The sequence below is a fragment of the Pagrus pagrus genome (assembly GCF_965226575.1).
Source record: "Pagrus pagrus genome assembly, chromosome: 13".
Classification (NCBI taxonomy): domain Eukaryota; kingdom Metazoa; phylum Chordata; class Actinopteri; order Spariformes; family Sparidae; genus Pagrus; species Pagrus pagrus.
Genome location: NC_140197.1, coordinates 1,452,565 through 1,596,743, shown reverse-complemented (window position 1 = coordinate 1,596,743; position 144,179 = coordinate 1,452,565). Strand labels below are relative to the sequence as shown.

Below are 144,179 nucleotides of genomic sequence, written 5' to 3'. Positions count from 1 at the left end.
CAAAAACTACAGTACCAGTATACTGTGTTTGCAGAACAGCTCATTACAAAGAGCTGATGGTTCAGTGTTCACTGTGCAAAGACTGGTGTCATCCCACATGCGTCACCATCCCGAGAGCTGTGATCGGGAATGATGACATCTGACAGTGTTCCAAATGTGAACAAGCCAATAGCACTTGAGGTGGAACATTTTATTCATTTAGACCACATTGGTGGAGCACAAAGTGCTCAAAAATCTTACAATTCCTATTTTCAAACATTATTTATCACATTTTTGTCTATGTTGAGAGTTTTTACTATTAGAAATGTATTTATGTTTAAACCAAAAGAAGAAAAAAAACATTTGAAGGCTTCAGTTTGGTATTTAAAGTCGACACTTTATGACAGTTGTAAAATCTTAAAATTCTTATTTTTTAACATTATTTATCACATTTTTGTCTATGTTGAGAGTTTTACTATTAGAAATTTATTTATGTTTAAACCAAAAGAAAAGAAAACATTTGAAGGCTTCCGTTTTGCATTTAAAGTCGACACTTTATGACAGTTGTCAAATCTTAAAATTCTTATTTTTTAACATTATTTATCACATTTTTGTCTATGTTGAGAGTTTTACTATTAAAAATGTATTTATGTTTAAACCAAAAGAAAAAAAAACATTTGAAGGCTTCAGTTTGGTATTTAAAGTCGACACTTTATGACAGTTGTAAAATCTTAAAATTCTTATTTTTTAACATTATTTATCACATTTTTGTCTATGTTGAGAGTTTTACTATTAGAAATTTATTTATGTTTAAACCAAAAGAAAAGAAAACATTTGAAGGCTTCCGTTTTGCATTTAAAGTCGACACTTTATGACAGTTGTCAAATCTTAAAATTCTTATTTTTTAACATTATTTATCACATTTTTGTCTATGTTGAGAGTTTTACTATTAAAAATGTATTTATGTTTAAACCAAAAGAAAAAAAAACATTTGAAGGCTACAGTTTTGTATTTAAAGTCGACACTTTGACAGTTACTGTAAAAATTGCAATTCTTGTATTTATTTGATACTATTTTATTTGGCCTATGACATTTTTCAGAAATATATTTATGTAAATTTGATTTGAAAGTTGATTTTATTTTTTGTTACTAAAGACTTTCTTGGGGTTTTCAATAAAGAAAACAAATGAGCAAACCTCTGTCTTAAATCATGAGGACAGTATCCAGCCAATATGCACTTTGAGAGTGGGAGGGATTTTGAATTAAATTTATTATAAAACCATACAGTAAAATGTCTTGATATTTTCCATAATGATAGTCAGGATCACTCTGAACAAGAATCCATAAAAAATATTAGCAAACCTCCTAAGGAATAATTTTAATTAATTTTTGAAAATCAGGAAATTATCCATTCGCCTTGATGCACTTTGAGAGTGGGAGGGATTTTGAATATAATTTACTATAAAACCATACAGTAAAATGTCTTGATATTTTTTGCTTTCCCATCCAGTTTGGCCAAGTCGGGCACCCGTACCGTAAGTGCAGTAATAGATGCGCAACAGATACTAAGCGGCGGCTGACTTGACGGGGATTTTTCAATCGGCGGCTGGCGTGACCGCAGTCCACTAAGGGCATTAGCCCTTTGTCTTTGCCTTCATCTCTCTCTCTCTCTTTAACTAACCCACGTGTACATGTACACACAAATAAGGGGTTACGCGCGCACACACAGTAATCTTACGAGCGACCTGTTGGAGACTTATGGTTGATGACCTCGCTATAACATAAGATACGTGTGTCTTGTGATATCTCCCTTTTATGATTTCAGAGACGGATGCCTCGTGGTAGCATGTCCACCTTTTGTGGAACAGTAGGTCACTTTTCCTTCAAATTCATTGTAGGCCAACGGTGGTGTAACCATTGCCGTTGGTCAAATCTCGCGCGTTCGTTCATTTGACTAGCTTTAGGTGATGTATTCACGTCTACCAGTTTTGGAATTCTAGACATGATTTAGCAAAATCATTGTCATTTTTGAATTCCACGCATGACTTCTCCAAGTCACGTTTAAGCCATTTTTGTAGTTGAACAAGCCTGAGTTACCCAATTCCGGTTCGGCCATTTTTGTAGTCCTTTAAATGGAACACTCCGGCTGTGTCCGAAATCACTCACTCATTCCCTACTCCCTACTCCCTACATAGGGAGTCCAACATAGTGCACTATAAAGTGAGCTCATCGGCAGAGAGAAAAAAACACTTTCGGACACTACTCAGGCGCTGTTAATTATGCTACTGCTGTTGCACAGTTGAAACGTCAGACATCAACGCTGGTTGTGAACTATCCGTATTTAAAAAGTATACTGTTAATATTGAGTCAAAAGCATTTTAATATACATCCCGATTATTTATATTTATATATATATACAGTATACATAAATATAATCTATATACATGTATGTGCATATGTAATAACGCCACATCCTTTGTCTTTTATCTTGTACCATGCGATCAAAGAGCTATAATTAGACCCCATTTACTTCGCAATTACATACGAGTCTCAGAGCTCTCCAAAATACTCACCATCATCGTCAGATTGTAAGTATAAAGATGAAGGATTTTACATTTATACAAGACATCTAAATCATTAATGTATTGTTAGTGTCAATAATTCACTGGTATTGTCAGACTACACCCCCTCCTGTGGAAACAGACATGGCACAACTTTGTTCATAAATCAGATTAGATGGATGGATAAATAGATATACTTTATTCATCCCTTAGGGGAAATTCAGGTGTCCAGTAGCTCATAAAAACACACACGAATAAATAAGTTAACAACAGCTTATAAAAACACACAAATGAATGAATTAAAAATAATTATTACTGCACATTTCATTTTATTAAGTTGTATTTATTTTTTTTACATATTTTTTATTTTTTGGACACATTTGTTGGGTATCCAGGCTCAGTGCATGACTCTAGAGTCCTGGAAAATAGCCCTCTTTATCCACCTGAGGGCTCTGCATTCTTGGGGATGGTGGATACCCCTGCATGTCCCACCCAGTTGCCCTTGTAAGCCCCTACAGAGAGCCTGTGAGAGGTGTGGACGTTGGGAGCTTTAACCAGCACCATGACTGAATGGGCCTTTGGCATCATGAAGACCAGATGGAGATCAGTCTTCTTCAAGGCTCTGGAGGTGCACCCTGCATTTGCGGTGAAGGTGATTGCCTGTTGTCCCATCTTGCACAACCTCTGCATCAGGGATGGGGACATATTAGAGCCTGTCGAAGAGGTTCAAGATGATGGAGGTGAGCAGCTTCAGCAGGACCAGCATTGTGGAGAACAGCTGCATGGGCTCATCGCTGCTGCTCTGTCTGCACCGGACAACACTCCTCGAGCTCTTCAAGAACATGATTATTGTTAAAAACTATAAAAGAAAGAAAAAAAAAGAAGTACAAAGTCAAGTTTTTTGGTTAGGTTATACATCTTAGTAGTACTTCTTAATTATCAAATGATATTATAACGTGTTAAAAGTGTAATAATATAATCTTTGATTTGTTTATGTTAGTCAAGGAAATGTTGATGTTAATTTTCATCAGTTTTTGTTATTGATCCATTGAGTTAGGGTATTGTTGGTATGTTGATATGTTATGATAGATATGAGTTCACAGTCAGTGTTAATCGTTTTTTAAAAGAACATTTTATTAACAAAGATCCCTGATGAGATTAACAAGATCCCCTGGCTCTGGTGTGTCACTGTATCAGGGGACACTGAATCAGACACAGAAGGGTTCTCTCCCCATGCTGAGGCAATGAGACAAAGAGGCTGAATAGATGGCCTGGCTCTTATCGCCTCATCCATGAGGGAGAACCACTTCCATGTCCCAGCAGCAGCAAGACAGCAGCAGTTAGCTAACAGTCAGCTAACATTAGCGAGCGTCGCTAGCGTTAGCTAACAGTCAGCTAACATTAGCGTATGCCGCTAGCTGCGAATTATGCCTTAATACTGCTAAGCAACTGTTAACACAACTTCAACACATCCATATATATTTTTTATCAACATCACTCACATTTGTAAATCAGCTCCCGCTCCGTGACCACTGTGCCTCCGTCCATCATTTTTCTCTCAGCGCAATTATGATGGGATATCTTGCTATGGTTAGTGACCATCGGATGCTCACTACATTTTGCGGTCTCTTGTGGGATACAATGAGTGCACTATATCCTGATCACTATACATTCGGACACCACTACAAAATGGCGTGGTCACTATATAATGCACTATATAGTGAGTAGGGGGCGATTTCGGACACAGCCTCCGTGACGTCAACCTCCAAGGGAGCGTGACCGCCATTTTGGCTCTTGGCCATCTTGTTTCTTTGACTACAACCGCCATCTTGGCTCCTCTTTCTTTGTCTCTCCGACACACACACACACACACACACACACACATGCTTGTTTGTTATTTGTGCTTCAGTTTGTCTTAGTTTAGTTTCATAGTTTAGCTGCTTTGGTTGAGTAATTGATTTTTGTTTATTGAAGGTATCATTGATTTAATCAAGTTGCTAACAATAATAAAGTCTATTATATTGTACATAGCAGTTTTCTGTGATTATTTTGTGCATATGTTTTGTGGCATTTACTGGTTGTGATGGTCAGTGCCGGATTCATTTCCTTCACTGTTCCTTTAATTGTAAATATTTTACAAATATTTACATTTAAAGTGAACCCTTCTTTGAGTGTAATTTTGGTCTGGTTATTGGTCCCTGATTCCAAGGTGGTGCCCCGTTTTAACGATTTGAAAATTAATTTTATTAATTTTTATTTTATTAATTTTAATAATTATTGTCAATAATGATTAATTCCTAATAACCACACCTGCCCTACCATCGATTCCCAACAACTAAGAAGTCATGAAGAAGAGCAGACACAACCATACGGAAGGCTCGCATAGCCTTGGGCCAGGCCTTCCCATTGAAGATGGATGTCAGGCCTCCAAATGACGCACCTACTAGCTCCTCCACACCGGTTGAATTCATCAGTTCTCTGATTGAGCCGATGAATGACATGAGAGTGTGCATCATCCTAGGTCTGAGCACCACTGATGACCATGTCTGCGGATCACTCCACTTGATCAGGCAAGCGATCACATACAGCTACATGTCAAACATTATATGACTGTGGCTCATGCCGAGTTGCCTGAGTGATGTGTCTAAGTAGGCGATGGTACTGAGCACTGTATCAGGGTGGGCAGGGGGCGAGTCAAGCAGAGGTCCAAAGACACTTATCGTCTTCAGCTTATGAGCACTGTCATCACCACTGCGATCTTGCACAACATTGTAGGCTGACCAGTCCAGGGGAAGAGGGGAAGAGTGTAGCTGACAGAGCCAAGGAGCGTCCTTCTTCTGTGCTCTTGAAACACTCTGTTTGATGGCATCTTGGATAGCATCAGTTTTCTTGGGACTTTTTCTTAGAGCTGGTGGGGTCATCGTTTTGGGGCCTGTATAATGTTCGATGACAAAACTGCTTTTATCCGCTAGACAAAGTTTCCCAGCTTCAAGCTTCGTCAGACGGGGTAGTTTTAGCGACATGACCCCACCACCAGGAGTGGCTCCTCCGGTGAACAGGATACCTGCTGGATTCTGCACAAACTGAGTGGCCATGGCATGAGTCGTGCGGCGACCATTGGGTGTGAAGACCACAAGATCAAAATTATCACCCCAACTGTGGATAGGGCCAACGCGCCTATCCAAGCCGACTGCACGCAGGTACTTATCTGGGTCCTCAGAAGCATATTTGGCAGCTGACTTCCGGAACCGTAGGACTTCATCGTAGGTAGTGACAATGCCATGATCATTTAGGTTCTGAACCAGTTCTGAGCTACCATGCTTATGGTGGAGTTTTACAGCAAGCCCCAGAGTTGTCTGATTCCAGCTCCTACTGATGTGCTGCTGGATGCTTTGAGCGAGTGTAAGTGATGGTTTAGTCACTTTTCCTTCCTTGGACACGAGACTGGAGACAAGCTTGAGGAGGGTTGGACTTGTGTCTTGAACGACCTCGTCATGTCAGAAGCTGCCAAGGTCATATTCACAGGGCAAGGGACCTCCGCTTGCACTCTCCTAACAAGCTTAGTGACATCATCATCAGTAGAGGTTTCAGCTTGGCTTACTAGTTTGAGTGCCTTACCAACACATTGTCTCAAGCCAACAATAGTCAGGCACCCTTCAACCTTCAGTACAACTACAGTGTCACCATAATAATAACACAAGTTGGATAGCATCTGCTTCCTGCAGAGGTCCCCGGAATTAGCGAAATATACATCCTGTAACTCTGACACAGTTCAGGTCAATGACTTGTTCACATTCATGTGGTCAATGACAGCAGCTAAGCAGCTATCATCTTGTTTGCAACTAGCACTTCCACTATCAATAGGCACCTTCCTAAAGTCATTGTGGCACTTGGTGTGATACTGGGCATCAGCTGCGGGTAGGTCCAGGACGCCATTCACCAGTAGCTCCACTACCCCAGCCCAGTCATCCTGGTGCTCAGCACGTCTTTGAAGGATGGAATACCTGGTCTCTCTACAGTTTGGCATTGTTTGACTGGCTTCCACCTTTCAGGGTGTTTGGGGTCTTTAGGTTCACAAATGAGACCACAGAACAGACAGGGATTCGAATACTCAAAGGCAGATACTTGAGAGCGAATAATTTGCTTTCCTGGCTGACTATGAGTTAAGTCCGACTTGCGGTTTGTCACATTTCTAGACGCAGAGGTATATAAGCTATAACATGATTTGTGACATAATATGGAGGCTGATTGAGCCCCATGGGTAGCAATGATGTTTGACAAAGTCTCATGTATAACTGTATCTCCGAGCTCTTCAATCCTATTAAGCAGAGTAGCTATGCCTTTGGATCCGGACGTTTTGAAGTCATTGTCCTTGCCATTGCAGGGCGCGAATAGGCAATTCTTCCCTGACATGCCAACCTGAAATAAAAAAAACAATGCTTAATATAAGGATAAATTCCAATTTCAATGAATGCATGATCAAACATTCTTGGTATCAGTTGAATTTCAATAAATCTAGACTCAAATCTTCTCTGTATAGTTAGTAGATGATGCATCTCGGTAATTTACAGTGCAGCTGCAGCATGCGTCAGTCAGATGATGAATGAGGATGTATGCACCTGATTATGAACACCTGTAATTGAAATAAAATTGGATTAAGATAAAAGCTCCTCAAATCATAATAAAAATGAAAGGCTGAGTTCCACCAACAAGGAATAAATTAAGATAATCTTGAGCTAATCTAGGATTTGTTAATCCACAATTTTTAATTTCAGGTGTGTTGCACCACTTAAAGGTCCAGTGTGTAACATCTAAGGGGATATATTGGCAGAAACTGAATATAATATACATAAGTATGTTTTCATTAGTGTAACGTCACCTGATTGCAAGGTTGTAATCTACAACTTCACCACTAGATGCCACTAAATCCTACACACTGGTCCTTTACATTTTAAACCCTCATTAACAAAACTAGGACTACCTAACTAATCTGTGATTAATCTGTTAAATTACCCTAGTTACCAGGGTTAGTCTAGTGTTATTGAAATAAATTACAACATATCCATTCTGCATGTTATTTGCTTTCTCCTGTGGGATGCTGCTTTAGTGGCTAGCTAGCTAGCTAGTTAGCTAGCTAATGTCCATTGTCATGTCAACTGTTCCTTTAACATGATTACAAGTTTAAAGTTATAATTTATTTCTAAAACAACATATTCACTTAGCTAGCAAGCTAACTATGGATCTGGAGAAGAATTCAATAGGTTTTCCTATATCACATTAGCAAAAAGCTAATCGCAATTGCCAACTTTTGATAGTGATTATATTAAGACAACACTTAAGTATAATAAAATAGTATAATAAAAATGCCTGTTATTGGAGAGGGAGTGATACAGATAACTTACAGATAAGCCTACATGGACTGTCCATCATCAAGGCATCCATCAGTAGAGTAACTGTTAGGCATTCAAAATGATGAGGTAGGCTAACTTTTTTTGGTAGTTGTGGTAACATTAACTGTTGATGTATTAATTTCTGTGGATTAAGTCTCTGGATTTTACTCAAAAGAACTCCAACCATATTTTAACATTTTAAACCACCCCAAGAGACGGTTTAGAAGTAGGCTATAGAGATATTAGGCTATTTATAAAAAATTTAAATGAAATATGCACTACATACACACTGTAATCATGGTTATCAGCTTCTATTTGATTAACTTACTTGCATTGAGATGATATGATCCAAATATAAAAAGCTCTGTTTTGTCCGTCTTTCCATCCAATATTTCGCCCAATGCATTAACCACAGTGGCAAAAACGTGAGCAGAACTGAAGAAATTTGAAGAAATATGACTTGAAATAAGACATTGTGCTCTCTTGATTCTGAAATGCAGGTCCAATGTATTAAGCATATAAATAACCTCAAAATCGGCCCACTGGGAGTAAAAATATGGCCACTTTTGGTTTAAACTGCCATTTTGAACTTTGAAAATGTCAGAAATGGATTCAGCATCCTCAGTAACCTGCAAAACTACTCCAATATTGTCCAAATCGGCCAAGCAGTTGCTGAAATATTGCCTATATAGGTGATTATGCTAAATAATGCTAATTAATGCTAATAATACTAATTATGCAAATTGCCCAACATATGCAAGTTAGCATCCGGCACTTTCTTAATGCTGGGGACCCATTCTGTACATTTCTAACATAAAACTTTGGTGTACTCAACATTTCTGGGCAGGGGCGTAGGAATGAGTTTAACATTGGGGGGGACACATATCGGAAACCTGACAGATCCGTTAATGGTTTATAATATTAAAATCATGTTTGTTATATTATTGTTTAAATTCAACCGTGTTCACTTCTTATGTTTAAACCTTCCTCTCATGATCAACAAACTAAAATCACCTCACCCTTCATATAGCACCTACCTGCAACTCTGCAGTGCTGGCTCTCCCTGCATCACCCTCACCAGTGTCAGTTCCCAGCTGAACTTCATCTGATCTCTAATATGTGGAGATGAATAAGGTATAGAAAAATACTGATGGGAAAGTCAAGAAAAACCTTAAAAGTAAAGTAACTCCTTTCTAGATGTGGGAGATGTGTAACGTTACTCGTTTTCAAGTCACATGGGTTAAGTTAATAGAAAAATCATGTTCTTTTACAACCACCTTAAATACAGTTTTTAGTGTCAAATCGCTTTTGTCCGTTACGTTACTGGAAAATCCGCCATATTTTCGCCAGCCGACGTTGGCTAGTAACGTTAATAGTAACAACGTTACCTAGCAAGAGTGTACTAGTAGTTAGATGTTGAATCACAACATCAGCTTAACATCAACAAGTCTAACGTTAGACAGAAAATATAATTATCCTCCTGGACAAAATTATTACCAACTCACATTTCCTTTCTTTCTTTTCTTCCCCATAAAGAAATCTGTTAAACTGAGCTGCTGCTGTCTTTTCATCTTCACCTCTCTCTGACCTGTCCAGCCGACTCCCGCTTCCCAAACAGTCTGAGGGGGCGGGGCGGCTTGTGACAAGACGCTGTGTTGCGATTTCAAAATAAAAGCAAGTGAGTTAAAGATTTCAAAATAAAATGTTCTTCTCCTGTTCTACTCGGACAAATGCGCCTGTCTCCAATATTGGAGGGGACACGTCCCCCCTGTCCCCCCGTCCCCCCCGGTTCCTACGCCCTTATTTCTGGGTTCACAATGGGGCTCTATAGGCTGGAAAATAGACTAGAGCACTGTTTACACATTACAATTCTTACATTTTTATTGAACAAAATACTAACTTCACATTGTTTATTGTAATTTAACTAATATAATATGTAATCCTTTCATTATTATTAGACCACATTATGCTGTTACACATGCTTAGTATTCTTTTAAAATTTGTTTACCACTTCAAAACCTAGGGAGCATAAGAAAGGACATTTATTTGCTGATAATCACTGTTGAAGCTATAATGTTATTGTTGTTTAAAAATAAATTTTTTCTGACTGATCTGTTGACTGATCTGTTTTTAAAAACCCCATTATCCTCTTTGTGGTGCAGTGCTGCAAGTCAAGATTGACTTATAGCAACATTATGTCACTTTTTTAACCCTAAAATAACAGTTTCAAAATCACTGTTATGGCATGGTGTCTCTGTCACAGCCACTCTGTCCCCCATCGCCTTTTTCTGCACTATGCAACTTCAGTGAGAGGGTAGGATCACAGTGTTAGATACATGTTAACTTCAAGATACAAGTTTTCAAGACATGGCATTGTTATGATGTAATGAGTTTTGTTTGTAGTTAGCACCTACATCTGACAAAATGTTATAGACCTGGGATTCGTATATACAACAGCAGTGTAGCTCTCAGAAACTCTATGGGGCGCCAAATATCACAAAATGCCAATTTCTAGATAACGTTGCTTTGAAGGTTTGTTCATAAATGTTTTTAACTTGATTATAACAATCAATTGCAATTCTGTTATTGGAGCACACAATTATTCTTCAATAGGTCACCTATTAAACACTTAATGGTGGGAAGAAATTGTAGTAATGCTTTAAAAAACACTTTCTAAGCAGTTACTAATGTATACTTTACAAAGCATTTATTATTCATTTATTATAAACATCAGTTGCAACTTTGTAATAGCCATTTGTTACAGCCGTTGCCAAATTCCAGCCTCTCTTGGGGTTGGTGTAACATTTTGTCTGTCAAGCAGGGGATGTGACATCAGGACTCGGGTGATCCCTCCCACTTCTTGGCCTGCACCTTGAGGATCCTGATTGGAGCGGCACAGGAAACCACCCACCAATCAGACGGAGCAATTTGTGGAGGGAGAGATAAATCTCTGGATTGTTTGTCAGTCGGGGCGGCTGTGATTTCCATTGAGCAGCTCGCCACCTGTGTCTCTCGTAGTTTGTGTAGTAAGGTTGTGAAAACGATACTGATTAGATTGTGTGTAAAACTGAGGCACCAGAAACATTATCTGGGTACTGGGCCAGATATAGTGGTTATTAGATCCTGATCACACACACCTGTAGTATTCCTTTGTTAGTCTCATTTAGGTGCAGGAGTGCTGTTTTTGACTGTTTTGGTTTTGGAAGTATTCAGGGAGGTTTATTTTCCTTTTTGTTTCTGTTAAGTGTAGCAGCTCACCTTTTGCGGGTCCTCTTTTGGTTTAATTTGTTTATTTGAGTTAAACAGCACTCCCAGGCCCTTTATCCTTTTAGAGTTGCCTTTGTTGTTTGTATTTCGTTTACATGCCGTCTCTTTGCTGAATAAATAACCTTAAATTACCAAGTACACCTGGTTTTATGTTACTTCTCTTCCCCTTGACGAGCTGGGTCGTAACACCATTCAAATATGTTTATGTTTTTCACATGTACGTCTTCATTAAGCAATTGGATGGTTTTATAATCAGTTGTAACTTTATGGACATCCAAATAATGTTTAAAGACACACTACACAGTATTTATTACCTATTTACAAAATATTATGAAAATCAGTTGCAACTGTACAATAAATATCCACATAATGTTTGTAGACGCTTGCATGTCATTGTCATGTCTTCTCAGGCCAGCTCACACAATGTGTTTTCTCCAGCTATAGTTGAGGTGTTTGGTGGCATTAATTCTCTTTGAGAGGTAATGTACCTCATTTACAATCAGGCTGGATAAAAGGGAAGGTGTCTTAGTCTCGCTTTCCTTCTGGTTGTTTTGAGAGAGATGTGAACAAGATGGTGACCCTGTATAATGAAATGATAACCAAATGTAAAATTATGTTACTAGATTTCAATTTTGAGGCACATTTAAGTTTATGATTTTGAAGACCCAGTTTCTGTAAAAGATTAAAACGTTACTTGCACTACTATGGAGCTAAATCGAGGTCAAATGTTTTGTGCTTGAAAAAGTAAAATTTTAAAGTGAAATTTCAAGTTTTGTACCCAGCACACAGGTGAGAAAAGTAAGGTTGGGAAATTGTGATGAATATCAAAACGAGAGGGCGTTTTGTTACAACATACAATGTTTCTGACATCTTTGGGTCCAGCAGGTGAGCCAGCAGAACCGGACGCCATTGCCAGCTGACACTGCGAGGCATTCACAGTGCTACGTGGAAATCAGACATTTCAGGACTTAAAGTGTGGGTGTCTGTGCATGATTTTGTCGCGACTGTACTACAACTGGTCCTCAGTACTGTCTAAAACAGCTTTCACATCTCACATCTAAACAGCCTTGGAAATTAAAACAGTTTTAGCCGTGCAGGATATTCGTGCATGGTGTGCAAATGGAAGTTTGTCACTGACAGCAGTTTTTTCACTGCCAATCATGTGGCGTAGCCGAATCGTTTTAGATCCTACGTTCCCTGAAGGCAACATGATAGGGGAAGGTCTGCGGCCTTTTGGTTAAGCTGTCTGTCATGATTCCACACCCCTCTCAGTGGATGCCACGCCCCCCACGCGAGATCAGGGTCAAAAGTCTGAAACTGAAAAAGAAAGATCTGAAACTGAAAAAAGAAAGATCTGAAACTGAAGAAGAAAGATCTGAAACTGAAGAAGAAAGATCTGAAACTGAAGAAGAAAGATCTGAAACTGAAAAAAGAAAGATCTGAAACTGAAAAAAGAAAGATCTGAAACTGTAGAAGAAAGATCTGAAACTGAAGAAGAAAGATCTGAAACTGAAGAAGAAAGATCTGAAACTGAAAAAAGAAAGATCTGAAACTGAAGAAGAAAGATCTGAAACTGAAAAAAGAAAGATCTGAAACTGAAGAAGAAAGATCTGAAACTGAAAAAAGAAAGATCTGAAACTGAAGAAGAAAGATCTGAAACTGAAAAAGAAAGATCTGAAACTGAAAAAGAAAGATCTGAAACTGAAAAAAGAAAGATCTGAAACTGAAAAAAGAAAGAGCTGAAACTGTAGAAGAAAGATCTGAAACTGAAGAAGAAAGATCTGAAACTGAAAAAAAACTAAGATCTGAATCTGAAAAGATAAAACATGCAACTGAAAGAAATAGGATCCCAAATATCAAAACATATGAAAGTGAAAAATGAAAAGTTGATCATAATTATTTTTAACCTGAAAAAACTTTTTGTACATTTATTTTTGTTTTGAATATGTTGATGTATTTTTCAAAATTCAAGATCAAAACTTGAAATTTCAGTTTCAAATGTTACTTTTTCAAGTACAAAACATTTGACCCCGATTTAGCTCCATACACTACCTCTTTAGAAACAATTAGTCTAGCCATTAATGATGCTGAAAGAACCCCTCTTTGCTTAGAATAACAATTTGACTTCTGACACTTTACCTTGACTTTCTTTGACTTTCTGAATCTTCAAAAATTCTGTTAATGTGGTGTCAGACTTTTGGACCCGACTGTGTGTGTGTGTGTGTGTGTGTGTGTGTGTGTGTGTGTTGCACATCGATAAACTTACAGGGGTGGAGCAGCAATGTTAAATGTGGGGGGGGGTTCTAGCAATCTATAATCAAAAGGCTGGGGCTGGAACAAGGGCTGGAAGTTAGCTCTAGTAGGATGCCCTGTATACAAGTGTTGCAGTACTGTCTATGTAAAATGTTAATGTTAGTCCCCCCCCCCCGACTTCTTCTTTCTTTCCGTTCCTCTGCTGGCTAATAATACCGCTGTTCAAGCCTAAGCATACAGGCCTTTGATGGAGCCGGCTACTCCAGGCCACTGTGCGTCAGCCATGACGTCAATGCCTCCAAACACACAGAGCTCTGTCTAGGAGAAGCCTGCTGTGTGTGGGTTAGCTGGGCCTGTTAGCTGCTGCATCTCTGCCTGTAGCTTTGCTTATTAGCATTGCACCCACAAAAAAAGGCATGAATGGAGCATGCTAGGGAGAAGGGTTGGAGGGAGGGGGAGCAATAGGGACAAGAGGGAGGAGCATGCAGAAGAAGGAGGGTTGTTATAAATTGTCTGCCATTTTACTTTACAAATCTGATACAGTCTTTTCTGTTCTTCTAATATACAGCTGCTGCTATTTGAAATGTTTTTAATGCTCAGACTTTTTGCACTCAGAGTTGAATTTGATTGGGAGTTGCAGATGTTATGGTGCCCATGCGACAGCCATAGGATATTTGGTCATGCTATGAGAATAATCCATCTTTAGGTAACTGTTGTTATGTGATTGAAAAGCAGTAAAGTTAAAATTAACACAACCACATTTCAGAAAATGGGGTGGATCTCTCAAACAATCTTGACAATAATTGAAAAATGTGTAATCAAATTCCTAAATTCAAAACATTGTTTTACAGTAGATTGTCTTGTATCCAATTTGACTCTGTGTACATGACAAATCACCCTTTGTTACTCTGTTATGTATCCATGTGTATACATATATGCAGGAATGAGACAAGCTGCTTTTTTTTTGTAGAGCAAAAATGATGCCGGGGCCACCTGATGTGTCTCCAGCTCAGTGCCGGCCCAAGCCTTTTGGGGGCCCCCTCCCACCACCGGAGTCACCTGTGCTTGACAATTATTGACACAAATGCCACACTATAATGTTACATTATAAATTGTATTAATACAGTGACGGATTAATAACGTGATTTCCTGTATTCTGGTGCATTTTTGGGATGGCCAGCTGGAGAAGGGCAATACCTAAATTTGTTCAGAGTCATAGCCTTTTGCTTTTTGACTTATTGAGGTAGTGACTTCACGCAACGACTTGGGCTTCAGGGCCCCTTGACCTCTGGCCCCCTGGGCTTGGTAGACCCCTGTATTAATATAGTTGTTATTTGCACCAAATCAGTCACCTTTTAACCTTAGAGGGTACTAAAATCACAAATGTATTTTAAACTTTCATATTCAAAGTGAAGCACTAAGTGTGGTTTACTGAACTAGAATTGAAAAATAACAAAATACAACAGCAGAGATTGCATTTGTTGTAAACAAGCGTGGCCAGGTCATAAATGAGGAGACCGACACAGTAGAATAATTATTGTGGGTCTTTTATTCCCCTGCAATTTATAAAAGAAACAGCATTAACACTGCAATTTTGAGGATTTGAGGTAATCAGTATCAAACAAACTAAATATTTTTCCTCACTGTACGTCACACTGCCGGTAAACCTCAGTTAGCTTATGAACTTCAAACACTTATCTCTGAGTCCTAGACATTTGCTCTAGTTAAAAGTGACTCTAGACTTGACTAGACAACAGTAGTGGCTCTTTCTGAATAAATAAAATAAAAAACAGAAAAACAAATGAATACATTTTCCCAGCCACATAACTCATAGTCACATTACAACATATCCTTTAGTTCACAGAAAACATACTGTTAATTACGCTAATGAACAAAATACATTTTCAAGCAAACATTCTTCCATGAGCTTAAAACACATTTTGTGAATAGTCTTAAACTCTCACTCCTGCGAGCAGCTCGTGCGCCAAGTCACACACCTTGACCTCAATGCGATCAATCTCCCATCTAAATTCATCAAACACATCAAAATACAGTAGACACAGTTGTGCTTTATCTATGGGTATATTTTTCACACGCAACATCAAAATATACACCTCAGCAGTCCGTCTTTCACTCCCGCTACTGCTACTTCCGCACGGCAACGCCGTGATTTCCCATGATCTCCCGTGACCTTGCGCAACCTAACGCTGCGCCGCTCTTAAAGTGACCGTGGCTGTGTTCTAAACCGCATACTATACTGCTAGTACGTACTGATTTGGCCAAAATGTAGTATGTAGTATGCAGTATGCAAACAAAAGCAAAATCTGCAGTATGCGAAAAGTTCCCGGATGTCGTACTGATTCGGAAAATATTTCCAGTATGCATCCGACCAGTCTTCTCTGCCTACTGTTTCCCACAATGCAATGCGCTGGAACCTGGATCATGACGTCCTCGTCACGTACTCTGGAGCAGTACAGCGTTTGTGTTTGTTTACATATCAAGTACAGTGCATAGGCTACTTGACTATTGTGACGAAAGCTATAGGTACAATAGAAATCCAGGCTGTTGTACATATGAAATGAAAAAAAGTACTCTGTTAATTAAAACTTTTTTTTAATTAATATTTGGTGTTCTGTACATACAGAGCTCCTGAGACGGCGCTATGCTTCCCTCTAGCGGTTAAGATAACTGGCTTGCTGTCTCCCCCGGGACGACGACGCATGTTGGCCGGCCGAACACCTCTGGAGACGGGCTGCTGCCTCTGAGACGAGCCGCTCCTTCCGGAGCTTCACTTCTCCGAAAACATCGAGGCAAATTACTAAACAGCCGTCATTTGAGTAAACTAACCGCACATTGGGGATCTAAACGGTTACTTTCTACATGAAAACATATTAAAACTTAATAAAGTGACATAGTAACAGCGCTACAGCGGAAAATAAAACAGCTTTGTGCCTGTTTTACAACTACCGCTGCCGGTCGCCACGAAATGCATTCTGGGAAACTTGCATACTGCATACTGCATACTGCATACTGCGGTGTGAACGGCGTCGGTCTGCTGAAGTAGCATGCTGAATCCCACATTCAGTATGCAGTATACAGTATATACTAACGCAGTATGTAGTACAGTACGGTAGTATGCGGTTTCGAAAACAACAAAAAGAAAATTCCCTACAGAATAATAAAACACTGTCTTAACAGTCTGAAAACAGTCTTGGTCTCTTGTTCACCTGGCTACACAAGTAAAAAATAAATACATTTTTTTTTTTTTTTTTAAATCGACTTTTTTTCTCGATTGCAGCCGCTTAGTTCGCTTATGCCTCGGGCCGGCTCTGCTCCAGCTACTCCTTAACTATGGGTATTTCTTGTTTTATCGTGTTATTTATTTTAGCCTTTTCCACAACATGAACAGTCAACATGAACCCTGTTACCACAATGTGATATAGAACAACTTTTTGCATATCAGAGTTTTGGTTGACACTTTTTTCACTACAATCAACAAACAATTTTTTTTTTTTTTTTTTTTTTTTTTTTTCTTTATTCACATCAGTTAAAACCATGTATAACATAACATACTCCTTTAAATCTGCAATAATCTTATGTGAAATGGGACACCCTAGGAAGCTTAAAAAGCTTATTAAGAGGGGCCCAGGCACAACGTAGATACAAGTACGATATACATACATACACGTTTACATACATACGTATAAAATAAAAATTTAACAAAACAAAACAAAAACAAAAACAGACAAACAACATAAGAATAAAATGAAAAACATATTCATACATGTACACATAAGACTCTCAACTATACAAACCAGACAAAAGATACCCTAACCTAAGGCTAAACCTAACCTAAGCCCTATTCCTAACCAGGTCCAAGTGGTCACGTCACCAACAGTCCAAGAAGAATTATGCTACATTGACGAAATGAGTAATTGCTACATAAGGATCATGACTGAGAATATTTCAGCAAGAGGTGCCTCCTTAGACGATATTTAAAAACAGGTATAGATGGGGACATTTGCAAGTCTCTATCCAGATTGTTCCACACCTGTGGACCTTTACAAACAATACTGTGGCTGGTACATTTGAGTTTCCGATTTTTGCCCTTAATAAGATGCTTCTTCCTAGTCTGATATGAATGCATAGGAAAAGAAATTGGAATCGGAATTAGGAATTCCTTCCTCGAAATAACTAGAATCACCAAGAAAATCTATTCCTCTAGGGTTGTGGTCTGGGGTCCTGGTCAAGCTGAAGAAACATGCAAACCAGCCACTTCTACTGAGTAGTTTTCTAGAAAGTGTCCAGTCAATGGCTAATAAGCCAGATGAACTTGCCAGCATAATATGTTTTCAGCATGAACTGTGATGGCTTTTACAAAGACCAGCTCGACCTTTCGGTTCTAAAGTTGGTCATGGGGTTCAATGGGGGGCTCTCCATCCACCACTAGGGGGACCAGACAATAGAATGAGGACAGATTCAGGACGGAGGTGTCTGCCTCCTGATAAACAACCAGAGGAGCTCAGTTGAGGAGATCATCAGTACTTAATGAGTGGATGCTGACCACGTTATCTGCCAAGGCAAATTAGATCCAGTGTAGCGCCGGTATATCCATATAATGTGAGTGACGGGGCACTGAAACACGGCCTCTTGATAACAGACAAGCCTGGACTCAGAGGGGAATAGCACTAGCGTAGCGTAGCAAAATATTGGTGAAATGAACTAGTTTTGTGGCAGATAATGCTCATAGAGGCTGCGCTTCGGTGCCCCGTCACTCGCATTATATGGATGTACGCGGCGCTCCACTGGATCTAATTTCGTCCGAACGACGCCAAATGACACCAAAGTTATCTGGGTGAGTAAATGATCGTATTTTATGCTAGAAATAAGGTCCAGGTTGTAAAAAACGGTAGTTCCCCTTTAAGATATAAGTTTGTGTTTTTCTTGTTGCGTTACACTGTTGATGTTGTGTTTATCTACGAGTCTATTTTGATGACTTAGCAGTAGTTTTGCCATCGGTTTGTATAAGTGATGAATAATTAGCCGCTAAGTAGCAATAGCCTAGGAGGTTTATGTTGCTGTATTGCTAATCTCTGTTGTTCATACATTGCACACTGAATGCTAATTAATGCTGACTCTAAGTTCATGACTAATCTAGAGCTGTATTTCAGTTGTTATCTGGTTAAAGGTGTATATATCTAGCTCAGTTTATTTTATGTCTAAGTTGTACTTCATTTCTAATCAGTCTGTATTGTTGTGCTTGTATTGCAGCAACCACACACACTCACCCACAAACGCCGATAAACAACTTGAACTGTATTAAAGGACTCTGTCTCTTATTAATGCACTCAACTGAACATCACAACAGTGTCCTGACCCGACACCCTGAAGCGATCACTGCCACCTAAGATCCCTATATAGTCTGTCATACAATTATTATAGGGAACACATTGTGTTCTTTCCCATAGGTAAGACATTAGGCAAGAGAGAGCCAGGCCAGAGACGCAAAAAAAAGGTGGTCATCATCGGTAATGCTGCACTGAGATCCAGTAACAGAAGCACTGAGGTAGAATTTGAGTTGATAGTCATTTACCACTCAAGTGCCGTTTCATTTACCACTTCAGGTGGTCATTTACCACACATTTACCACTTAAGTGCCGTTTCAGTGGCATGATAGACTCTGAAAGTTGACTGTAAAGGTTGAAAAAGATTATTAATTAGGTAGGGTGAAACTTGCTGATACACAACTCTTTCTAAAACTTTAAAGAAAAGAAGGGAAGGTTGGATACTTGTCTCTAGTTAGTTATTTACAGACACTGGATCAAGGTAAGATTTCTTAAGGCTCAACCACAGCAGTCTTAAAGCTAGTAGGGACAGCACCAGTCATAAGTGATACATTTACAATATAGCATTGTAGGTCCCAGAAATGGCCAAAGACCCTTAAATAGTTTTGCAGGTAGGGGGTCTTTTTTGTAGAATTTGTAGAAGAAGCTACAGATGAAGAGGTGACTTTGATTCGAATCTCATCTATTCTATTACAAAAGAAATCTAAGGAATCATTCGCAGTAAAGGGTGCACAGCTAGCAGAATGTTGCTTTTAAGTAAGTTTAGCAACAGTGTCAGAGATAGATCTAGGACTGAGTTTATTGTTGCATATTAGGTCAGAGAAAAAAGTTGTTTTTGCAGCATAGAGCACGCTTATAATTTAGTACACTCTCACGCCATGCAAGGTAGAGAACTTCCTGTTTTTGATTTACGCCATTCATGTTCTCTGTTGTCTCAAGACTAGCTCTCCACTCGATTACATGTTTCATATGTATGTGGAATGATCCCCTTATGGGGATCACTCAGTGATTGTTTGATCTCCAGCCGAGTCTGGGTGCAGTGCGTGAGAACAATCTGTGTTGTGATTTTGAAAGCAAAGTATGTTTGTATGAGTGTTCAAGTTACAGCCCTGAATCCACTTACCTGTTAAACAGTACTTTGGGCATCCTCCCTGGATTGCTGTTTCACCTGTTCTGCTTCCTTTCTGCACTGTTACTAAAACCAGTGAAAGTGCCTGTGTGTAAAAATCCTTTTTTTATCCCTCCTGGCTATGGCATCTGTAATTCCCCATACCGGCATTTTGTTTGCGGCTTTGTGAGCTACCAGTGGGATCCATACTGGGCACAGACAGTAAGATGGCTAAGAGCGCTTGGGAAAACTTTCTCTGGCCAGTCAAGCCAGTGTTTCTCACCCCCTGAACTCTCTTGGCTTTGGCAGCTGTGACTCCCCCTACCGGCTTGCGGATTTGTGAGCTAATGCAGCATGGTGCAGGTAGTCCCTCTTGCCACCTGTCCAAAGGTGCCTAATGAGCCTGTTACCCAGGTGAAAAGTATTATACTTAATTATATTTAAATATATTTGTAGCATACAAAGGTTATTACAAATATACTTTTACTTTTTGTGCTTAATTTGTGGTATATTTAATATATACTTTTAGAAAGTGTACTTTAAAGTATATGTGATTAAGTTCATCTTTAATATACTAAAATTAAACATACTAATTATGCAATAATTAAAGTTTTACTTTATTGTACTTATTAGAATTGTACTTTATTGTAAGTCTATTGTAAATTTTTCTAAAGTATACTTACACACATTTATATTTCCATTCGTCACAGTGGCTAATTCTATGATTTCATTGGCGAGTCGTGACAGGTTTCAGCAACTTCAGTCATCGTAGCTAGCCAGATAACCAACGTTAACGTTAGCTAAATCAGTCTTACAGCTACTGTAACTGTAAGTTAACCTATTATTACTGCTCTTGGTAGCGGCAGCGTTACACCTGTGTGTATGTGCTTCAGTAGCACAGTGTAATATTACATGATGAAGAGGAGCAGTGTGTGTGTGCGTAGAGTCTGTGTGTGTATGTGTGTGTGTGTAGAGTCTGTGTGTGTGTGTGTGTGTGTGTGTAGAGTCTGTGTGTGTGTAGTGGAGCGAGCGGCAGGTGAGGTTGGAGCAGACATTAGCAGAGCAGAGGAAGAGGTTAGCCGTGCATGTACAGTTCAGTATGTGGCCAAATAAACGCACAAGCTTCTCCAGACCACGTAACGTCTCTCCTGTTGTTTTACCAACTGCTGTCTGGCAGCGAAGTGAAGTGAAGGGTGTTAGCCCTGAAGCTAACCGGCTCCAGCCCAGGAGGAAAACGGACTCCCCTGCGCTCTCCCGTCCGGTCTGGGACCGTACCTGCACATTCAGTGTTCAGTTGTTTTGCTTAGTACACTTGTACAGTCTACTGATTTAGCCTACTGTACATGTTAACCGGTCGTCTAGCTGCTTAGTTTATGACTTTAATTTAAACTACTTCCAAGAAATAACGGACCTTATCAGCCAACCTGAAGCTTACTATGAAAGCTGTTCATGTCTGCAGATACAGTATAGGCATGTCAGTACAGTATCTGAATGCAAAAGCGACAAGATAACGTGACCTCTATTGATCCTACACCAGTAACTTGTAATAGCAGCTCAAGAGTCAAAAGTAGAGGAAAAGATTGATTAATTGATAAATAAAATCAAAATAAATAAATGTATACATCATATACACCTCTCACTGATAGATATGGCCGTGGTTGGATAATTGCACAGCACAAGTGAGCACATGTTTGTAATATAAAGATAAAATGCTGTGTAGCATTAATCAAAAAATATAGCCTGTAAATATGGTAATTGCACAGAGATTGGAATTTCACAGGACCTACACACTTGTTCAGCACACTGTCTGTGCTGTGATTCATAGTTGTAACCACTGTTATTATTTCCATGTTGTCTTCAGATGAGCACTAAACCAAAGAGCCACAAAGCAATAGGAGTAGGGGAGGTGGATGGTGAGACTGAGGACATTCGCCAGCTCTGGGGTTTGGCCTGCTGGAGGAGGCAACAGACCAGCCCCGAGGCAGCGCAAATGACATGATCTCTCCCAGAAGGTAAAGTACAGCAAAATATCCACCGATTACTCATGACCATGCATATCACTAGATGAGAAATAGTCATTCTGATGGTGCAGATTGTATTAATCTGACCATGGACTGTACACTGAGTGTCTCACTCCAGGCTGAATACAATTCTGATTGTTTCAGATTGAGAAATGCCCCATGCAGGCCCGTGGACAGACCACCCTCTTTAGAGGGTTCATGGCCTCTAGTTGTGGATTTCACACTGTTAAGGTGAGCTTTAAAAGAATTACATCTCGCATGTCTGTTTACATTGCTGTTATGCTGTTGCTGTTACAGCACATGTCATAATGCTGTTGTTTTAGCAGCCTGCCACTCAGTCTCCTGCTGATGTCCAGCCTGTGGTCTCAGTCTCAGCCCTTGATGCAACTGATAATGAAGCCCAGCAGTCTTTCCTGTGCCCCCTCCAAGTTTAGCTATGGTGAATATTGTCGCAGTAATTAATGTCTTGTATGAATTGTTTGTATGCGTTGCATCATAAAATTAACTCATCATTATTGTTTGTCTTTCCAGTTCACTAAATCAAGATTTGGTGGAGCACAGTTGGCCTCAGTAAAGCTGAATCTAGTGGCTAGAAGGACTCCCAGACCTTCTCCTTCTCCTCTGTCCCCCGTGAAGACCCCAAGCCCAACTTCATCCTCTGTGAGGCCCCGCTGCCCTGCTCCATCCTTTGTGATTAATCACTATGTATTATTTTAAAAATGTTTTTGAACATTAATAAATCATCTTTGTGCGCATGTTGTGTACAGATATCGGACTACAAGGAGTGCTACAGAGAGTCAGCGTTTCACCATCAGACAGGTGCCAATAGGTGAGTTTTGTAAATTGAGAGATTAGAGATAGAGATTTTCGCCCTGAATTATTCACAATGTTTAGATTTTTTGCAGCAGAACAGACTTAATCAAATTACTCATGTGTTGTCAACTGGTTGGCATAATCATTTTCCCCCTCATTCAAAATTTTACACACATTTTAACTTGTACAAATTCAATTTTTGAATAGCCATCCATCCATCCAACTTCAATTGAAAATATTTAAATTGCAGGGTGAAGTTGGCCCAATGGAGTGGAAGTGCACGTTGTGTTCTGCAACTTCAAATACCTGAGGACAATTATTGTGGCACTATACTGTACTGCATAGCCAATATTCAAGAGTGTCCCCCCTGCCATGTCTCTATGACAGTTGCATTTGTACTTTTCCCTCATTCGAAGCGATGAAAGCTCATCTGTCAAGATCTCACAGTGATTCATGTAGAGTAGATGCAACTGCAGGAGCATGTGTTTTTTTACATGTCCTCTGTGTAACTTCAAGCAGCCCTTTTCTGAGGAAATTCTATTTGGTCATTTGAGAAGTCATTTACGAAGTCATGAGATGGTAGCATGCCCATTCAAGAACTGTAATTACAGAACAAATAGCTACTCAGCGTTTAATGCCCACAAAAGTAGAAAACATGGTGGTGATTCAGACTGTGAATGTGTTGTATTGGCAGACAATGATAGTGCCCCAGTTGTAGTTGCAGCAGAAAGTCTTGGGGAACTGCTGAAAGTCACAGTGCAGGGTCTGCGGACACATTTGATCTCAATGAGGTAAACGGTCAGTGTGACACAGACACTTTAAGAGCCCAGTTGAACCATAACTTGGCATCATTATTCCTAAAGATGCAATCTATTCTTCATGTATCTGACATGGCATCTCAGGAAATAGTGGAACATCTGACTCAGATATTTTCCTTGTCCCAACCGATACTCAAACATGACGTTAGAGAGGTCTTACAGAGTCATGACATCACTGTCAGTGAAACACTTCTAAATGAGGTTGTCAGTACTGTTAGCGACAGTAATGTTATTGTCAGTGCCACAGCTAAGGGGAAGCAGTTATCCTCAACCAAGAGACGGAAAACCTTCATCGAAAATAATTACCTGTGGTAAAGCCTGTACAGTATCTGCTACAGCCAGGACACACAGCAGTGCATGTTCCCATTCTTGAGATGATACAAAAAATCTTCAATCATACAGATATTCTGGACGAAATTAAAGAAACAAAAGTGGCAGAAAACAGTCATTATGTAAGACACCAAGATGGTTTGTACTTCAAAGAGAACACATTCTTGTCTTCAGATGAGTTGAAGATAACACTCATTTTGTACATTGATGATTTGGAAATAGCCAATCCACTTGGCACATCACGCAAAATACACAAAATCTGTTCAGTATACTGGACGCTTGCTGATCTTCCCAGTAAATACCGATCAGCCCTGCATGTAATTCAGCTCGCAGCTTTATGTAAAGTGGCTGACATAAAGACATTTGGCTATGAAAAAGCACTTGGTCCTTTGTTGAGAGACCTCCGTACCCTTGAACAAGATGGGGTATTCATTGAGTCTATTGGAGGAGCTGGTCCTGAGTCAGCTCGCTGGGTGACCAGAGGCTGAGGGTGTCACTCACCCCCAGGACCCAACATTAGGAAGACACACACTTTGTTTAGATTGAACTAGAAGTCATTTAATCTTATACTCAATGCGGCGGCAAAATAGAAACATGGACTTTGAAATTACGTTGTTGGAAAAAATACAATAGGCTCAACTGATGGTTACTGTTGTAGCTGTCTGTGGGAAATAAAGAAGCCAAATGAAACGTGAGTTATTTCTTTTTCTGGCTGCTGAAGGTGATTGATTAACCTGCGAAGTGATTAAAAAAAAACAAAAAACAAAGAGGATTGTTCAGATCTGAGAGCACGTCGGCGATGACGTGTAGCCTGATATTCGCTGTGCAGCCGGAGAATATAAATGATGGACTGATGAGGAGCGGTCTACTGTTCGGTCCAGTCCTCGTCAGGGAGTGTAAAACTATGTGAATTATTTCTGCTTCAACATGATCAGACTGAAGGAAAGGACAGCCGCTGTCAGACAGCTCCGTCACACTCTTCAGGTGAACCTGCCAGTGAGCAGTGAGGTTCACAGAGCATGTTACCACAGTAACAGACTCAGAGTTTAAGTTATCTCTCTTTCTGGAACTGAACACTCAGAGTTTCTCTCATCTCAGGGTTAACAAACTCAGAGTTTTCACAAAACCCGCTTTCTGGAATACCCCCCAGAAAGAGAGGTAACTGAAACTCTGAGTCAGTCACTGTGGTAACATACTCTGTGAACATAACCTGCTCGCCAGCAGGTTCACTTGAAGAAACCCTGAGTGTGACGGAGCTGTCTGACAGCGGCTGTCCTTTCCTTCTCAGTCTGATCATGTTGAAGCAGAAATAATTCACAGTTTTACACCAGGAGGAGAATTTAGATTCATTTAGATGAGCTCTCCTCCCTGACGAGGACTGAACCGAACAGTAGACACTTCTCATCAGTCCATCATTTATATTCTCCAGTCGTTTTTTTTGTTTTTTTTAATCACTTCGCACGTTAATCAATCACCTTCCAGCAGCCAGAAAAAGAGAAATGACTTCATTTGGCTTTCTTTATTTCCTACAAATAGCTACAAAAGTAGCAATTAGTAGGCATATCTATATTTTTCAAAGTAATAATAATAATAATAATACATTTTATTTCTAAAGCACTTTTCATAAAACAATCTCAAAGTGCTAAAGTCTGTGTTTCTAATTTGCCGCCGCATTGAGGATAACATTAAATTACTTTGAGTTCTATCTGAGTGTGTGTCTGCCTCTAATGTCGGCCCTGGGGTCCTGGGGGAGAGTGATGCCCTCAGCCTCTGGTCACCCAGCGAGCTGACTCAGGACCAGCTCCTCAGCCTCTGGTCACTCAGCGAGCTGACTCAGGACCAGCTCCTCTGCCTCTGTCGGACGTGGTGGAGGTGGAGGTGAGCACCACTTTGTTCATCTTCTCAGCAGGATGTTAGGACACAGATGTGTGTTAAACAGCATCTGTTGGTGGTAAAAGCTACTACAAGTTAAAATATGTGTTTGTCTGTTTGCCTCTTCTACCTCAGATTAATACATTGATTGCTAATACATAAATATCACAACATTGACATATTGCCTAGCCCAAGTTTATGCACTGAATAACTTGTGGGAAACGACTGCTCAATTCATGCACTATACATGTTTAATGTTCTGTTGCCTAATGCCTACCTTGATGCACTACCTGATGTTGCCAGTTGAAGTACATTAGAAACCAGTACTTTATTTGAATGTTTTATTTTAAAAATGTGAGTTGCAGCCTTCAAGGTACAGTAAGTGCCAAAACGTTTTTAAACAGTGTTAAATGGCTCCACATTCTAATAGTTGTCATTGCTGTTGAGGATGGATTATACTTAGAACCTTATTGAATTTTATCATGAATCCTTTGTGAGTTTTTATCATAATGTTTACTGAATAATGTGAGAGGGAGACCCAAAATACTGAATCTACCCTCTGTAGCAATGACCACTATCAGAATATGGAACTATTAACACTTAATGTACTTTAAAACACATTTTGTTTTGCTGGAGTCATTTCCTTTTCCTTTTGTTTTAATTTATGACAAGCACTTTGTTTTGACTGAGCTCCTTTGATTCGTGCCTTTTAAAAAGCACGTTGTGTTGAATAAAAAAAGTTGTTAAATTGTCACTGTGGTGTCACTTTCATGTTTTCTAACATTATTAGCTGATTGTAATTGTGTAGTGGGCTGACATCAGTATTTCAGTTTAGAATTAATTTTGAGTGCATGTCCCCCAGATTATGAGTTGAAAAATATTGAACATTTTGAGTATTACTGCCTAATTATAAGTTGAGGAATATCAGTATTTATAAGATAACATTGAGATAATTTAAGGCAACTGTAAATGTAATTTTTATTTTATGTAAACTTTAAACATTTAAAAACATCACTAAAATACTTTTGTGTGATCTGTTACAAAATAATTTTTGAGCTCTGTGAACTTATTAGGGTTTACAGTGCTTGAGGACCTCCAGCCCTGCTCCATCCTTTGTGAGGACCCCCTCTACGGCCTCTGTGAGGATTCCCAGCCCCGCTCCATCCTTTATGAGCCATCCTGCCTGCTGTTCGGGAGTAACTACTGTTGCAACATACACTACCCAGTGGAACTACGCTCAACACTGGAGTTCCTCCAAAGGTACAGTTTCTTTCTTGTTACATTATTTAATATCACAAGACATTTGATTTCACTCCTCAGTTGTATATTAATATATGTATATTTTCTTTTCATAAAGGTGTTTCTTCTCTATAAATCCCGAGATTTATAACAATTTTATACATTATGCTTTGTTGGCATGCAAATTATATACGCACAGGGAGTTCATTCGAGACCCAGATTTTATTTGACTACCTGTTTACTTGACTACTTGTTAGGTTCTGTTGTGGGATGACCATTGGTGGTTTGATAAATAATCATCAGTAATGTACCATTATGGTCGCAGACTCAAGCCTGTATATGGTTTGCATGTTCCATGTTTTATCTGTGTCATGCAATGTGGAGCTTGCACTGGTCTTTGTCCTGGTGTTCACAGTCTTGACTCTGACTCAATCCCTCAAACACTTTGTCTTGTCTCGATACACTCTGGTCTTGACTCTCGGTAGCCGTCAAAACAATACTTGCCATAAATGGACGGTTGTTGCTGCAATTATGGATGATTCTTGTTCTTAAATATTGCACCTTTTAATATCCAATTGGCCACTGACAAGAATCCCATAATTGCAAAACACAAGCTAATGATGTCACCAAAAAACCTGACCTAAAGGCAGGTCAGATGAGCTCCACACTGTCTGCATAAATAATGATCATTTTCTAATTTCCTATGAATTATTACCAATTAATAACAGAAAAATAATAAATAAAAGAAATAAACAAATAATTAATAAAATAAATAAAATACAATCCTACACAACTATCAATTTAATTTTAAAGCCTTTTAAGTATATTTTGAACATACTGGTGGTCTAATACAATTGTACTGCAAGTGTATTTCAAATCAGGTGGTGGGTGTACTTGTGCAGGTGTACTTTAGTACACTTAAAGTTTGTAAAAAGTTATTCCAATTTAACATACTATTTACAAACTTTAAGTGTACTTAAGTAGTACTCAAGAAGTACTTAATGACTACTTGAGCACACTTAATTACACATAAAGGCGATAAAAACATTTCAGCGTACTAAATGTGTACAGTCTGTAAAAGTATAATTCAAGTATAGAATTTTTTTACCTAATGTGAAATCAAGTATTAATTCCTGCATCATTTTTTTACAGACGCTGTGAGGGAGAAATCCCCAAATACGGAGGTCAGTGAAACCCGAGCCATGCTCCGAAGGAAGTGCAATAATGAGGGCTATGCCAAGGTTAATCTGTGATCGTTTTTCCAGTAAATTTACTGCAATTTTTGTTTTATTTTGTTACAAACTGTTATGTTTGTGCAGCATTGTTTAATTGCCTGGATACCTCGGATGAGAGGTTTTGTGTTTTAATATAAATAAATTTGATTTTGTTTTTTCAATAATTTGAAGTGGATTTCTTTCATAGAACTAAGTAGCACACTTTTAGTGTACTAGTGGTACCAGAAATTAAGTAGATCGAAGTGCATGTGGTGACATTAAGTATACTTCTCTACCACTAACACAGTGTACTATACAGTACTAATACTTGCAACAACTATTGCACTTCAAAAACACTTCTAAACCATACATTATAGTATAATAATATTATGCTTGAAGTACATACCTTTTTGATGCTTAAATTATGATATTACTTCACTATCAATGCATTTTTATTAACATAATAGTGCACTTGAAATGTAATATAAATAGTGAGAGAGTGCACTTGATGTAAACTTGAAGTATTATATATGGTATATTAATATTATACTTGAAGTACATACCTTTTTGATGCTTAAATTGTGGTATTACTTCACTATAAATGCATTTTTATTAACATAATAGTGCACTTGAAAAGTAATATAAATAGTCAGAGAGTGCACTTGATGTAAACTTGAAGTATTATAAAAGCATGCTAGCTCTTGTAGCTTTGGTATATAACACTTTTTTGAGGCCTTGCTCGCAGTTCATTGTGTGGCAGCACCATGGCAGATCGATATACCGTAAGTCAGGCTTTTGATTATATATTTGATCACCACACTGGTGAGGAGGAGAGAGGCCAGGAAACTGACAGTGAAGGTGGATTAGAGAAGGAAGTGTCAGAAACTGAAGATGACACGGAATATAATCCAGGCCAAGAAATAACTGATGGGAAGGAATCCGGTGATGAAGAGGATGGCCATGCCGAGGCTGCTGTCACATTCAAGTCAAAGAATCAAGGTAGGCTTTCAGCTGAAAATGTCATCAGGATGACCCCAGGACCTACAGAATATGCTGTATCCCGGATTGATGATATCAAATCCTGCTTTGCACTGTTCCTGACTGAGCCCATCAAAATCATAGTGGTAAACATGACCAACTTGGAGGGGAAACAGATTCAGAAAAGACAATTGGAAGGAGGTAACCCAGACAGACATCAAAGCATACATGGGTCTTTTGATTTTGACTGTTGTGTACAGATCCAGAAACGAATCTACCAGCAGTTTATGGGATACAGAGTCTAGTCGGACAATTTTTCAGGCCACCATGTCACTCCAGAAATTTCACATGTTGTCATGGGTGATTCGCTTTGACAACCGTGATACAAGACCAGGCTGTCGACAACAAGACAACCTGGCAGCGACACAAGCATAACGTGCCAAAACTGCAATGCATATATTTGCAAGGCACATGCAACAACCTGTACATATTGTCCAACATGTGCATGAGAAAAAATACCATTGAAGTTTGAGTTAACCCACTCCACCAAGTTTAGAAGCCTGATTTTGTTATCAGTTTTCGTTTTTTTTTCTGTTATCAGGCAAAAAACACATCTGAAAGACTGATAAACATTGTAATGTTATTGTTCTTGTTAGTTGTTCGTTAATGTATTAAGACATTGATCTTGGAATATTGAGAAATTGTCAAGTGTGGTTTTGGGATAATTTCCTTTGTACACAAATAAAATCTTGACCCAATAAAACTTTGACCCAAAGTAGTCTGTGATAAACAGTATACTATGTTTCTTCTGATTATTTCTTAAAGTCAAAATAATCCAGAAATTGTGTTTTTTAGAACTCGAATTCAAGATATATAAGCTCAGATCAATGAGGCATACAGGCCATAAATAACAAAAAGTAACTTGTAATTTTCACAAGAACTTAAGTTAAAAGTAAAAAAAATCTAACACAACAAGTAGTGATAATATATGTATTATTACAGTGTTTATGATGAGTCTTAATGGAACGGTCATTTTTGACCGGGAACACTACATTGTTGATGACATGAAATGAACACAACATGAGGGTTAAACACTTTATCAAGGCACACAAGTCATAATTTGTGTTAACGCGACAAGGAAACAAGGAAAAACCCACAAATAAAGTAACATAAATAAGTCAAAAATACTGTCATACCGGTGAGCTGACCTGTACTTTCTTATTCACAATTTCCTCTCTTGCAGCACTCATTTTCTCACGCTGGTGGTAATGGTCTGTTCCTATGTTTTTCTCGTGGTTGGTCTGTAAAACGTTTGGCCACCAGCGGAGCTTGTGCTGCGGATTGTGAGCCATAGTTGCCTTCGTGGTTGCGCCAGCCACTTTGGCTGTCACAACTGCAGTGTCTGGTAGGCAGTGCAAACAGGCTTGGTGGCGGAGCACAAGCAGCCAGAGCCGGCCTGTTTGCTCTACCTAATGAGCCTGGAGACACTCCCGCACCAATGGGTGGCTCTGGAGGATGAGGGACACCGAGAGGAGCAGCAGAGGACTGGGACAGAGGCCAAAGAAGTGGTTGTGTATGCTGGCAGGGCTGCGGCTTGTAGCCATTTCAGAAAGCAGGCATGACCACAGCCACTGTGTGACCTAACAGTTTAACAGGTGGAGTGGAGCTGGTCTGCTCTGCAGTGGATCTATAATAATACCTCACTCCGCACTCTTCTTTTGTTGTCAGTCATATGGCGATGGTGTAACAGAACTATACACCTGTTAAATGATTGGCTGTTTGCGTGTCACTCATAGCACCTAGGGATATGATATAAGCCAGGCACATGTAGGATTTGTCTGTTAAATGATTGGCTGCTCATAGCTTGCTACATTATCAAGGGATATGACAGGCTGTTTATAAGCCGAGTGGTATTCTTATAGGCTTTCCATTGCTTTGTGTGTAATGCATACATGTGAAACTATCAAATATTTTATTAAACTATTTTCTTTTTGCTATTGATGACCTTTCTATCGCTGATACATATAACTATCCTTTTATCACCCAGGCCTAGCCTGTGTTCACAGAGGTAACAAAAGACCCAGGTCATTATTTTTAAGGGGCTTTACAGAGCCTTCTGCTGGCAGCAGGACTCACAACAACATAGCAAAGGGGAGACCTCTAGGATCAGTGGTCTATCTACAGATGGTCTTCATTGACACACCCCAAGTAGGCTGTGGTGCTGTTCAGGACTGGCTGTGAGGTTGGACTGGTCATTGGGTGAACCACTTAGTGTGGGGCTTGCCAGGTGGATCCCTACTTAGCCACAGCCCAAAACATCCTGCTGCTCTTGCAGTCCAAGGTGGAAGCAGGGAAAACTGCTGTTACTATGCAAGGTATGGTTCCAGCTATTAAAACAGTTTGTAATGGCAAATATGCGCTGAATGAGGATAACTGCTTATTGATTTCCCAGTTCCTCAGAGGTGCCCAGAGACTTACAGTCCTCAGAAATAGACCCTCAGTACCTCCATGGAACTTGGATGTAGTCCTTTGGTGCACTCCAGCATTTTTCATACTGTATCTTTTCCCAGATAGCAGCAGGGTCCACAGACTGGGATGGGTGTTGTCTTTTAGTATCCTTTGAGCTCTGTGCAGACACCTCACATATGTCCCTGATGCTAGGTGGGGACCAATGTTGTCCTGTTTACCCAGTACAGAGCCTTCCTGTCTTGGGCTGTGCACGAACCCATGCCAGTTTGTGATGTTTGCAGTCAGGATGCTTTCTATTGTTCCTCTGTAAAAGTTGGAGAGAATTTTGCTCCTGAATTTTTAAAAAATAAAAGACGAAAAAAGAGAAAGCGAGTTCACAATTCTAAGTAGGGTTTAGATACAAAGTCTGAGGTAGGACAGGTCATGGTCAATTAGGAATTGCTTCTGTAATAAGAAGATTGGATTTTCCTATCATTGGAACTTTGGAACTGACTTAAGATAGGACAATCAAGATTGATAACATATTTCGAGACCCAAGTGCATTCCATTATTACTTTAATTTCAGCATCCACACAAAAAATTTAGTTTTTGGTCCCTACGAAGCCGTTGGACCTCACACCGGGATTGAGCTCCTGGATTTTAGATCCCTTATATAAAAAAACATTAACACAAACATGTACGCGCGCGCACACACACACACACACACACACACACACACACACACACACACACACACACACACACACACACACACACACACATCCCTAAACTCAGGTTCCTTCCTCAGCAACCGGACAGTTACTAAGAGACTGATTGCAAAGAGGCAGTGTTTCCATGGCATCAGCAATAGTGGCTGAGTCATCTTCACTGCAGTGCATGCTCTTACAGGAGAGTGCACGTGTTTGTCTGTTTGTGGATAAGTATTAATTCATTCATCTTCACACAGTTTGAATATGATAATTGTAATTCTTAAAACCCAAATAATGACATTATAAAAATGTCTCTGGAACATTAACCACACACTTCTGATCAGACAAGACGGTTGTTTCAAGCCCCCTTGAAGAAAAGCAGTGTATCTAGTGTATCCAAGTAATGTGTCACAGAGCTCCTCTACCACTGAAGGTATTGTAGCAACCCTCGTCTTTAAGAGACACTAACCCTAAAACAAATCTCATTGATTGAGTGACTGGAGAAGAATTACATGTCTTTTCATGTTTGAACTAATGTCTGACAGATACAATACTATTATCATTATTATTATTATTATTATTATTATTATTGTTGTTGTTATTTTGCCATTATAAGTGAAATAACGACTTAAACACATACAAATTAAATAAAAACAAATCAAGCACAAACTATTGGCGTTCAGCAGATCTGGTGAAACATATCATGTCATTAGTTTCTTTAGTTACTACTAGAAATATTATATAAATGTTAAAAATGACCACAATGTTAAAGCAGCTATGATCAATATTTTTCTACAAACAATGTATCAAATAACAATGTGAAAACAGCATGATAATGTGAAAGGATTCTCATCGTTTCACTCTCTAGCCAACAGCTAAAAGAGAGTGAATATTGGACTTTGGGCTCTATTCTTTGGCTCAGGGGCTGTGTGCTGTGAGCACAAAAATATCTGTAATCACTCACCATACCTACCTCATGAAGCTATCACATGAAATAAAACACCAAAGATTATCATAATGAATGTAAACAACGAACATGGCTATTGTTAGTATTCATGACCATCATATTAATATTGGGAAATTTTGGCGGCACTTTCTCTGCCATTCTTGTGTCACTAGCTTGCTAGTAGCTTTAGCATTACATCCATGTAGCCTTGTGGAAGACTCCGGTCATACGCATTAAGTGGAGAGTGCAAAGGTCAAAGTGTGTGCCTAGCGAATCTTTTCACACAGGCTGAATGAGACAGTTGGATGGGCTTATTAGAGGTGGCAACCGCCACTAATTAGGGATGTGCCGATATGGAAATTCTGGGCTGATATGATGTTTAAAATAGCAATAGTAAACCAATACCGATATTTTTCTACTTTTCTTTTTGTCGTTATTCATTCTCACTTATGTGTCTAGAAAACAATCAAACCCTCCTTATAAAAGAATAACTGAGCTTTTTAAAGCCATTAGGCTCTTTATTCCAATTATCTGTGAATGAGCACCAAGTCCATCATATTTCAATCATACATTTGTAAAACAACCCTCAAAATGGCCTTTTCTCCCCATGCAAAAGACTCCTTCAAAAGCCTTTTTTTTTTGCTATAAAACTCAATGAGGAGTTTTTTCAGTATGTAGCCCAACAAAAACTATCTCGTTGTGTAACATAAATACATGTAAAAGCGATTAGAAAATATGTGCAATTAGAAAATCAATAAAATATAGAAGAAACATTTAAATTGCTGTGTTGCCCTCCTACTTGGCCTTCCTGGTGCATTTTGCTCCAGAATCTCCTCTAACATGTCATGCAGAGTGGACCGTGCCCTGTCCATTCATTCCCTCTTTCTCTGTGAGTGATCAGTTCTCTCTCTCGTCCCATTTTCATTTCATTTCCAGCTCCGGCAGCAGGCCTGTCCATCTGTTGAGTGTAAAGTGCTCCTCTCTCTGTTGTTTAACATCCACATCAAAGTAGTGGTCCTTATATTTAAGGTTCAGTGAGGTTGCAATGCAGAATATGGGATCCGACTCCATTAGAGCAAAGTCTTTGTTTACAGCCTCTAATAACATCGTCTTTGTTGTTTTAACACTGTGGTCTGTGTCAGCATCCACTGAAAAGACGTCTCAGTTCTCTCACCAAGGAGATCACGCCAGAACAGGCCACTGATATATCTTGCAGACTGCAATTCACTGATCCTTCTCCAAGACAGTAGCCTATAAAACTCCCACACAGCCGTCAGTTTCTTTTACTTTTGTTTGAAAACAAACCTGATGTATGCTCAGCATATGCACACGGCATGTTGTTAGAGTTGTGGAGAAAGTAATGGCTGCTGTTCACGCGGAGGTGGGCTGAACAGTGTGTGTACCCAGCACAAAATGTTTGAGACACAACAGCTTGACATCAGCCACTGACATCAGTGAATGCCATCTTATTTGCTGGTCAGACTGATACTGATGTTGGGCCAATAAATTGATGCATCCCTCCTACTAATACTGTGGTTTTTATTTTATTTGTCAGAGCCTTTGGTTTATTGATTGCTGTCAGGATGTTCGGAGTTTTTTTAAATACATAGCAAAAAATCTTTCTAGAATGATTTACTGACCCTAGCTTTAAGTATTTCAACCTCATTGTAAAATCATTGAATTAACTAAGTATGTTTACATCCCTATTGGGAAAATATGAAAATATTATTCAAGGTGTGAACCATAATCTAAGTGCACCAGATACTGTTTTAATTTTCCATTGAACTGGTTCAATAATCCACCTAATCAAACAAAATACTAGAATACCATAACAGACACATTGTACTCTTCTCCTTCTAACTGTTAGTTTTGTCTTTGACTCGTGGATCTCAGTGGTGGAATATAATTTGACAGAACAACTACTCGTTAACTGATGAGGGTTTTTATATTAGTAGCTGAGATAGCTGGTAGAGGAACAACCCACACAGCTCATTATTTTTAGGTAACTCCACATTCTCAGTCTCTTTGCTGCTGGCTTTGCACGTACCATCATAGCACACTGCCATGTAGCTAGAGGTCTGAATACTTTGGTGAGAAACAATGAATGTAAACACAACAGGGATTGTTAACAGGACACTCCACAGGGTAGCGACACTGGGCTTAAACACTGCCATGTTCAATTAAACCACACCTTTCTTAGCAGAACACTTTTAATGGAAATCTGTCTAGCTATCTACTGTATGACATGCACATACAAGGATAAATCCATCAATCACATGCTGATATGACAAGCAAGATCAGGTAAGACTGCAGATTACAGATGCAGCTAGAAGGTGCTATTTTCATTGTTTATGTGTGGTAAATGTGTCTGTCAGTGATACGCTCAATGATGAAACAGATTGTTATTATTATTTATTATTACCACACACACGCACACACACACACACACACACACACACACACACACACACACACACACACACACACACACACACACTAATAATTGTGTGGTAATTGTAATAGTCATGCTCTGTTGGAGAACCCCCTCCCCCTCTATTCATTACAATTCTTCTTTCTCTGCTAAGGATCCCTGCATTTTTTAAATTCTAATATGCACACTGTGTAGAAGTACAAATTCACTCTCTGTTTCATTGTGCCTGTGTGTGTACCTGTGTGTATGTGTATGCTTTGTACAATATCATGCAATGCCCTATGTGTTGTGCTTGCACGCATGTTGTCCATGGATGGTTTGTGTGTCTGTGGGTGTAACTCTTTGTGCCGAAGGGGGTGGGAGGCTGAACAGGCGGGTAGGATTCTATAAATAGAAAGCTCTCCAGCTCCCGGCCTCTTTGGAGAGAGAGACACACACAAAAAGAAAGACATGGAGAGAGTCAGAGGCAGCTGCGCTATGCTCGCCTGGAAGATATAGAACAAACAATTGAGGAGAGGCAGTGAGCCATGGCGTCACTTCCTGATGGAGGTGAGGCCCATAACAGGAGAAACCCCCAGAGAGCTTTATGGCGATGATTCCCAAACTGATTGTAACCCCTTCAAATGAAGCAGCGTCTACATTTGACCTCACATCACAGGTTATGGGATTAGGACGGGCCCGAGGTGTGAGCTGTTCAAAGAGATCAAATATCCCTTTACACATGGTTTCATTTAAAAAATCTCAGAGACCCACAGCATTAAAGCTATGGTCTACGATTTGAAAGATTTGTCATTATCATTAACATCATTTAGATGGTGGTTATGGTCCAATAGTACGACCTACACAATGTGAAGAGCAAAAGGAACCAAATAAATCCATTCTCTCTAGTGTCTGTAAAACTGAAAAGAAATTGACCAATAGGAGCCATCCGGCCCGGATGGCTCCTATTGGTCAATTTTCCGATCCAATCCCCTCGCTCACTCTCCTGCTCCTGCTCACGTCTGGTCCCGACCCACTTCCACATTTGAAACTACAAGCGGACAAGAGGTTTGTTTGGCCCTGAGCTGTTCAGCTGCCTCTGCTCGCCCCACTGACAAAGAGTCAAAGAAAGAAAGTCTGTCACTGAAAAGACACAAAGTGGAGATGTGAAACAAAGAGGGCTCAAACCGAATAAACATTTGGTCATTACTTGAGCGGTGTCCGTGAAGATATGGACCTGATGCTGATACAGCGGAGTTTCTGTTGAGCAGGTAACCTTCGTCTTTATTGTGGATGTTGTGACACAGATAACGTTCATGCCGATGCTGCTGATGACTGTGAAAGCTGCCGTTAGTTTGTTTCTGTGTTATTAGACGGTGTCTGTCTCTGCAGTGTTGTCAACACTTGTTTACTTGTTCGACAGAGACGTTAGCCTCTATGCTAACATTGTAAGCTAACAACAAGCTAACATTGCTAACATGTTTACACCAAATCAGCCTATTTATTTGCTCGTGGCAGCTAAATGAAGCAGCAAGTAAGATGAATGAATGGATGAATGAAACCCCAACGCGAAGCGGAGGGGTTTCGGATTTATTTCCGGATTTTTATTTTATTTGTCCGGATTTATTTCTCCATAACAACCTCTCGCCCGGTCACTACTCAGCTGTTTTGCTAACCCTCCTCCCGGTCCTGTCCGTTTGTTTTCAACGAAGCCTTTGCTAGATCAACATGATGGATTATCATAAACGCGTTACGATGTGTGTATTTGTGTGTCTTATCTGTCATAAACAAGAGATTACGGTTTACGGGCACGTTTGTGTCGCGGTCTGGTGCTACTCAGACAACAGCTGGGACACACACAGCTGGTCTGAGACTCACACAGGTTTATTTTTCAGCCACAATGTGGAAGCGATCGTTGTGATGAAAGTTGACGGCAGCATCTGTTAGTCTCTTGGCCCTCAATAACTTTTAGAAGTGGCTAACTTAGCTGTTGTAACTTATTACGTAGCTGTAACGTAACGTAGCTGTAACTTGCTAATGACGTTACGCTAGCTTGGCTGTGGAGCTTAGCTGTGGACATTGTAATGACTTACAAGATTTACGTGAGACTTTACCTGTGAATCAGACATCGTTACTCCACATTCAAAGCTGGGCTGTATTTGGTCTGACACACCGCAAACACTGCTCAGGAACGGCTAGAGGAACACAATAAAGGGCCCAAGGTGTTGACTGTTGACAATGTATTTGTGTGTGTGTGTGTGTGTATAGCCTATGTATGTATATGTGTATATATGTATATATATATATATACACACACACACACACACACACACACATATATATATATACATACATACATATATGTATATATACATACATGCAGTATTGATACACCTGTACCGACTGTGCTTTCTCACTCTTGCTCTCAGCAAGTTGACACAAAGACACAAAAAAACGTAAATGATGTGTTTGTGTGTGTCAGTTTATTTCACTTATTAATTTGTTTTATATGATATAATCAACAGCCATTAACACATTACACACAATAAAGCACTGACGGTCAGTGTTTACTGGTCAGCGTTGTACACAGTCAAGCAAAGAAATGGCCACTCACACAAACACCTGGAATACAGTCTGAAAACGGGCTTGTTAGCATACTCACACACTATTTGTGTGTATGTCAGTATGACACATGTAGGCAGCAGCTCCATGTCGCTGGTCAGCAGTGCTGGAGTCAGCTGTGGTTCAGTGACGGCCTCAGTGTCTGTGCTGCAGAACAATCACAGGCTGCTTACATAAGGAGCGGAGTGGCTGCGCTGCGCTGCTCCAGTTGCCCTATCCTATCTCTTTAAATGAGACAGAGCTGCTCCGCTCTGCGCGTGTGTGTGTGTGTTGTGTGTGTGTGTGTGTGTGTGTGTGTGTGTGGAGGAGAAATTACGAGACAGAGAGGGCCACTCTGTTGTGGAGGAGGACTAGGCGATCGAATACACATCAGAGGAGCGTTTCTTTGACACAGAATTACAGCGTGTTGCAGAGGAGGCTGTGGATCGGTTCCCCTGCGTTGAACTGCTTCTTATTTTGGACCTCGGCGCTCTTCTTGTATCGATGGGCTCGGTAGCCGCATCTCTCGCCTCCCGATAGGACATAACGGGCAGGGCTGCGTCCTAATAATTATTTATTTCGCCTCCGCTGCGCCGCAACGTTGGGAGAAACGTGATCGTGAGGCTGCGATAACGGCGTGGTGACCATGGATTAATACCCGAGTGAATTTTCTTCTGAGAGGTAAGGGATGCTGCAAAAAAAAGGCCGGACGAGGAGGATGTCTCCATGGGTACAGATTGTGTGTATAGCGTGTCTGCGCTTGTGATGGATGACGGCTGGGGGGAAATGGCAGCAGCATCCACACTGCGGCTCTTTGCTCAGACGAGGCGGAGGAGACCGCAGGCAGATCGGGGTGATGTGGGTGAATGGCGCTGGGTGTTCCAGCTCTTTGTGTGCATGGTGGGGCCTTTGGGAAAAGGAGCTGATCAGCCGCATCGAGCTGCGTATTATTAACAAACACAATGACGTCAGCGTCTGTCAGTGACGCAACCTCCTCCGTTCTCCTTTGCACAGCAATGTGTGTGTTGGTTTTTTCATCCTTTTCAACCAGGTGTTGGGTTTTGTTGTTTGTTGTGGTTCCACCCCTGATGCTGGTCAGCTCTTTTCCAGCCTCTGCAGGCTCCACAACATTTCTGTAATTCCTAGTGTTAAATATGATTGAGTTAATGATACATACCCCCCCACCCCCACCCCCACCCCCTTTTCCCCCCTTAAGTGGTTTTAAGGTTGAACAAAAACATTTCAATTTTCAAACATTCTATGTTTGAAAACCTTGTTATTTCCTGTAGAATTGAATAGGGAGTTCTGAGGATATTACCTTGTTTTGCTGCACAGCATGCGTTTGTAATGACTGACCCTGATGGTGGTGGTGGGGCGTGAGGGCTACACTTCCCATAATACAGCTTAATAATGTATTATTGGATCAATCTCAGTAAATGTCAAAATCCCTCTCCACACCTCTTTATTTGAACTCATCATAAGATCATCAAACTTGACAAAACTCCTCCAGGAAGGTGCTCGATGCAGGATGGTAACCGATGTGGATAGTAGTGGGTTAACAAACCTATACACTGTTAGCCTACCAAGTTGGAAAGTGGCTATTGAAACAAGTATGATTATCACTGTTTATGATTAAGCCTAACCCTAACCAAACTATGACCATTTGACAACATTCATAACATTCCAAAAGTCCTACTATGGCATACTATATAAACTGTTTGTCATCAAGCTTTATTTTAAGAGTCAAACCAGAAGTTATTACTGGAGGTATTATTGCTCACTTGACCACAGAGCCAATTCAAAACTGTTGCTAGAGGGCAAGGTAGTCAAGTTAGGCCAGTTAGTTGCATGCTTACAACAGCAGATATTTCTGCAACACAATATATAGAATATCATAATAGATATCGAAATACCAAAACAGCTATTTATTCACATTCTGCCGATAATTTTGAATGACAACATGTTGTGTACTCCAGGGGGTGACAGCGGCTAAGGTGGCACAGTAAGTTTGTTCGTCAGGACAGTCTTCCTGGACAGTTTACATACAACCGTGTTCTGATATTGAAGAATGTACCCTAAAAACAAGGCTGATTAGATTTAAACCGGAATATAAGATTATCACACTTATTTAGGAATGTAGTGCAAGAAATTCACTGAGCAATTGACATTAAATATTTTTGTCTTGATATACTAGTGCTTGAAGTAAGTCTTCCAGCCTTGAAGCAGGTGTTTTACGGACATGTCCCTTGTATTTAGTTAAAAACAAGATTGTCTGGTCAAGGTGTGGAAATGTGCCAATTCGTTACTGAGGTAGTCAGTGGTAGAGTTTATTTTTGTCGTGGCCCCAGTAATACTTGTTGTTGACATGCACTGAAGTAGCAGATCACATGACATCTTAATGCATGTAGTCAAAAAAGCATATATTGCGGACACTTTGGAATGACAGTGGAAAGATTCCAATGTCATATAAGTCTTCAAATCAAAACACTAAAACAAAAAAGTGATCAAAAGCCAACATGTAAAATTTCAAGCACATACAATATCTTTAAGTTAAATTCTTCTCTACTGCTTTTTTCTAATCAGGCCTACACATAGAGCATCTTTATAATAAAAATCATGAATTTATAATTTATAGCCTTTAATGTGTTAATCCCTAGATAAGCAGGTTGTTGCTTCTTCTGTAACATTGAAATTAAAAGGACCATAGACGTGTAATGATCTGCACGGATGTTTTTTTATGCCTGTAGCCTGTATCCGTGTGTTTGCTTGTCAGATTTGCTTGCGGGACAAGCAGAAAATAGAATAGATGGCAAAATGATCGCTGCAGGTCATAAGCCGAGCACAGAGCACCACGCTCTGTCTGGACAGCCCAGTTGGGCTTCTGAAAGGAAACGGGCAGTGCTCTGTGGTGCCACCGCCTCCTGCATGTCCCTTGCAAGTGAGATAGACAAATGTCAATAAAGGGGAAAGCCTCACATCAGGTTAAGTAAAATTTGGAAGCATATTTTTTATTTTTTTATCCCACATAGAAACTGAAAAACACCCACTTGACTTGTATCACTATGAAATCAGGAGGTTAATGGGAGAAATTATCAGGGTTAAAAATAGGGAGACTCCCGTGATCGGGAGTGTTGGCAGGTATGCCCCCTGCCAAAACCATTTGGGCTGATTATATTTGAAAGGGCATGAAATGTTAAGACTCGACTGCCTGGACCAATGGTTCAACTCTGCTCACTCAGTCACTGACAAACATGTTTGTAGGGCTGGCCCCGCTATTGCGGTCCGGCCAGTAATTCAAATAAAGACAAAATTACTTCAAGACATCAAGACAAGGCAAGGGACATTTACCCGGAGTCAAAGGGTCTTCCTTTGAAAGCGGTCGATAATCCATTTATATTATAAACAAGATCAACTACATTTTGAATCTAAATTAAGGATTATTACACTTGGTTAGGTCTTGTCTTTTGTGCTACGCTGGGCACGGATTTGAGCCTGGTGTAAGATAGAGCCCAAAATGCTGTTTAATTTTCCTGTAAAACTAAGTGTGAAGCAACTTGGTATTTACATATCAAAGCAGGGGTGGTTCTAGGTTCAATGGAGATCCAGGGATTAGACACAGGCGACATGAGGCATCACAATTTGGCATTGGTCGACGCTGGGCACCAACCACATAATAATCTGAGTTAACACTCAGATTGTTGGGTAATATGAAAGCATAGATGAACTGGATTGGTTGGATTGTACTGTATGGGAGGAATTTCATCCTGACAAGATACATAAAAAAACAACAACTTCAATTTCTGAGTACCAAGATAACTAGAAGAGTGTACTAAGTAGAGTGCAGATCTTTGCCAGGTGTGTCAGGGGACATGTGGGTTGGACACAAGGAGTGCAGGGTAGACTGTGTGTATGGCTCTTCTCTTCTAACCATAAATAAACTGATCTTTTTCATATATCTTTACAAAAACACAATCACAATTGATATTGATATGGCTTATGTAACACTCATATTACATTTTAGTTTCCAGTTGACACATACACATACATGAATGTAATGAAATGGATGTGTTTGTGTGTTTGACATCGACTGTACCTTCCCACAGCAGTTGGGCAATGGCTTCTTTTGGGGTACGGCAACATCACTTGAACAAATGGACAAGGGTGTACCCCATGCAGAAATGCAGTACACTGTTATACTAGCACTGGTTGTAATATTAATAATGGCGGTTTGTGATGATCATGATTACATTCTCTAATGTTTATTTTGGGGCGGGAGTACGTGGTTACCTGTTGTAGCATGGGAATTTTTTAATAAATTTTTTATTTTTATATTAATATGTCAGGAGGGGTGTTTGAGCATATTTAAATATTGGGGGAATGTGTCCTCCTCAGCATATATTATAAATATTGCTATGATGTGCTTATGTCTGATATTGCACTAGATACAAACGTCAGGTCAAGTGTTGCTTCTGTATTTTGCACGCTTATACTGGATACTGTTTTCCTTCCGCTATTAATTTACCACTGTGATAATCTATCAATTCTTCAACTACACCACTTGCATCTGTGTTATTGCTCCCCATAATGAATAATATGAATTTAAATACCCTCGCTTTTCAGGAGATCACATATTAGGGTCTATTTCATTTGCATTTTTTCCTGATTTCAGTACTAAAAAAGTGGGGACTGTATGGGTACGTAACTTAAGGGCCATGATGATCAACATCATGTGCTGCTCCCATATTATCTGCTTTGAACATTGTTATGGTTGTGCCCTGTTTCCTGAAGTTACACTATCTATTAAATTCTTTGGCCCTCCACGCCCACTTGGATAGGTCCTGTAAATTGATATCACTCATATTACGCATGTTAAATGTCCCACCAGGGACAAAAACACTCTGGACCACTGCTACACTATTTTAAAGGACGCATATCACTCTGTCCCCTGTGCAGCTTTGGGGCTCTCTGACCACTGCATGGTTCATCTTCTCCCAAATTACAGGCAGAAATTCAAATCTGCTAAGCCTGTAGTGAAGACTATTAAGAGATGGACCACAGAGTCAAAGCTGGAGTTACAGGCCTGCTTTGACTGCACAGATTGGAGTGACACTGTGACATCCTACACCAGCTTTTGTGAGGACATGTATGTGCCGACCAAAACCTTCTGCACATACAGCAACAATAAACCTTGGTTCACTGCAAAACTCAGGATGCTTCGTCAGGCCAAGGAGGAGGCCTACAGAAGTGGGGACAGAGTCCTGTACAACACGACCAGGAAGACGCTGACAAAGGAGATCAAAGTGGCAAAGAGGTGTTACACTGAGAAGCTGAAAAACAGTTTTTCAGCTAACAAGCCTGCGTCAGTGTGGAGAGGTCTACAGGAGAACACCAACTACAGAAGACCATCCCCCCACATTGCAGTGAACCGTGAACTGGCTGACGACCTGAATGTCTTCTACTGCAGGTTTGAGATGCCAACATTCACACCAATCACCCACTCCAGCATCAAACAACCCTCATCACCCCCTACACCCCCCTCACCCCTCCCTACTGACCCCCCACCATCACTCAGGATCTGTGAAGAGGATGTGTGTCAGCTCTTCAGGCAACAGAAGACCAGGAAAGCTCCAGGCCCACCCAGCTGTGTGAAGTCCCCTTATGCTTCAAAAGCTCCACAATAATCCTGGTCCCCAAGAAACCAGCAATCTCAGGACTAAATGACTACAGGCCCGTGGCCCTGACGTCTGTGGCCATGAAGTTCTTTGAGAGACTGGTGTTGAGCCACCTGAAGGACATCACAGGCCACCTGCTGGACACCCTGCAGTTTGCATACCGGGCAAACAGGTCAGCGGATGATGCAATCAACATGGGACTGCACTACATCCTGCAACACCTCGACTCCCCAGGGACATATGCTAGGATCCTGTTTGGGGACTTCAGCTCGGTGTTCAACACCATCATCCCAGACATCCTCCACTCCGAACTCACCCAGCTCACTGTCCCAGCCTCCACCTGTCGGTGGATCACAAACTTCCTGACAGACAGGAGGCAGCAGGTGAGTCTGGGGTCAATCAGCACAGGCGCCCCCCAGGGTTGTGTGCTCTCCCCACTGCTCTTCTCCCTATACACCAACGACTGCACCTCGAGAGACCCATCTGTCAAACTCCTGAAGTTTTACGTCACAACGGTCATTGGACTCATCCGGGACGGTGACGAGTCTGCTTACAGACGGGAGGTGGAATAGCTGGAGCAATTTGGAGCTGAACACGCTCAAAACTGTGGTAATGACAGTGGACTTAAGGAGTAGCCCCCCTACACTACCCCCATCACCATTTTCAATAACTCTGTGTCTGCTGTGGAAACCTTCAGGTTTCTGGGATCTTCCATCTCCCAGGACCTAAAGTGGACTCCCAACGTAGACTCCATAATCAAAAAGGCCCAGCAGAGGATGTACTTCCTGCGTCAGCTCAGGAAGTTCAACCTGCCCCAGGAGCTGCTGATCCAGTTCTACACAGCAGAAGCCCAGTCTGTTCTCTGCACCTCCATCATTGTCTGGTTTGGATCAGCCACCAAACAGGACAGGAACAGACTGAAACGGACAATCAGGACTGCAGAAAAAATCATTGGTGTTAAGCTGCCCTCCATCCAGGACCTATACTCATCCAGAGTCAGGAAAAGGGCAAGAAACATCTCTGCAGACCCATCACACCCTGGAAACAACCTGTTTGAACTTCTCCCCTTCGGCAGGCGCTACAGAACACTGTACGCCAAAACAACCAGACACAAAAACAGTTTCTTCCCCCAGGCCGTCACACTGATGAACACTTGATCAGTCACCCAGTGTCAGTAACCCCCTGACTTCAAAATCATCCACTCACAGTCTTTACATTTACAGACTACATTGCACTTTATATGTACATAAATCCTCACTGTAAATAATGTAATATATATATATATATATATATACTTAAAAATATATTTATAATAGACCGGACCTCTGAACACTTTTTTTAAACTTACTGTTCTTTGTTGTTCTTGTTCTTTCTAGTTGAATGTTAAATGTAAAGCTGATTCTGATTCTGATTCTGATTCATTCTGAGGCCCACTTCCTCAGTGCCTGTGCAATCACTGGTCTGGATCTCTTTGTCCAAGATAGGCCCATGTCCCCTTCACTTCAGTAAACCCATCAGTGGTTGGTGGCTCAAGGTGTAGCCATTCTATAAAAGGAGTGTACACACACATCCAACTCAAAAGGGGCTGGTGTCAAGTCGAAAATGAGCAAACTGTAAATCAAAAAGACTTGAGAAAACCTGGTTTGCTCAGATATCACTACTTTGGTGCATTAAATCAATTGGCTATTTGAGCTGTGCAGTGTGTGAGCAGTCTTTTATTTCAGGGTTTTCATTATCCCCTTTCAAAGATTAACTTGGAGCCCAGGTAACACTCTTCACTAGCACCAATGAAGTATATGGCGGTTCAAGCCAGTGTTTGCAGCCTGATGGCCGTAAACCTAACCCTAACCCATATAACACACAGCAGGAGTTGACAAAGATGTCAACAAGCTAAATCTACAGTTACACCAGGAAATAAACACATAGACTTGGTAGGGTCCGTAGCTGCCCTGGTCAAAGTGGTGTTCTAAGCAGAGTTTTGCTAGGGGGCCAAGGCTGAGGCAGCTGGCAGCAAATAGGTATCTTAATTAGAACCAAAAATACAGTTTTGACAAAGACCTACAGTGTGTGATTATAATGCTGAAAGATGGGGATAAATCTGTACAAATGCAATACCGATATCAATGACCTCTTACTATCACCATCAGTCACCATTAGATACAGGCACGTGCCCACATATACCCCAAAAGGGGCTTGAGGCCGTGCCCTTTTCCCTCAGACTCGACAAGTGCCCTCTTGGCTGGTGTTAATTGTGTTCGACTATTATTATTATTATTCAGTTGATATAATGAGGTAAAGATACACTGGTATCAATAAAAACTAGACACATGATCAAAACTTGGCTACTCTGAGCTTTGGGCCGTGTCTGCTGGTTTAGGATGGATTAGTGGCTCAGTTAGTGCACTGGGCCCAATTGACTGTTGCGCCCAGGCACACACTTCCAAAATCACCTGAACACCTCAGTAGGAAGGGCTTACCAATAGCCACTCCGCCCTCCACAGTTGTCTTGATGACAGCCTGACAGCCTCCTGTGGTTGATTACATTTCTGTAGCCATCTGAGGGCAGCAGGATCGGTATGTTGTTCTATTTTGAAGAATGACATACATGTGATCAAAGTGCTGCGCATTTTCAATTCAATGCGAGGTTGCACGTGTTATATAGAGTGGATAATTCAATTACATGCCACCAGCATCAGGCTTTTCAAGAATTACACAGACCTGTTTGGTTTTGTACACACAAAACTGGTCGGCTATAACTTGAAGTCTATACAGTGGAAAACATCATATGTCATCACTTTGCATCTTCATCCGCAAACGTCAGGGAGCAACTGTTCTTTCCAACGGGCTCCTTAAAGCAGCTCCATGAAGGTTTCATTATGAACAGATAAAAGCTTGTGGCTGTGATACATACACTGTGGCATAGCAGAAACTTTGTAATTGTAATTGTTGGTTAAATCCGATAGTGGTGGACAAGAAGCAAGTGCATGAGGAGTTTTTAGATTAAACAATGATGTAATTAAACTGCTTAAAATACTGTTGCTTAATTGTTTCTTCAGGCATTTAAATGCAGTGTTGACTAACTGAATGCAATTTAAGTGAGAATTTAATTAACTAAATTATTTAATGAATTAAAACTGTTCAAGGAAAATGCATTCAGGCAAATAAACAAAAAATTGACAGGATTTACTATGTTTCAAAGTTTGTTGTATCTTCACTGTTATGGAATGGATCATCATCATCATAATGCACAGAAAATACAGTGTCGATGATGGCCACATGTTATAAAGATACATAAATGGACATGAATAATATGGGTAATATTAGTTGCTTGTATTTTGGTCCAGGTCTAGGGTTTATAATTGTGTTAAAGCAACCCCAATGATAATTATGTCAGATACCCAGTTTGATCATCTACTGATTTAATGCACAGTAAGAAAAATCCAAAGAAAAAGAGAGAGGGAGATGAGGGATATATTAATGTGTTGGCCTCAAAGTAAAAAATAATTTGCAGTACATGAATGTTTGTCTAGTAGAACCTGCTCTGATTATTTACACATTAGTGCAGTATTTGCATACAGATTTGTGCATAATCCACATACATAAGGTCTATTTTTTTCTATTCAAGATCAGAAATTTTCTATATCCGCTTCCATCTCTCAAATAGTTTAATTATTCTCCCCTTTGCCAAAAAAAACCCCCCAAACATTTTGTGCTTGTACATTCTGGAAATCTGTTGGGGTGCCATTAAATTGCATCCTTCCTAAATTTCCTTTACAGAAGAAACAACTGACCTGCTCTTAACAGAACACTAAACACTTTCATGAAAACGTGAAATTTGGGGTTTCTTTAAGGAATAAAATGTGTGAACATGGCACAATAGTGGGTCATTGTAAATGTCAGTGTGGCAACATCGGTGTAGGAACAGAGAATTTGTGGGTGTGGTGAGTGCCTCCTTTTGTTTGGCTTGAGCCCCTGCCCCCCAAAATGCCTGTGCATGTCCCTGATCAGATACCCGTATATTGCTCCCCTGAAATAAAACCTTGGGGTACATAGATTAAATGCTGAAACTCTCACACTTTAGTCACAGAATTGGTTTGTCTATCTTCACCACTATTTGATCCTACCAATTATATCCTAGCATCTGAATGTATTTTCAAAAAAGATACATTTTGTCAAGTATAATAAAAGTGTATTATAACGAGAAATAATTAGTATTATTAAATGTTTTAGTTGTGTGGTATTATGCATGAATGTATGAATCCTGCATTCATTGTGAATAGAGGTACAAAAGACTGGAAGACTTGTTTGCACGCTTTATATACAATATTTTTGCTGATGATTGCTGTATGAATTCAGTGTTGCATAATTTTTGTCAGCGTGACTTTATCTTTGTATTTGTGGGTGAAGATTGATTTGAAAAGCCTGCTCAGTTTTATTTCATGATAATTTAACTGACAAAATGTAAAGTCCTCCCTCACTCAAAAGTATGTTTTTCCTATTTGTTCGTACAGTCAAATGTTTGAGCGTCACTGTGCAGAATCATGTATGTGCAGAGTTTGACACTAGAAGGCTGTTTTCACATGTATTTAATGAAAGTGTACAGTACAGACCAAAAGTTTGGACACACCTTCTCATTCAATGAGTTTCCTTTCTTTTCATGACTATTGACATTGTAGATTCACACTGAAGGCATCAAAACTATGAATTAACACATGTGGAAATATGTACTTAACAAAAAAGTGTAAAACAACTGAAAATACGCCTTATATTCTAGCCACCTTTTGCTCTGATTACTGCTTTGCACACACTCTGCATTCTCTTGATGAGCTTCAAGAGGTAGTCACCTGAAATGGTTTTCACTTCACAGGTGTGCCCTGTCAGGTTTAATAAGTGGGATTTCTTGCCTTATAAATGGGGTTGGGACCATCAGTTGTGTTGTGCAGAAGTCAGGTGGATACACAGCTGATAGTCCTACTGAATAGACTGTTAGAATTTGTATTATGGCAAGAAAAAAGCAGCTAAGTAAAGAAAAACGAGTGGCCATCATTACTTTAAGAAATGAAGGTCAGTCAGTCCGAAAAATTGGGAAAACTTTGAAAGTGTCCCCAAGTGCAGTCGCAAAAACCATCAAGCGCTACAAAGAAACTGGCTCACATGAGGACCGCCCCAGGAAAGGAAGACCAAGAGTCACCTCGGCTGCGGAGGATAAGTTCATCCGAGTCACCAGCCTCAGAAATCGCAGGTTAACAGCAGCTCAGATTAGAGACCAGGTCAATGCCACACAGAGTTCTAGCAGCAGACACATCTCTAGAACAACTGTTAAGAGGAGACTGTGTGAATCAGGCCTTCATGGTAGAATAGCTGCTAGGAAACCACTGCTAAGGACAGGCAACAAGCAGAAGAGACTTGTTTGGGCTAAAGAACACAAGGAATGGACATTAGACCAGTGGAAATCTGTGCTTTGGTCTGATGAGTCCAAATTTGAGATCTTCGGTTCCAACCACCGTGTCTTTGTGCGACGCAGAAAAGGTGAACGGATGGACTCTACATGCCTGGTTCCCACCGTGAAGCATGGAGGAGGAGGTGTGATGGTGTGGGGGTGCTTTGCTGGTGACACTGTTGGGGATTTATTCAAAATTGAAGGCATACTGAACCAGCATGGCTACCACAGCATCTTGCAGCGGCATGCTATTCCATCCGGTTTGCGTTTAGTTGGACCATCATTTATTTTTCAACAGGACAATGACCCCAAACACACCTCCAGGCTGTGTAAGGGCTATTTGACCAAGAAGGAGAGTGATGGGGTGCTGCGCCAGATGACCTGGCCTCCACAGTCACCGGACCTGAACCCAATCGAGATGGTTTGGGGTGAGCTGGACCGCAGAGTGAAGGCAAAAGGGCCAACAAGTGCTAAGCATCTCTGGGAACTCCTTCAAGACTGTTGGAAGACCATTTCAGGTGACTACCTCTTGAAGCTCATCAAGAGAATGCCAAGAGTGTGCGAAGCAGTAATCAAAGCAAAAGGTGGCTACTTTGAAGAACCTAGAATATAAGACATATTTTCAGTTGTTTCACACTTTTTTGTTAAGTATATAATTCCACATGTGTTAATTCATAGTTTTGATGCCTTCAGTGTGAATCTACAATTTTCATAGTCATGAAAATAAAGAAAACTCTTTGAATGAGAAGGTGTGTCCAAACTTTTGGTCTGAACTGTACATTTTCTCTGTGCTCATTTAAAATCAATTTTTTAAGAGGCAGGTCTACAAGCATTATTTGTGACATCAGAAAAACTGGAAAACTTTTTTGTGTGATAACCATATCAGAAACACATTATTCGACAAAGTACAGTCTTCATACATAAACTTGTCTGGAGGGGCTCTTTAATGTAGACTTTAGTAGTTTGCTAGTTGATTTTCATGCTTTTTGTCTAAAACAAATAAGCTTGGTTTGAAAACTGGAGACATGATTTGTTGTAAGTGGGATACAAGATGCATTATATGTTATTTTTATTGTTTGGTCTCAAGGAGTGTTCTGACACATAGAGCAGCATTGATTAATATGATTACTCCTCAGAAGAAGCATGTCTGAAGTTCTATGCCAATTTTTCAATAGAACAACTGTTCCTGCCTTCAGAATAGACTAACATTTTCAAATTACAAGTGCACAAGTGCACAAATTGGGTTATGCATTGATGCATTGGCTCAACACATTCTCATACCAAATGACTGAATAGGCTGATTGCCAGCTACTCCAAAAACAACATAGGCTTACGTATAGCAGTTTTTTATGAAACAACGCAGTTTGGTAAGGTTTTGGCACTGAAACTGCTTGGTTAGGTTTAGGAAAACATCATAGTTTGCCTTAAAATAACCACATTACTCCAGTAACTTCAGTCACACATGTAGCCTATGCAACAACATAACTTCGCTAAATTGGTATGCTAAATAAACAAACTTTTGACTTCTGGCTTCAGATTAGACAAACAGCGCTCCTCGAGTGACTCTCCTGTGCCAACCTCCTCCCTTTACATTTTTTGGAAATGTAAATATGGGTTGTAATTAACTGCTTTTGTAGTCAACCTATATGGTCGTTTTTGTGATTAGGATGAGCTGAGTGGTTAACACCATCACTTCAGCTCTCTCTCTCTCTCTCTCTCTCTCTCTCTCTCTCTTTCTCACTCAATCACAATCGTGAATCTCTGGTTTGAACAGGGCTTAAATTGCCCATAGGTTTGAATTTCAGTGTGAATAGTTGTTTGTCTCTATATGTCACCACTGTGATGAACTGGTGACCTGTCCAGGGTGTATCTCGCCCCCATGTCAGCCAAGATTGGCTCTAGCAAAAGTCCTTTCAAACAAGTCTTGCTACTAGTAGCCATCTTGACAAATTGGGACTAACAAGACCAGGCTCCTATCTAAATGAATGGATTCAAATGCTTTTCGCACAGGCTATACTGTACATCTACAGTGCATGTGCACTGTTTCACGACACCAACTTCTTTTATGTTCATTTAATGTTAAGAGTGTGTGGCTGACTAAAGGCCTGTCTGCACACATTAAACAAATAACAAATTAGCAGTTGTGCTTTTAAATTAATTAATTTTGCCAAAAGGATTATTTTAAATATTGCAACAATGAAAGACATCATTTAGCAACTGCACACAAGGTGAAATATTCAGATGCGGATCTTCATAGCAGAGTAATGAACTATTGCTAATGTACACATTTGGTAGTGGTGTAAAGAATCTCTCTTTATACATAAATATGAATATGGAATTTATACCTTTAAATAATTAGATAATAAAACACAGAATTGTATGTATGTATGTATGTATGTATGTATATATTTATATGTATGTATATATATACCACACTCAGTGCTGAACTGTTAGTAATATCAGATCTATGTTTTAATGAGCCACAAAGAAAAAGTCTGGGGTGCAATGGAACATGACATGAATTAAGTGAGTTTAGCAAAACAGGTGAACTGCACCAGATTTATTTAATAAGCCTAACTATTCTTGCATGGTCTACTTTTACATTGTGTTAGTATTGACATATAAATGTGTTCTGCTGAAAGATCTGCTCATTAGATACAAGGAATAAATAACATTAAACATGGTACAGTGTTGCCAAACTAACTTCTCTTATGTGTTTCATTGCACCAAACTGACTGACAAGCTCATCATAGTCTCTAGTTTTACCTAATGTCTTGTGCGGTTTTCCATTGGCACTTTGGGCCATGCGAAGTCAAATCATGCCATGGCAATTTGTGTTCCAAATACCAGTTTTACTGTGCTGAGTTGGTACAAAGTGCATCCGTCCCGCAGCAGGCCATGGTGACGTGTCTCTAGGCGCTATTTAAATGATCAATGGTGCTTGGTCCAAAGTGTCCAACTCCGTTTTGCTAGTTACATGGTAGAAAATTGCTTGGTGTTTTCATAGATGTATGCATGTGTTTGTATGTATAAAATATAAATATGTTATGAAATATACATTTGTGGTAATAACTTTTATAACAAGATATAGAAATGTTGTCAATGCATATATAACATGTATATTATATTATAAGCTATATATGTATATTTGTATATGTGTGTGGGTGTATGTATGTACATAGATGTGTGTACATGTAGGTAAATGTGTTTAGGACATATGTATGTATTCATATATGGGTGTGTATGTAAATATACACAATATGTGATTCATTAATTGTACATATAGTAAATGGAATTGTATATAGGTAGATGGGAGCATACGAAGGTACACAGGTTCAGGAATGGAAGTAAACTGATTATGATTAATTAGTGAGTTGTGGAGAAGAGTGGGATTAAATAAGTGTATACTTCCTCTGCTCCTTTTCAGGCATGTCAATGCTTCCTAATGGAATATACTTTGTAACATGCTTTTCATTTTATTATGCTTATTTGTTGAACTAATTTAACTTTTCGTTTTGCTTTGTTTTCATTTGCCAAAATAAATTTTTTATTGTTCGTTCGTTCGTAAGTAAGTAAGTAAGTAATATGGCCACAAAGTGAGGTGCACCCTGCCAAGGGATTGTATTTAGACTCTGAATAAGTCACGGGTGTGTTTTGGGTGGAACATAAATCAAACCAATCCAAGTGTAGTTGCCCATTCCTTTTAAGAGCCAGGTGTGCCAGGACCTGAAGCATTGCTTTTTAACAGTGGCTCTCGTCTTCACTGAGGGACAGGGATGTGATCCTCTGCTGCTGCACCCTATGCCTCCACCGTTTCACAATCATCTGTCCAATCAACAACTCTGTTTGCATATGAAAAACAGATATTTAACTGAGGAGTGCTCCAGATTAGTTTGGCATGAAGCAGTAATCCTCCTATAATTTTGTTTCCTGTCAAGTTCATAATGACAGCTTTTAGTTTTGCTACTTAAATGCATCACGATATTTGTTACAGTGACATTACTGCATTCATGGAAATGTTCAAAATAAGACCAACACGCCCAGGGGCGCACAGGTGGGCGGAGGTGCATTTGCTACTTACACAACATGGGCACTGGGCATGAAAATGACAACTGCGTCAGTCTGAAACTTGCAATGACACTTGTGCTGCGCTCTGCGACGCTCTGTGCTGGACATAAGATAGAGCCCTCTGTGTGTTCAGTCTTCGGTAGTTTTGTAGCTTTTCTTCTGTGCCTTTTCCTGCTCTGTGTCCAGACTGTAATCGGGGAACAGATAAGATGTTTTCCTAAGTTTCCTTCACTTTGTCTTGAGAAGCTGCATCCCCTATTTATTGATAACAATGGCCTTCACTGTACATTTAAGTTGCTGCAAAACTGCAAACTAAGTAGCTAACTGTCCTCCTTTCCAGCTCCTTACTGCTGACTCTCTAGCTCTTGTTCTACCACTCACACCTTGCCTACATGATCAAAGCACTGCCTAATTCTTAAAGGAGCCACGCTCCTCTTGTAACATGGTTTGAAGTTTAGTTTAGTGTCCCTGTTTTTACTACGGAGCCCCTAAAGGGACATGGGGGAAAAAAACAAACTTTCTCATACTTTCTCATGAGCACGAGAAAGTCACTATTTATTCATTGAAGTGTAGTTACGGTGAACTCGGCCTGCATCATGATTAGGACTCACAATGAGGATATGGAGTATGATTCTGTGAGAGCTGTCACTGACTTTATTTACAGGCTTTCATAAATCATACAATCCATATTCGCAGGTGGTGAGGATGATCCAGATGAGCTGACTGGAGAAGGCAGAGTGTGTGGTGGAGACTGCACTGTCTCCAGTGCGCTCTGTGCAGCAGAGCACACGGAGTGCACCTGACAGTCGTGTCCACTGCAGCAATTTCACACACAAACTACATGAAAACTAAAATTGTACTTGGTGAAACATGCACAGTAGGCTATTCATTCTTTAATGCTTTTTGATTTAATCTTGGATTTCTAGCATCGATTATGATTACTGGATCAGTTAGTTACCAAAGAGTCCGGCCCTCTCCGCTGCGCTCCAGGACAGCGATTGTGATGATGGCGCAGTGCTCAATGGGGAAATACTGATTTAAGATTTGAGTTGGCTGATATTTTTTACAACTGAAAGGTGTTTATGGAATAATTATTCCACGTCACTACAAGCGCAAATACAGAAGTGCAAGTACGCGAGTAACACTGCTGGCTTGAATTATGAAAATGTGCTCACAAAACTTTTCTCGTGAGCGTTTTCATAAACCTTGTATTTGTAATAACCTTGTATTTCCGCTTATAGTGAAGTGTAATAATTATTCCTGTTAGTTACCAAAGAGTCCGGCCCCCTCCGCTGTGCTCCAGGACAGGGAATGATGGCACAGCGCTCAATGGGGAAATATTGATTTAAGGTTTGTGTTGGCTGATATTTTTACAATTGAAATGTGTTTATGGAATAATTATTACACTTCACGGTAAGCTCAAATACGAGGCTATTACAAATACGAGGTTTATGAAAACGCTCACGAGAAAAGTTTTGTGCACACAGCGCACTGGAGACAGCGCACACAGCGCACTGGAGACAGCGCACAGCGCACTGGAGACAGCGCATACAGCGCACTGGAGACAGCGCATACAGCGCACTGGAGACAGCGCACGCAGCGCACTGGAGACAGCGCACACAGCGCACTGGAGACAGTGCAGTCTCTGCCGCACACTCTGCCTTCTCCAGTCAGCTCATCTGGATCATCCTCACCACCTGCGAATGTGGATTGTATGATTTATGAAAGCCTGTAAATAAAGTCAGTGACAGCTCTCACAGAATCACACTCCCTATGCTCATTGTGAATCCTAATCATGATGCAGGCCGAGTTCACCGTAACTACACTTCAATGAATAAATAGTGTTCACCTATCAAACTTCCATTTTCAAACGATATCCCAGGCTGAGGGATACCACTGATTGTCGTGCATAATTTGGGCATGTGAAGAAAAAAAGCTTAAACCTTTCTCGTGAGCACGAGAAACGTTTACATTCCCCCCCCCAACCCCCCCCGTCCCTTTAGGGGCTCCGTATTTTACTGATATTTGCTGTATTTTTCTGTTTTGTCATGTTCGCTCTCAGCTGTTTCAGGAGTTGTTTTATGTTACTGCTGGTGATAGCTAAATAATGGAGGGTTTTTATTTTATTTACCTTATTAACCTGTAGCATTTTATTTAGCCAGGCTGGTGACATCTGAGTAAATGTTTTCTTCATCTGTTCCCTGATGGGTTAGCGTGACATTTCTCTGAAACATGTCAGGTTTTTTTTTATGTTTCACAGTGCTTGTTGTAGCCAGTCTACTTGACAACATTGCTGAATTATGTAATGGATGAACCTCGATGATGCTACAGCGGAGGTAGCCAGTCCCCATCTGCTAAGGGACCAACAACAAATACTTTAAAGTGATAAAACGTAAAATGCTGCCAGAAGTGGCTGTATTGAATAGTGTTCTTGATAATTTATAGACAGTATGTAAATGTACATGTGCAAGTAAATGTGTAAATGGATGTAGCGGGTGTTAATAGCACAACTGGCTGTCAGTAGACTGGGACAGAGTGATGCTGTTTTGTGTGAAGCCCTGTAGTCAGCATGTTACATAACTGAGTGGTTTGAGCCTGTGAGCTGTCCTACTGCTGATACAGTGAGATCACAGGGAACAGGCTGGATGAGGGCATGGGCCACAGCATTCATTTACACTATGATGTGTTTTTTCTCTTGGATGCAATGTTCAGCTCTGTTGAATGCAAACAACAAAAGAGAAGCAGCCTATCCAAACAGCATGCTGATAGTTACACCAGTATCTGACTCAGCCGTTTTCAATCCAAAAATGTATGTGCTTGTAAAGAATTGTCAGTGTTTTGGTTCTGGCTAAACCCGTGAATTAGAAACCCGACAAAACAAGATCCTTCATCACATTGGTGCAAAAATATGATTAATCAAATAGTGCCATAAATCAAAACCACTTATTGATTTACAAAATTTCCTTCAGTGGCCAAGCACAACCATAGCTATTAGAGGGGGAAATATCACAGTATATGGCAAAGATTTCTATGGCAAAATGATGGTCATGGTGCTTAAACATATAATATGTAAGATTTCTGAATTAATTTTTCTAAAAATGACTAGACCTTGTTGTTAAGTCGTGCACTTCAACTCCAACAAAATTAAGAGATTCAGCGAGTAAGGAAGGAAGTCGGGGAACAGGACTAAATGTAATGCAATGTCAACCGTTACATTTTAAAACTTACAGATAGATAGATTAAAAGGTGGTCTCTGAGCTTCTCCCCCGGTTCAGAGCAGAATCTGATGTGACTTGGGGTGTTAATTCCTCCAAAAGCACACACAGGAACAAAAGTCCTGAGGGAACATCGTTAAAAAAGTGAAATTTAGAATGCGAAAGCTCGAACTGAAATGCTAAAACTCAAAACTTAAATTGTAAAGATGACATTGAAAATGCCAATGGAAATGTGACAAGGGAAACATCAAACGTGAAACTCAAGATGAGGAATAGAAAAGAATAAATGGAAAAACTTGAATTAAAGTAATTAAATTGTTTGTTTGTTTAATCAGTAGATCTCAGCAGTCTGTCATTTTCAGCAACTTTAGTGAGAGATTTGGTTATAAGCTATAGCTGTCACGGTAATAAGTAAAATCAATAAAACAACAACCAAACTCTTGATTTTATCAGAAAGAATATCTTCTCCTGAATTATTGTGCAATGATGTAATATAGTTACTATACAATTAAGGGGCACAATGTAGTTTTGGAGAGGAAATTCAAACTCAGAATTTTAATATTTACAATATTAATGAGGTTATAATACAAACTGAGAAATTATTCTCTATTCTGTAAGTGAATCAACAAGCTGTTCTCAGGGGAAAATAAGGTCCCCAGAATATTGTTTGAGGCTAGAAAGGTGGCAGGGTCCGCCACATATAAACAAATTAAAACAGTAAAAAATGGTGTTGTCCTTTAAGGCCAGTTTGTTATACAGTTTATTCAGTCATGAAAACACACAGAGAGATCTTTCTCTGCAGATTCAAAATTCTTCCCCAAAACTACAGAGTGCACCTTTAACTAAAATCAGAAAATTTGAATGAACATCAAAACATCCACAGAAACATCCACAGTCCTGCAGTATAATCCATTTCTCTGCTGTTCAGTCAGTACTGAGTGGATATTTGGTTTGAGCAGGCTACACATGCAGAGAAGGGAGGGAGTGCTGTTCAGACCTTAGCTACACTCCTCAAGTTACTGGGGGAACAACAACAGGTTTTGGCCCAGCATTTGGCCACCAACAAAACTCTTTTAATACCTAGTAGAGTTGAGTAAGTACTGCAATTGGGGAAATGTGCATAAAAATGATGCTTTTAAAATGCCTGAAACCAAGGCTACATCCAAACTATTACGTTTTCATTTTAAAATGGTGTTTTAAAACAAAGCCACAGTATCCTGGAAACGGACACTGCCATATTGCACAGGTGATGTCACCTGGAGCCAGAGTCTGAGCAGTAGGGATTGGGTGGTGGAACAGCGCTATTGAGTTCCAGCCCATATACCCGCTTGCTTACTCATGCGCTGCTCTCAGTTGTCAATCGTGTTTTCAAATCCACTGTTTATAAGGTCAGATAACGAATTAAAATCAAACTTATAAGAAACATTAACACTTGAACATACATCAGTGTGATAAGAACAACCCAAATTACAAAAAAACATCAATGCACATAATTTCTTTTGATGTGCATTTTGGTTTTTAGTGTCGACTGGGGTATAATGGAGGTGGGGGGTTTATGATCTACACTGCAGCCAACCACAGGGGGCAATCAAGATGTTTTGACTTCACATTTGGGAAGCTGTCATACTGTCCATCTTTTCTTTTACAGTCACTGGTCAGTGGCCTGAAAACAAATATCACATGACCATTCAAGTACAGTGGGCAAATGCAAGCCTGTATGACCGAAAGTAAAGTGACAGGACAGGACAACAAAGGGAGGAGGAGAATTATGAGGCAGGGATTGACTGTTCTTCACAGTAGTATCCTCCCAGATAATGCTAAAAAAAAAGTGCCACTGTTTTTTTGTGATTCTTTCCCATCATTGCATTTTCGAGTTCACAATGCATGATATATTTGAAAACTTCTTAACATTGATCCTGGACAATTTGAGCGCCAGCTGCTCATCAGGAGTGTGAACCATTCATATGCACTCACGTGCTGAGGGAACATGTAGACTGCAGGAGGAAGGAATCGAACCAACGACCCTCTGAATGGTGGACAACCGCTGTACCTCCTCAGTCACAGCTGCCATCCTGAGCCCAATATGTGCTTCACTATTGACCATATGAATGAGGAAATGAATAGATGTATCAAACAGCTGCTTCAGGTTCAGCAGGAGGGGAGGAGTCAGAGAGAAACTGAGTCAGAGTACACAGAGCATTTTTCCCCTCATCTCTGGCTTAACAAACTCAGAGTTTTCACTAAATCCGCTTTCTGAAATAGGACCCTGGACTGTAATCAGCACCGCAATCTTATTTTGATGGACTATAAAAAAGGAAAACTACAACACTCTTGTTCTAGTCTGGTAGTATGGTAGCAGACACCTCTGTATCTTTCGCCATTTAACAGAAGGGTGAACAGACTGTGGCTGTTTTAGTATTTGGGCTCTGTGCAGACATCTCACTTCACTGATGCCACTGATGCTATGTAGATGGTACCAGTGATGTTATGGTGTTTTTAATCAGCTGCTGTAGAGCCTTCCTGTCCTGAGCCTTTTTGTATTATAAATCATGTCATAGTTCCAAAACAGTTTTAACAAGTCTTAACACACGCTGGCCTTGATAAATTAAACATTTTCAGTGTTAAGCAGCTCAATGTGGATCTTCTTTTCTTTCACCAGGTTCCCGATGTTGAACATGTCCACCCCTAGCGAGCTGAAGTCTCCCTGCGTGACTCGCAACGGTCTGGTCAAGCTGCCCCCCAGCCAGCCTAACGGTCTGGGCAGTGCAAGTATCACCAAGGGGACACCTGCTGCCAAGAATCGTTTGTGTCAGTCCTCTTCAGTACCCTCCATCCTACCCCCTCCACCATCATCCCTTCCCTACCACCACCACCTGGACGGCCCTGGCATGCCCAATTCAGCAGCCTCTCTGTTGGGCTCTGACCTGGAGCCTGGAATGCCTCTGGTGGGCTTGAAGCCATCTCTTCGTCAGCTTGCCCCTCTCACTCTACCTAAACCCATATTGCTGGAGCGCCAGCTTGTTCTGGATGAGAAGCTACTCAACAGATTGCTCTGGTACTTCACCACAGCTGAAAAATGTGTCTTGGCACAGGTATGCAAAACATGGCGCAAGGTGCTGTACCAACCCAAGTTTTGGGAGGGCGTGACACCCATCTTGCATGCCAAGGAGTTATATACCCTGCTGCCCAATGGGGAGAAGGAGTTTGTCAGTCTGCAGGCCTTTGCCCTACGTGGCTTTCAGTCATTCTGCTTAGTGGGTGTGTCAGACCTGGACATTTGTGAGTTCATCGACAACTACCCACTGTCCAAGAAAGGTGTTCGCTCAGTCAGCCTCAAGAGGTCCACCATTACAGATGCTGGTTTGGAGGTGAGTCGGGATTTGTTTTTAAAAGGCAAAATTTATTGCATGAAAAATTACATCACAGGTAAGTTTATCCCTCCTCAATGAGTTTTACTAGTCCTTATTAGCCAGTTAAATGAGACTGTCATTATTATTCTATCATTATTAATAACACTGGCTTTTTTTTAAGTACGGTTAGTGGCCTCATTTATGGGATGAAGGCTGAAGACAATTATTAGGGCACAATGGAGAGGACCTGTAAAACAACAGTTAAACCAGTTACAGTATATATGTGGATATGGAACATAGGTAGCACCTGTACCATTTGTGAGTGTTAACAGAGTGTGTTAGACAGCAGTATCAAAACATTCAAAGATACCACGATTTCCTCTTTTCTGCATACTTCTTTTCTCATAATCTCTGCCTTTATGCCATCATATTCCATTGCTAGGAACAAAAGAGTGAAGTGTTTCTCAGATGGCTGTTCATACCTGCAAGGCCAGGCTTCTATTCTGGGATGAGTGGACTGTTGCCATGGAGAAAGCTCGGATTGTTAGCTACGTTATCTATACATGGACTTTCCTGTTGTGGGGGGCTGATTTGTGCCTTACCATTTTGTTGCATATTAAATGGGAAAATTCCAAATACAAAATTTCAGTTTGACAGCATAACATTGTAAAAATCAATCAATGAAATTGTGAAATCCTCTAAACTTAGCTTTACATTATGAAATATTTTGCTGCTTTTCCTCAGTAACAGAGTTTATTGCTGCTCATTTTATTTCATTCCAGAAGTTTTAATTTCAAAGTGTTCTTTTTGCAATGACAGTGTCAAAGTCTTTGTCTTTCAGTAGAGACAAACAGGCCTGAGCTTGAGTAGTAATGTCACTGGCTGTTTCTTTGGTCTTACATGACTAAAAACAGAGATTATAAGAGGAGGAAAGGAAGAAATCTTCAAATGTTTTGATCCTGCTGTCAAAATAATAGCAAGCATCGTTTATATATATATAATTTTTATAAACAAACAAACATTTTTTTCTGGTGCTCCTTTTTCTAGGTTCTAAAATTTGTGAGAAGAGTAAAACAAATTTCTGCAAGTTCAATTTTTTTTTTCTGTGTGTGAAACCCAGTGATTTCTTTCTGTAATACTAATTTTGACCACAAGAGGCAGAATGCACCACTACTCATGTCCTAAATAAAATGAAGAGCAGCCATGTTTGTTCAGGGGAGTTTGAATTTCTCTCTGCACTCCAAACACAACATGCATCTATTATATGTTAACAGGTTATGTAACATTACTGTTATGTTTGTTTTGGTGAGGAATATGTCAAACATGGTGCTAAGCTGCCCTTAGTGTTAAGGGTGGAATTCTGGGTATTCTCAGCCTTCTCATCAATGGGTGTCTACAGTGAATAGTGAATCACGGCCACAGCCGAGAGGAAGAAAGTGCATATTTGTGGCAAGAAAAGACAGAAAACGTGTGTGTCTGAGATGGAGGTTGGAAAACATTCTTTAATAATTATGCAGTTAACGTTGTCCTTCAGCAGCGCCAGTTTCCATATTTGGAGGACATTTTTTTTGTTTGGTCTGATTCCCCCCCTCAGTATAAGTGACACATAACCATTCATTTAGACTGTTGGAAAGAGTGTTCGGCCACATACTGTCCTGTTCTGGCAGCTTACAGAGGGAATGTCCGTTTTTAGACTTTAGAGGAGATATTTAGAACCACTATCCTTACTAGATTTGATGTTCTATACCTATGCAATATCCCACAAGAGACAAACTCTAAACCCTTATGTCATGTTTCATACTTTGCTAGTTGTTATTATTCATTTCTTAAATAATTTATCCCTCTCTTTTCTGTCTTTATTTATGATCTAAATTATTGAAGTATGACTTTGAGACTGTGACTGTAAAGAATCTACTGATGAACTGATACTGATACTGATGGAATTTTATATTTCCTTTTTTTTGTTGTCGCTTGTTTGTTTATGTCCTTGAAGCACTTTTTTATTTGGTCAAAACAAGAATGAAGTAAAGTCTTGTAAATCTTCTGGCTGGGAATAAATGACAAAATCAAAAGACAAAAGCGAGTAACTACTTAGTTCTCATAAATATAGTATGTGAAGCTTGGTTAGATTGTCACAAAACAGAAAGTGAGTGTTTTGTTATTGTTGCTGTTTTTTCTGCAGCACATGCTCTTTCAGTATACACTACCTGGTGTTTAAACTGTAACAGTAGCTGCACTGCAACAAGTTGTTAGGACACAGGTATGCTGACTCATTAGATAGATAACTAGATAGGGGGTGGAAAAGGTTGTTGTGAGCGGCAGCAGCACATGCTGATTAAAGCATTGTACAACTGTGGTCAATAACTTTAACCCTGGCTGCATCCAAATGTTTTGGCTTCAACGCTCTTTCAGACTCGTGGACTTTGCAGGCATGTTCCCGGGAAGTCTGCGAAATCTGAAGGCTGTCCAAACCCACAGTTCATCCAGTCCACAGGGGGCCTTAGCCTTAAAGGGGAACTACCGTTTTTTACAACCTGGACCTTATTTCTAGCAAAATATATGATCATTTACTCACCCAGATAACTTTGGTGTCATTTGAAGTCGTTCGGACGAAATTAGATCCAGTGTAGCGCCGATATATCCATATAATGCGAGTGACGGGGCACTGAAGCGCAGCCTCTATGAGCATTATCTGCCACGAAACTAGTTCATTTCACCAATATTTTGTTATGATACGCTTGTGCTATTCCCCTCTGAGTCCGGGGTTGGCTGTTATCAACATCCGGGGTCTGTAGGTTGACCTACTAACCTCTGACCTGGATGATGTCATCTCTGAGCTGCGCACACACCCGAGACAGCCGGCTTGTTTACCTGTAGTTTGCTACTGCTGGTTTTTTGCAACATGGCTGAATATTTTTCTTATTCTGAGGTGGTGGACGATGACTTTGTTTATGATGGACGTCCTTACCGTTTTGAGCCAGAGTACACGGATGAGGAGCTCGTTGAAAGGAGGATGTGGAGGCAGAGAGAGGAACAGCTGGCCAAAAAACAACAAACGACTGCGGCTAGGCTAAACGGCTAGGTCAACCTACAGACCCCGGATGTTGATAACAGGCAACTCAGAGGGGAATAGCACTAGTGTACCGTAACAAAATATTGGTGAAATGAACTAGTTTCGCGGCAGATAATGCTCATAGAGGCTGCGCTTCAGTGCCCCGTCACTCACATTATATGGATATACGCGGCGCTCCACTGGATCTAATTTCGTCCGAACGACTCCAAATGACACCAAAGTTATCTGGGTGAGTAAATGATCGTATTTTATGCTAGAAATAAGGTCCAGGTTGTAAAAAACGGTAGTTCCCCTTTAAGGGGACTTTCTCCGCTTGCAGTGTGGACTTCAGTGATTTAATTACCCACAGTTAATTGCAACACAGACATTAGTTTTTACAATTTTCCAACTGACAAAACAAAATAACTTATTATGAATGTGTAAAACAATTATTTTATTTAAACATTACTTGAACTATGTATGCTAGAAATAACATTCAACCACATCATGATACAGAAATATGTAAATATGTAGAGAGAGGCTTATATCATCTTGCAGTCTCAGGGATATTGCACAGGTGCAAGCTTTTTTTCCCCTTTATTTGGGGAGTCCTTGAATCCTGGACTCTGCTGCTTTTCTGATCAGTCAGGTAGTGTCTATTTAAACTTTATCTCCGTGGAAACACATTTGACCAGCTACATCAGTGAATCAAAGTTCTGCTCCTTATGTTGCAGGTCATGTTGGAGCAAATGCAAGGCCTGATGCACCTTGAACTGTCAGGCTGCAATGACTTTACAGAGGCCGGCCTGTGGTCCAGTCTGAATGCCCGGCTAACTTCCCTCAGTGTCAGTGACTGCATCAATGTGGCAGATGACGCCATTGCTGCTATCTCACAGCTCCTTCCCAACTTATCAGAGTTGAGCCTCCAGGCCTACCACGTCACTGACACAGCAATGGCCTATTTCACAGCCAAACAGGTAGGATGTCAGAACAAAAGAAACAAGATTGGTACTTTACTATTCTGTACATTCCGACACCTTAGTTCTCATTGTGGATCATAAGTATTCTGTTTTCAAGTTGACACACATTACATATAATTTTCCACAACATTCTTATCCCTTATTTAATAACAGGCAGAATCATTGTAATCTAACCTGCAGACAATGTCCTTATTAATCAAAGCTGCACTAGTCAATGTTTTTATATTACAGTTTTTCTCAATTGTTTACACACATTTTCTGAAAGCATGCCTCATACTCTCAGAACTCTACACACAAATCAAAAAACACACACACAATGGGCAAAACCCCTCACTTCTCCTGCAAAATGAAACTTTACATTCAAAACAATGTTATTTCTTCTCAAAATGATATTTTGTCTTCAAATGACACACAAACCATCATATGAATAGACATTTATAAGAACCAGTTGAACTCTGATGTGCTCAATGTAAAACACTATGATGAATGGAAAACACTTCTTCTCCATTCATCATTCACCTTTTTTGTTCAGTGTTACACTTACTACAGACAGTGCATACATAAGTGTGTTGTAAAATATTTTAGAATATTGTTTTTATACTCAGAACACACAAATACACAGTAACAAATATATTTTATTTTTCCCATTTTATTTTACATCCCAACCAACACAAAGTTGCACATACAGTGGTCGACATACAAAACAACAGAAGAATTTGCAGTTACAGTGAAAAAACAAACAAAGCAATGCTGCATCCTCTCTTCTGTTTCGGTCGGGCCACAGCACCTCATCCACATTGCATCATCATGTTGCCCTTTTATGCTAAAGCTCTGATTGCTAATTGTAAAACTGTGTGGCAGGTGTTTGCCCATGTGATGAGTCAGTGTGCATAGTGGGGCAATTAACTTTAGAGTTTTGAATAACAGTGTGTTCCTTGTGAAAACAAGAGATTTTCTCCATGGAAATTGTGCCAAATGCAGAGAATTGTGCGTAGTGTTCTGAAAAAAGTGTGTTTTAGAACTGCAATTTGAGTGTAAAGCAGGAATTGTGCTTGTAGTTTAGCAGAATTGGTTCAGGGGGTTGGTGCACAAGTTTCATGTGGAGGTCATTGTGTCTCAAGTACCAGTAATTGTGTGTAAACAATTGAGAAAAACTGTAACAATGGACCAATAGCTACATAACAAAAATCATAATCCCAGATTTACAGAGAATTATCATCAACTAGTTCCTTTCAGCTGTACAGTGTTTTTTAGTTTAATTACAGTTAAAAATCTATGAGTTAAAAAAAGCTCCTTACATAATTATTTCCATAAATAATTAAAGAATATTAACCCTTTCATGCATTAATAATGAAATCACATCCATGTTTGTTTTTACTCTTAAACAAGTAAAAAATCACACCAATAACTTTTTATTTTAAAACATGTTATTTTGATTGCCAAAATAGTGTCCACTGTAGTAGATACCTTGCATCAACAGTATAACATGTGATTCAGGAATAATTGTTGAATCCTTTTTATTCTTAGAAAACCAGACAGGTAATAACACAATTGTTCAACTCAATAATACATGTTACAAATATTCTGAACCAGATTTTAGTATTATTTTTCTTATTATTTCTCTTTTTATTTTGCCCATTCGGCCTATTTTTAGATACATATGGACACTGTTTAAAATTGTTGTTTAATGAAATTGTAAATTCTAAATATCTATACCTAAATATACAGAATACACCCCTAGCATCAACTTTAGTGGAAAGTGGAATTTTCAGTCACAGAAAGAAAATAGAGAAATTTTTATAAAATCTGACTAAATGTATCTCTAACATGTTATCTAGTTGAAACACACACATGTGTGCGTGCGTGCATGCGCACACATGTGTGTGCACACACACACACACACGCACACACACATATATATTCCTATTTGGTTTCTCTTAGAAAAAGTTATTTCCTGTTCTGGTACTTGGTGCTTCTCATCTTACCTCCAGCATTTTCGTGTTATGATGCCACATTGCCACATCTCAAAATTATAAACACAAATGACACCATGAATGAAAGCGTTAATATAAATATTTGAAACATATTCCAATCTTAATGATAAGGTTAGGATGGTTCTGATGTTCAGTTGGTTTTATGGAAGATAAAAAATAATTCATCTTAAACAGGTCTGGCTTTTCTTTAAAAAACTGCAACTTGTAAGTATTTTAACTTGTGGGGGGCCAGGTTAAATGAAGATGCAGAGTATGGAAGGTTTCTGATTTCTTAATCAAATTTGTATCCAGGAAAAGTTTTTAACTAATTTATTTTGAGATTTAAGACACCATGGTGTACTTTGTTAATGTGAAGAACAACATCATCTGCATAGAGATTAAGACACACACCCCTCTACATAGACTATACCTAATTGCCCTTGATTCATACAGCATAGCTCTTGAGAGTGGTTAGATTGCAAATTGTAAAGCAGAATGTCAGGATTTCAAAATGACATCCCATCCGCAGGGCTACACCACCCACACTCTGCGGCTTCACTCCTGCTGGGAAATCACCAATCATGGTGTGGTCAACATGGTGCACAGCCTTCCCAACCTGACTGCCCTCAGCCTCTCTGGCTGCTCCAAGATCACTGATGATGGTGTGGAACTTGTTGCTGAGAACCTGCGTAAGCTTCGCAGCCTCGACTTGTCCTGGTGCCCCCGGATCACTGACATGGCCCTGGAGTACATCGCCTGTGACCTTCATAAACTGGAAGAACTGGTGCTGGACAGGTCAGTATGTTTATGATCATGTGCTTTCAACCTTGTGAATAGCAGATGGAAACTGGGTAGAGTAGCCATAACTTTACTCAAGTGAACACAAACAGACACAAAAGTAGTCTTCAAAATAATTACTAATACCACTTAAACACCAAAATTAACAGAGGTTTTTCAAACGTGGATGAACCCGTTAAAAGTAAGCATTAACTCCTTTCCCATTGCCAGGAGAAAAGTTTGTTTATCTGCAGAGTGATTTGATTCTGAAGTATATACCGACATTGGCCGCGTTTCCCAGATTCGATCGTTCTTAAGGACTTAAGAAGGCTCTTAAGAGGGGTTCGGCTAAGAAGGAGCGCTAAGATACGGGTGTTTCCCAGATGCGTTCTTAACTGCCTTCTTAGGAGAACCTTAAGATCAAGCCAAAGAAGCTTCTTAAGAAGCTCTTAGTGGGAGCTGTCCACCGCGCTGCTGCTGTGCTGAATCAATCGATGCCAGGCAAATCGATCACCCACCTCTTTATGTGTGTGTGTGTGTGTGTGTGTGTGTGTGTGTGTGTGTGTGTGCTGTCAGACCGGGCTGTCCAGGCAAAGAGATCCAACGGCTGATCACTCTGGTGTCTCCACACATCCAGAGAGCAACCCGCTGCAATTTTGGCCTCAGCCCGGAGGTGCAGCACAGAGTGATCAGCCGTTGGATCTCCGCACGGGGCAGCCGGTACTTTGCCTGGACAGCCCGGTCTGACAGCACGTCCAGTGGGGAGAAGTGCTGACGCACGTATGCATTTATGTAAACCGTCTGGCTTCGCGCACGGCGACGCTGTTGGTTCGCAGGGAGAATGTGCTGTATCGCAGCCATGGTTTCTCACACGCGCGGACTTTGGCAACGCATTTATATACTGTAGAGTAGCAGGTGAAGCCTCTCTGGATGAGGTTCAGCTGAGTTTAATACATCTGTTCCCTTGATATCTGTGAAATGCCACAGGGTTGTTGTATTTTTATGTGTAGTACTATAAACTCATATATGCAGATGTTGTGGAAAACTTAAACGTGTAATTCAATAAAAAGGTTTTTTTTTCATCTACCATTTTCTATTTTTTTTTCTTGCGCCAGTGGTCCGCAGCTATGAGCGCATTTCAACACTGAGCATTGTTTTATTATTTCGCAAAGTGGATGATATAAATTTCCCTGACGCGGCTTGATCACTGAGCATTCGGTCACTAAGAAGGCTGTTAAGAGTGGGTCAGCTCGATCTTACATTTCCTTCTTAGTGAAAGATCTTCTTAAGCTAAGAGCGACTCTGGGAAACACATCCTTCTTTCACAGCGTTCTTAAGAGCGCTCCTAAGAAGATCTTAGCACTTAAGAGCTTCTTAACGAATCTGGGAAACGCGGCCATTGACATTAAAGACAAAAGCCAGATGTTAGTGGGTGTTAGCGGGCGAAAAGTGTATAAGAGTAAGAAGGTATCTGGCTTTAGAATTAATTGTAGCCGAGTAGTCATATATTTTGGACTCTCCAACAAAATATGTAATGAAGCAAGCAGGATGAGCTCTAATAGAAGAATCTAAAATAATCTTTATTTATATCACATACCATACAATGTACAACTTGGTGAAACTGGCACTCTGCATTTAACTCCTGCTCCATCCCAAGGGAGCAATGGGCAGCATATACACCATGGGACCAACTCCAGATCATAGTTAGTAGTGATGACTCGGTTGCCCATAACCCGCGGGACCCACAAACTGACCCTTGGGTTGGGTCGGTTTGGGTTTACAAGAAAGTAATCACAGGTTTGGGCAGGTGGGAAATGAGTTATAACTGAAGTTAATATTTTGTGTCCGGCAATGTTATGGAAATGATTACTGCAGAGATAGACCTTTTTGTTAAATAATAAGATCTGTTTTGTTAACGCAAGACTTGACAGATCCATTTAGACCCTGTCACTTGATGTAGCCCATCTACTTCAAAGACTGAAGTGTGTAGGCACAGAGACGCTCTTCCACATACCTCTGCTGTATCATGTAGTCATTTGAATTATTGTCGCCCTCCTGTTCATTCTAGCAATTCTCCTCTGACAGTCTGAACATCATCATGTTGATGTTTTTCCGAGAACATCATGATAATGTTTTTCTAGGACCATCAAGACACAACTGAACAGTCACCTTGTTGTGATGTCAGAGCTTTCTGACTTGATTGGTACAGCCAGACCTTTTTTCACACCAATATATCATTCTGGTATATAGGACAAACTCTAGCTTATTTGTATTTATTTAAACTACAATCACAATCATCTTGAGTAGAGCTTAATCCAGGAAGCATTGAGAGTACCCCTGCAAAACAGTGTTGGGGTAAACTTGTTTAGCCCTTGGTGAGGCAAGCCCTGGCATGGGCTTAATCCCTGCAAAAGACAAGGTAAGAACTGCTAGCTTGTTCATACCATTTGCGACTCGGCTGATGTTAAAGTAACTTTAAATAAAACAGTAGGCTAACACAAATATTGTCAAGTCAAGTCAATTTTATTTATACAGCCCAAAATCACAAGCACACTGCCTCTGTGGGCTTTACAATCTCCACAGTGACAATCCTCTGTCCTTAGACCTGGAAGGGAGGGCCTGTAATAGGTGCCCAGTGGCAGGTTTATACCCACAGTCTACATCCACTGAGACAGACTAAGGTTTAGGCATGTCACGGCCCTAGAGGGGTGCCCGTGTTCCTGCTCCGTCATGGAGGTGCAGAGTTCCACCAGGGCACTAGGTGTCTCTCTATTGTTTTAGTTTCAGGCCGAGTCCAGAGAGGAAGCAGGGCTGGCTGCTGATTGGCTTGCACCAAGGGCCCAGTGTAGCCTAACCGTTTAAATCTGAGGAGCTGCCAGTCTTCTCCCTCTCTCTACCCTGATGCCTGCATCCCACTTTGTGCCTGCCTGATCGCAGGCCAGATGCTGGCTGGGGCTTCTTGATTATTGTATTATGCCTCATTTTCCTTAGTTTGTAGATCTACAATTTTGTAAATCGTCTATTCTGTAAATAAATTATTCATTGTTATTCCACAACCCCTCATGTGTCCTCCTATCTTGTCCAGTTTATGAGCCAGACTGTGACAGGCAACAAAAATGCTGGTTAAGTTTAGGAAATGATATACAGCAACCACCACAATAATAACAGATAATTGAAATATGAATATTAATGATACTAACACCTATAAAAGTACAGTTGTAACAGTTGCATTTATTGTTCTGGAGCAGCATTAATTATGATGTTCCAGTAACAACACCAAAACAGCGATATCAGGTCGCAACAGCTGAAACTCTTCACGATGTTGGCATGGTTTTATCCTTTGGATTGCTGCATTGGCTATTCTGATATTTGTATGAGCAGGTGTGTACATATACAGTAGATTATAAATTTGCCCACTGGGAGGATGTTGATATTGACATTAATGTTAGCAACTATGCAAATAGAAAGTACTGTACATACTGTGAATGGCAGTTTATTAAAAGAGTGAGTGTGAGAATGCTTTGCTCGCACCAGTGTTTCTCATTGCAATGAGGAAAAATCTAATGCATTCAAGTGTATTGTTGTGCATTGTGTCCACTTTTAGGTGTGTTCGGATCACGGACACTGGCTTGGGCTACTTGTCCACCATGTCATCATTAAGGAACCTCTACCTGCGCTGGTGCTGTCAGGTAACACACACGACACATACACACACACACACACACACACACACACACACACACAGTGAAAGCATTAGCCAGAGCTGTTGAGGCTGGTAATAGTATATTGATACTAGAGAGTATATTGATACAAATTTCACCAGCCCTGTCATGGGAACTTTATTTGGACTGCTAAAGATGGTCATTGCAAAAAAATGTAATGCTTTAATGATTTATTCAAACAGTGATGTTGTGGTCTTCCGTTAAAATACTGTGTGTGTGTGTGTGTGTGTGTTTGTGTGTGTGTGTGGTTGCAGGTGCAAGACTTTGGACTGCAGCATTTGTTTGGAATGAGGAGTCTTCGTCTACTGTCTCTTGCAGGTATGATTTATCTTTCCCCACAAGTCATTACTACTTATGAAAGGATACCTGACCTTCCTGTATTCCATTTACACTAAGACAAGGGTTGAATATAATAATATGTATATAATTAATCTTTTAAATATAAAAACATGTATTGTTCTTGCATGCATTGCGTAATGAGTAATACATTGTAAGTAAACAATAACATGCAGTTTATGTGTGGTAAAGAGCAACTAGACTCATAAAATAATGTAAGTGTGTGTGTAGGTTAATTAAATCTAGTGCTGCAGTAACTGATGTGCCTTGAAATTAATCCATAGAACTCAGTTAGTCAATAATGTTGATCCTACAATGAGACGTTGACAGCCCATGCCAATCAAGGAGCTCAACAACAAACATACTATTGCAGGAAATGTGGCCCCTGTGCAAACATTTAGAATTAATTTAATCAATAAGAGGTGAAGCACAAAATTCTGTTTATATATATATATATATATATATATATATATATACATACATATTTGTTTATCAGGTCTTGTAAAATTGTAGCGGGTCTATAAATTTGCTCTTTATACAATATTTCTGGAGCCCTATAGTGCCATCTAGTGCCTGCACTTCTGGCAAGTGGATCACTTTAGCATTTTGTATTAGAAAACTGACCAATAGATGGCAAATATGCAAATATGCAAATATTTTCTTGTAGATGGTGGATACACTTTAGAGCTGAAAATTGTAAGTAATTAGCAAATCGACAAAATAGAAGAAACGTTTTCTAATTGCATTTTCATACTGTGAGGATTTGCTGCTGTTGTTTGTCTAATCAGTATACTGAATATCTGGACTGCTGATGTGTCAAAAGAAGTGTATTTTTCACAATTCACTGACATTTTATAAAGCAAAGATCAATTAATTAATTGAGAAAATAAGTAATTTAATAGTTGTGAGTAGAAGCAGATCCACTGCAGATAAACTTGGCTGGATCAGCACCCTTCTTACTCAGCCCACAGATGAATGTTGTCCCTTCTGCTGTGTACCTGCAGGCTGTCCCCTGCTGACCACCACCGGTCTGTCAGGCCTCATCCAGCTGCAGGAGCTGGAGGAGCTGGAGCTGACCAACTGCCCTGGGGCCACTGCAGAGCTCTTCAAATACTACTCCCAGCACCTGCCCCGCTGCATGGTCATCGAATAAGACCACTGACCCATCCCAACTACCTACTGACCGACCGACCGATTGATCGCCATACTTCTACCTTCGTCCTCCTTCCTCTTCCTCATTCTTTTCTCAAATGCTAGCCAGGAGACTGAACTGCTCCTACTGTACCACACCATTCCTCATTACCTGTCCCCCTCACTCGCCCGTCTTCCTCCACACCCCATTGAGTAGACTGACCCATAGGCAGACAAAGAGGCGGGAAGACAGATGATGGTAGATGCCAGACCACAGGATGATGGGATGGCATTTGAGATGAAGCTGGAGTGAAGAGCTTGATGTGACGTCTTGTCTGACAGCAAGTTTCTTTTTCAGAATCAACACAAGGCTTTTGTTACAGAGGAGAGCTTCTCTAAAGACGTTGATGATTAGTTTTGAAGAGCTGAATGGAGACTGAAGATCCAGGCACAGCATAGAGGAGTTAGGAAAAGCGAAATAAAGACTTTTGTGTTTGAGCTGATATGGTGGAATTTACACATGTGCTCATGCACTGTAAACACACTCACACACATACTGTATATGGTAAGTGAACACATGTAAGTCCTGACGACCATGATTACTGACGTTTCTATTGCCACCACGATGTGTAATATAACTGCTGTTATTTTTTTTCTCAGAAAATTTCAAAGGTCAACTTTTCTCTTGTTTAGAGAGACACCATACGCCAGCTGGAGAAACAGGAATCAGAGAGAACTAAAGATACAGGTCAGGAAGCAAATGACAGGGATGGGACTTCACTCTCACTTCTTCTCCCTTCCTCTCTGTGTGAAGTGTGTGTCATGGACTCACAGGTTCCTGTCTTTTTGAGATACCACCACGTTTTTCCATCTCTGTGTCTTAAAAAATTCAAGAAAATAACAGTTTACAGTGTTGGAGTTGATTGGCTCATCGTTTCACATTTCCCCCTCTCTTCTTCATTTCTTGGTGATTTAATTTACAGATGTGGATGATAAGCTGTTGTAAACTGTGAATGTTGTGTTTGTAAAAGGGTGATGTATCGCTGAGGCAGTGCACCATGAACAAGTCAGTCGAATGGAAAGCAGAGTGTGCAGAAAGCATTTGACTTTTATGCTTAAGAGTTTCTGCTGGGGATACAATGCATTACTCTCAAATGAGGAATATGATAGCATCAAGATTAGAAAATGAGGCAACTATGGGGCTCAAACTGACAGTGATGACTTTATATTTCTGGACTCAAACTAATAAATAACTTTAATAACATCAGCAGAGGGAGAATGCAAGCCAGGTGGTGGCGAGGTAGCTTTGTCTAAATTAGGGGACATTTGGTTTTGGAATTTAAGTCTTCTTCTTCTTCTTTCCATCATATTAATAGAAACACATGTTGACTAGTGTGTAAATCTGAACTTGTGTGGTCCTAAAGCTGCAATTTAATTTTGTGACCCCCTTGGCTAAGGTAAGGTTACGTCAAATTTGAAAAGGGAGAATAGGGGATTTCAGTATTTAATGCTAGAGCAGTTCTGGTAAGGCCCATTACAGGCCAGGGCCCTTGTAATGTGGCAATTTTTAAAACATAATTTACCCACTGAGCAGGCAACGTCTGTGGACGTCCAAAACAGGTTGATATCATGTCCGTCGGGCCAGGCCATGATCTGGACATCCATTGGCAGCCAGGATTAGTTGAGAATAGACGTTCATACTGGCTATGATCTGGACGTCCACGGACAGCCAGAATTAGTTGACAAATGTCCAGAAAAGACGTATAAAAAGCTTTCATTCTGGCTCCCCAGAGAACGTCTTTTAGACGTCTTGGATGTCCATAAATGATGTCTAAAAGACGTGATCTAGACCACTTTTTGCTCACTGGGTAGTTTGTGGAAATTTTACAGATTTTTCTCCAAAACCAGAGTTTAAGAAAGTTATGAAGGCCTTTTTCTGTTTGAAATCATGTTTAGCCTTGCTTAGCTCAACTAATTGATGTGAATGAAATCACGTAACAGCGCCTTAGTCCTCAGCCCTGCAATTGCTGGCTAATCTAACTCTAAATTTCGATTTAAGATTTAGATAGATAGGACATATTGGATGAAACAACAATTGACTTGAATGTTTTTTTAGCTAATAGTAAACAGCATTTAGCAGTGGCCTTCAAGACCTGTCTAGTCCCCTTTTATTGGGGCGTCAAGGGGAAACCTGCCTATCCAGGGTTAAAGGCAAACACAGGTGTACAGAAACACTAGCTGTGTTTACATAATAATCATAATAATAGCTCAATCAGGATAAAATTGGCTCATGTACCCATCACTCAGGAGACTGATCCAATCCGGCCAAATCTGAATGAATTTTTAATCAGATGGAGAGGGGTGGTGTAACCTGTTCAATAGGAAAGTATTCTCTGATTGGAATAATTGCTTTGTTCTTTCTGTGCATGTTTGCCTCATGTGGGACTAACATTAGGTGACAGAAACATGGCAGTAGCAGAACAGAGTTGGTCTATGGCCAATACAAGTTTCTTGTTAGAGATCTTAAAAGATTTGAGGATTGGACACCTTGATGGTCGAAAAGCTCGAAACAATGAGGTGTTCAAACACATTTTTGAAAAGATGAGCAAAGCCGGAATCCACAGAACTAGAGCCGCAAATATTGTTCCCAGGACACAATGTGGGTCCATTTGAAAACTACATTAACAGGCGGAGCAAATGCATGAACGGATGAATGAATTTAATTTTCTTCGTGAAGTTGGAAAGAACATATTCTTCTGGCTGTTATATTTTGGGCAGATTAGGCATTTCACAGCAGGCAGAGACATTTTGCATATGTTAAAAAAGTTAGATTCTGATTAAATGCTTTGGGGCCATATGAATGGTGAAATTATTAAGAAACTCAAAAAAAGTTGTAAGAGACCTTTTTTTCTTACACCTCAGATTTCCACACACATCCATAAACTGAGCTAAGCTAGGCTGAGCTATGCATTAAACATGCATTTGTACTGCCAAACTGATACAAAAAGGCATCTGCGAGCGCATGCGACTATGAGTCAGAAGGAAAAATAGTAAAGTTTCCCATAAACCAAAGTAATTATTTAACATGGAAATAAATTAGTTGTGTTTCTTTCCCACAATTCTCTGATATTAAAAGGAAATTAATGGGCCAAACAGTGAGCTGCTTTTTGCCTGTTGTGTGTCCTTAGATGTGCTGACTGCCAACTGAAGGGTCTTGGATCAGTGTCAGTCAGTATTACATTGTGCCAAATGCATCTGCAGCAGCGCATAAAATGTGGCTGGTTGCCTGTAGCTGATCACTGACTTCACTAAACAGACTGAGTGTGTACTGTATGGATATGGCAGACCATGCATGTTGTTAGTTGGTCTGTGTTTTTGTTTCATGAATGGTCATTTTAGTTGTAGTTTAGGTTGTTCTGAATCTCTTCTTTGTACATAATATATTTATTTATTTATTTATTTATTTATTTATTTATGTATTTATCTATTTATTTAATTAAGTTAATTTGTGTCTTATTTACGTGATTTATTTATTGAAGAGACATTTTTCAAAGGATTCTGTTTTATGGAACTTGCTTCGAATTTGGGCCTGAATTAGCATATGCATTGATTACTGTTTTTTTTTTTTATTAATATGATTATTATTATTTCCAAGATGTCAGAAGCCTGAGTGAAATAATCTATTACACATTGAACACACACCACCATTAATGTCATTAAGACTGACTTAAAGTTTTTAAATCTTCAGAATGCGCAAGATTTTTCTCTGTGCAAATGTGTGTCAACTTGTACTGCTGTTGGGTCCATCATTAAGAATATGGGGATAAACATTGGTGATATGTTATATTTACTGTCATTGTCCTGAATGTGGAAATACAGAGTATGATGTATGCCAATCATCCACAACACTAAAACCACTGACATGTGAAGTGAAAAATGCTGATCATCTTTTTACACTGCAATGCTCTGCTATGAATGCTCCTGGCATTCATCTGGATGCCACTTTCATATGCAACACGCACCCAAATGTCCGATCCACAGGGGCCCAACACAGTACCTCTGAGGGTGTCCTGAGATGTCTGACAACAAGGCATTGGCAACAGGTCCTGGTGGGGCCTCAATGGATCATATACTCGACGAGATTGGGATCTGGTGAATTTGGAGGCCAAGTCGAGCTATTTTTCACATTTTCTTGAGCCATTCCTGAGCAGTTCTTACATTGTTGCAGATTGGACAGTCCTGCTGGTGGGGGCACTGTCTTTGATGAGTGTACATTGTCTGCAGTGGTCTTTGGTTGGATGTTGGCTATCAAAGTGTCATCTGCATTAATTCCAGGACCCAAGGTTTCTCACCAACTCATTACATTGTAACGAGATCATCTGTTATTCACTTCACCTGTTTGTGGTTCTAATGTGGTGGCTGAACGGTGTAAATAGAGGCATTTGAGATTAGAGATTGACCTCTGTCATGGCTAAGCAATGTTTACACTGTCGACTAAAAAGACAAAGGGCAAGATTTCAGATCTGATGATGTGGAGGATGAGAATTATGTGGAAGCTTATTACTGGCACATCTATTGAAAAATGAACAACAAATTAGAAAAAGTTTTGATCCATCAAGCTAGCTTCAGCTCTAGCTGTTTGCTCATATGCTTTGGTTGGCTTAAGACTTAACACAGCAATTGTGCTGATATGCTGATTTTATGATGATTTTATCAAATGGAAATAGATTTTTCTGCCACATCTTACTTATGAAGGATACCACCTGAAGGCAACACTTGCAGTACTTGATAGGTATTCACTACTGTGCCCTCTGGAGCTGAATTTCAACACGTTTTGTTTGACCAGGTCGTGGAATTATCATAAATTGGCAGCATCTGATCAAATTCTCCTAAAGTTTTGTTATGGAAATGTTGATTTCAACAGAAAACACAAAGTATAAGGAGCTACAAGGAACTTTAACTTTTTGTTGATGCTGTTCTGTGGACAATAACGGTATGATCACCACAACCTCCTGTCATACAGATTACAAATAGATATATAATGAAAGAAAGCATTTTTAACACTGTTTTCTTTTTTAAACAGCTATTTGCAGGATGCATAGTTATGAAGTAATGTATCTATTTGTGGCTAAGTACTGTAAGATTAATGAGTGTAATATGAAGATGGTGAAACAAAGTAAAAGGTTTAAGTAATGTCATCTTTTAGACACCTAGGTAACATGCTATCCTACAGTTTACAGATTCAGTTGTTGAAAAATCTTAATTTTGTTAAGATAAAAGTAAAGAATTAACGATCCCTAATAATGTGTCCATAAAAAATAGGACAATAAGACAGCTCAGCTCAGTAGCAAGGGCAAGTATCTGCTGCTATACCACCAGACTACCAAGCAGCTTCTATGAAGTGTGAGGCAGTGAGGCCCCTCAATTCCTCAGTCCTCAGCACTTCGCCATAACAAATTGTTTTGATTATCAGAATGCGACCCAGTGGCAGGCATTAAGAAAATGTATATAGAAATCCTCTCACTGATGGTCTTGTTTGCTTCTGTAGGTCACATAGAGGCATCCGCATTAAATTGAGTTGTTTCATAACCAATTAAAAGTTCCTTGTAGTATGCTTCACTGTTGTTTACTTTATGGTAAATACAGTGTCAGATAAGCATGAAACATTTTTCATGCAAAACTGAAGTCATTTTAAATACCAGTATTGCAGAGTTGTCAATTATGAACTGATCAAAGTAATTGCTCCCAGCTCAACTCTATCATCCAGAAAACATACATTTCAAAATGTGTTCTGCACAAACAGCTCTGTTCCTGTACTCTCAAACCCTGACTCGCAATTTGATTACTGATCAACACAAATGTGTCTTCTGCTCTTTTACTATTTTTGCTTTAATGGGCTTCTAAAGGATTAAAATGTAAGTTTACATATCATGAACTCTGACATGCACATGCATTTCTCAGCTACAAACAACTAACAACAAACCTTTCTAAGGCACATTTTCTAAGGTAAATAATTCCTGTCACTTCTTTTACTGTCAACAGTCTTGGTCTACATCTGTCACCATTTTGTTACAATCCTTGTACAGCACAACTTTAAGTAAGCAGTAAAATAAATACGAACAGTTTACTGATAATGTTGAAATGGGTAGAATTTGTGTGCTCTTTCAGTGTCACTTTTGTTAGACTACCTGCTCCTGTTCTGATTGTTATTTGACTGAACACCTTCTTTGCGCTGATGACCAATGCCTTTTGTGCTTTGGCACCTGCAGATGTTCACAATCATTAAAAAAAAAAAACATTGACCAACATAAAACCAATATCACATCAACATGTCATTTTACAACAACTGCCAGAGCCAGATGTGTGCAGCAAGCAGTTTGGATTTCTGTTAACAGTGGGAAGTGAAGTGATCACGTGGAAGGCTGTTCACATATTCATCTATCAGTATGTATTTTTAGTTATTATTAGTTGTCCTGCAGCTCATAAGCAAATAAAATGTAATGTTGGAAAAGACATGGTGGACTAAGTAATGAACACCACATTACTTACACATCTACTGAGTAATAATACCACAACAACTAGTGAATCAGCATTCACACTATTAATAAAGATGACAATATCTAGAGTGTGAATGCATCAGCATTGGATGACAGAAGACATTTTTTTTGGAAAGACACACAAAGACATACAAACCAAGGAAATATTTTTTTTAAATATATTTTAAAATAAACACGAGAATGATAAAAAATACAATTTACACAATAACAGACCAAGTTTCTATCCTCTATCCTTAAGTCATCTAATGTAATGAATGTGTATTATAATAACACAATGACTTTAAATTGAGGGTCCGTGTATCATGTTTTTTTTTTTATATTCAATTGAGAATCCAAAATCAGAAAATTAAATGTAATTTCATAATTTGTTAATGAATGTGATATAAACAAAAACTAACGCTTTGTTTTACGTACTTTTGATTTTATGCTCAGATCACAAATAGGGAATGAAGAAAACAGGCCATGGGCCGGATATGTTTTTGATATTTAATTCCTTCAAATTGTGTGACCTGGAAGTTATTTACTATGGCTTTATTGACTCACACAGTAGGTTTGACTCATACTGTTTTGTAAAAAAAAAAAAACAATTTTTGATCAAGACAATATTTTTTAGTTTATCTGAATGAAGTCAGTTGTGTTATATGGACTTGATGAATATACTTAAAGGCTTCATACTTTGCATTTCTCCTTTCAACAGATATCTTATCTGTAGTTTTAAAATAATACATTTAAGTTCAATCAACTGAAACATAAGGTTTTCATCAAACCTATTTTTTTACTACTTACCAGGTTCCACAGAATAATTTGGCGCACCCAACGTATTTTTATTTCCTTTATTCACCAACACAGCAGTTAACAATTTGGTGCACATGGTCCAAAAACAAACAATACAGCAACATTTTTGGCAGATTATTACATATAACTGCAACTGCAACTATTAGTCACTTAATCAAGTAGTTGATTGACATAAAATTACATTTTAAATAAAATAGAAAAGTTCTCTGGTTACAGTTTCTGAAATGTGAATATTATCTTAAAGCCAGATATTATAAAACCAAGCAGTTATATGCAAAAAGTGTGTTTACAGGTCGTGGGGAGTATGCATATGTGAAAAGGTAGTACAAAGCCTTTTGTGGCTCCAGAGGAAGCTGCATATAATCTGAAAAATTGCCTCCAGTGATATCACTCAGCAGCGATGTAAATCCACTGGTCTGCCTTGCTCCTATAACACTGTTGGACTCATTATGGACAGTTAAAACCAAATGATGAAAATTGATACACTTGAAGGCCTCTACAACAGTAAACTGAATATCTAGTATACAGTATTATGGTCTAACCATCTAATAAAACACTTGCAGTTGCCAACATTATATTTAAGCAATTTGAAGGGAAAAATGTGAGATGTACACAGAAATGGAAGATGCACATGCTTCTCTTCTGGGTGCAGTCAGTACTGGGCAAATCACAGTGGAACGAAAAAAAGTGTTCCCGCGGACAAGGCAATTGACACTATTTTATTAACAGTGTCAGTTTATGCAACATGGTATGACAAACGTCTTTGCAGTTGTTTTTGGTGCAGCTTGGTGTAAACAATTTTGGGGCAGCAATATTTCACACAACATTCAGCAATAGTTGGCCCAATGATACAGTTTGTTCTTGAGCATCTGTACTTTGGTTGAGAATCTGCAAGCATCCAGTTGACAAAGAGTTTCAGAAGTACCTCAAAGAAGGCTTTCTGTTCTTGAGGATAACTGAGGTTCAGTGCATATATGACACCCACTAAGAGTACACAGAGAGGCGATGTCTCCCAACTCATGCAGAAATTTAAAGGAATAGTTCACTCTAAAACGAGATTCAGTCATTATTGACTCACCCTCATGCTGATGAGAAGTCCGCTGTAGTTTCTTATTCCTCAAAGTGCAGCTGGAGACCCGTGGGGGTACCCTCCTGTAGCAAAAATTCAAACCCCTCGTTCAGGATTCCAACATCGACGGAAGGAGTGGTGGCATCACCTTCCACAACATTGATGCTGTAGATGCCAAGGATGACTTGTTCCAGCTCCCTCTCAACAACTGTAGTATTGGCATCCTTAAGATAGGAAGGAAAGAAAAAAAGAAAGGCCAAAACCAAAACATGAAATCAGAAACAGATTTTGCAATCTGGTGTTTTGGTGTGGTGCTTGTCTTCTTATGATGTACCAGAGTCACTAACTTCTTAGACCTAATTACACAAGAGAAAACTCATCAGTAACGAGTTGGTGCAGGTTATGTTGCAGTTCATTAGCTGTTTATGTAGCGTGTAATACAAAGCCTTGTTTTGATCCGCTGCTCCTGTTTGCCCTGTTAAAGATACTGCATTACAACACTTTTGGTATTCATTTCTTTAAAACATGCCCTCTAGTGGTTCAGTGGACGGAAACAGTTCATTTCTAAATAAGGACTTCATTGTGAAATATTATGTGGAATCTGTTGTGAAAAACTCATTGATTTGCAGCATTCACATACAGTATATAGACTACTACTTAAAATGCCACCTCTGTCATCTGTTCTCCAGTTTCCCTCAGCTGAATTGTTGTGAGAAAAAACATGTATCAATGTATCACAGTTGACCTGATGGACGTGGTTCTGCATCACTCTCCTTCATGGGCTCTCATTATGTTCCTCTTGGGAGTCTTGTCTTTACATCTATTGTGTAAAAAGCAAATAATAATGATATGTTTTATAAAAGAACAAAGAGAGGTATCAATAAAGGAAACTTAACTTGTCAGACCGTTTCCTTTGAATATAAACAGAATATACCACATGCAAGCGAAGCAGCGTTGTTGTGAAGGTTCAGACTGGAGCCACACAAACCACATGGGGGGTATTCCAGACAGGAGGTTCAACAAACTCTGAGTCTATCCCTGAACTCTGAGTTGACTTACTCTGAGATGGGAAACTCTGAGTATCCAGTTCCAGAACGGCTGATCTGAATTAGTTCAATCAACTCTGAGTATGTTCACCTCGAGTTACGCACGTGCACAACCACTATAAAAAGCCATCGTCAATGGAGCCCTGATACCACGATCGTCACCATGACATCAGGCAAAAAGAGATCAAGTTATTTTACGTAGAATATGAGCACATATTTCGGCAAAAATCAAATACAGCTGCAGCGGCGAAGGAGAGAGAAAGGGCATGGGAGGAAATTGCTGCCCGAGTCTACGCGTAAGTTTGAACTATTCCATTGGATAACATTTAACTGTAAGATCGTAGCATATAGGCCTAGTTATGAATGTAAATAGGAATAAAATCTGATTTCCATTTAGGTGCAATCCAACGGGGGAAAAAAGGACTTGGAAGCAGCTAAAACTGAAATATAAAAACATTATTCAAAAAGGTAAGGCATGTTTTGCTTGGCGATTGCACCTCACTTTGATTTTAATTATTATTATTATTTTTTAATTGACTAAGGCTGTTAAAGTAAAATTAATTCAATGGCCACTTCAAATAATGTAAACCCCTAACCAAATTCTGTTTTAACACGTCCTCCCACTTAATACACCACTTAGTAGATTAAAACGTGATACAATGTTTACACATTTTTATTTTATAAGTAGGCTACATTTAAAATGTGACGATGTGTACAGGAACACTCAATAAAAAACTAACTTAAAATAAATAAATTAGCTTTATTAGTTCTGCTCAGCCAACAGAAAGAAGGCAGAGGCCCGAAAAATGGGTGGAGGGCCACCTCCACCACCTCTGACGGAGGCTGAGGAGATGGCCCTCAGCCAAAACTATGGCCGACCGGTGGCTGAAGGCATCCCCGGGGGAAGCTCATCTGAGCCTGTCACCCACCAGGACACAAGTGCTTACATCAAATGCTAGTATACACTTGTGTCATTTATATTTTTATTTATATATACAGTCATGGAAAAAATTATTAGACCACCCTTGTTTTCTTCAATTTCTTTTTCATTTTAATTCCTGGTACCACTAAAGGTATATTACCTGAAGAATACAATGAACACGACAAAAAATGCAGCTGATTACATAATACTTTGTCCTATTTGACATGCTTAAGCTGAATTGTATTCCCAGGGTATATAAGAGGCCATTTCATGTCATAAGCAGCACTGCACATGCAAAGGCCTGGAGTGGTTTCCTGCTTACATTCAAGCCGTAGCACAACTCAGAAGTTGTCAGCTCTCACATAATGCCTAAAACAAAAGAATTATGTGAAGCCACAAAGGCAGCCATCTTGGCACTGCTGGAAAGTGGCATGAGTGAGAGACAGGTAGCCAAAAAACTGAAGATCTCCAAGACAGCCGTTCATTACACCAAGAAAAAACAAGCCAAACATGGTACTACCAAATTGCTAGCTGGTCGAGGCAGGAAACGTCTTTCTACCCCACGAGATGACCGTGCACTCATCCGTTCCTGTGTCAGGAATCGTCGTCAGACCTCCAGGGACCTTAAAAATGAGTGGGCACTGTCGAGAAATGTGACTTGTTCGGCAAGGACAGTTCGAAACCGACTTCTTGAAGCTGGTCTGAAGTCACACGGGGCACGGAAGAAGCCCTTCATCAACGAAAGGCAGCGGAAGACCCGGTTACTCTTTGCTAGGGATCACAAGGATTGGACTGTCAATGAATGGGCTAAGGTTCTCTTCAGTGATGAATCCAATTTTGAGTTGATGCCCACTCCAGCCAACTTACTGGTTAGGAGGAGGCCTGGAGAAGCCTACAAACCAGACTGTCTTGCCCCTACAGTAAAACATGGGGGTGGATCAGTGATGATCTGGGGTTGTTTCAGTATGGGTGGAACAGGGCAAATGCAATTGTGTGAAGGGCGAATGAACCAGGTCATGTACAGGGCTACTCTTGAAAACAGTCTTCTTCCATCAGCTGGAAAACTCTTTCCTGCCTCGAATGACTGGATTTTCCAACAAGACAATGCCCCTTGCCACACGGCAAGGTCAGTTAAAGCCTGGATGGAGAACCAGAACATTCGAACCATGCCTTGGCCTGCTCAATCACCAGATCTAAATCCAATGGAAAACCTGTGGAAAATCATCAAACTCAAAATGGAGAACCACAAGCCCAAAAACAAAGCAAATTTGTTTGAATTTGTGCAACAGGAATGGGCTGCTGTGACAGCAGAACAATGTCAGAAGCTGGTGGAGAGCATGCCAAGACGCATGGCTGCAGTCATCAAAAACAATGGTTATGCAATCAAGTACTAACTCCTGTGTGTATCATGTGACTAAAAGAGACAGAAAAGAAAACATGGAATGCCTAAAAGCACTGTTTTTGGCAGTACAGTGCCATAGCTATTGATGTAAGAACTTAAGTGATTTTGGTTATTATCAAGAAAACCATGGAAAATGGCTAGATATCAGCTCTTCAATTAAACTCTTATGAGCTATTTTTGTTGTTATCATTATATTTGTCCAAACAAATGTACCTTTAGTGGTACCAGGCATTAAAATGAACAAGAAATTGAAGAAAACAAGGGTGGTCTAATAATTTTTTCCATGACTGTATATATATATATATATATATATATATATATATATATATATATATATATATATAACCTCCCCCTACCCAACAGTTGTGGACGGTGTCATCTGCCTAGTTCAGCCTCCGACGGAAACAGTTGAACACCATGCAGCTCTAAGTATTCCATACTCAGATCTTGCTGAGATGGTAGTTCAAAGTAATCTGAAACAGTTTCTTTTCCTGCATCACAGGAGGAGGAGGATGATGGTGGTGACGATGATGACGAAACACTGTCTGCTGCCACAGGGAGAGATCCAGAGAGGCCTACTGAAGTGCGTCTTAATATTATGTATAGCTACTGGCAGTGGTCTACCCATCTACATTCCTTTACATTGTCGAGTGGAATATAGTTTGACATGTAGCCTACACTGCAGTGATGAGCATAGATAATGGACAAACAACTAGCACATTCTTGTCCTTCAGCAGAACATGGCTGGGCATCACAAGGAGGGTCCATCAACTTCCACAGCACAGCTTGATACAGTGAGATTTTCGGTCAATACCATGTTAAATCTGTATGTAGAACTCGAGCAATTAAATGTTGTCCATATGTTTCCCAGTTACCAGTTAAGGAGTTGTATAAAGTGCACCTCTTGAGGACTATTGAGAAAACCGAAAAGGAAATGGTCTATCTGGATCGAACGATAAGAAAAACAGACCTTGAAATTCTATTACTGGAACGCCAGTTGAGGTGGGTGCATTGGTGAAATAGGTGAATATGTTGGAACTATATTACAAATCCTAACTGTTGCTTTTGTACTTATAGGGAATAAAGAAGAACCAAGTCACATGTGAATTTGTCTTTATTTGACTGTTTTAATCAAAATTCCTGCAAATTAGGTCCCTTACAGCCCTTCCATCCCGGACATCTGCAGGGTGGATGGGGTGGTCATCCTCAGGGTCATGTATTTGTAGGGCAGGGTGTTGCTCTGCTCTAATAGTTGCAATATTATGGAGAACAACACAGGCCACAATGATGTCTCATGCCCTCTCTGGGGTGACCCTGAGCTTACGCAGGCACTGGAACCGGGATTTGAGTATGCCAGTGGTCATCTCAACCCGGGCTCTAGTCCTGCAGTGGGCCACATTAAAACGTTGTTGGGGCCCTGGCTCAGGGTCAGGGTAAGGGGTCAACAGAGAGGGCTGGCATAGATAGCCTCGATCCCCCAGTAGGTAGCCATCAAACTCTCCTGAAATTATAGAGGACACATTTGAGTGCATTAAAAGGGGAGACAAAGAACATTTGTACAAAGCTTTAGCTTCCTTACCACGTGCAAATCTGTTGCTCAGGCTACACTCCCGGTAGATCCGGGAATCATGCACAGAGCCGGGCCACTTGGCATCTACATTTGTTATGATGTAGGCTGCATCACATATGATCTTCACAGTGCAGAGGATGACATGAGTTAGTTGTATTATACTGTATACATTTTCATGTAGAAATTTTTTTAAGATGGTAGGTTATATACCTGGACATTGATGCTGTGAAAGGATTTTCTATTCACATAGTCCCCTTCATTTTCTCTAGGCGCAACAATAGGAATTTGCGTCCCATCTATGCATCCTATCACATTTGGAAGCCCTGCAAAATGACAGCTGATTACTGACCCCACTCTGAGGTCGCAGCAGGATGTATATCATAATTTTAAAAAATGATCAGTCACCTGCAATCCTGTGAAATTCCTCTTTGATGTTTCTGACAGGTTTGTGTCCGGGGAACACCACCATGACTGGTAACAGGCGTTTCAGTGCGAGGGTAACTTTCCTCTCCGCTCTACATACTGTTGCCTTTCCGATGTGCTCTGCATCCCCGATGTTGTACAGAAAACTACCGTTTGCAAAAAAACGTAGCGCTATGCACTATACAATTTGCAGTGATGTGAATGCACGTCCGCGGTGTGTGAGGTTGGTAATGTGTGGCCGGAGAATGTTCTCAAGATAGATTATACTGTGTGATGAAAAGCAGTAACGTTCAAACAGATATTCCTCTGGAAATGACAGGACATCCAATCTGGGTCGGAAGATTCTCTCGCGACGTAAAGTGTTACGAATAAGTTGTGCTTCGATGTCAATCGGATTCGGAATGAACAAACAATCCATGTCAAACAGCGTTCTTCATGTGGGAGGAGACGGGTAGAAACTCAGGGTTTCTTCAAGTTAACCTGCCAGCGAGCAGGTTATGTTCACAGAGACTGTTACCATGGTGACTGACCCAGAGTTTCAGTTACCTCTCTTTCTGGAACGGAAAACCCAGTTTCCCTCATCTCAGGGTTAACTAACTCTGAGTTTTCACATAACCTGCTTTCTGGAACACCCCCCAGGACAAAGAAGTGCTTTGCCTGTAATCTCTGTTTATTTGTTTTAATGTTTGAATTGTCACCGAGTGCCATGCTTCTAAAAGGAAGAAAAGGAAGAAAGGAAACAAAGTAATTCATGCCTGATAAATACAACTAAATACCATTAAATTAGAATACAATCAATCTTTTAAGTTCATCATCCATAAACACATCAAACCAAATGATTCTCATTGAACTAGGCATGTTAAAATACTAAGCCTTGAAACTTAAACATTGACCTTTAACCTTAATGCATTGAAATAAGTTTAGATTTACTTACAATGAGATGAAGTCAAACACGCATGGCAAACTCAGGTGAGCACCACCAGCACACACACACAGAGTCCGGAGACAAAGGAAAAGGGGGAAGGCCTCAACTGGGCCTCTATTAGTAAAGTGGGAGGAACAGTGGGAGGTGCTCACACCTCCATCCCACTTGGTTCTCCTGCAGGCAGGATTCAGCCTTGGAGTTTGTGACAAGTGTTGCTTACGTCACATCAATGAAGGAGGGTGTAAATAAAGACTATCACAGCCAGGACCAGAGACAAAAACATTTTTTTTTTTTAAATGATGGTTTCTTGGGGCTAAACTAAACCAACCTGGTGCATGCGGTGCTATGTCCAAGACCCACCTGCTTGAACTACACAGGCACACCAAATATTAGGTATATTTTATATATAACATGTCTTGTATCACAAACACAAAATATGGTCAGGCTCAATATGGAAATATTACAAAAAAAGAAGGGTTATAAGAAATTTCCTCCGACCTCTTTGAATCAGCGATACCAAATGAAGACCAGCAACAAATTGTCCACAAAAAAAGCCGTAGTTTGTGGGGAGGCAGGCCAAAGCATGCAGATGGATAGTCTTCTTATCTGAACTTTCGCTAGAGCTTCATTTGGTTGTGGATGGCTATCCAGGGCTAGATTCAATAAATAAATTACACTAGGCAGACTGGATTTGTCAGGCCTCCCTTACATGCACATTTTGATATTTGTGTTGGGACCCACAGATGAAGTCGTTCACTGTGATTTCAAAATGGGCTCTGAACTGAACTCAGTTTCCCAGAATCCCCCAGTCTTCACACCTAGGTGCAAATTCAGCTTTGAGCGACTATTGGTCAGGGTGACAGACCCCCCTCTGACCAGATAGTCAAAACTCCAGCTCCTTTCTTTGTTCCCTCTCTTCTCCACCTCAAGTCTCTCCTCTTGGATTCCTCTGGGCCTAACAGCTGCTGAGAGCTGCAAGCTACATTCCCAGCAGGCCCAAAGAACTTCTCCTGACTGCAGCGACACGAGGTCCTGCTAGTACTCCAGGGGGGTATTCCAGAAAGCGGGTTTTGTGAAAACTCTGAGTTTGTTAACCCTGAGATGAGAGAAACTCTCCAGAAAGAGAGGTAACTTAAACTCTGAGTCTGTTACTGTGGTAACTGACTCTGTGAACCTCACCTGCTCACTGGCAGGTTCACCTGAAGAAACCCTGAGTGTGACGGAGCTGTCTGACAGCGACTGTCCTTTCCTTCAGTCGATCATGTTGAAGCAGAAATAATTCACAGTTTTACACCAGGAGGAGAATTTAGATTCATTTAGATGAACTCTCCTCCCTGACGAGGACTGAACTGAACAGTAGACCGCTTCTCATCAGTCCATCATTTATATTCTCCGGCCGCACAGCGAATATCAGGCTACACGTCATCGCTGACGTGCTCTCAGATCTGAACAATCCTCTTCGTTTTTTTTGTTTTTTTAATCACTTCGCAGGTTAATCAATCACCTTCAGCAGCCAGAAAAAGAAATAACTCACATTTCATTTGGCTTCTTTATTTCCCACAGACAGCTACAACAGTAACCATCAGTTGAGCCTATTGTATTTTTTCCAACAACGTAATTTCAAAGTCCATGTTTCTATTTTGCCGCCGCATTGAGTATAAGATTAAATGACTTCTAGTTCAGTCTAAACAAAGTGTGTGTCTGCCTCTAATGTTGGGTCCTGGGGGTGAGTGACGTCTGTTCTCTGCCTCCGGTCACCCAGCGACCTGACTCAGGACCAGCTCCTCTGCCTCTGGTCACCCAGCGAGCTGACCCAGGACCAGCTCCTCTGCCTCTGGTCACCCAGCGAGCTGACTCAGGACCAGCTCCTCTGCCTCTGTCGGACGTGGTGGAGGTGGAGGTGAGCACCACTTCATGTTCATCTTCTCAGCAGGATGTTGGGACACAGATGTGTGTTAAACAGCATCTGTTGGTGGTAAAAGCTGCTACAAGTTAAAATATCCACTGAATAAACTTTGACTTTATTATGTGAAATAAAACCAAAGTGAGGAGCCATCGTGAGACTGTTTTTATATTTCATTTTCAGCCGATTTAATAATTTAATAGCCTAAAATAAAATAAAATAAAACATTGAACAACATTCAACCACTTCCTCAAAGGCTAATATAAAATAAAGTGATGTTAAATTCAAAATAAAAAGACGGTCAGTGATTTTTATACGGCCGCAGCCGTGTTACTTTTTTTTCTTCCCAGAAAATGTCTGCTTCCTGTTTTCTCCCCTGTTGCCATGGTGAATCACAGAATCGGAGCTCCATTGATGATGGCTTTTTACTAGTCGTCAGGTACGAGCTCAACTCAGAGTCGACTTACCTGACTCAGATCAGCTGTTCTGGAACTGAAAACTCAGAGTTTCACTTCACAGGGTGAGTCAACTCAGAGTTCAGGGTTAGCCTCAGAGTTTGTTGAACCTCCTTTCTGGAATAGCCCCCAGATCACTTAGCACCAGCAGCTGCGACACAAAGCTTGCCAGCTTACTCCACAATCTGAGGAACACCAAGCACCGAGTTGCTATCGCTGCAGAGGAAAGGAGCGACCAGGTTCCTCCATCTGCTGTCTTTCGTGAGATCTTGCACAGCAAGAACAGCATTGTTCAACATTGGAATCCCAACGTTCCCTGCAACCACCAGCACCTTTTCTTCAGAGACTGGTAACGTTGAACTGGGCCTAGATAGCATAGCATAGCACGGCTAAGCACAGAACTGTTTAACTTCTTTATTTTGCTTTGCTACACGGCTAATTTACATTAGTTGAATGATGCTTCACACAGACTCAAGGTCTTTGCATGCAACTAACCATCTTCTCTAACCTGGCATCACGTCACACACACACACACACACACACACACACACACACACACACGCGCACACACACACACACTCCTTCAGCCTGGAGCATATTGTTACGACCCAGGGGCGGGTCTAGGAATCTGTGGGTGTGTCTGAATGAATGTGTGAGTGAATGATGTGTTGCAGGTGTGGTGCCGGATCCAGCCCTGATTGGCCGGTCGTTCTCTATCCCTCCTCCACTGCCAACCCCGTCTGTTTCGTTCAGTTACGCGTGCAGCAGTAGGGGTGGGCTGCCAATTGCTTTGTCCTTCATTTCTCCAGTTTTTTTGAGTGAGTAGGGAGGTTAGACTTTGTATTTTGGTTTTCTCTTCTTTTGTAGGTCAGCCTCGGTTCTTCAGTTAGTTGGGTTATGTTTGTTATTTTGGCCTTGGCCCACCCCGACGCCAATGCTGTTTTATGCTTAAATTGTGTATCATGTTCTTTTTCTTGTTTTGTAAAATAAACCATTATTTGCTAAATACGCACAAACCCGCGTCCTTGGGTTCTCTGTGGCTTGGGAGTGAGGGAAGGTGGCCGCAAAATCATGTTATGCTCTAGGTTCTCCTAGCTGGGGCATAACAATATCACACCCACTGCGATATCAGCGAGCACATGATGTGAGCACCACCATTGTTTCTTTGTTCTGCCAGACACACACACACACACACACACACACACACACACCTGTATATAGTACATGTTAGTTAGTGTGTCTTTATCTTTGTGTAAATAAAAGACTTTGAACCTTCATGCTGTCTATTTAATATTGTACAAGAGTGACTGTTGCCAACCTCTACTCTGTCAAGGACTCTAAAATCCTTCAACCATTACTAGCTGTTATGGTAATATTGGTTGTAGTTATTAAGTTCATTATTAATCAGAGTTACAAACAGTTTAGTACCTTTTCTGAGACTGATTTGGTGAATTGGCATCATTTCCCTTCTTCAAGGGTGGTGCCCCGAGGTGATCTAATGTAAATTGGATCTTATTATTAATAATAATAATTTTTCCTGATAATCATTAATTATTATTGATAGCCAAATTTAACCCAAAACTCCGTATTACTGTTGCATGAAGCACTACATTATGGTGCCTCGTGTGAAATGAGAACAACATTTGGTAAACAAACAAACTGCCACATTATTATTACACTCATTAATTGGTATGGTACATGTTTTAGCTTATGTATTTATACTTTGAAATTCATACACAATAAATTAGTCATGTGTATATAGGAACATTTTGCCATATATTCTAAATTGAATATATAAGAAATGAATAAATATATAAACACTGGAATAAAGTTGTAGATTTATATTTTTATATTGTTTTAATATTTTAAAGTAGTGAGTTACCCCTCATCTGAGGGGTTGCAGTTGGTAAATGTGGAGGTGATTTTAATTACTTTATGTCCTGCTGGGTATCTTAATCAGACATCATTATTTAATACTTTATTTATATTGTGTATTAATAATTTGAATATGCAAAGTAGCAATTGATGTTGCAGAATAAATGTAGTAAAGTAAAAAGTTCAATATTTGCTTCCAAATTGTAGTGAAGTAGAAGTATAAAGAAGCAAAAAATGGTACCTCAAAATTGTAGTACCTGAGTAATGTACTCAGTCGTATTCCAATACCATAAAATTGTTGGGACCCACTGATGTCATGGTTCTGTGTCTGTTTGTTTCTGTTTCCTGTTTTACTTTGAAGTTTTACCCTTGTGTGTCGCATCCTGCTTCTCAGTTCCTCCTGTGTGTTTTTCCCTCCCAGTGCTTTTCCACTCGTTTCCTCACCTGTTCCTCTTCCCTCCTCACTCCACCTGTTCCTGATCTCCTCGTTAGTGTCTGTGTATATAGTCTTTGTTCTCCCTCATGTGTTTGTCAGTTTGTTTTGTCATTCCTCTGAGATGTTCCCTGTTGTCTCCTGTCACTCCGTGTTCTGGGTTCCTCCTTCGGTCCTCAGTGTCTCCTCCTATGTCTCCCCATTTGGTATGCTTGGATTTTGGTTCCTTGTTCTTTCATTTGATTTGTACTTTGCTTTTGGTTGAACTTTGTTTAAGCTTTGTTGCAACCTTGTTTTTGTCCTCCTGTCTCGTTTTGGGTTTGTCTATATTTCTTGTGTTTGGTACTTTAGCTTTATTTAAATAAAGCTCACTTTTCGTTCCCCTTATACTGCCTCCTGTGTGTCTGCACTTGGGTCCTCCATTTTGTATTACCTTTAGCCCTGATAACTGATGAAGTTGTTAATTGTGGATATCAAAATTGACTCTGAACTGAACTCGGTTTCCCAGAATTCCCCAGTCTTCACACCTAGGTGCAAATTCAGCTTTGAGCGACTAATGGTCAGGGTGACAGACCCCCCCCTCTGACCAGACAGTCAAAACTCCAGCTCCTTCCTTTGTTCCCTCTACTTCTTCAGCCACTCTTCTCCTCAAGCCTCTCTTCTCCACCTCTCTCCCCACGGGGCTGCCTGCCCTCAGGTTCTCTTCTCTTGGATTCTTTCTTTGAAGATTGGAAGCTGCTGAGAGCTGCAAGAGTGACTAGTTTCCTCTGGTCCTGTCTTTCATCAGGTCTTGCACAGCAAGAACAGCATTGTTCAACATTGGAATCCCAACGTTCTCCTGCAACCACCAGCCCCTTTTCTTCAAAGACTGGTATTGTTGAACTGGGCCTAGATGGCACATAGCACAGATAAGCACAGGACTTAACTCTGGTTGATGTAATGCATGTGTTCAATCTGTGTCACCCCCCCAAGGTTTTGGTTTTATTGTGATCTCAGGTCAGGTTATTGGTAGTTTGCTTTGCTACACGACTAATTTACATTAGTTGAATGATGCTTCACACAGACTGGGGGTCTTTGCATGCAACTAACCATCTTCTCTAACCTGGCTTAACGGCACACACTCCTTCAGCCTGGAGCATATCACACTCACATGTGATATCAGTGAGCACATGATGCTGTTATGGTAATTTTGGTTGTAGTTATTTATTAATCAATTACAAACAGTTTAGTGTTTTTTTTGTTGTTGTTTTTTTTAAGAGTCTGATTAGGTGAACTGGCTTTATTTTCCTTTCTTCAAGGCAGTGTTTTTGGCAGCCATTTTAGATTTGGTCTTTTGGACTAAAATGCTTATTAGTTTTAGTCAAATTTTAGTCATTTATATATGATAGTTTTAGTCTAGTTAAAAAAACAAAAGTATAGTCCTAACAAATTAATTTAGATCAATAAGTATTAGAGTGCTGTTGGACAGAAACCGTTATCACCGTTTTTTCAACTTTTTTTTTTTTCCAATTAATGCCCTACTTCATCATAAACGAGTGTCACACATAAGTTGTGAAAGTAGCAGATCTACAAGTGCAACACATTGTGAGCTTGTAGGTCAGCTATTTTCACCAATAATTACAATAATAAAGGAATGGTTTTAGACATACAAGGTTTATATCCTCTCGTCGTTTCCGACCACCAAGCCCCTTTGTTGACGCTGCCGCCATGGTCCAATTCTGTGACGAGTGACCGCAGGTGTGTTGAGCAGAATGCGTGCTGCCTGCCGGGTGGTGGGCGTGACCAAACAAGGACAGGATGCAGCAGCATTGCAGTCACTTTTTAGGTTTAGATTGACAGATTACACACACATCAAGCAGAAATGTCATGCATTTTGAACGTCTGACAGACCACCCACTAACATTTACGTCCGTTCTTGTCTCGTCAATGAAAACTCACATCTCATGTTTTAGTCATCAAAGAGCCATGTTTATCTCGTCACCGTCTTATCGTCATGAAAAAAAGGGTCATCGTTGACGAAAACAACACTGCTTCAAGGGACCCAAAACTCCCTAGTAATGTTGCATGAAGCACTACAAAATGTAAGATTTAAACTAGGTTTTCAGAGGCCTTAAAGTTTTCATTACTTTTTGCTGTTCTGTGTTGCAGGGGTCTCGAGCCCATTCCAGCTGACATTGGGCAAGCAGCAGGGGCCAAAAATTGAACGCAGGAGCTTCTTGCTGTGAGGCCCCACCATGCTGCCTGGCTTTAAAGTTAGCAAGCAGTAAAAACTAAGTCTAAAACAGGTCTCACACAGCCACTAACTTTTTCTAGGTTATGACCCTGCCTTTTATCAGTTAGCAAGCTCAAATGCCGCAGCCGTACTGAACCTGTACTCGTTTGACCAACATTGGGTTCAATTTAGCACTCAATCTGCCCTTTTAACCCCTGCAAGTTTTGGTTGAGCTGAACCTATTCAAAACAGGGCTAGGCTAGTCAGTGACACAAATATGGCAAAAGAATTGAAATTCCCAAGAAGGAAAAACTCAGTCAATGCCCTTGACCAAGGCACTGGCTCGGCTCTGGAGTGGTGCCCTGGTGCAACTGTTACCAATTGTTCCATTGGGATCGGTTAAATACAGTGTACCAGTTTCACTATGTTGTACATTACATGATATGTGATCTAAATAGAGATTCTTCTTAAATACAAAAACATCAACAATAGTGTGCATCATTAAAATCTGATTAAGACTTGGCTTGCACCACAAGGATACATTTTTATACCTGATTAAATCATGGTTTAATGATGAAAAACCACCTGAAAACTGCTGATAATATGAACTGAGTAGCATTGAAAATGTACAAACCTGATCTGTGTGGCAGAGCTTTAGGATTCAAAACTTTATCCAGAAGTTTGTGTTGTCTGACATTCGCTTCTGAGATAGTTCTTGCTCGAGATTGGCTATTCTTTCATACGGCCCAAAATCTCCTCAGTGGCTGCATCTAGTCACTGTTTCAGCAAAGCTCTCAGCATTTGTTGTTTTTACATGTTGCTATGATGACAAAAGCTTTTCCCCAAAAAATGTCTTAAAATTAAAATCTGAAACTGTTGGTATCTTCCAAACAATACAAACTTCTTCTGACATTCCATTTTTTGCTTACTTCTAGCAGACAATGTGGCATAATATTTATCTTTAATTATATTTACCTTTTGAAAAGGAATCTTATATTTTATTTGACTGTTATGGATTGTTAGGCTTATCGTTTGAATGAATGAATGAATGAATGAAATTTATTGGTCACTCAGAGTCACTCTGGTCACAACCAAAGGATGGGGGCGGAAGCCTCAGCTTATCTATAGCCCCCCCTTTTCTTACATGTCAATCAAAACAAGAAGCATATACATACTGTACCTACGTACAAACATATGCATCACAAAAACGCCTACACACACAGTACATGCTTAGATATATTATACATTCACATACATAGATTCAAACATACATACATACATCTATTTTTCATAAGTAGTTATAATTATAATACTCATTGCTCATTGCTCTCCATTGTTTGGTTACCCAGGAGCAAGTCTGTATTTATCTATCATCATATTTTTGTACTTTTTTTTTTTTTTTTTTTTTTAAATATTGGCACATTCTTACTGTATTTTAGTTCATCAGGTAATGCATTCCATAACTTCACGCCACAAACAGAAATGCACCTGCTTTTCTAATCTGTATTGTAGACGGGCTGTTTCCAATTTAGCTTGTTTCTGAGGGCGTAACTACGGTGGCCCTGAAGTGCAAATCACAACGGCAAATCAGAAAACACAACAACAAATCAGAAAACACAACGGCAAATCAGAAATCACAACAGCAAATCAGAAAACAACAACAAAACAGAAAACACAACAAATCAGAAAACACAAAAAAAAATCAAAAAACACAACAACAAAACAGAAAACACAACAAATCAGAAAACACAAAAACAAAACAGAAAACACAACGGCAAATCAGAAATCACAACGGCAAATCAGAAAACACAACAAAACAGAAAGCACAACAGCAAATCAGAAAACAACAACAAATCAGAAAACAACAACAAAACAGAAAACACAACAAATCAGAAAACACAAAAAAAAATCAAAAAACACAACAACAAAACAGAAAACACAACGGCAAATCAGAAATCACAACAGCAAATCAGAAAACAACAACAAAACAGAAAACACAACAAATCAGAAAACACAAAAAAAAATCAAAAAACACAACAACAAAACAGAAAACACAACAAATCAGAAAACACAAAAACAAAACAGAAAACACAACGGCAAATCAGAAATCACAACGGCAAATCAGAAAACACAACAAAACAGTAAGCACAACAGCAAATCAGAAAACAACAACAAATCAGAAAACACAACAACAAAACAGAAAGCACAACAACAAAACAGAAAACAACAAAACAGAAAACACAACAAATCAGAAAACACAACAACAAATCAAAAAACACAACAACAAATCAGAAAACACAACAACAAAACAGAAAACACAACGACATTAACCAAACCGGAAAAGGTAGGTACCCTCGGGCGACATGAATCGTCGCTGATTGGTCCGTCCTTTGAACCTGAAGGACAGGGTTTACATGTTTTCAAAACAAGAGCGCTGCCAGTGACGACATACACGCTGCTATTAAAGAATACTTTGATGACGAGACCAAATCACCGCAACGGTCAGCCCTCCTGACCGAGACTCAGTGAACTTTCCCCCCAGAAAACAGAGCTGAGAAGGAGAGAGACAGAGACGAGGAGGAGAGACAGAGACGAGGAGGAGAGACAGAGATGACGAGGAGAGACAGCTGAGGAGAGAGACAGAGACGAGGAGGAGAGACAGCTGAGGAGGAGAGAGACAGAGCTGAGGAGGAGAGAGACAGAGCTGAGGAGGAGAGAGACAGAGCTGAGGAGGAGAGAGACAGAGCTGAGGAGGAGAGAGACAGATGAGGAGGAGAGACAGCTGAGGAGGAGAGACAGAGCTGAGGAGGAGAGAGACAGAGGGGACGAGGAGAGACAGAGCTGAGGAGGAGACACAGCTGAGGAGAGAGACAGAGCTGAGGAGGAGAGACAGCTGAGGAGGAGAGAGACAGAGCTGAGGAGGAGAGAGACAGAGCTGAGGAGACAGACAGCTGAGGAGGAGAGAGACAGAGACGAGGAGGAGAGAGACAGATGAGGAGGAGAGACAGCCGAGGAGGAGAGACAGCCGAGGAGGAGAGACAGCTGAGGAGGAGAGACAGCCGAGGAGGAGAGACAGAGCTGAGGAGGAGAGACAGCTGAGGAGGAGAGACAGCTGAGGAGGAGAGAGACAGAGCTGAGGAGGAGAGAGACAGCTGAGGAGGAGAGACAGCTGAGGAGGAGAGACAGCTGAGGAGAGAGACAGAGCTGAGGAGGAGAGACAGCTGAGGAGGAGAGACAGCTGAGGAGAGAGACAGAGCTGAGGAGGAGAGACAGCTGAGGAGGAGAGACAGCTGAGGAGGAGAGACAGAGCTGAGGAGGAGAGACAGAGCTGAGGAGGAGAGAGACAGAGCTGACGAGAGAGACAGAGACGAGGAGGAGAGACAGAGATGACGAGGAGAGACAGCTGAGGAGGAGAGACAGAGACGAGGAGGAGAGACAGACATGACGAGGAGAGACAGCTGAGGAGAGAGACAGAGATGAGGAGGAGAGACAGCTGAGGAGGAGAGAGACAGAGCTGAGGAGGAGAGAGACAGAGACGAGGAGGAGAGACAGAGCTGAGGAGGAGAGACAGAGCTGAGGAGGAGAGACAGCTGAGGAGGAGAGACAGCTGAGGAGGAGAGACAGCTGAGGAGAGAGACAGCTGAGGAGGAGAGACAGATGAGGAGGAGAGACAGACGAGGAGGAGAGACAGAGCTGAGGAGGAGGAGAGACAGCTGAGGAGGAGAGAGACAGAGCTGAGGAGGAGACAGAGCTGAGGAGGAGAGACAGAGAGGAGGAGGAGAGACAGAGCTGAGGAGGAGAGAGACAGAGCTGAGGAGGAGAGACAGAGACGAGGAGGAGAGACAGAGCTGAGGAGGAGAGAGACAGAGCTGAGGAGGAGAGACAGAGCTGAGGAGGAGAGAGACAGAGCTGAGGAGGAGAGAGACAGAGGGGACGACGAGAGACAGAGCGGAGGAGGAGACACAGCTGAGGAGGAGAGACAGCTGAGGAGAGAGACAGAGCTGAGGAGGAGAGACAGCTGAGGAGGAGAGAGACAGAGGGGACAAGGAGAGACAGAGCTGAGGAGGAGAGAGACAGAGCTGAGGAGGAGACAGAGCTGAGGAGTAGAGAGACAGAGCTGAGGAGGAGAGACAGAGACGAGGAGGAGAGACAGAGCTGAGGAGGAGAGACAGAGATGAGGAGGAGAGACAGAGCTGAGGAGGAGAGAGACAGAGCTGAGGAGGAGAGACAGCTGAGGAGGAGAGACAGAGCTGAGGAGGAGAGAGACATTTGAGGAGGAGAGAGATAGAGACGAGGAGGAGAGAGACAGATGAGGAGGAGAGACAGCTGAGGAGGAGAGACAGAGCTGAGGAGGAGAGAGACAGAGCTGAGGAGGAGAGAGACAGAGGGGACGAGGAGAGACAGAGCTGAGGAGGAGAGACAGCTGAGGAGGAGAGAGACAGCTGAGGAGGAGAGAGACAGAGCTGAGGAGGAGAGAGACAGAGCTGAGGAGACAGACAGCTGAGGAGGAGAGAGACAGAGCTGAGGAGGAGAGAGACATCTGAGGAGGAGAGAGACAGAGACGAGGAGGAGAGAGACAGACGAGGAGGAGAGACAGAGACGAGGAGGAGAGACAGCTGAGGAGGAGAGACAGAGCTGAGGAGGAGAGAGACAGAGCTGAGGAGGAGAGAGACAGAGACGAGGAGGAGAGAGACAGCTGAGGAGGAGAGAGACAGAGACGAGGAGGAGAGACAGAGACGAGGAGGAGAGACAGAGACGAGGAGGAGACACAGAGATGAGGAGGAGAGACAGCTGAGGAGAGAGACAGAGACGAGGAGGAGAGACAGACATGACGAGGAGGAGAGAGACAGCTGAGGAGAGAGACAGAGCTGAGGAGGAGAGACAGCTGAGGAGGAGAGACAGCTGAGGAGGAGAGAGACAGAGCTGAGGAGAGACAGCTGAGGAGGAGAGACAGCTGAGGAGGAGAGAGACAGCTGAGGAGGAGACAGAGCTGAGGAGGAGACAGCTGAGGAGGAGAGACAGAGCTGAGGAGGAGAGACAGAGCTGAGGAGGAGAGACAGCTGAGGAGGAGAGACAGAGCTGAGGAGGAGAGACAGCTGAGGAGGAGAGACAGCTGAGGAGGAGAGAGACAGAGCTGAGGAGGAGAGAGACAGAGCTGAGGAGGAGAGACAGCTGAGGAGGAGAGAGACAGAGCTGAGGAGGAGAGACAGCTGAGGAGGAGAGAGACAGAGCTGAGGAGGAGAGACAGAGCTGAGGAGGAGAGACAGCTGAGGAGGAGAGAGACAGAGCTGAGGAGGAGAGACAGAGCTGAGGACGAGAGACAGCTGAGGAGGAGAGAGACAGCTGAGGAGGAGAGAGACAGAGCTGAGGAGGAGAGACAGAGCTGAGGACGAGAGACAGCTGAGGAGGAGAGACAGAGCTGAGGAGGAGAGAGACAGAGCTGAGGAGGAGACAGAGCTGAGGAGGAGAGACAGCTGAGGAGGAGAGAGACAGCTGAGGAGGAGACAGAGCTGAGGAGAGAGACAGCTGAGGAGGAGAGACACAGAGACGAGGAGGAGAGACACAGAGACGAGGAGGAGAGACAGAGCTGAGGAGGAGAGAGACAGAGACGAGGAGGAGAGACAGAGATGACGAGGAGAGACAGCTGAGGAGGAGAGACAGCTGAGGAGAGAGACAGAGCTGAGGAGGAGACACAGCTGAGGAGGAGAGACAGAGCTGAGGAGGAGAGAGACAGAGCTGAGGAGGAGACACAGCTGAGGAGAGAGACAGAGACGAGGAGGAGAGACAGAGACGAGGAGGAGAGACAGAGCTGAGGAGGAGAGACAGCTGAGGAGGAGAGACAGCTGAGGAGGAGAGACAGCTGAGGAGAGAGACAGCTGAGGAGAGAGACAGAGACGAGGAGGAGAGACAGAGACGAGGAGGAGAGACAGAGCTGAGGAGGAGAGACAGCTGAGGAGGAGAGACAGAGCTGAGGAGGAGAGACAGAGCTGAGGAGGAGAGACAGACGAGGAGGAGAGACAGAGCTGAGGAGGAGAGAGACAGCTGAGGAGGAGAGACAGCTGAGGAGGAGAGAGACAGAGCTGAGGAGGAGACAGAGCTGAGGAGGAGAGACAGAGACGAGGAGGAGAGAGACAGAGGGGACGACGAGAGACAGAGCTGAGGAGGAGACACAGCTGAGGAGGAGAGACAGCTGAGGAGAGAGACAGAGCTGAGGAGGAGAGACAGCTGAGGAGGAGAGAGACAGAGGGGACGAGGAGAGACAGAGCTGAGGAGGAGAGAGACAGCTGAGGAGAGACAGAGCTGAGGAGGAGACAGAGCTGAGGAGGAGAGACAGAGACGAGGAGGAGAGACAGAGACGAGGAGGAGAGACAGAGCTGAGGAGGAGAGAGACAGAGATGAGGAGGAGAGACAGCTGAGGAGGAGAGACAGAGCTGAGGAGGAGAGAGACAGAGCTGAGGAGACAGACAGCTGAGGAGGAGAGACAGCTGAGGAGGAGAGACAGCTGAGGAGGAGAGACAGAGACGAGGAGGAGAGACAGAGATGACGAGGAGGAGAGACAGAGATGACGAGGAGGAGAGACAGAGACGAGGAGGAGAGACAGAGATGACGAGGAGAGAGACAGAGCTGAGGAGGAGAGGGACAGCTGAGGAGGAGAGACAGCTGAGGAGAGAGACAGAGACGAGGAGGAGAGACAGATGAGGAGGAGAGACAGCTGAGGAGGAGAGACAGAGCTGAGGAGGAGACACAGCTGAGGAGGAGAGACAGCTGAGGAGAGAGACAGCTGAGGAGAGAGACAGCTGAGGAGGAGAGACAGAGCTGAGGAGGAGAGACAGCTGAGGAGGAGAGACAGCTGAGGAGAGAGACAGCTGAGGAGAGAGACAGAGACGAGGAGGAGAGACAGAGACGAGGAGGAGAGACAGAGCTGAGGAGGAGAGACAGCTGAGGAGGAGAGACAGAGCTGAGGAGGAGAGACAGAGCTGAGGAGGAGAGACAGACGAGGAGGAGAGACAGAGCTGAGGAGGAGAGAGACAGCTGAGGAGGAGAGACAGCTGAGGAGGAGAGAGACAGAGCTGAGGAGGAGACAGAGCTGAGGAGGAGAGACAGAGACGAGGAGGAGAGAGACAGAGGGGACGACGAGAGACAGAGCTGAGGAGGAGACACAGCTGAGGAGGAGAGACAGCTGAGGAGAGAGACAGAGCTGAGGAGGAGAGACAGCTGAGGAGGAGAGAGACAGAGGGGACGAGGAGAGACAGAGCTGAGGAGGAGAGAGACAGCTGAGGAGGAGACAGAGCTGAGGAGTAGAGAGACAGAGCTGAGGAGGAGACAGAGCTGAGGAGGAGAGACAGAGACGAGGAGGAGAGACAGAGACGAGGAGGAGAGACAGAGCTGAGGAGGAGAGAGACAGAGATGAGGAGGAGAGACAGCTGAGGAGGAGAGACAGAGCTGAGGAGGAGAGAGACAGAGCTGAGGAGACAGACAGCTGAGGAGGAGAGACACCTGAGGAGGAGAGACAGCTGAGGAGGAGAGACAGAGACGAGGAGGAGAGACAGAGATGACGAGGAGGAGAGACAGAGACGAGGAGGAGAGACAGAGATGACGAGGAGAGAGACAGAGCTGAGGAGGAGAGGGACAGCTGAGGAGGAGAGACAGCTGAGGAGAGAGACAGAGACGAGGAGGAGAGACAGATGAGGAGGAGAGACAGCTGAGGAGGAGAGACAGAGCTGAGGAGGAGACACAGCTGAGGAGGAGAGACAGCTGAGGAGAGAGACAGCTGAGGAGAGAGACAGAGACGAGGAGGAGAGACAGAGACGAGGAGGAGAGACAGAGCTGAGGAGGAGAGACAGCTGAGGAGGAGAGACAGAGCTGAGGAGGAGAGACAGCTGAGGAGGAGAGACAGAGCTGAGGAGGAGAGACAGAGCTGAGGAGGAGAGACAGACGAGGAGGAGAGACAGAGCTGAGGAGGAGAGAGACAGCTGAGGAGGAGAGAGACAGAGCTGAGGAGGAGAGACAGCTGAGGAGGAGAGACAGCTGAGGAGAGAGACAGAGACGAGGAGGAGAGACAGATGAGGAGGAGAGAGACAGAGCTGAGGAGGAGAGACAGCGCTGAGGAGGAGAGACAGATGAGGAGGAGAGACAGCTGAGGAGAGAGACAGAGACGAGGAGGAGAGACAGATGAGGAGGAGAGACAGAGCTGAGGAGGAGACACAGCTGAGGAGGAGAGACAGAGCTGAGGAGGAGAGAGACAGAGCTGAGGAGGAGAGACAGAGCTGAGGAGGAGACACAGCTGAGGACGAGAGAGACAGAGCTGAGGAGGAGACACAGCTGAGGAGGAGAGACAGAGGTGAGGAGGAGAGAGACAGAGCTGAGGAGGAGAGACGGAGCTGAGGAGGAGAGAGACAGAGCTGAGGAGGAGAGACGGAGCTGAGGAGGAGACACAGCTGAGGAGGAGAGAGACAGCTGAGGAGGAGAGAGACGGAGCTGAGGAGGAGAGACAGAGCTGAGGAGGAGAGACAGCTGAGGAGGAGAGAGACAGAGCTGAGGAGGAGAGACAGCTGAGGAGGAGAGAGACAGCTGAGGAGGAGAGAGACAGAGCTGAGGAGGAGAGAGACAGAGCTGAGGAGGAGAGACAGCTGAGGAGGAGAGAGACAGAGCTGAGGAGGAGAGACAGCTGAGGAGACGAGAGACGGAGCTGAGGAGGAGAGACAGAGCTGAGGAGGAGACACAGCTGAGGACGAGAGAGACAGAGCTGAGGAGGAGACACAGCTGAGGAGGAGAGACAGAGGTGAGGAGGAGAGAGAGAGCTGAGGAGGAGAGACGGAGCTGAGGAGGAGAGAGACAGAGCTGAGGAGGAGAGAGACAGAGCTGAGGAGGAGAGACAGAGCTGAGGAGGAGAGAGACAGAGCTGAGGAGGAGAGAGACAGAGCTGAGGAGGAGAGACAGCTGAGGAGGAGAGAGACAGAGCTGAGGAGGAGAGACAGCTGAGGAGGAGAGACAGAGCTGAGGAGGAGAGACAGCTGAGGAGGAGAGAGACGGAGCTGAGGAGGAGAGAGACGGAGCTGAGGAGGAGAGACAGAGCTGAGGAGGAGAGACAGCTGAGGAGGAGAGACAGACGAGGAGGAGAGAGACAGACCTGAGGAGGAGAGAGACAGACGAGGAGGAGAGAGACAGAGCTGAGGAGGAGAGAGACAGACCTGAGGAGGAGAGAGACAGACGAGGAGGAGAGAGACAGAGCTGAGAAGGAGAGAGACAGAGCTGAGGAGGAGAGACAGAGCTGAGGAGGAGAGACAGCTGAGGAGGAGACGCAGCTGAGGAGGAGAGACAGAGCTGAGGAGGAGAGACAGAGCTGAGGAGGAGAGACAGCTGAGGAGGAGAGACAGCTGAGGAGGAGAGAGACAGAGCTGAGGAGGAGAGACAGCTGAGGAGGAGACACAGCTGAGGAGGAGAGACAGAGCTGAGGAGGAGAGAGACACAGCTGAGGAGGAGAGACAGCTGAGGAGGAGAGAGACAGAGCTGAGGAGGAGAGACAGCTGAGGAGGAGACGCAGCTGAGGAGGAGAGACAGAGCTGAGGAGGAGAGACAGAGCTGAGGAGGAGAGACAGCTGAGGAGGAGACGCAGCTGAGGAGGAGAGACAGAGCTGAGGAGGAGAGACAGCTGAGGAGGAGACACAGCTGAGGAGGAGAGACAGCTGAGGAGGAGAGAGACGGAGCTGAGGAGGAGAGAGACGGAGCTGAGGAGGAGAGACGGAGCTGAGGAGGAGAGACAGCTGAGGAGGAGAGAGACAGAGCTGACGAGGAGAGAGACAGAGCTGAGGAGGAGAGAGAGCTGAGGAGGAGAGACAGAGCTGAGGAGGAGAGACAGAGCTGAGGAGGAGAGACAGCTGAGGAGGAGACACAGCTGAGGAGGAGAGAGACAAAGCTGAGGAGGAGAGACAGAGCTGAGGAGGAGACACAGCTGAGGAGGAGACAGAGCTGAGGAGGAGAGACAGAGCTGAGGAGGAGAGAGACACAGCTGAGGAGGTTTTTGGTTTTCAAAGTCCCTTTATTTTCAGTTCTCAGGAGAAACATCACTGTCGCCTCATCATTTTGAGGCTACAACAGAAGTGTTTTATAAATGCATAATTAATTCCCCGTCCCCCCCCACAGAGCAGAGAACTCCGCCCACAGCCCAGGTCTGACTGAAAGCCAGAGTATTGTCCACCATTTTAAAATATGCATGCTCGACCTGCAGTCGGGCCTTCACCAACCCCTCCAAGACTGGCAGCAGCTCCACACTGCCGACGCCCTGAGCGAGGTTCCTGCGAGTCAACCAGATGGCTAACTTAGCAGATGCACTAAGAAAGTTTGCCAGGGTGTGCACAGCCTTTCTTTTTGCACAATACTTAGGGCCAAAGATAAACAAAACAAAACTGAAAAACTCCCCGAGTCCCTCAAACCACCTTTTTAAAACCTGGAACATTCCAGTGAGTCGAGGACACTCAACAAACAGATGTGCAAGTGTTTCTGTTTGCGTGCAGAACCCACACCCCTCCCTCAGCTCAGGATCAAGGTGCGCTCTGTATCTGTTTGTAGCTATCGCACCGTGCACAATCCTCCACTGGAGGTCTGCTGTCCGTTTTTCAACGGGCAGCTTGTACAGGGACCGCCAGCTGCCTTTCGGGGAAACATCTGGGCCAAAAAACCGGGTCCACCTCGACTCCTCCATCCCTGCCAGAGACTGCACGTGTAGGGTCTTGACGCTGATTTGATACAGTGCCTTCCTTCCCACAGCCTGAAACTTGTCCAGGTGAGGGGTTTCGAATGACAGCAGCTGACCTCCTCCCTCCTGCCACTCCCCCACAGCTGGGATGATGTGCAGAGAGGGGAAGCTGTATTCGCACTCCTCACCCCACTGATCCCACAGCGTGCGATCTTCAGCAGTCTCTCTCAGGTGTAGAGGCAGGGCAGCACAGACCTCCTCCACTACTTTTCTGATCAGCCTGATAGAGGTGATGTTGCTGTTGTTCCTCAGAGTATCCAGAGATGTCGCCGTCATCCTCATTAGATGGCCCAGTTTGGTGCAGCCAGCTCCTCTCAGATGGGCTCGCAGGCTGGCAGACTGCAGAGTCCTGGTGCTGATAAAGCTGTTGAAGAACAGAGGTTCCTCAAACAGCCACAGTCCCGGAGTCTCTTCAGTGGCACGCCTGATCTTAAACATCTGCCAAGCCTGCAGAACCGAGGTATAGAAAGGAGCCAAACCACTTAGGTCCATTTCTGCTGGTTTTAAGAGGAACAGGTGTTTATCATAGCCCAGTCGTCCAGCTCTTCTCAGCAGCCAGCAAGCCGTGTCGCACCAGCTTGGGACACAGTCATAAAGCAGTTTTTGTGCTGCTCTGAGTCTGAACGAGGCGATCTTGGACTGGACGCTGATCAGTCCCTGCCCGCCTTCAGCCACAGGTAGGTAGAGGGCCGAAGCACGGATCCAGTGTTTCCCCGACCAAAAAAAGTCCAGGATGGCTCTCTGGATGTCCTCTATCAGGCTTCTTGGTGGTGTCAGCGCTACGAGTTTGTGCCAGAGGGTCGAGGCAACCAAGTTATTGGCAACCAGAACTCTTCCCCTATATGACAACTGGGGTAGCAACCATTTCCATTTAGACAACCGAGCACACACTTTCTCCTTCACTCCCTCCCAATTCTTTTTCTGGAAGCCTTCTGTGCCCAGAAATACTCCCAACACCTTCAATCCCTCTTTCCCCCATTCAAGTCCTCCAGGCAGACCTGGCAGTGCTTGATGATCACCGTGACCGACCCACAAAGCTTTGCTTTTTTCCCAATTCACCCGTGCAGACGATGCCTTTTCATATAGGGACAGGGTGTCCTTCAAAACCTGAACATCACCCTGGTTGGAGACAAATATGTTGAGATCATCTGCATAGGCAGAAAGGGCGGGAAAACCACGCTCAGGCTTGAAAGTACCGGTCAGTGAGAGACCACTGAGTCGATCTCTCAGCCTGCACAGTAGAGGTTCGATAGCTAGGCTGTACAGCTGGCCCGAGATGGGACAACCCTGCCTTATCCCACGAGTCACAGGGATTGGCCGACTCAGCCCCGCCCCCACCTTCACCATACACTGTGCATCCCTGTACAACAAGCTCACCCAAGCCAGAAAACCATCACCAATACCAAACGCCTTAAGTGCAGAAAACAAATATGAGTGATCCACCCTGTCAAATACTTTTTCCTGGTCCAAGGAGATGATACCAACACTGATATTATCACCTTTGCACACATCTATTATGTCACGAATGAGAAAGATGTTGTCCATGATTGACCTGTCCGGAATACAGTAGGTCTGATCATGGTGTACAATTATGTCCAGGATGTCTTTAAGCCGGTTTGATAAGGCTCTGGAAAGAACCTTGTAGTCCGTACAAAGGAGAGCAACTGGCCTCCAGTTCTTCAGTAAGGCCAGGTCTCCTTTCTTTGGCAGCAGAGAAAGCACTGCACGCTGACAAGAGACAGGAAGAGATCCTGTTCTGAAACTCTCCAACAGAACACAGTGCAGATCAGGTCCAAGAATATTCCAAAAGTGTTTAAAAAAGTCAGTGGAGAGCCCATCGATCCCTGGTGCCCGTCCCAATGCCATCTGGTTGACCGCAACCGTCAGTTCCTCCAAAGTCAGCTCAAAGTCCAGAGCAGCTTTCTCTCCCTCGCTGAGCTGTGGAAGCCCCTCCAGGAGCTCCTCACAGCCCTCCATGCTGCATTGCTCTGCCCCGAAGAGATTGGAGTAGAAATCCATTGCATGGCTCCTCATCTCATCTGGGCTGGTGGTCACTCTTCCTCCTGGCAGCTCAAGGCAGGTCATCTGTTTTCTCTGTGCCACCGACCTCTCCAGGTTGAAAAAGAAAGAGGTTGGGGCATCCATGTCCTTCAGCTGAAGGAAACGAGACCTTACAAGAGCCCCCCTCACTCTCTCCTGTAGGAAGGAGCTCAAAGCCAGCCTCTTTTCCTTCAGCAGATGGCCTTTGGTTGGATCAGAGTCTCCCTGTAACTCCTCTTCCATGCTCTTTATGCTCGCCTCAAGTTCCCGAACTGTTGCCTTGATCTTAGCAGTTGAATGGGAGGTGTACTGCTGGCAAAAGACACGTATCTGTGCCTTGCCCACCTCCCACCACAGCTTCAGAGAACTGAAGTTTGCTTTCTGAAGTCTCCACCTTTGCCACAAACACTGAAAATGCTGGCAAAAAGTGACGTCCTGCAGGAGCTTGTTGTTAAAAAACCAGTAGGACTTAACCCTTTCACCTGGCGAGATGTTCAAAAGTAGGTTGACAAAATGGTGGTCGGTGAACCCAACTGGGTATATGTGGCAGTGAATTAGTCTGGAGCTTAGGTTTTGGGAAATGTAGATCCTGTCTAGTCGTGCAGCACTGACCCTGTTGTTACTGACCCTCACCCATGTGTACTGTCTGGACTGTGGATGTTTTACCCTCCATGTGTCTAATAGATCCAGATGTGTGATGATGTCATTGAGGTTTTGGGCTGACTGAGGATGAGGTTCCTCACTTGTTCTGTCTACAGTGAAATCTAATGTGCAGTTAAAATCTCCACCGATGATGAGCTGGTCCTGCTGGTAGTTTCTCAGCTCATCTTTCATCAGGTTGAAGAAACTTACCCTCTCTGCTCCATGGTTCGGAGCATAAACATTGACAAAGCAGAAAACGTTGTTGTGTATTTCTGCCTGTACAATGAGCAACCGGCCCTTCACAACTTCAGTGGAGGATAAAACTGTTGCATTTGCAGATGTACTAAACAAAACAGCTACTCCTGCACTGAAGTTGGTGCCATGACTGAGGACACATGGACCCTGCCACCATAAGCTCCAGTCTATTTCATTTGCTTGATTTGAATGTGTCTCCTGCAGGAACAACACATCTATCTTTTTTAATGTGGAAACTTCAGAAATCAGAGCCCTTTTTCGTCCATCTCTCCCCCCATTGATGTTAAGAGACCCTATTTTTAGGCTCTGCATGAAGAGGTTTAAGAAAAGACAGGAGAAAGCTAGCAGAGAACAGTGGAAAGAGAAACCCATCATGTGATGATTCATGATCTTGTATCACTTTCTGGTCCTTCTTCTGACCGTTTTGCCTTTTGTTGCTTTCCTCAAAGTTGTTAAGTGTTTTTTTAGACGAAAGCGTTTTTTCTCGTCCAAAAGGTCAAAACCGACCAATCTTTTCAGGACATCAACTGATCTAATGAATTTGTCAGTGTCACTGAAATAATCACTCACTCTTACAGATTTTTTGAAGGTTTCATCCAGAAACTGATTTATTTCCTCAAGAGAGTAGAGGTCTGTGGTTTTAGTGGATGTTTCACTTACAGAGATGGTGTCAGAGATGGTATCCGACTCAGAGTCAAACTCCATATCATCTCCCTCCCCTGACACCTGGCTGCTGAACAAACCCAGTCCCTCTCCTGTGATCTCACTGTTGTGTGTGTCTATAAAGCTTGTGGATGCTTCTTCCTCAACATGTTCTGCCTGGGCTTCAGCCGCCGCGCACTGAGAGCCGCTCAGGTTTTCTGCAGCCACAGAAGCCTGCCGGCTCTCAGGCCGACTCGCTTCCTCCCTGTCAGTTTCATTAGACGGTTCACCAGCAGGGCCGGCCTCGCCCACCACACCGCTGCCGGCACCGGCTTCGGGCCCGCCGGGCAGGACCACCGCGTCCCCGGCCGCAACACCGCCACCGGCCACGGACCCGCCGCCGCCGCCGGCAGCAGCAGCAGCGGAGCCCGCGCGAGACGCAGCGGCAGCCGCCGCCTCTGCCTGACCCGCGCCACCCACCGCATCGGTGCCGTGAGCCGCCGCCTGCTGTTTATGTGGACAGGTGTAGCGTTTATGTCCCACATCTCCACATTCAAAACACTTAATCTGTCCTGAGCTGGCATACACCATGTATGAGCCGTCACCATGTTTGACTCTGAATGAAACCTCAAGTGTCTGTGTGGGCGAGTCCAGGAACATGAACACCTGCCGCCTCAGGGACTGGACGTGTTTCAGTTTGGGGTCTTTACACCCCAAACTCAACGTTTTAAAACCGCTAGCAAACTTCCCGAACCTCCGCAGCTCATTCTCCAGCAGCTCGTTGGGAATGAACGGCGGGACCCCGGATACGGTGATCCGCGTGGAGGGAGCGGACAGCGGCGACACCTGCACAAACAGATCCCTGACAAACACTCCGCTCTGCACCAGCTGATGAACCAGAGGCTCGTCTTTAACGAACACAACCACTGCTTTGTTCATCCGCGATGCAAAGCAGAGTTTGTCGTGTCCCACCTGCTCGCCAGCAGCCAACAGCACCTCCTCCACACTAACGCTGCTATCCGGCGGGACTATCCGCACTCCCTGCCGGATAGACGGAGGTGGCGTCTCGGCGGACGCCATCCCTCCAAAACCCACCAGACAAACCACCGATCAGTCGATCAACACTCAGTAGAAGTATCACAAAGCTTACCTGATCATGCACATAGGACAGGTGAGGACAGGTGAGGACAGGATAAACAGGGACAGCAAACAATTCAAAGCTCCGCGCCACTCACACATCCACCACCACCACCAACCACTCACGCTCACCGGAAACGGAAACCGGAAGGAGAGGAGAGGAGAGGAGGAGAGACATCTGAGGAGGAGAGACAGAGCTGAGGAGGAGAGACAGAGATGAGGAGGAGAGACAGCTGAGGAGGAGAGAGACAGCTGAGGAGGAGAGACGGCTGAGGAGGAGACAGAGATGAGGAGGAGAGACAGCTGAGGAGGAGAGAGACAGAGCTGAGGAGGAGACAGAGATGAGGAGGAGAGAGACAGAGCTGAGGAGGAGAGACAGCTGAGGAGGAGAGACACAGCTGAGGAGGAGAGACAGCTGAGGAGGAGAGAGACAGCTGAGGAGGAGAGACAGCTGAGGAGGAGAGACAGCTGAGGAGGAGAGAGACAGAGCTGAGGAGGAGAGACAGAGCTGAGGAGGAGACAGAGCTGAGGAGAGAGACAGAGCTGAGGAGGAGAGAGACAGAGCTGAGGAGGAGAGACAGCTGAGGAGGAGAGAGACGGAGCTGAGGAGGCGAGAGACATCTGAGGAGGAGACACAGCTGAGGAGGAGAGACAGAGCTGAGGAGGAGAGAGACAGAGCTGAGGAGGAGAGAGACAGCTGAGGAGGAGAGACAGAGCTGAGGAGGAGAGACAGCTGAGGAGGAGACAGAGCTGAGGAGGAGACAGAGCTGAGGAGGAGAGACAGACGAGGAGGAGAGACAGAGCTGAGGAGGAGAGACAAAGCTGAGGAGGAGACAGACAGAGCTGAGGAGGAGAGACAGACGAGGAGGAGAGACAGAGCTGAGGAGGAGCGACAAAGCTGAGGAGGAGAGAGACAGAGCTGAGGAGGAGAGAGACAGAGCTGAGGAGGAGAGACAGACGAGGAGGAGAGACAGAGCTGAGGAGGAGCGACAAAGCTGAGGAGGAGAGAGACAGAGCTGAGGAGGAGAGACAGCTGAGGAGGAGAGAGACAGCTGAGGAGGAGAGACATCTGAGGAGGAGAGACAGAGACGAGGAGGAGAGACAGATGAGGAGGAGAGACAGACGAGGAGGAGAGACAGCCGAGGAGGAGAGAGACAGCTGAGGAGGAGAGACAGCTGAGGAGGAGAGACAGAGCTGAGGAGGAGAGACAGCTGAGGAGGAGAGACAGAGCTGAGGAGGAGAGACAGCTGAGGAGGAGAGACAGAGCTGAGGAGGAGACACAGCTGAGGAGGAGACAGAGCTGAGGAGGAGACAGAGCTGAGGAGGAGAGACAGACGAGGAGGAGAGAGACAGAGCTGAGGAGGAGAGACAGCTGAGGAGGAGAGAGACAGAGATGAGGAGGAGACAGAGATGAGGAGGAGACAGAGCTGAGGAGGAGAGACAGACGAGGAGGAGAGACAGCTGAGGAGGAGAGAGACAGAGCTGAGGAGGAGAGACAGCTGAGGAGGAGAGACAGAGCTGAGGAGGAGAGACAGACGAGGAGGAGAGACAAAGCTGAGGAGGAGAGACAGTTGAGGAGGAGAGAGACAGAGCTGAGGAGGAGAGACAGAGCTGAGGAGGAGAGAGACAGAGCTGAGGAGGAGACAGAGCTGAGGAGGAGACAGAGCTGAGGAGGAGAGAGACAGAGCTGAGGAGGAGAGACAGAGCTGAGGAGGAGACAGAGCTGAGGAGGAGAGACAGAGCTGAGGAGAGAGACAGAGCTGAGGAGGAGAGACAGCTGAGGAGGAGAGAGACAGAGCTGAGGAGGAGAGACAGACGAGGAGGAGAGACAGAGCTGAGGAGGAGAGAGACAGAGCTGAGGAGGAGACAGAGCTGAGGAGGAGAGACAGAGCTGAGGAGGAGAGACAGCTGAGGAGGAGACAGAGCTGAGGAGGAGAGACAGAGCTGAGGAGGAGAGACAGCTGAGGAGGAGACAGAGCTGAGGAGGAGAGAGACAGAGCTGAGGAGGAGAGACAGAGCTGAGGAGGAGACAGAGCTGAGGAGGAGACACAGCTGAGGAGGAGAGACAGAGCTGAGGAGGAGAGACAGAGGTGAGGAGGAGAGACAGAGCTGAGGAGGAGACACAGCTGAGGAGGAGAGAGACAGAGCTGAGGAGGAGAGACAGCTGAGGAGGAGAGACAGCTGAGGAGGAGAGACAGAGCTGAGGAGGAGAGACAGCTGAGGAGGAGACACAGCTGAGGAGGAGAGACAGCTGAGGAGGAGAGACAGCTGAGGAGGAGAGACAGAGCTGAGGAGAGAGACAGCTGAGGAGGAGAGACAGAGGTGAGGAGGAGAGAGACAGAGGTGAGGAGGAGAGAGACAGAGCTGAGGAGGAGAGACAGCTGAGGAGGAGAGACAGCTGAGGAGGAGAGACAGCTGAGGAGGAGAGACAGAGCTGAGGAGGAGAGACAGCTGAGGAGGAGACACAGCTGAGGAGGAGAGACAGCTGAGGAGGAGAGACAGCTGAGGAGAGAGACAGAGCTGAGGAGGAGAGACAGCTGAGGAGGAGACAGAGCTGAGGAGGAGAGACAGCTGAGGAGTAGAGACAGAGCTGAGGAGGAGAGAGGCAGAGCTGAGGAGGAGAGACAGCTGAGGAGAGAGACAGCTGAGGAGAGAGACAGCTGAGGAGGAGAGAGACAGAGCTGAGGAGGAGAGAGACAGCTGAGGAGGAGAGACAGAGCTGAGGAGGAGAGACAGCTGAGGAGGAGAGAGACAGAGCTGAGGAGGAGAGAGACAGCTGAGGAGGAGAGACAGAGCTGAGGAGGAGAGACAGAGCTGAGGAGGAGAGAGACAGAGCTGAGGAGGAGAGACAGAGATGAGGAGGAGAGACAGCTGAGGAGGAGAGACAGAGCTGAGGAGAGAGACAGAGCTGAGGAGGAGAGAGACAGAGCTGAGGAGGAGAGACAGCTGAGGAGGAGAGAGACAGAGCTGAGGAGGAGAGACAGCTGAGGAGGAGAGAGACAGACCTGAGGAGGAGACACAGCTGAGGAGGAGAGAGACAGAGATGAGGAGGAGACACAGCTGAGGAGGAGAGACAACTGAGGAGGAGAGACAGAGGTGAGGAGGAGAGAGACAGACCTGAGGAGGAGAGAGACAGCTGAGGAGGAGAGACAGCTGAGGAGGAGAGAGACAGAGCTGAGGAGGAGAGACAGCTGAGGAGGAGAGACAGAGGTGAGGATTAGAGAGACAGACCTGAGGAGGAGAGAGACAGCTGAGGAGGAGAGACAGCTGAGGAGGAGAGACAGAGCTGAGGAGGAGAGAGACAGAGCTGAGGAGGGGAGAGACAGCTGAGGAGGAGAGACAGAGCTGAGGAGGAGAGACAGCTGAGGAGGAGAGACAGAGCTGAGGAGGAGAGAGACAGCTGAGGAGGAGAGACAGAGCTGAGGAGGAGAGACAGCTGAGGAGGAGAGAGACAGAGCTGAGGAGGAGAGACAGAGCTGAGGAGGAGAGAGACAGAGCTGAGGAGGAGTCACAGCTGAGGAGGAGAGACAGCTGAGGAGGAGAGACAGAGCTGAGGAGGAGACACTGCTGAGGAGGAGAGACAGCTGAGGAGGAGAGACAGCTGAGGAGGAGAGAGACAGAGCTGAGGAGGAGAGACACAGAGCTGAGGAGGAGACAGAGGTGAGGAGGAGAGAGACAGAGCTGAGGAGGAGAGACAGAGCTGAGGAGAGAGACAGCTGAGGAGGAGAGACAGCTGAGGAGGAGAGAGACAGCTGAGGAGGAGAGAGACAGCTGAGGAGGAGAGAGACAGAGCTGAGGAGGAGAGAGACAGAGCTGAGGAGGAGACAGAGCTGAGGAGGAGAGACAGCTGAGGAGAGAGACAGCTGAGGAGGAGAGAGACAGAGCTGAGGAGGAGAGACAGAGCTGAGGAGGAGAGAGACAGCTGAGGAGGAGAGAGACAGAGCTGAGGAGGAGAGACAGAGGTGAGGAGGAGAGAGACAGAGCTGAGGAGGAGAGACAGCTGAGGAGGAGAGAGACAGAGCTGAGGAGGAGAGAGACAGCTGAGGAGGAGAGACAGCTGAGGAGGAGAGAGACAGAGCTGAGGAGGAGAGAGACAGAGCTGAGGAGGAGAGACAGCTGAGGAGGAGAGAGACAGAGCTGAGGAGGAGAGAGACAGAGCTGAGGAGGAGAGACAGAGCTGAGGAGAGAGACAGCTGAGGAGGAGAGACAGCTGAGGAGGAGAGACAGAGCTGAGGAGGAGAGACAGAGCTGAGGAGGAGAGAGACAGAGCTGAGGAGGAGAGACAGCTGAGGAGAGACAGAGCTGAGGAGGAGAGACAGCTGAGGAGGAGAGACAGAGCTGAGGAGGAGAGACAGAGCTGAGGAGGAGACAGAGCTGAGGAGGAGAGACAGCTGAGGACGAGAGACAGCTGAGGATGAGAGACAGCTGAGGAGGAGAGACAGCTGAGGAGGAGAGAGACAGAGCTGAGGAGGAGAGACAGCTGAGGAGGAGACAGAGCTGAGGAGAGACACACAGCTGAGGAGGAGAGACAGAGCTGAGGAGGAGAGACAGAGATGAGGAGGAGAGACAGCTGAGGAGGAGAGACAGAGCTGAGGAGAGAGACAGCTGAGGAGGAGAGAGACAGAGCTGAGGAGGAGAGACAGCTGAGGAGGAGAGAGACAGAGCTGAGGAGAGACACACAGCTGAGGAGGAGAGAGACAGCTGAGGAGGAGAGACGACTGAGGAGGAGACAGAGATGAGGAGGAGAGACAGCTGAGGAGGAGAGAGACAGAGCTGAGGAGGAGACAGAGATGAGGAGGAGAGAGACAGAGCTGAGGAGGAGAGACAGCTGAGGAGGAGAGACACAGCTGAGGAGGAGAGACAGCTGAGGAGGAGAGAGACAGCTGAGGAGGAGAGACAGCTGAGGAGGAGAGACAGCTGAGGAGGAGAGAGACAGCTGAGGAGGAGAGACAGAGCTGAGGAGGAGAGAGACAGAGCTGAGGAGGAGACAGAGCTGAGGAGGAGAGACACAGCTGAGGAGGAGAGACAGCTGAGGAGGAGAGAGACAGCTGAGGAGGAGAGACAGAGCTGAGGAGGAGAGACAGAGCTGAGGAGGAGAGAGACAGAGCTGAGGAGGAGAGACAGAGTTGAGGAGGAGACAGAGCTGAGGAGGAGAGACAGCTGAGGAGGAGAGACAGAGACGAGGAGGAGAGACAGCTGAGGAGGAGAGACAGAGCTGAGGAGGAGAGAGACAGCTGAGGAGGAGAGACAGAGCTGAGGAGGAGAGAGACAGCTGAGGAGGAGACAGAGCTGAGGAGGAGAGACAGCTGAGGAGGAGAGACAGAGCTGAGGAGGAGAGACAGAGCTGAGGAGGAGACAGAGCTGAGGAGGAGACACAGCTGAGGAGGAGAGACAGCTGAGGAGGAGAGACAGAGCTGAGGAGGAGAGACAGCTGAGGAGGAGAGAGACAGAGCTGAGGAGGAGAGACAGCTGAGGAGGAGAGACAGCTGAGGAGGAGAGACAGAGCTGAGGAGGAGAGACAGCTGAGGAGGAGACACAGCTGAGGAGGAGAGACAGCTGAGGAGGAGAGACAGCTGAGGAGGAGAGACAGAGCTGAGGAGGAGAGACAGCTGAGGAGGAGACACAGCTGAGGAGGAGAGACAGCTGAGGAGGAGAGACAGCTGAGGAGAGAGACAGAGCTGAGGAGGAGAGACAGCTGAGGAGGAGACAGAGCTGAGGAGGAGAGACAGCTGAGGAGTAGAGACAGAGCTGAGGAGGAGAGACAGAGCTGAGGAGAGAGACAGAGCTGAGGAGAGAGACAGAGCTGAGGAGAGAGACAGCTGAGGAGAGAGACAGCTGAGGAGAGAGACAGCTGAGGAGAGAGACAGCTGAGGAGGAGAGAGACAGAGCTGAGGAGGAGAGAGACAGCTGAGGAGGAGAGACAGAGCTGAGGAGGAGAGACAGCTGAGGAGGAGAGAGACAGAGCTGAGGAGGAGAGAGACAGCTGAGGAGGAGAGACAGAGCTGAGGAGGAGAGACAGAGCTGAGGAGGAGAGAGACAGAGCTGAGGAGGAGAGACAGAGATGAGGAGGAGAGACAGCTGAGGAGGAGAGACAGAGCTGAGGAGAGAGACAGAGCTGAGGAGGAGAGAGACAGAGCTGAGGAGGAGAGACAGCTGAGGAGGAGAGAGACAGAGCTGAGGAGGAGAGACAGCTGAGGAGGAGAGAGACAGACCTGAGGAGGAGACACAGCTGAGGAGGAGAGAGACAGAGATGAGGAGGAGACACAGCTGAGGAGGAGAGACAACTGAGGAGGAGAGACAGAGGTGAGGAGGAGAGAGACAGACCTGAGGAGGAGAGAGACAGCTGAGGAGGAGAGACAGCTGAGGAGGAGAGAGACAGAGCTGAGGAGGAGAGACAGCTGAGGAGGAGAGACAGAGGTGAGGATTAGAGAGACAGACCTGAGGAGGAGAGAGACAGCTGAGGAGGAGAGACAGCTGAGGAGGAGAGACAGAGCTGAGGAGGAGAGAGACAGAGCTGAGGAGGGGAGAGACAGCTGAGGAGGAGAGACAGAGCTGAGGAGGAGAGAGACAGCTGAGGAGGAGAGACAGAGCTGAGGAGGAGAGACAGCTGAGGAGGAGAGAGACAGAGCTGAGGAGGAGAGACAGAGCTGAGGAGGAGAGAGACAGAGCTGAGGAGGAGTCACAGCTGAGGAGGAGAGACAGCTGAGGAGGAGAGACAGAGCTGAGGAGGAGACACTGCTGAGGAGGAGAGACAGCTGAGGAGGAGAGAGACAGAGCTGAGGAGGAGAGACACAGAGCTGAGGAGGAGACAGAGGTGAGGAGGAGAGAGACAGAGCTGAGGAGGAGAGACAGAGCTGAGGAGAGAGACAGCTGAGGAGGAGAGACAGCTGAGGAGGAGAGAGACAGCTGAGGAGGAGAGAGACAGCTGAGGAGGAGAGAGACAGAGCTGAGGAGGAGAGAGACAGAGCTGAGGAGGAGACAGAGCTGAGGAGGAGAGACAGCTGAGGAGAGAGACAGCTGAGGAGGAGAGACAGAGCTGAGGAGGAGAGAGACAGCTGAGGAGGAGAGAGACAGAGCTGAGGAGGAGAGACAGAGGTGAGGAGGAGAGAGACAGAGCTGAGGAGGAGAGACAGCTGAGGAGGAGAGAGACAGAGCTGAGGAGGAGAGAGACAGCTGAGGAGGAGAGACAGCTGAGGAGGAGAGAGACAGAGCTGAGGAGGAGAGAGACAGAGCTGAGGAGGAGAGACAGCTGAGGAGGAGAGAGACAGAGCTGAGGAGGAGAGAGACAGAGCTGAGGAGGAGAGACAGAGCTGAGGAGAGAGACAGCTGAGGAGGAGAGACAGCTGAGGAGGAGAGACAGAGCTGAGGAGGAGAGAGACAGAGCTGAGGAGGAGAGACAGCTGAGGAGAGACAGAGCTGAGGAGGAGAGACAGCTGAGGAGGAGAGACAGAGCTGAGGAGGAGAGACAGAGCTGAGGAGGAGACAGAGCTGAGGAGGAGAGACAGCTGAGGACGAGAGACAGCTGAGGATGAGAGACAGCTGAGGAGGAGAGACAGAGCTGAGGAGAGAGACAGCTGAGGAGGAGAGAGACAGAGCTGAGGAGGAGAGACAGCTGAGGAGGAGACAGAGCTGAGGAGAGACACACAGCTGAGGAGGAGAGACAGAGCTGAGGAGGAGAGACAGAGATGAGGAGGAGAGACAGCTGAGGAGGAGAGACAGAGCTGAGGAGAGAGACAGCTGAGGAGGAGAGAGACAGAGCTGAGGAGGAGAGACAGCTGAGGAGGAGACAGAGCTGAGGAGAGACACACAGCTGAGGAGGAGAGAGACAGCTGAGGAGGAGAGACGACTGAGGAGGAGACAGAGATGAGGAGGAGAGACAGCTGAGGAGGAGAGAGACAGAGCTGAGGAGGAGACAGAGATGAGGAGGAGAGAGACAGAGCTGAGGAGGAGAGACACAGCTGAGGAGGAGAGACAGCTGAGGAGGAGAGAGACAGCTGAGGAGGAGAGACAGCTGAGGAGGAGAGACAGCTGAGGAGGAGAGAGACAGCTGAGGAGGAGAGACAGAGCTGAGGAGGAGAGAGACAGAGCTGAGGAGGAGACAGAGCTGAGGAGGAGAGACACAGCTGAGGAGGAGAGACAGCTGAGGAGGAGAGAGACAGCTGAGGAGGAGAGACAGAGCTGAGGAGGAGAGACAGAGCTGAGGAGGAGAGAGACAGAGCTGAGGAGGAGAGACAGAGTTGAGGAGGAGACAGAGCTGAGGAGGAGAGACAGCTGAGGAGGAGAGACAGAGACGAGGAGGAGAGACAGCTGAGGAGGAGAGACAGAGCTGAGGAGGAGAGAGACAGCTGAGGAGGAGAGACAGAGCTGAGGAGGAGAGAGACAGCTGAGGAGGAGACAGAGCTGAGGAGGAGAGACAGCTGAGGAGGAGAGACAGAGCTGAGGAGGAGAGACAGACGAGGACGAGAGACAGCTGAGGAGGAGAGACAGAGCTGAGGAGGAGAGACAGAGCTGAGGAGAGAGACAGCTGAGGAGGAGAGACAGAGCTGAGGAGGAGAGACAGCTGAGGAGGAGAGACAGCTGAGGAGGAGAGAGACAGACCTGAGGAGGAGAGACAGCTGAGGAGGAGACAGAGCTGAGGAGGAGAGACAGAGCTGAGGAGGAGAGAGACAGACCTGAGGAGGAGAGACAGCTGAGGAGGAGACAGAGCTGAGGAGGAGAGACAGAGCTGAGGAGGAGAGACAGACGAGGAGGAGAGACAGAGCTGAGGAGGAGAGAGACAGAGCTGAGGAGGAGAGAGACAGAGCTGAGGAGGAGAGACAGAGCTGAGGAGGAGAGACAGCTGAGGAGGAGAGACAGAGCTGAGGAGGAGAGAGACAGAGCTGAGGAGGAGAGAGACAGAGCTGAGGAGGAGAGAGACAGAGCTGAGCAGGAGAGACAGCTGAGGAGGAGAGACAGAGCTGAGGAGGAGAGACAGCTGAGGAGGAGAGACAGAGCTGAGCAGGAGAGACAGAGCTGAGGAGGAGAGACAGACGAGGAGGAGAGACAGAGCTGAGGAGGAGAGAGACAGAGCTGAGGAGGAGAGACACAGAGCTGAGGAGGAGAGAGACAGAGCTGAGGAGGAGAGACAGAGCTGAGGAGGAGAGACAGCTGAGGAGGAGAGACAGAGCTGAGGAGGAGAGAGACAGAGCTGAGCAGGAGAGACAGCTGAGGAGGAGAGAGACATCTGAGGAGGAGAGAGACATCTGAGGAGGAGACACAGCTGAGGAGGAGAGACAGAGCTGAGGAGGAGACAGAGCTGAGGAGGAGAGAGACAGAGCTGAGGAGGAGACACAGCTGAGGAGGAGAGACAGAGCTGAGGAGGAGAGAGACAGAGCTGAGGAGGAGAGACAGAGCTGAGGAGGAGACACAGCTGAGGAGGAGAGACAGCTGAGGAGGAGAGACAGAGCTGAGGAGGAGAGAGACAGAGCTGAGGAGGAGAGACAGCTGAGGAGGAGAGACAGCTGAGGAGGAGAGACAGAGCTGAGGAGGGGAGAGACAGAGCTGAGGAGGAGAGAGACAGAGCTGAGGAGGAGAGACAGAGCTGAGGAGGAGAGAGACAGCTGAGGAGGAGAGACAGAGATGAGGAGGAGAGACAGAGATGAGGAGGAGAGACAGCTGAGGAGGAGAGACAGAGCTGAGGAGAGAGACAGAGATGAGGAGGAGACACAGCTGAGGAGGAGAGACAGCTGAGGAGGAGAGAGACAGAGCTGAGGAGGAGAGACAGCTGAGGAGGAGAGACAGAGCTGAGGAGGAGAGAGACAGAGCTGAGGAGGAGAGACAGCTGAGGAGGAGAGAGACAGCTGAGGAGGAGAGACAGAGCTGAGGAGGAGACACAGCTGAGGAGGAGAGACAGAGCTGAGGAGGAGAGACAGAGGTGAGGAGGAGAGAGACAGAGGTGAGGAGGAGAGAGACAGAGCTGAGGAGGAGACACAGCTGAGGAGGAGAGAGACAGAGCTGAGGAGGAGAGACAGCTGAGGAGGAGAGACAGCTGAGGAGGAGAGACAGAGCTGAGGAGGAGAGACAGCTGAGGAGGAGAGACAGCTGAGGAGGAGACACAGCTGAGGAGGAGAGACAGCTGAGGAGGAGAGACAGCTGAGGAGGAGAGACAGAGCTGAGGAGAGAGACAGCTGAGGAGGAGAGACAGAGGTGAGGAGGAGAGAGACAGAGGTGAGGAGGAGAGAGACAGAGGTGAGGAGGAGAGAGACAGAGCTGAGGAGGAGAGACAGCTGAGGAGGAGAGACAGCTGAGGAGGAGAGACAGCTGAGGAGGAGACACAGCTGAGGAGGAGAGACAGCTGAGGAGGAGAGACAGCTGAGGAGAGAGACAGAGCTGAGGAGGAGAGACAGCTGAGGAGGAGACAGAGCTGAGGAGTAGAGACAGAGCTGAGGAGGAGAGAGGCAGAGCTGAGGAGGAGAGACAGCTGAGGAGAGAGACAGCTGAGGAGAGAGACAGCTGAGGAGGAGAGAGACAGAGCTCAGGAGGAGAGAGACAGCTGAGGAGGAGAGACAGAGCTGAGGAGGAGAGACAGCTGAGGAGGAGAGAGACAGAGCTGAGGAGGAGAGAGACAGCTGAGGAGGAGAGACAGAGCTGAGGAGGAGAGACAGAGCTGAGGAGGAGAGACATCTGAGGAGGAGAGAGACAGAGCTGAGGAGGAGAGAGACAGAGCTGAGGAGGCGAGAGACATCTGAGGAGGAGACACAGCTGAGGAGGAGAGAGACAGCTGAGGAGGAGAGACAGAGCTGAGGAGGAGAGACACAGCTGAGGAGGAGACACAGAGCTGAGGAGGAGACAGAGCTGAGGAGGAGAGAGACAGAGCTGAGGAGGAGAGACAGAGCTGAGGAGGAGAGACAGCTGAGGAGGAGAGAGACAGATCTGAGGAGGAGAGAGACAGAACTGAGGAGGAGAGAGACAGAGCTGAGGAGGAGAGAGACAGAGCTGAGGAGGAGAGACAGAGACGAGGAGGAGAGACAGATGAGGAGGAGAGACAGACGAGGAGGAGAGACAGATGAGGAGAGACAGATGAGGAGGAGACAGAATTGAGGAGGAGAGACAGAGCTGAGGAGGAGAGACAGCTGAGGAGGAGAGAGACAGCTGAGGAGGAGAGACAGAGCTGAGGAGGAGAGACAGAGCTGAGGAGGACAGACGAGGAGGAGAGACAGATGAGGAGAGACAGAGCTGAGGAGGAGAGACAGAGACGAGGAGGAGAGACAGATGAGGAGGAGAGACAGACGAGGAGGAGAGACAGATGAGGAGAGACAGCTGAGGAGGAGACAGAACTGAGGAGGAGAGACAGCTGAGGAGGAGAGACAGCTGAGGAGGAGAGAGACAGCTGAGGAGGAGAGACAGAGCTGAGGAGGAGAGACAGCTGAGGAGGAGAGAGACAGCTGAGGAGGAGAGACAGAGCTGAGGAGGAGAGACAGCTGAGGAGGAGAGACAGCTGAGGAGGAGAGAGAGCTGAGGAGGAGAGACAGACGAGGAGGAGAGACAGAGCTGAGGAGGAGAGACAGCTGAGGAGGAGACAGAGCTGAGGAGGAGAGACAGACGAGGAGGAGAGACAGAGCTGAGGAGGAGAGACAGCTGAGGAGGAGACAGAGCTGAGGAGGAGAGACAGACGAGGAGGAGAGACAGAGCTGAGGAGGAGAGACAGCTGAGGAGGAGAGACAGAGCTGAGGAGGAGAGACAGAGATGAGGAGGAGACAGAGCTGAGGAGGAGAGACAGCTGAGAAGGAGAGACAGCTGAGGAGGAGAGACAGAGCTGAGGAGGAGAGACAGAGCTGAGAAGGAGACAGAGCTGAGGAGGAGAGAGACAGAGCTGAGGAGGAGACAGAGCTGAGGAGGAGAGAGACAGCTGAGAAGGAGACAGAGCTGAGGAGGAGAGAGACAGAGCTGAGGAGGAGAGACAGAGCTGAGGAGGAGAGACAGCTGAGGAGGAGAGACAGCGGAGGAGGAGAGAGACAGAGCTGAGGAGGAGAGAGACAAAGCTGAGGAGGAGACAGAGCTGAGGAGGAGAGAGACAGAGCTGAGGAGAGAGACAGAGCTGAGGAGGAGAGAGACAGAGCTGAGGAGGAGAGACAGAGCTGAGGAGGCGAGAGACATCTGAGGAGGAGACACAGCTGAGGAGGAGAGAGACAGAGCTGAGGAGGAGAGAGACAGAGCTGAGGAGGAGAGACAGCTGAGGAGGAGACAGAGCTGAGGAGGAGAGAGACAGAGCTGAGGAGGAGAGACAGAGCTGAGGAGGAGAGACAGACGAGGAGGAGAGACAGCGGAGGAGGAGAGACAGAGCTGAGGAGGAGAGACAGAGCTGAGGAGGAGAGACAGCGGAGGAGGAGAGACAGAGCTGAGGAGGAGAGAGACAGAGCTGAGGAGGAGAGAGACAGAGACGAGGAGGAGAGACAGCTGAGGAGAGAGACAGAGCTGAGGAGGAGAGACAGAGCTGAGGAGGAGAGACAGCTGAGGAGGAGACAGAGCTGAGGAGGAGAGACAGAGCTGAGGAGGAGAGACAGACAAGGAGGAGAGACAGAGCTGAGGAGGAGAGACAGCTGAGGAGGAGAGACAGACGAGGAGGAGAGACAGAGCTGAGGAGGAGAGACAGCTGAGGAGGAGAGACAGAGCTGAGGAGGAGAGACAGACGAGGAGGAGAGACAGAGCTGAGGAGGAGAGACAGCTGAGGAGGAGAGACAGACGAGGAGGAGAGACAGAGCTGAGGAGGAGAGACAGCTGAGGAGGAGAGACAGAGATGAGGAGGAGACAGAGCTGAGAAGGAGAGAGACAGAGCTGAGGAGGAGACAGAGCTGAGGAGGAGAGACAGAGCTGAGGAGGAGACAGAGCTGAGGAGGAGACAGAGCTGACGAGGAGAGACAAAGCTGAGGAGGAGAGACAAAGCTGAGGAGGAGAGACAAAGCTGAGGAGGAGAGACAGCTGAGGAGGAGAGACAGATGAGGAGGAGAGAGACAGAGCTGAGGAGGAGAGAGACAGAGCTGAGGAGGGGACACAGCTGAGGAGGAGAGACAGAGCTGAGGAGGAGACAGAGCTGAGGAGGAGACAGAGCTGAGGAGGAGAGACAAAGCTGAGGAGGAGAGACAGAGCTGAGGAGGAGACAGAGCTGAGGAGGAGACAGAGCTGAGGAGGAGAGACAAAGCTGAGGAGGAGAGACAGCTGAGGAGGAGAGACAGAGATGAGGAGGAGACAGAGCTGAGAAGGAGAGACAAAGCTGAGGAGGAGAGACAAAGCTGAGGAGGAGAGAGACAGAGCTGAGGAGGAGAGAGACAGAGCTGAGGAGGAGAGACAAAGCTGAGGAGGAGAGACAGCTGAGGAGGAGAGAGACAGAGCTGAGGAGGAGAGAGACAGAGCTGAGGAGGGGACACAGCTGAGGAGGAGAGACAGAGCTGAGGAGGCGAGAGACATCTGAGGAGGAGACACAGCTGAGGAGGAGAGACAGAGCTGAGGAGGAGAGAGACAGCTGAGGAGGAGAGACAGAGCTGAGGAGGAGAGAGACATCTGAGGAGGAGAGACATCTGAGGAGGAGAGAGACAGAGCTGAGGAGGAGAGACAGCTGAGGAGGAGAGACAGCTGAGGAGGAGAGACAGAGCTGAGGAGGAGAGACAAAGCTGAGGAGGAGAGACAGACGAGGAGGAGAGACAGCTGAGGAGGAGAGAGACAGCTGAGGAGGAGAGACAGCGGAGGAGGAGAGACAAAGCTGAGGAGGAGAGACAGACGAGGAGGAGAGACAGCTGAGGAGGAGAGAGACAGCTGAGGAGGAGAGACAGCTGAGAAGGAGAGAGACAGAGCTGAGGAGGAGAGACAGCTGAGGAGGAGAGACAGCGGAGGAGAGACAGCTGAGGAGGAGAGACACAGAACTGAGGAGGAGAGACAGAGCTGAGGAGGAGAGACAGAGACGAGGAGGAGAGACAGCGGAGGAGGAGAGACAGAGCTGAGGAGGAGAGAGACAGAGCTGAGGAGGAGAGACAGCTGAGGAGAGAGACAGAGACGAGGAGGAGACAGAGCTGAGGAGGAGACAGAGCTGAGGAGGAGAGAGACAGCTGAGAAGGAGACAGAGCTGAGGAGGAGAGAGACAGAGCTGAGGAGGAGAGACAGAGCTGAGGAGGAGAGACAGCTGAGGAGGAGAGACAGCGGAGGAGGAGAGAGACAGAGCTGAGGAGGAGAGACAGCTGAGGAGGAGAGACAGCGGAGGAGGAGAGAGACAAAGCTGAGGAGGAGAGACAGCTGAGGAGGAGAGAGACAGAGCTGAGGAGGAGAGACAGAGCTGAGGAGGAGAGACAGCTGAGGAGGAGAGACAGAGCTGAGGAGGCGAGAGACATCTGAGGAGGAGACACAGCTGAGGAGGAGAGAGACAGAGCTGAGGAGGAGAGAGACAGAGCTGAGGAGGAGAGACAGCTGAGGAGGAGACAGAGCTGAGGAGGAGAGAGACAGAGCTGAGGAGGAGAGACAGAGCTGAGGAGGAGAGACAGACGAGGAGGAGAGACAGCGGAGGAGGAGAGACAGAGCTGAGGAGGAGAGACAGCTGAGGAGAGAGACAGAGACGAGGAGGAGAGACACAGAACTGAGGAGGAGAGACAGAGCTGAGGAGGAGAGACAGACGAGGAGGAGAGACAGCGGAGGAGGAGAGACAGAGCTGAGGAGGAGAGAGACAGAGCTGAGGAGGAGAGAGACAGAGACGAGGAGGAGAGACAGCTGAGGAGAGAGACAGAGCTGAGGAGGAGAGACAGAGCTGAGGAGGAGAGACAGCTGAGGAGGAGACAGAGCTGAGGAGGAGAGACAGAGCTGAGGAGGAGAGACAGACAAGGAGGAGAGACAGAGCTGAGGAGGAGAGACAGCTGAGGAGGAGAGACAGACGAGGAGGAGAGACAGAGCTGAGGAGGAGAGACAGCTGAGGAGGAGAGACAGAGCTGAGGAGGAGAGACAGACGAGGAGGAGAGACAGAGCTGAGGAGGAGAGACAGCTGAGGAGGAGAGACAGACGAGGAGGAGAGACAGAGCTGAGGAGGAGAGACAGCTGAGGAGGAGAGACAGAGATGAGGAGGAGACAGAGCTGAGAAGGAGAGAGACAGAGCTGAGGAGGAGACAGAGCTGAGGAGGAGAGACAAAGCTGAGGAGGAGAGACAGCTGAGGAGGAGAGACAGATGAGGAGGAGAGACAGAGCTGAGGAGGAGAGAGACAGAGATGAGGAGGAGACAGAGCTGAGAAGGAGAGACAAAGCTGAGGAGGAGAGACAAAGCTGAGGAGGAGAGAGACAGAGCTGAGGAGGAGAGAGACAGAGCTGAGGAGGAGAGACAAAGCTGAGGAGGAGAGACAGCTGAGGAGGAGAGAGACAGAGCTGAGGAGGAGAGAGACAGAGCTGAGGAGGGGACACAGCTGAGGAGGAGAGACAGAGCTGAGGAGGCGAGAGACATCTGAGGAGGAGACACAGCTGAGGAGGAGAGACAGAGCTGAGGAGGAGAGAGACAGCTGAGGAGGAGAGACAGAGCTGAGGAGGAGAGAGACATCTGAGGAGGAGAGACATCTGAGGAGGAGAGAGACAGAGCTGAGGAGGAGAGACAGCTGAGGAGGAGAGACAGCTGAGGAGGAGAGACAAAGCTGAGGAGGAGAGACAGACGAGGAGGAGAGACAGCTGAGGAGGAGAGAGACAGCTGAGGAGGAGAGACAGCTGAGGAGGAGAGACAGCGGAGGAGAGACAGCTGAGAAGGAGAGAGACAGAGCTGAGGAGGAGAGACACAGAACTGAGGAGGAGAGACAGAGCTGAGGAGGAGAGACAGAGACGAGGAGGAGAGACAGCGGAGGAGGAGAGACAGCTGAGGAGGAGAGACAAAGCTGAGGAGGAGAGACAGACGAGGAGGAGAGACAGCTGAGGAGGAGAGAGACAGCTGAGGAGGAGAGACAGCTGAGAAGGAGAGAGGCAGAGCTGAGGAGGAGAGAGACAGAGCTGAGGAGGAGAGACAGCTGAGGAGAGAGACAGAGACGAGGAGGAGAGACAGAGAGCTGAGGAGGAGAGACAGCTGAGGAGGAGAGACAGAGCTGAGGAGGAGAGACAGACAAGGAGGAGAGACAGAGCTGAGGAGGAGAGACAGCTGAGGAGGAGACAGAGCTGAGGAGGAGAGACAGAGCTGAGGAGGAGAGACAGACATGGAGGAGAGACAGAGCTGAGGAGGAGAGACAGACGAGGAGGAGAGACAGAGCTGAGGAGGAGAGACAGCTGAGGAGGAGAGACAGACGAGGAGGAGAGACAGAGCTGAGGAGGAGAGACAGAGCTGAGAAGGAGAGAGACAGAGCTGAGGAGGAGAGAGACAGAGCTGAGGAGGGGACACAGCTGAGGAGGAGAGACAGAGCTGAGGAGGAGAGACAGAGCTGAGGAGGGGACACAGCTGAGGAGGAGAGACAGAGCTGATGAGGCGAGAGACATCTGAGGAGGAGACACAGCTGAGGAGGAGAGACAGCTGAGGAGGAGAGAAACAGCTGAGGAGGAGAGACAGAGCTGAGGAGGAGAGACAGACGAGGAGGAGAGACAGCTGAGGAGGAGAGAGACAGAGCTGAGGAGGAGAGACAAAGCTGAGGAGGAGAGACAAAGCTGAGGAGGAGAGACAGAGCTGAGGAGGAGAGACAGCTGAGGAGGAGAGACAGAGCTGAGGAGGAGAGACAGAGCTGAGGAGGAGAGACAGAGCTGAGGAGGAGAGAGACAGAGCTGAGGAGGAGAGACAGCTGAGGAGGAGAGACAGCTGAGGAGGACAGAGACAGAGCTGAGGAGGAGAGACAGAGCTGAGGAGGAGAGACATCTGAGGAGGAGAGAGACAGAGCTGAGGAGGAGAGAGACAGAGCTGAGGAGGCGAGAGACATCTGAGGAGGAGACACAGCTGAGGAGGAGAGAGACAGCTGAGGAGGAGAGACAGAGCTGAGGAGGAGAGACACAGCTGAGGAGGAGACACAGCTGAGGAGGAGACACAGAGCTGAGGAGGAGACAGAGCTGAGGAGGAGAGAGACAGAGCTGAGGAGGAGAGACAGAGCTGAGGAGGAGAGACAGCTGAGGAGGAGAGAGACAGATCTGAGGAGGAGAGAGACAGAACTGAGGAGGAGAGAGACAGAGCTGAGGAGGAGAGACAGAGACGAGGAGGAGAGACAGATGAGGAGGAGAGACAGACGAGGAGGAGAGACAGATGAGGAGAGACAGATGAGGAGGAGACAGAATTGAGGAGGAGAGACAGAGCTGAGGAGGAGAGACAGCTGAGGAGGAGAGAGACAGCTGAGGAGGAGAGACAGAGCTGAGGAGGAGAGACAGAGCTGAGGAGGACAGACGAGGAGGAGAGACAGATGAGGAGAGACAGAGCTGAGGAGGAGAGACAGAGACGAGGAGGAGAGACAGATGAGGAGGAGAGACAGACGAGGAGGAGAGACAGATGAGGAGAGACAGCTGAGGAGGAGACAGAACTGAGGAGGAGAGACAGCTGAGGAGGAGACAGAACTGAGGAGGAGAGACAGCTGAGGAGGAGAGACAGAGCTGAGGAGGAGAGACAGCTGAGGAGGAGAGAGACAGCTGAGGAGGAGAGACAGAGCTGAGGAGGAGAGACAGCTGAGGAGGAGAGACAGCTGAGGAGGAGAGAGAGCTGAGGAGGAGAGACAGACGAGGAGGAGAGACAGAGCTGAGGAGGAGAGACAGCTGAGGAGGAGACAGAGCTGAGGAGGAGAGACAGACGAGGAGGAGAGACAGAGCTGAGGAGGAGAGACAGCTGAGGAGGAGACAGAGCTGAGGAGGAGAGACAGACGAGGAGGAGAGACAGAGCTGAGGAGGAGAGACAGCTGAGGAGGAGAGACAGAGCTGAGGAGGAGAGACAGAGATGAGGAGGAGACAGAGCTGAGGAGGAGAGACAGCTGAGAAGGAGAGAGACAGAGCTGAGGAGGAGAGAGACAGCTGAGAAGGAGACAGAGCTGAGGAGGAGAGAGACAGAGCTGAGGAGGAGACAGAGCTGAGGAGGAGAGAGACAGCTGAGAAGGAGACAGAGCTGAGGAGGAGAGAGACAGAGCTGAGGAGGAGAGACAGAGCTGAGGAGGAGAGACAGCTGAGGAGGAGAGACATCTGAGGAGGAGAGAGACATCTGAGGAGGAGACACAGCTGAGGAGGAGAGAGACAGCTGAGGAGGAGAGACAGAGCTGAGGAGGAGAGAGACAGCTGAGGAGGAGAGACAGAGCTGAGGAGGAGAGACAGAGCTGAGGAGGAGAGACAGAGATGAGGAGGAGAGACAGCTGAGGAGGAGAGAGAGCTGAGGAGGAGACAGAGCTGAGGAGGAGAGACAGCTGAGGAGGAGAGAGACAGCTGAGGAGGAGAGACAGAGCTGAGGAGGAGAGAGACAGCTGAGGAGGAGAGACAGCTGAGGAGGAGACAGAGCTGAGGAGGAGAGACAGCTGAGGAGGAGAGAGACAGAGCTGAGGAGGAGAGACAGACGAGGAGGAGAGACAGAGCTGAGGAGGAGAGACAGCTGAGGAGGAGAGACAGACGAGGAGGAGAGACAGACGAGGAGGAGAGACAAAGCTGAGGAGGAGAGAGACAGAGCTGAGGAGGAGAGAGACAGAGCTGAGGAGGAGAGACAGAGCTGAGGAGGAGAGACAGCTGAGGAGGAGAGAGACAGCTGAGGAGGAGAGACAGCTGAGGAGGAGAGAGACAGCTGAGGAGGAGACAGAGCTGAGGAGGAGAGACAGAGCTGAGGAGGAGAGACAGCTGAGGAGGAGAGAGACAGCTGAGGAGGAGAGAGACAGAGCTGAGGAGGAGAGAGACAGAGCTGAGGAGGAGAGACAGCTGAGGAGGAGAGAGACAGCTGAGGAGGAGAGACAGCTGAGGAGGAGAGAGACAGCTGAGGAGGAGACAGAGCTGAGGAGGAGAGACAGCTGAGGAGGAGAGAGACAGCTGAGGAGGAGAGAGACAGCTGAGGAGGAGAGACAGCTGAGGAGGAGAGAGACAGCTGAGGAGGAGAGACAGCTGAGGAGGAGAGAGACAGAGCTGAGGAGGAGAGAGACAGCTGAGGAGGAGAGACAGAGCTGAGGAGGAGAGAGACAGACGAGGAGGAGAGACAGAGCTGAGGAGGAGAGAGACAGCTGAGGAGGAGAGACAGAGACGAGGAGGAGAGACAGATGAGGAGAGACAGCTGAGGAGGAGACAGAACTGAGGACGAGAGACAGCTGAGGAGGAGAGAGACAGCTGAGGAGGAGAGACAGAGCTGAGGAGGAGAGACAGCTGAGGAGGAGAGAGACATCTGAGGAGGAGAGACAGAGCTGAGGAGAGACAGAGATGAGGAGGAGAGACAGCTGAGGAGGAGAGACAGAGCTGAGGAGGAGAGACAGAGATGAGGAGGAGAGACAGCTGAGGAGGAGAGACAGAGATGAGGAGGAGAGACAGCTGAGGAAGAGAGACAGAGCTGAGGAGGAGAGACAGCTGAGGAGGAGAGACAGAGCTGAGGAGGAGAGACAGAGCTGAGGAGGAGACAGAGCTGAGGAGAGAGACAGAGACGAGGAGGAGAGACAGATATGAGGAGGAGACAGAGCTGAGGAGGAGAGACAGCTGAGGAGGAGAGAAACAGCTGAGGAGGAGAGAGACAGAGACGAGGAGGAGAGACAGATATGAGGAGGAGACAGAGCTGAGGAGAGAGACAGAGCTGAGGAGGAGAGACAGCTGAGGAGGAGAGAGACATCTGAGGAGGAGACACAGCTGAGGAGGAGAGACAGAGCTGAGGAGGAGAGACACAGAACTGAGGAGGAGAGACAGCGGAGGAGGAGAGACAGAGCTGAGGAGGAGAGAGACAGAGCTGAGGAGGAGAGACAGAGATGAGGAGGAGAGACAGAGACGAGGAGGAGAGACAGAGCTGAGGAGGAGAGACAGCTGAGGAGGAGAGACAGACGAGAAGGAGAGAGACAGAGCTGAGGAGGAGAGACAGAGCTGAGGAGGAGAGAGACAGCTGAGGAGGAGAGACAGCTGAGGAGCAGAGACAGAGATGAGGAGGAGAGAGACAGCTGAGGAGGAGAGACAGCTGAGAAGGAGAGAGACAGCTGAGGAGGAGAGACAGCTGAGGAGGAGAGAGACAGATGAGGAGGAGAGAGACAGCTGAGGAGGAGAGACAGACGAGGAGGAGAGACCGAGCTGAGGAGGAGAGACAGAGCTGAGGAGGAGAGAGACAGAGCTGAGGAGGAGAGACAGCTGAGGAGGAGAGAGACAGCTGAGGAGGAGAGAGACAGCTGAGGAGGAGAGAGACAGCTGAGGAGGAGAGAGACAGAGCTGAGGAGGAGAGACAGCTGAGGAGGAGAGAGACAGCTGAGGAGGAGAGAGACAGCTGAGGAGGAGAGAGACAGAGCTGAGGAGGAGAGACAAAGCTGAGGAGGAGAGACAGAGTTGAGGAGGAGAGAGACAGAGCTGAGGAGGAGAGACAGAGACGAGGAGGAGAGACAGCTGAGGAGGAGAGACAGACGAGGAGGAGAGAGACAGAACTGAGGAGGAGAGACAGAGCTGAGGAGGAGAGACAGCTGAGGAGGAGACAGACAGAACTGAGGAGGAGAGACAGAGCTGAGGAGGAGAGACAGCTGAGGAGGAGACAGACAGAACTGAGGAGGAGAGACAGAGCTGAGGAGGAGAGAGACAGCTGAGGAGGAGAGACAGCTGAGGAGGAGAGACAGCTGAGGAGGAGAGAGACAGCTGAGGAGGAGAGACAGCTGAGGAGGAGAGAGACAGCTGAGGAGGAGAGACAGCTGAGGAGGAGAGACAGCTGAGGAGGAGAGAGACAGCTGAGGAGGAGAGAGACAGCTGAGGAGGAGAGACAGAGCTGAGGAGGAGAGACAGAGCTGAGGAGGAGACAGAGCTAGTAGAGGTCTGTGGTTTTAGTGGATGTTTCGCTTACAGAGATGGTGTCAGAGATGGTATCCGACTCAGAGTCAAACTCCATATCATCTCCCTCCCCTGACACCTGGCTGCTGAACAAACCCAGTCCCTCTCCTGTGATCTCACTGTTGTGTGTGTCTATAAAGCTTGTGGATGCTTCTTCCTCAACATGTTCTGCCTGGGCTTCAGCCGCCGCGCACTGAGAGCCGCTCAGGCTTTCCGCAGCCACAGAAGCCTGCCGGCTCTCAGGCCGGCTCGCTTCCTCCCTGTCAGTTTCATTAGACGGTTCACCAGCAGGGCCGGCCTCGCCCACCACACCGCTGCCGGCACCGGCTTCGGGCCCGCCGGGCAGGACCACAGCGTCCCCGGCCGCAACACCGCCACCGGCCACGGACCCGCCGCCGCCGCTGCCGGCAGCAGCAGCAGCGGAGCCCGCGCGAGACGCAGCGGCAGCCGCCGCCTCTGCCTGACCCGCGCCACCCACCGCATCGGTGCCGTGAGCCGCCGCCTGCTGTTTATGTGGACAGGTGTAGCGTTTATGTCCCACATCTCCACATTCAAAACACTTAATCTGTCCTGAGCTGGCATACACCATGTATGAGCCGTCACCATGTTTGACTCTGAATGAAACCTCAAGTGTCTGTGTGGGCGAGTCCAGGAACATGAACACCTGCCGCCTCAGGGACTGGACGTGTTTCAGTTTGGGGTCTTTACACCCCAAACTCAACGTTTTAAAAACGCTAGCAAACTTCCCGAACCTCCGCAGCTCATTCTCCAGCAGCTCGTTGGGAATGAACGGCGGGACCCCGGATACGGTGATCCGCGTGGAGGGAGCGGACAGCGGGGACACCTGCACAAACAGATCCCTGACAAACACTCCACTCTGCACCAGCTGATGAACCAGAGGCTCGTCTTTAACGAACACAACCACTGCTTTGTTCATCCGCGATGCAAAGCAGAGTTTGTCGCGTCCCACCTGCTCGCCAGCAGCCAACAGCACCTCCTCCACACTAACGCTGCTATCCGGCGGGACTATCCGCACTCCCTGCCGGATAGACGGAGGTGGCGTCTCGGCGGACGCCATCCCTCCAAAACCCACCAGACAAACCACCGATCAGTCGATCAACGCTCAGTAGAAATATCACAAAGCTTACCTGATCATGCACATAGGACAGGTGAGGACAGGTGAGGACAGGATAAACAGGGACAGCAAACCATTCAAAGCGCCACGCCACTCACACATCCACATCCACCACCACCAACCACTCACGCTCACCGGAAACGGAAACCGGAAGGAGAGGAGAGGAGAGGAGGAGAGACATCTGAGGAGGAGAGACAGAGCTGAGGAGGAGAGACAGCTGAGGAGGAGAGACAGCTGAGGTGGAGAGACAGCTGAGGAGGAGAGACAGCTGAGGAGGAGGAGAGAATTTTTTGAATTTTCAAACCTCTTTATTTGCCAGACTCAGATTTCTAATACAATGACATTGCATTTTCAAAACGAAAATAAAAATATTAACAAATAAAAATTAATGAATAAATAAACAACAACAAACAAACAAAACGGAATTTAACTCAAAACGAGTCCAAATACCAGCTCGTTCTCTACAACAGAACATAAAACACTGTTAAGGCTCCATATGTTTGAAAACTCTGCCACATTATTTGTGGTTCTGTAGAAACTGAAGTCGACACGTAACCGGGCCTTCACCATCCTAACAAACAACACAGGAGCATCAACATCCAGAGAGTTCTCAACCTTGTTCCGTCCGCTGAGGTAGATCGCCATTTTAGCTTGACCCAAAATAAAGTTCAACAACTGACATTTCAGTTTCCTCTTCTGAGTGTAAGTTGACCCTAAGATATGAACATTGTCATAGAAAAAGTGTCTCCAAACATCCTGAACATCCGCTGCAGCAGCTGAAACAAGGAGCCCAGTCTGCCACAGTCCATGAAGCAGTGAAACACCGTCTCTCTGCGAGCAGAAAGGACACTTCTCACTGACATTTGGGTTCATCACAGACACGAAAGCATTGACAGCTACAATCCCGTGCAGGATTCTCCACTGCAGATCTCCAACCCTTTTGGTTAACGGTGGTTTATAAAGTGCCCTCCACGCAGGTGTGACCTCACCATTAAGCCCTAGATGAGCTCTCCAAGGGGTGTCAACCCGACCGCTAAGCTTGTCCTTGTTCAGAACCTGAACCAACAGTTTGTACATTGTCTTTCCTCCCATACCACTCAACCTGTTAGGAGGAGTTTCGCTGGACTCCAACAGTCGACCAGTACAGTCTTTAAAATCAGGAACAAGTGTCAGTGCAGGGAAGGGATCGTCATCGTTAGGCTGACAGTGTCCGTTACAGTGTACTGTTAACAATGAGAGTTCAGCCCGCGTCAGCTCACACCCCCAGGTGTCGAGTAGGTGACTTAGGAACCTGACAGACCTGACTCCCAGACGAGAGGCCAGAGCTGCGGCATTGATCAGACGAGGTCCGCATAGTTGCACCACGTGTCCCAGCGTGACGACCCTCGCCGAGCGGAACAGCTGCAGCACAGAAGGTCCCGCCGTGCGCTCTGCGTTGAAGCGGGTCCCGTGCACCACTGGCTCTTTCAAAAGCCAAAACAGGGAAACACAATTGTCCGGTCTCTGTTTGTGGAACAACCCCCACACAGTAAACAGTCCATTGTAAAACTGTGGAAGGTTGCACAGTTTGTGAGTACTGAGGTCCATCAGAAACGGAGGCTCAGCGAGACCCAAACCTCCAGCCTGACTCAATATGGCTCGGGCTATGGGCCTCCAGACGAGGTCTGCTGGACCGGCGAGGAGCCTCTGGATGAACTGGAGTCGGAAAGCAGCGCCCCTGCTGGCCAGGTGAATGAGCCCCTGTCCTCCGTCCTCCTTGGGCAGAAACAGCACGCTCTGTGGGACCCAGTGCAGACGGTCCCAGAAGAAATCCACTAACAGCGCTTGTATCCTGGCCAGGAGACGTGCCGGGGGGTCCACACATGCCAGTCGGTGCCATAGCATGGAGGATACCAAGTTGTTTATCACTAAAATACGCCCTTTAAAGGACATATGTGGTAAAATCCATTTCCACCTTCTGAGTCGTCCCTCGACTGTCTCTAAAACATTGTCCCAGTTTTTACACTTAAAAGAATCGTCACCGAGATAGACGCCAAGATATTTAAAACCTCCCTTTTCCATCTTAACCCCCCAGGCAGAACGAGCTCCCTGCTTAGCCCATCACTGACTGCTAAAGCTTCACTTTTCCCCCAGTTAACCTTAGCAGAGGATAATGCACCAAACACATTAGTAGTTTCGACAAGGACATCAATATCACCTTGTTTTTTGACAAGGACAACAACATCATCAGCATATGCAGACAATTTAAAAGCTTGTTGACATCCAGGGAGGTTTATACCTGAAAGACGCAATCTCAGCTTGTGAAGGAGAGGCTCTATGGTCATGGAGTGGAGCATGCCAGATAGGGAACAGCCCTGTCTGACTCCCCTCTGCACTTTAAAAGGAGCACTTAAACCACCGTTAATCTTGAGTACACTCTCAATGTCACTGTACAAGACCTGGATCTTGGCTATGAGACCAGAGTTGAACCCAAAGGCGTCCAGTGTCTGCCACAAGTACTGATGCTCAACTCGGTCAAAAGCCTTTTCCTGATCTATAGAAATCAGACCAAGCTCACAGCCCAATGAACTGGAGAGGTCCAAAATGTCCCGAATTAGAGTAACATTGTCAGATATCAGCCTGCCGGGTACACAATAGGTCTGGTCCACGTGAATGATATACTCCATCACTTTCCTCAGCCTCTTGGCCAACAGCTTGGACAAGATCTTGTAGTCCGTGCAGAGCAGAGCTACAGGCCGCCAGTTCTTGATCTCCTGTAGATCCCCTTTCTGCTTGCCATTTCATTAACATTTTATTTTCTATGTTTCTCCACATGTATTGTTATTGATTTGTGTTTTGGTAAAACAGCTCCCTCCCTGTGCATTAGTAACAGTTCAAGCGGAGAGTGGTACCTCAGCAATGGGAGACGGGAGAGGCTTTAGAAAGAAACCGCAGTGGCGTTTCCTCTCTCTCCATTCCACATAATAAACCCTTTGCTGTGTGGGGAATGTTGAATAATGCTTTTGCACATGCTCTTCGGTGGAATATGTTTGCCAAATTACAGGAGATGCTTGGACAGATTTTGAGACGATGGTGAATCTAACTATCGGTTATTAGAGTTGCACTGTTAACAATGTTTTTGTGTTGTATTTTATTGCTCAGTGTACAAATGTTGATAGTCGCTTCTTGTTTCAATAAATGATTTTGTACCACATTTGTATTGTAAGACTTAGTTTTCCGACACCACGTGAATGCAGCATAGCTCGGGTTTATTCAAAGTTTATTAATATTGAATGTGTTGGCATGTCCAAATTGCACCATCTTCGACACAATGCATGTCACTTTCCCCAGCAATATACCCACCAAGTGGGAAGTAGATTGGATGAATGGTTCTCGAGATATGTTACTTACAGACAGACTCAGCCCTTTTTTAAAATCTGTCCTGAGTGATGAGATCACAAGTGGACAGCTCGAAATACAAGTGTGAATGCACTCAGGGTGCATTCAGGATGCATTGAGATAGGATCACTCAGACCACATTTTAAGGTGGTATCCGGATTAATTGAGCAGTGCGAACACACATGCGACCTGAGCCACAGTGAAGGACCGCTTACTCAGCTGTGAGCAGAACTACATCCTCACTCTCTGTCTGTCACCCAACTTCTGAATCATATAGGTAGCTCTTTGTATTTTTGATGTTTTTGCATATTTAATGACTTATTTTGAAAGTATTTCTCATGTCACAGAAACCACAGGGTAAATTGTGTGTTTTGGATGTTGTTATACTTTTGGCAGTGTGTCAGTGTTGATTCCCTTGCAATCATTCAGCTTCAAAATAAAAGCCCCAATTTATTTTACTTACTTACTTACTTAAAGCTTTTATTATGAAGCAGCAACATCAGGAAATGGAGCTGCTTCAGCAGTAAGTTAATGACTCTTATACAGCTGAAAACTGTTTACTCACCAGACTGTAATTCATTGTTCACCAATTTCACGCCCTTTATCTTTATCAGTAACCTAACATTCAACATCATAACATCAACTTCACTCCCTTCAGCTGGTGTTCATCCTTATCTATTCACACATTATATAAAATAACAAAATCTCTAAATACTCTCTTGCTTTATATTAAACCTTCAAAACACTGTTGTACTGAACCCTGCTTCGTCTCAATATGTTCTACAAGATCTCATAACTCTTTGAATGATCTGATTTGAACCACAGAATAGTGATCAGATTTTTCCACAAACTATTATAAATTTGTATTCAGGGTTAAAATATGTAACAAATTGTTTTACATAGCTTTAAAAGCATTGTACTCAGTATTCAGAACATACAACAATATAGCTGCAAACAGCTTTTTCTATGTAAAGATACAGTGGAGTAATGGCATCCTGAGCAGAGAATGAAGTCACTCTCCCTCTGTGTGTGTTTCTGTTTGTTGGTCGTTTGTACCCCTTCATCTAAAGTGGCGGTAAATAATATTTAATGGTTTACTTTTATTATTATAATTTCTGACAAGCAATTTCAGATGTACAGCCACTTCAAAGTCAAAAAAGTACATTTCATACACTTAATATCCTCCTTTTGGTCATTTATCTCAGCCATAACTACTGATTACTTGCTTAATGAAATATCTCCTGTGGACCCTGTTTGAGAAAAAAGGCTTAATATATACTATGGCTGTGTCCAAATTCAGGGGCTGATGAAGAGATGCATTAAAGTCTGTTTTGGTTCAAATCTATCAAACGTGTACATTTATTTGTGTGTGTACAAAAATTAACAACAAAATGTGTCAAATCTAAATTGAGTTATCAACATTACAAAATAAACATTAACCCATTGGTGAAAAACAACTATATTTACCATAGCATCACCAGCGTCATGTATTTTAACTGAAAGTTAAAATTTGGAGGTTTTATAGTTCCTTGAAGTTTAACATATCTGGCGTTGGATGTTCAAATGACTTTAAACCGAGTATAACCCCATTACTTAAATTTGAATGTCATGTCTGCGCCACTTGATGTCGCCATTTTCTCTTGCTTCCTCTTCTGTTTTCAGGACTGAGCAGCGGTGCGCAAAGGATCTTGGGATATGTGAGGCCGCGAAGGATAGTAGCGGCGCGTCCTCCAAAAAGAGGGAAGGGCAGGCTGCATTTGAAGGACCCTTCCAATTTCGACAGCCTTTGCGTGGCGTTGTGACATAATTGGCCTTCAAATGCGCCCTTCGAGGGCTGCAGCCCCTGAATTTGGACACAGCCTATGAGCCTAACCCTGAACTCTGAGTTGATTTATCCTGAGATGGGAACTGAGTTTTTGGTTCCAGAACAGCTGATCAGAGTTAGTTCAATCAACTCTGAGTATGTTGAACCTGAACATGACAAGCCATGATCAATGGAGCTCTGATGCAATGATTCACCATGGCAACAGGTAAATAAAACAGAGCCTTCATTTTAATATTCTATGCAGTCATTAATATGCATGTGTAGACTGCATATTAATATATTCTTTCAAAAAAAGAGCCTGAGTAATTATGGGGAAAAGTTTAAGTACAGTAAGTTACTAATCCTGCTTTATGAAACAGGGCCCTGGTCTTTTATCCCTAGACACCCAGAATGAGAAAAGCACGTGCACACTCAGATCGGTGTTGTTTTTATTGCAAAAAAAATATGAACAGGAAGTGAATATAGTGGGAATAGCTTTGAGAGAACCATCACTCTTAAATAAGTCCTCCTAAACACAAGGGATGGGAATCGAGAACCAGTTCAAGTTGAGAACCATTAACAAATTGGAATCAGAACGTGAATCATATGGCTATGAGCTTATCAAGTCCTTTTATCAATGTCAGCATGTTTTTCTGACAGCTGCGCATTGCAAAACATGCTTGCCACAAGAGTGATTCATGGTGATGAGGAATAAACGGTCCAAAGCGTGGCGTTATAATAACATTAGCGCAATGCAGGCAGGCTGAACATAAGTTTTCTTGTAAAAATCCCGAAAAACATAAATAAAAAACAACACATCTACACTGTGTTCAGACTCAGAAAATAAAAGAGTTGATGCCCAAAAACATGCGCAGGCCAACTTTTTCCATACAGGAAATTGATCATGAATCAATAAGGGAATCGATAAAGAATTGGACCAATAAGCATAATGGATAAGCATAATAATTGTTATCAACAAACTTAACAATTCCCATCCCTACTTAAAACCCTGCAAGTCAACCAGACAAGCAGCAACCTTCAAGTCCATATGTGTGCTTCTTCTTGACCAATACATTTCTTTAGATGGGAAATAGTAAAAACATTAAAAACATTTATAAAAACAAACATAAAACTTCGCTGCACCCGTTCTATTGGTCCGATCACAGAGCATTCAGGCACCAAACCACCTATAACAGACAAACAGAACATGGATATGAATACACATGCAGATATAGACAACCGGACATAAACTACATGAAACTAAAAATTAAAGTTATAATGAAATGTCCTTTTCAAGTCAACAAGCTCCCTAACATGACATCGACAATGTCTCTTTGAAGTCACCCATAGGTTTCTGAAGAGCCATTGTGAAGCTCAGTGTGCTCCAGCCGTCGCCATCTTGGCAGTGCCTGACTCCACCTAACTCCCGGCTAATACAAAAATGGGCTAAGAGGTGGAGTGTGGACACAGCTGAGGCAGGCTAAATTACGTCTACAGTCTATGCTAGCCACCTGGGAATAAACACACCTGTCACTCAAGGCTGCATGCCCTTATTTATGCATAACTACAGTATAAACCTTAATATAATTTGGGTGAGTTTATTCACCTACTGAAATGTTGTCACGAATGTATTAATTCTGACTTGAACTTAAACCTGACACTTACCACTAAATAATGTCCATCACCCACATGTTTGCATCAAGGACATGAGTGGTGAACTCCGCCAATTCAGGGTATGAGGCATAGTTGTTTGGGACTTCCAACACGCAACCGCATGTGTGGGTCTTCTTGTAAAGGTGCTCTCTGGCTCAATGAATCGAATGTGGATATCCTTGCCAACGAGAAGGTCCGCACCTGTTGAAGGCATGAAACAAAGGCTATTCAATTGTAAAGATGTAGTCAATTATTTGACTACTATTTAACTGTTAGGGTCTTATTCAACTAAGACCTTTTAGTTATTTGGTTATTAGTCACCCCTGCCCATTTGCTTAGTTAGTGTTTAAAGGGATATTTCAGATCTTTTTACATTAGATACTTGCTAGTAGTGTGTAAATACATTAGCATCAGCATTAGCTTACTTACCGAGTCCAATTTTCAGAGTTCTGACCGGGTTACAAGCAAACCGAGAAGCTTCAACCAGCCGGCAAACGTCATCTTAAATCAACAAAGTCCTAATCCATACCAATACATTCAGACAAAAGCTTTAACAATCTAGGGGGGAAACCACGGTCCTCCTACACTTCAGATGCATTAGACCGACACAATATCTTGGATCCTAAAGACAATCCTCAGTGTGCAGTAACTGCATCACACTGGACCTTGTTCCAAGACACCATGATAGTCTGAGAGAGTAATTCAGCATGGGAAACGTGGAAATCTTGTAGATGGTTAAAAATGGTTGAACACTTTTCTTTCATGACCACGTTCACTGCCTGTCTGAAGCTTACCAGTTCACGCAGAACCCTGCTAGAACTCAGACTACAGTACCTGGTAAACAAGGTATTGCTTACACATCAACTACCCTACTGGCAAGTTTTTCACAACACTTAAGTTAAAGAAAAGACCTGAGCTATTAATTTAAAAAGGGACAATAATATGGATAACAAGTTTGGATTTGAATTTGGATTAAATACAGTGTCAATTAATCAACTACATTAGATGACTAATGAAGAAGAAGAATTATTTACCTCCAATATTTTTTGGTATGGCAGCCATATGATCAAACAGCTAATCAAAATTCTGTCAAATAATTACCAGTACAAAATCTGATAAATTTCCTCAGCTGAACTTCACCACAGTTCATGATGAACTTCTTCAGGAAATCAAGAGTCTGACTGTCCCTCTTGTTGAGGGTTTCATGTTGTAGCATGGCAACAACCTTTCTGGATGTAGGAGTGAGGCTAGCCAGCACTTCATCCAATCCTCCTGGGGACAGTCTAAGCCCTTTCAACACACTGCTCCAACACTCTGCTATATATGCTGGATCCTGCACTATTTCTTTATGTGCCACTTCAAGTAAGGTTTTCCTGACATTTGCCTCGGTGACAAGAAGTTTAACATCATGGGCCGCTACGAAATCCAACCATTACTCTGTTCCAGAGATAGTTTTGAAGTCTTTCATCGCTTGCTCAGCAACTTCTTTTTCTTCAGTGGGAACTGTTTCTAAGAATGTTGCAAACAGTTCATCATCCATGATTTCAAGTCCAAGACAGTGGGAGAGGAAGGGCTTGGCCAGTACTATGGGAAAGTACTTAAGCATGTTGTAGCCTAGAACCATAGCTTTAGCCATGTTTTCCCATTCATCTTTCATATCATGTCTCATGTCTAGTCTCCCTGTACTCACTTAGCGCATCACGTAAAACTCCACCATTGTCTTCTCATAGGTCGTACCATTGGGTAGGACCATCTCAATCTCTAAGATAGAGTCTTCTACAGACACACATCCATTCTTAAAGGCAGCATTTAGTCCTTGAAAAACATTTCCCCTGTGAAGCCTAAGCCGGGTGATCTTTGGTGGTTGAAACGGTTCCTGGACTGTAAATAGGCTTTTGACCTGCACTGGGTCCATTGGAAGGGTATCATCCAGGTCAGCAGTGTCATCATCGAGGAAAGCATATCCAATCTCAACTTCATCATCAAATGAAATTGATGCCTGTGGTTCATAAGTCAAATCATCGTCTTCAAACATGTCAATTTCTGTTGAGAGGTTTGCATTCTGAGTTATACTTGACAAAGGCATTGTACTGGCAATTTCACTTGTGGTAGCAGCTACACTGGGAGTTCCAGTTGTGGAAGCAACTACACGAGAAGCAGCAGTTGTACGGGGTGATTCACTGAGGGTTGATGCACCAGGTGAGGTAGTATGGAGAGTATTTTGTTCCTTTATTATTCAATCAAATAGAATAGATTTGAAACCAAAAAAGAGATTTGAGAGCAAAAGAGAGTAAGTGGCAATCAATTTTTTTTTTTTTAAGATCGAAACAGAACAGGTTGCAATTGAAAAAAAATATATGAGAGAGCATATTTCTTCAACTTCATTCAAAGCTAATGTTTGTAAGTAAAAACATACGACCATTTTGCTTATAAATCAGTCCTCTTTGGTTGCAAGTTCTAAAGTTTTGCTTGCGAATTCAACTGCACTTGATGGGCGGGGCCTACGCTGGTGGATGAGAGAAGAGTTTCTATTGGCTGGTTTGAACTGGCTCCAGCGCCAGCTACGCCTTCCGCATTACACCCACTTCTCCCTTGTGCTGTGCTGCTTGGAGGTAAGTTGATAGCCTGTTGCTCTTGAAACGTTTCCCATAAGTAATGAATTGAGCTATATATCGTTGGCTACAGCCTGCCGTACATTCACAACAACAACAACAACAACAAGTAATGAATTATAATGCTCTGCTGCTGCAAGCACACTGATTAGCAGCATCATGGTTGTCTCTGCTAGTCACGGCCTGAGCAGAGTAGCCTAATGAGTGAGTGAATTACAGGGAGGCGTATACAACGTAGGGCTGTGATTTAAACATTTAGTGTTGCATGGTACTCGCGGTGCCAACACGTCACGGTTCCTACACAACAGTACTACCGTGGATTACTAATCACCGCTGAACGCGGTGCCAATTTCCACTGTGTAGCGGGCTGCTGCTACTGCTCCCGGCTCCGTTCTCACTACAGCTGTTCTAATGTCAACAAACTCACGTGGCGAATAATTTAACAAATTCACGCACATATTTCTAACCAGCCAGCATTACTGGTCTATACAGGAGCAGCTGCGTCAGACGGTCCGACTTAAATGACACTGAATGATGCTTTTGACCTCCGAGATGTAGAATGTGTAGGCTACAGGAGAGAAACGCACATTTCAGCACCACTGATCTGTATAATCAGACCAAAAGACATGTCAATCACTGTGATTTTAAGCCTCCTTTCATAATTAATAGAGGCCGTTATAATGTAGGCCTAATATGTTTAATTTATGTTGTGATACAAAAAATACAGATATTGTGACCCCTCAATGATCATGCTTTACTTTATTTTCATGACAGAACGGATAACCAAACTGCAAGATCACAAGTCCAGGTAGGCTATGCATGCACATATATGTATTGTCATTGTGGTGGGAATAGCAGTATTGTACAGCTTGTGCAGGACCGAAATCAACTGTTAAGACCTTATGTGCTTTGCTCTGTATGATCTGAGTTCTTGTATGATTACATTGTTATATGCCTTGACTCTAGACATTATGATTTCAAATGTTTGTTTGAATAAAATAAAGTGTAATACTCAGAAGTGCTTGTATGTGTAGGTGATGCCACCATCTCTTTTTTGTTATGTTTCTTTATGCAGGAATCTATGCGACAGCAGCTTCTGTACAGAGTCAGGGACAGACTGACTTCTGTAATCAGCAGAGATCCTATCGATTTTGAGTATCTGCATTTGGTGTGCACCCAGGAGTTGCAATTCATTCGAGCTGGGGCAGCTTATCTTGACGTCCCTGAGTCTGTGTTGGACCATGTACAACAGCTGTCTGAAGTTGTCAGAAATCATCTATCACACAGCACGACCCCTCCACTGTTTGATGATTTGGCAGTTGTTGAATGGAGTGGGAGTGTGGGGCGACCCCGCCTCAACATAGACAGACAAACGCTGCTGAATCTTCTTGGTACAGAGTTACCACTGACATCTCTTGCGAATCTCCATGGGATTTCAAGATCTACCCTTTACAGACGAATGCAAGAGCATAACCTCTCTGTCAGAGAAGGGTATTCAGACATCCCTGATCATATTCTAGATTTAAAGGTTAGGTCAGTGAAAGCAAGATTGCCCCATGCTGGCTACAGGCTAGTGAAAGGATCCCTTAGATCAATGGGTTACCGGATTCCATGGAGAAGAGTAAAAAGTTCTTTGCAGCGTGTGGATGGTGCAGGAGTAGTAGCTCGAATGGTCCAGCTGTCCTTCATTGCAAGACGGACGTACTCCGTTCCTGCTCCTCTGTCACTTGTCCACATCGACACAAATCACAAGTTAATCCGGTGTGTTTCTGCCTACTGCACTTCTTCTAATCAATTGTGAATTGATGTCACTCACTTGTAATATCAGTGCTGACTAACAATCAACTTTTTGGTAGGTACAACATTGTGATTTATGGAGCAATTGATGGCTTCTCGAGGAAGGTAATCTATTTTCACAACCTTGTTCACCATTTTTTGTTTTGAACCACTACACACACTTTGTTACAGATATTTTATCTGGACACAGCAGGAAACAACAAAGCAGAGACAGCTTTGAAATTCTTCATGGATGGAGTTCAGAAACGTGGATGGCCATCAAGGTAAGAGCAGTTGTTCAGAAGAAATGTGGCAAGATTTCGTTGTCAACACACAATGTTAGCAGTAGTAAACTGAAAAATAATAATCCATGTTCCAAGCAGCTGGAGTGACTGACTTGTAGGTACTTGTAGTTCTCGAGTACATTTCCATTTTATGTTAATTTGTAGTCCACCACATTACATATATGTAATACATAATATATAATACTTTCTATCCCACTACATTTGATGGTTAAATATGAAACCTTTCTGTGTCACGTATTCAGGGTTACATTTCTGATGTCTGAGTTGTTAACAGCTCTGCAAATGATTTTTCATTCTAAACTTCTTTCATGGTTTCATGTCAATAAATGTTTAAATAATCAAATATTTCATCTAAAGTCAAAGGTTAGAAAAAAAAGTAATTCTTCTTCCATTAATCATCTCACCACCCCTCAAATTTCTCTGCTAGCCTTTTGGAGTGGCACTTAGGTTGTAAACAACTGGACTAAAATTAGTGCATATAAAGTGTAAAGAAGTTCCACCTCCAGTAGCTAACACTAATGCTTCACTATTAAAAATGTCATATATAATAATGTATCAGTCAGAGGGATCAAAACACTACTTCTACCACAATACAGTGAGCTGATAATAATGATGGACTTTAACTGTAGCATTTTTCCACAGAGGACTTCTACTTGAAATTCAGTATTTTTACACTGTTGTATTGGGAGTTTGGCTTAAGTTGAGGTTATGAATATTTCTTTCATAAATGAAACTGTCCTGATTTCCAACACATTAAAATGTATTATTTTGTATCTTGTCTGTCTTTCAGAATAAGAGGTGATCAAGGGGTAGAAAACCTAGACATTGCTAGATGCATGTTTAGTGTGCGAGGAACGGGTCGTGGCAGCTTTATCGCTGGGAAAAGTGTCCACAACCAGAGGTAACTGAAAACCAGAGCTCACCTGTTTTAGAATTAGAATACATAGAAGTCAGCCTGTTGGGGTAAAAAACAAACAAACAAAAAAACACCTGATGAAAACCTGTGATATTCCAAAAAATCCAATGCCAGTTTTACTTTGTTCTAAAACATAAGATGAAAATGATGTTCATTGTAATAAAATTTATCAGGTTATTAAATCTATTAAATATTTCATAGATGTTTTCAGGTTTTAATTCAGTGCAAAGCCTCACATAGTCTTGTCTCATATATCCCCTTGTTGCTTGTTTCTAGGGTGGAACGCCTGTGGAGAGACGTTTGGAGTGTAACATCTCAGTATTATAATCTGCTCCACAGTTTGGAGGAAGAGGGATTCATCGACCTGTCAAATGCAGTGCACCTCTTCTGTGTGGGGTATGTCTTCATACCGCGACTGAGAGCTGACTTGCAGCATTTCACAGAAAGCTGGTCATCCATTGCGCACAGAAGGAAATCTTTCACCAAATCAGCTATGGAACATTGGGATGCTGCAGGCACCAGTGCCAGAACCAGACCTGTCAGAGGTATTTATACAGTACTATACAGTAATGGGAAGATAACCTTCGAAACTTGTCAGAATGGGGAATAAAA

General features: G+C 44.2%; 3 protein-coding genes and 1 long non-coding RNA gene across 5 annotated transcripts in view; 3 read left to right on the top strand and 1 right to left on the bottom strand.

The window, feature by feature from the left end:
* The window catches only part of LOC311267761 (uncharacterized protein), a gene marked incomplete at its 3' end in the record, with an annotated part of 15,433 nt that extends 13,869 nt beyond the window's left edge, over window positions 1-1,564 (top strand). The window contains exon 7 of the mRNA XM_084370991.1: window positions 1,490-1,564. Coding sequence (XP_084227117.1) covers window positions 1,490-1,564 — 75 coding nt within the window. The remainder of the gene's footprint in view (window positions 1-1,489) is intronic.
* A 20,258-nt stretch (window positions 1,565-21,822) lies between these two features.
* On the top strand, window positions 21,823-22,336 carry LOC311267814. Its single transcript, XR_014623877.1, has 3 exons — window positions 21,823-21,915; window positions 22,069-22,155; window positions 22,251-22,336. It is a non-coding gene; the product is annotated as an uncharacterized lncRNA (long non-coding RNA).
* A 16,276-nt stretch (window positions 22,337-38,612) lies between these two features.
* fbxl16 (F-box and leucine-rich repeat protein 16) lies at window positions 38,613-78,532 on the top strand. Of its 2 annotated transcripts, XR_014623818.1 has the most exons (8): window positions 38,613-38,984; window positions 59,358-60,066; window positions 63,835-64,077; window positions 66,583-66,848; window positions 70,435-70,519; window positions 70,807-70,870; window positions 71,893-72,584; window positions 72,680-78,532. XR_014623818.1 is itself a non-coding variant. In XM_084370375.1 (7 exons), the coding sequence occupies exons 2-7, from the start codon at window positions 59,365-59,367 to the stop codon at window positions 72,039-72,041; spliced, it is 1,509 nt and encodes a 502-aa protein (XP_084226501.1). In that variant the 5' UTR covers window positions 38,613-38,984; window positions 59,358-59,364; the 3' UTR covers window positions 72,042-78,532. The 2 variants fall into 2 exon arrangements, 1 of the variants encoding a protein (XP_084226501.1); XM_084370375.1 differs by having other exon boundaries at window positions 71,893-78,532.
* Window positions 78,533-109,059: 30,527 nt separating this feature from the next.
* On the bottom strand, window positions 109,060-131,066 carry LOC311267760 (uncharacterized protein; the record flags this gene model as incomplete). The annotated part of the gene is made up of 4 exons (XM_084370990.1): window positions 109,060-109,091; window positions 123,170-124,239; window positions 124,690-124,997; window positions 130,002-131,066. 4 exons carry the CDS (start codon window positions 131,064-131,066, stop codon window positions 109,060-109,062), a joined length of 2,475 nt encoding a protein of 824 aa, XP_084227116.1.
* Between the last annotated feature and the right edge of the window lie 13,113 nt (window positions 131,067-144,179).

Bases quoted from the DNA above. Each gene is read 5' to 3' on its own strand.
- fbxl16 (XM_084370375.1), top strand. From the start codon at position 59,365: ATGTTGAACATGTCCACCCCTAGCGAGCTGAAGTCTCCCTGCGTGACT. The intron at 60,067-63,834 runs GTGAGTCGGGAT...CTTATGTTGCAG, and splicing joins TTACAGATGCTGGTTTGGAG to GTCATGTTGGAGCAAATGCA. The intron at 66,849-70,434 runs GTCAGTATGTTT...GTCCACTTTTAG, and splicing joins GAAGAACTGGTGCTGGACAG to GTGTGTTCGGATCACGGACA.